Source organism: Nelumbo lutea, chromosome 5 (genome assembly GCF_056320005.1).
Source record: "Nelumbo lutea isolate HS-2025 chromosome 5, American lotus-T2T, whole genome shotgun sequence".
NCBI classification, from domain to species: domain Eukaryota; kingdom Viridiplantae; phylum Streptophyta; class Magnoliopsida; order Proteales; family Nelumbonaceae; genus Nelumbo; species Nelumbo lutea.
The window spans coordinates 27,657,417-27,801,595 of record NC_142688.1 but is presented as its reverse complement, the minus strand read 5'-3'; the positions used below and the strand labels follow the sequence as shown (position 1 = coordinate 27,801,595).

Below are 144,179 nucleotides of genomic sequence, written 5' to 3'. Positions count from 1 at the left end.
TCAGCACAAGATTTTATTATCATACCAAGCAGTGGCCCTAAATAAGCTACTAAATTAGATGATTAAAACTCATCAGAGCTGTTTGATTTATGGTTAGAATTGGAATTGGAATCAAAATCTATCGGAATCGATTTGTTTACAGGAATCAGAATGAGAATTTGAATAAGTTGGAATGGGATTTTATTCACAAGAGATGGGTTCAGATCAGTAAAGCCTGTTAAATGGTGGGCCTAGATCCGCTACACTTTTAGGACTCAGATCACCGGTGTGGTACAAGCCGGAAGGGCAAGCAATCAGGCCGCCGACTTTGATGGATTTCATAAATCAAATACGCCCATATAATATTCGTAAATGGGTCATACTAGCTAGCCTGATTCTTGATCTTGGGCCCGGCTGGTTCTATTTTTGCCATCAAGATGGGCTTAATACAATTGAACAAAGGCTTTGGCTGAAGTTTGGAGTCCCACACATTGCAATATTGATCAATTGATCATTAACACGGCTGGAAGTCCATTCTATAGGATTTATCTTAACAATGTTATTTCGGGTGACTGTACATGGTTTCTGTAGGAAACCATTTGAGAGGGGTGTGACAATATCACCCCCGATCTCTGCTGCAAACAAGATGCATAACCATAACCATGGTTTTCAAACTGTCATTCACCTGAACAGTTGAACCGTTCAGCCTGGTGGTCATCTAAGCAATCGGTTTTATTTCACTCTTAATGTATATTATGGCAAAAAATCATTTACTTGGTCAACAATCTGTTGATCTAGTCAGTTGAACCATCAATTCGGACAACTGTTTTTGGACATATTTATTTTTTAAATTAGAGTGGGCTATTAATTCAAACTGGACAGTCGAACCACTGACCTAAAGACTGATGGCTAAAACAGTTCCAATTCTGAATTAGTTTTTAAAACATTGTGTATAACAGGGTTACGAAGCCCAAACAGTAAGGCCAAACAATATCACTCCATACTATTTAATGCAAATAGCTCGTTTTTTCTTCCCTTCCCCTCAAATTAGGTGTAAAGTTGGATTGGATTCAGGTTAAATCAGCCCAAGTTGCACTCCTGGTTCAGATAACCTTTCTGATTCAGGATTGCATTCCAGCTCCCAAAAGGTTGGTTCAATAATGCATGTTCATCCCCAAAAGCCCGAGAGTGCTATTTCCTGGGCACTACAATATAATTCCACAGGAATCAACTGGGCGCCTTACTTTTGCTTTGTATTGGCATGAAACTCTAGGATTCTGGTCCAACAGCCTTTGATGGCTCTAGAGCAGAGTCCTGCATCGACTCTAATCCGTTTGTTTGCAGTGCAACTCCACTTGCATCAGTACAAATGTATGACAATGCATATTGCTTTGGGTTCTAATTTGTACTCCAATCAAACAAAATAAGATATAAAAGCTGAAATAAAAATAAAATCAAAACATAATTAAATCATTTAATTTGCACTCTCATACTTTTGCACCACTGAAAATGAAATTGCATTGCATGTGAAGGAAAGCTGGATTACAGGTCTAGGTTATCAGGTCCTGTTTGTTTTTATTTACCTAGGTAAATACATTTATCTGGGTAAGTGTTTACTAAGTAAAATTTGTTATGGTAACTGGGTAAGTGAGATTCCAGTATTCTTGTGCAGTACAAGTTACGTTGGTAGAGAGAGAGAGAGAGATCAATTACTCTCTAGTATCTTCAATTACCAATATGATCCAATAGAACAATAAATGAATGTGAAAATCATGATCAATTTACTAATTAATCAAACTTAGCTCCCACTAAATACCGACAAACCAATAGATCCTTACGATAAACTTATCTGAACAATTATGTGACGAAAATTAGCTGATTGTGTTAGTGTCCGGCTAGTTTAAAACGCCATCATCTATTGCTTTTGCTTCCTCAAATTATAACGGGTTCGGAATTTGTTTGGACAAATATGTGTTGAGGAATATGGAAGAAGCATCATTGATAACCTTGTTATCAATTTCCCACTAATATTCTTCTAAATCAATTTCCCTTTTTTTTCTTGGTGGATTTCTATGCTAGCCCAATAGCCTTTTTCATCACAAAGTGCCCATGTCTTTTCTGTACTTCATTCGTGGTCCTGTCCCGCTAATAATGCACCCCATAACATGTCTCTTGCAGGATTTAATTGTAGTTTTCACTTTTAATGTATATATAACTATCTTAGCTAGAACAGCGAATTATATTCGTATTTGCTTTTGGTACATAAATTTTTTGAAAGTTTTAAAACAATTCAAGACTGTTGAGATTCTTTAGTGATCATATCATGAAAAAAAAAAAAAGTGGGTGTTAAATATATCGATATTTTAATCTTGGACTCGATTGGGAAATGAACTTTTGTTACATTCAATATTGATAATTCCGTAGCTCCGTGTACACAACTCTGTTCGTAGTCTGGAAGTCAACATGGAACAATGCAAGATGTAATACAAGACTCAATTTGGGAGAATGTAAATATAAATATATTTAAAAATATCTATGCACAAAGTTTGTAGTGACCATATTTGTATTTACACTCTTTTTTAAATAAAAGAAACACGAATTTGAATCTTTAAAAACAAGAATTTGGAATTATTAATTTTTTAATATTAAATGATTTATAAAAAAATTAGATGATACTCAAAAAAATATTTATATATTTTCAAATATTACTTAACAGCTTAAATAATAATAAATTAATACATTTTCGAAGGTTAGATACTAAATTATTACATTTTTAAACACATTAGAGTAGATCCAAAGTAAAGGTACAGGTACTAAATGGGAATTTTTTCAAAGTGATAATGTGTACAACTGTACGCTCTTGGAGCTTCCAAATCAAGAGAGAGAGAGAGAGTTATTAGAAATCATTGTAAAGCAGCAAGGTAATAATGATGGCAAACAAAACCCAATTACTGAAAAGATGACATGCGTCTCATTCTGGGGAATAAAATAGTGGTCACGGGGGAAAAACACCTTAGAGCGGGGTCCACTCGCTCAATGCTCATTTCATTCATTCATTCTCAGGTATAGGTATTCAACGATCAACACCTTTAATTTCATTACCATAATTCCATCTCATCATAATCTTCAGTATTACCTCGACGTGATCCACCTATCAATATTAATCCTAGACAACTGGTCTACCAAAACATATATTCTTTCCGCTTTCAAGGCGGCAAGGCCCCACGTAAAAGCAGATGAGAATTCATTGTTTGAATTGAGGCCCCACGTCTACGTCTGAAGATATTGGCCATCATCATCACCATCTCTTTTGTTTCTCTCTCTCTTAAAACAAAAAAAAAAAAAGAAAAAAAAAAAAGTAGTAGATCTTCATAGATCATACACACCATAAGCTTATAGTTGTAGAGAGCAAGACTATAGTTAAAAAAGTTATCAGGGCGCATCCCCCATCAAACACTTTCGGTAGATGGAGGCAGTAAAGGCTGAACGAGGGAGGATGGTTTGGAATGGCTTGACACCGGCCGGTTGTTTCCTTGCTCCGACGCCGGGGCGATCGCAGCTGTTTCCTTTGTAAACTTTCTCTCTTCGCTCTTCCCCCATAGCACCAGGTACAAACCCACAATGATCAGCACAGCACCGATGATCCTGTACAATTAATGCACATAAAATTTAATCAAAAAGAAGAAAACAAAAAAAGTAGGTTGAAAGGTAAGGTGCTGGTCGAAGATTGGGGAGTTATAACTGGAGTACCCACCCTCCCAAATAAAACTCTTCGCCTAAAGAAATGGAAGCCATAATAGCGACAACCAAGGTCTGTACAGGTTGATACACAGCAACAAACACAGGGCCACCCCTGTCAATGCACCAGATCTGAACAGCGAAGGCGATCCCCGAAGCCACCACTCCCTGCAACCAGGAAGCTATATATTCAGTTTCAGGTCATCATCATCACATACCCAACCAAAGTACACTCACTCATAATACTACTTTATTGCAAAAAACAGTAAGCAGCAAAGCGATCGAAGAAGATTCACGCTAACCCCATGCATAGACAATCCTGATAGATGTACTGATTAATCAACTAACCGCATAGAAAACACTGAAGAGCTCGGCTCCAGAGTGAACTATCCAAGCCTGAGAGTTTCTCTCCATGAAGGCGGCAATAACTAAGAACTGTAAAAGACCGAAGAAGCATGTATACGAGGTGACGGATAGACGAGCTGGGTATTTCTTTAGAACCGGGGCTTGTAAGACCAGCCAGCCTGACCAAGAGAGGCAGTGCCCGATGAGATAAATGCACCCCAACGTCCAATTCTTCCCGCTGGCGTCTCCAAGAGAGAGAAAGAGAGGTGTTTGGTGCAGATGGGGAGAGGGCCTAAATATGGTTGGGCCTTTGTAGAGAGTGATGACCGAAGCTCCGGCAACACAGGAGAGAGTTCCGACCACCTTCGCGATGCCGTCTTTTCTATTTAAACGTACTTGTTCTATCCTGTCAACACAATATACCTATACTATATCAGTAGATAGTGTGGGAAGAAAAACCGAGCAATGTGTAAATAAAAAGAGAGCACAAGAGTAGAGCATGAGACGGGAAGTTTATTACCTGAGTATGGCAGCCATGAGAAAGGTTATGGCTGGGACCGAGTTCTGAATAGCAGAGGCGAAGGTGGGTGATGTGTTGTCCAAACCCAACAAGTAGAACCCTTGGTTTGCAGTAATTCTGTTGGGAAATGTATATATATAAAACCCCTAAAATATGATTGCTTGCTTGCTCAAATTTTTTTTTTCGACATATATAATATATCAATGAATCAGTTATGTTGAATTAATCGATTAATTCACAAATCATACCCGACGAGTGCAAGGAGGAAGAACTGAACCAGAAAATTAGTAGTTATTGCAGGCCTCTCTTTCCTATATTAACAAAGAGCAACAAGTATATATGAATATAGCTAGGTTAAGTATTTCTTTGCATGCTCCAAAGTCTAAAGAAAAGGAAGACAAAGACAGAAACGCGCGTCCAAAGTTGAGATAAGATATCATACTTCTCTAGGAAATAAGCAAAGGGAAGGAGCAGAAGCAAAGCGATGATGTTCCTATAGACAGGGAACACAATCTTGCTTATGCCCATATTGAGGGCCGCTCGTGATACAACGTGAAACCCAGCATAGCCAAACTGCAAGGCCAACATGGCCATGTGCAGTTTGGCCCTCTCAGGCACTGAAAACATTCTCTTAGCCCAACAGGCCAAACCATTATCCGCCATTGAAGCTAACACCAAGGTAAGGAGAAGAGAGAAGCTAGCTAGCAGAGAGCTAATATATAGACGGGATTAGTAGCTAGATAGAGGAAAATAAATAGGCTGGGAAGCTGCTGCCTGCTGGTGGTGGTGTCCTAGAGGAAGTGTGGGGGCTGTAAATATACTTGAAGGTGTGGAGGGCAAAAGCGAGTGTGCGTGGAAGGGTGTCCCACAACCGGTCCTCAAAAAACGTTGTGTCAACTGTTAACACCCTTCAATTGTTTTTGGTTGTCTCCCACATTCTCTCTCCCCCACTCCTCTTGGCTGACAAGACAACCCTCATCGCACTACAGAAGACAGAGAGAGAGAGAGAGAGAGAGAGAGAGAAGCCGGTAGTCTGTAGTGTTGAGGCTAACAGCTTCTGGTTTGGCTCCATACCATTAATGATGATAATTGAGCAGGGGGCTGAGCCGCCATTGATAGATATAGCGCGCACGAGCGGGGGGTGGATTCTCCATGCGTTCCCGTCCCCATCGACACACAAGACCCTACCACTTCCACCTTCTACGGTTTTAACTCTGTAATCTCTTCTATGTCATCAGAATTTTTTATATTCTCTGTATGCACTCCGTACGGGCAGTGCAATCTCTACTCGTCAATACACACCATTGGGTGGTGTTTGGAAGGGAAAATCAATTCATGGATTCCATTTTTTATCATCTTGCCTCATCAACCTGTAAATTACTGTAAGAAACCTTATTTGGCAATCCGATTCTTGAAACATTAATACAAGAATTGGGGGGCTAGCTCAAGATCTCGACTTTCGTAGGACTGGGCAATTCTCCAAGCTGAGGGAGATAGCTTTTTTTGAAACTGTGATTATTTTTGCATTACAATGATGTGTCCAGGCCAATAACGTCCAAAAGCCAGTAATATGTAAATACCTAATAGGAGAACGCACATATAGAAGTGCAAATCAGCATCATTTCTACTAAAGGTATTTCTAATTAAGAAAAAATGGGTGTTTGTCAAAATTAGTGATTCCTGGGGAAATGATTTCGACAAATTGCTCCCTCTTGCCAAACCCACTAATTAAGTCACTACTAGACTCATTTAAGAAAATGACTTAAACCCATCTTGTCAATTACATTTAGATGGAAGGTTAAAAATTATAATTGTATGCAGTAATTGAGAAATTAAGGAATCCCCACATCAAATGGTGGAGGTGGGAGTGCTTATCTTCTTGATCAAAGCCATCATTTGATATATGGGATCATTTTGGGTCCGGGATGGATGTCCATGGATGGATTGTGATGGATTAATTAGCTAGAAAGGAATCCCCATTTCTAATCAGAGTGTTGGGGTCCATGGATGGATTAATTAGGTAGTTATATATATATATAGAGAGAGAGAGACCTGTAATTAATGGAAGAATATTGTGTAAAAAGTACAGGTCCCAACCAACAAAAGGAATCTATCTTTTTGCCCTTTTAATAAGAGATATAATTTGTTCTAGTGATCGAGTTTCTGTTTGCTTAATGCAACTCTAGAGATTTTGTTTGGTTAATGGAACTCTAGAAGACTTCATTAAGGAACCCTCCTAATTAATGAAGTGTTTGCCACTGGTAGTAAATATGGATCCCACTCCCAAGGTTGCTCTCCTGTGGGCGTGTTCTGATGCCAACACCTTGCTTTAGGAGACATATTGCCCGCTCGATTGAGACCAACATCATTTTAAAATTTCAAATAAAGAGAGAGCCTGCCGAGGAGTAAATACATATATTGTGACAGCCACGCTTTACAAAAGTATGCATGATATTGTTCTGACCAACCGGTCTGAATTGAAGTAGTCTGAAGTCTGAACCAGTGTCGGACACCGCCTGTGTTTGTGTGTTCCAACCCCAGCTTGCAAATTTTTCGGTTGCCTCTCCATTTTCTTTTGAATTACCTAGTACGTGGCAGACAGCCAGAAATGATTCAGTGTCAGAGTTTTGGATCCGATTGTACAAAGTCGAATCTCAGGTTTGACCCAATTGGGTTTCGGGCCAACTCGTGCAACCCGGTTGACCCCATTGGGAGTAAATTAAAGGCATCCATGGTGATAATTAACAAAGGTAACAAGGGATTTCTGTTTTGCTTAAAAAACCTTTCAACAGTAGTTCTGGTTTTTAGAGCAGAAAAGTTGCTCAGATTTTCAAAAAAGCAGAGAGCAAGGTCGGCTTTATTCATTCCACCCTTTTCTTCTTTAATGAGCATGGCGGAAAGAGAAAAGAATCAAAGATGGGGTTTGGCCATGGGGACAGAATATAGGACACGAGGGTCACAACTCAGAAGACACACACCAATTAAACAAGGGAAAGAAATCTTTGCCTTTGCCTTATTGTCACAAAGCAAAACTCAAAGCCTTATATACACTAGTGAATATAATGGAGATGGCCTGGTATCAATCAAATATCAATCTGGAGTCACCATCACAACATGACATGTTGGTAGGCAACACGTGATGGATCATGGATCATGGATACACCCAAAGGACTGACGGGGGGTTACATGCTAGACGGCCGACCACTGAGGCTACTAGCAAGCTAACACCCAAACACTCACGACAGTGACCACGTCCCCTAGCTAAAATGCTAAATGCATCATCAGGTAGGATTCCAATGAATACTTGCTTCCAACCCATTGAACAACAAACAAAGTACAATAAAAGCTTAACAATTTAAAACAATCTGGGATATGATATGAGCCAACTTGAGATGGACCGAACTCGCCTGCTGCATAAACATCGCAGTTCATCCATCTCATTTCATGTGATTAATAATAATATTATACATCATAGATGGATAGAACTGGAAGTACGTACGACTTGTAATAGGCGGCAGTCAATTAATTCACACTTGTTTAAACTAACCTAGCTACCGAGCTACACTCTTAGACCTCTAGACCTTCTCATCTGACATCTCATCTCATCCATGAAGAATCTGAGAATCGTGGGCAGACTAAAAAAGATTCAACCTAGATAGCTGGCGGCGACGAATCAATGCGGCTCAATGACTCATATATATTTGGGTGAAGGCGTGAAGCTAAGCGACACGAAATGTCTTCACCCAGTGGATCATCCAATTCCAAGCCTAAAGGAGTGACTAGTGAGATCGATAAATCATATATATCATCAGATGGCCTGGCTTATTGTACTATACGTCCAATCAGGACTCAGGAGAGATCTATTAGGCTTGTTGAATAGTTTTAGGATTGAATGAAGCAGTGAGCACGAACAATTTGGGACTAGATGAAGAACGGTTTTTCCGATCCTCTTCTGAAAAACAGAAAACGACTCAAGTGATGGAGTCATTCATCAGTAGGTGAATGATCAATCACGATCACGCTAGGGATAGGGTTAGGGGAAATTTTGGTGCTTATTCCTTCGTTTTTCTTCCCAGACAGAAGTGCTGGTTATGAGGAAGGCGCCGTTGTTAGTGATAAAAACAATGATAACGGTTTGTACAAGGTCATCATCCACACCAGATCGAGATGCGGCTTTAGACCGATCGAACCAAAAGCCTTTCCCCTCCTTGGGCATATCCTCCTAGCTTTATGCGGGTTGGCTCTTGTGGAAAAATTCTTAGTGGATCTACCCACTAGCAACTCTCTTGAGAGTTTTTGCTTGGCCATTTCAGAGGAAAAAGTGATTCCTTCCACTCCCAATTTTTTTTTTTTTTTTAAATCACAATCACTGTACAAGATCTAGAATTCCAGAGTAGACGACCAGTTGGTAGAGAAAAAGAAAATGGTCACATATGCTTTAGCTAGTGGGTCCATCCCCAATGAGATGGATTGATGCAATCCCTTAAAGTGGGTATGTATGCAATTGCAATGGTCCATCAAAAAAAATGGAGCGGTGGATGGATTGATTAATCAATTTCAGTTTCTCATATTTATGTGTCTGTCATGCAGTCTTCTTCTTTAATTCTTTTTGACTGGAAAGACTTCTACATTCATGATAACCTCAGACTCGTTAAGATTGATTGACTGCTCAGTTGCCCCTCTCTCTCTCTCTCTCACTTTCTCTCTCTCTCTCTCTCTCTCTCTCTCTCTCTCTCCACTTCTTTTTATTATTCCTTCTCTTTGTACTGTACTACTAGTAATATAATACAGCATACCTATTAGCTAGATTGAACAAATCCTGTCAAAGTAGATAGTTGTTTACATAGTTGTCTTTTTGTTTTCCTTCTCTGGGCTCAAGTAGGGGAAAGGTCTTCTTTCTAGTTAACATCGAAAGAAGAAGGACCTAATAAGTATAAAACCAGCAATGTATCATGGACCAACCCCCCCTGAATGTAAACTCGATATGGGTGTGGCTGACTGGCTGTGATCATCTAATCTAATTATATATACTAGGTATCCAAGTGTGCTACATGTGACAACGAGGAAACCTTTCTTTCTGAGGAATTTGCAAGGGAGGGACCACCTTTAGTGCAACTCTCTCATTTAGGTTTGGTTCATTCATCAACTAGATATAGGACCAGATGGTATGTACCCCTTCCGTTACTTGCAACCCTATACTTGAGGAATTTATAGTTTATAGGGGACCACCTTCAGTACTGCAATCCTTTCTCATTTACTGATTTAGGTTTGGTCCATTCACCTCATCAGCTAAATATTATATGCAACCAGATGTACCCATTTGGTTACTTTTCATTTCAAGGCCTCTCTCTCTCTCTCTGCATTTATTGTGTACCTGGTGTATATATAATGTACCCTTCAGTCTTCTAATGTCTCCTTTGAAGGGAGTGGCTAGTGACTATCTCCATTACCATCTTAACTTTAAAATGCACCATACCGAAGAAGGGTCCCACACGTATAAGAGGGAGGAGGGGGGCAAACTTCATTAGAAAAAGTTCACTCATGCATGTTCATATGAAAAGATGAGATTGGAATCTTGGGACAGAAGATGCCTGCTGATCTATCCTTTGACCTTTATTAAGATGACAACGTGGCTTCCTAGTAGGCCTTTTGTCAAGATCTGCATCACTGTTCCCACGTATCAGGCACGCGTGCTGCTCATGCATGCATCAGTGGACGACACTTCACTGGCCACTCCCACTCGCAATCAGGAAGGAGTTCATTCATTCATTCATTTATTCATTCGTTCATTCAAGGCACTATTATTAATTAGTAGAACTGATCGCATTCAACTGCAAATCAATCCATCATCTTCTTAGTTTCTTCCTGAGATGACTTTTGTGTCGCTTTAACTTCAAAGTTTCTCTGCTTGATTAGTCTTATCGTGGAAAAGGACAACCGAGCCTTAAGAAGAATTCCAGCATCTCCTGATGAGAGAGAGAGAGAGAAAAAGCATGTTCAATGAATGTAACTTATCAGTGTTTTTGACTAGATGGTTGGTGAAGGTCAAGCTGTGTGCCCAAGAGTCTAAAAATATTCTACAAATTAAAGAAAAAAAAAAGATATATACCCTACCGAGAGAGGCCAGGGCAATTAGATAATTTTTTTTTTTTAATTTATTTCGATCATTAATGTATTAAGCTGTAAAAAGGATGAATCCAACATATATGGCCGGGTTAACATGATCCAGTGGCAGTAGCAGGAAAGGTGTTTTGGTAGATTCGAACTAATTAATTATCTACAGCACTGGAGTCTGATGCATGACAAGAAGAATGCGCCTAATCATGGCACTGAGGAAAAAGGTGCAACTGTGTCGCGGAATACATGGGCTAGCTAGTGACTACATGTTGCTTTTATGGCAACCCATATTCAATATAATAGCAGCCACACCAAGTTCTGATCCCCTTGTTATGGCTACTCATCATAGACCCTTTCGAAAGAGGTAGGTCGCACACAAAGCGCCATCATTTTCAGATATCTCATTGTGATGAAGTTTCTCAAATAACCATTCAGCCATGGTTTAAGTTCATTGGGCTTGAACTTTCAAAGAACTTAATTAATTATAATAGGGTAATGAAGATCCAATATTAAGTTATTTGGATAAAAATGGCTCTAATACCATATCAAAGAACTATTCAACCTAAAAACTTAAGCTGTTAGATTAGATTGTTAATTAAATAGGTTGATATATATATATATATATAAAATTCATGAGAAGAAAGCCATTTCAGTAGTGCTCATCAATCTTCTTGAAGCTGCAGACAAGGGATGAAATGTCAGCTTGGCATGCAAGTTCCCAAGTTGCTAAATGTTAAACAGAAACATCACGTAACCATCAACCGACGGTAAAATGACTAACTGCAATCATAATTTCTCATGAACTCATCAATTTGCATACGATATACGATATAAAGATTAAGTTCAGATGTATCTAAATACAGGATTAGAGTTCTGTTGGTTTATATTCTATACATAACGATAAGTTTTTTATTTTTTTTTAATTTAAATAGCATAATATTTTCCCGTTCTTGAAATTTCTTACCACTATAGAATAAAAAGATCCCAGCTTTTAGGTTGAATCCTTCTTTGAGATAATATCTGTTTGACAAGTGTTTTATCCTCACCACCCTATTATAATTAATTAAATTTCAGTACAAAGTATGGGTGGATCTGTATTTATTCACACTTCAATCCGGATTGACTAACCTTTGTGTGAGAGGACATATTAGAAAATAAAAAACTATTCAAGAACCTTGACTAACAGCTTAAACTTTTAGGTTAAACGGTTCCTTAGAATTACATTCAATTGCTCTCAACACTTATATCCTCTAAAGTGATTTTAACTATTGCATTAACAATGGATTTTCCACTTATTCCCAAAAAAGAAAAGAAAAACTATATCTACATTCAACGGTTCAATTTTGCTGATGTTACAGTTGATTTTGCTTTAAAACACAAATCAATCATGTTGCCAAACACCTTCTTAGTTAATTTTAATTTTTATCATTGTTCTGTTTATGATATGAGAGATTTACAGAAGTTTTATGGAACTAATAGCTAATATTTTATTTATATCTAATAATTAAGTTAAGCTTGTATAGAACTGTAGTGTTTTTTTTTTTGTCGTGTATGTTTATTAGTTAGTTTATGAATTAAACTAAATATTCCAATTCATTGGTTTATATCTTTTTTTAATATTGGGCCATTATGTAATCCCTTGGAGCCAAAAAAAAAATGCTAGGCTTAATTAGTTTGAAAAGAGTGCAAATATAAATGTGTTCAATGCAAAACCTTATTTGTGCTGTCCTCAGACTAAGCCTCAATATATATAAACACATTCAGTAAATAATAGCCATTGGACCTTTCCTTTTAGAAAAAGACAAAATACTAAATTAGTAATAGGAGACCAATGATGCTGGATTACACTTTTTAGCAAAGTGCAGTTGAGCTAGACATAGTTTTCTTAGAGATGCAATATATACCCTAAATGACCAAGGAATCTTGCATGTGAAAAATTAGTTTAAGATTATATGTAGAACCTCCAAGTTCTTCTCCCCACCCGATCTATTCAAACAAAAAAAAAAGTTGGTCTTAGACACTTTGCCACATATACAAAAGAACCCCACTTTTATAGGTAAGCTTTATATTAGAAGGTAGAACTTTAAATCACTAATAATAGTGTCAAAAGACTCAAAACCACTAATACAAGGTGGGGTATATGGATGATGTGTACTATGGGACTGAACATGTGGTCATTTGGTGGGTGCCCTATCTGATGGACAGTCTGGATCCACCACAAGGTCACTCCACATGAGAGTTGGTTCATGTAGGGAATCTCCTTACTTGGCCTGTTCGTGAAACATTCTCAGAAAAGCAATATTATATTAAGCTTAATTAACAATGAATACGCCATTAAATAGAACAAAATGGTGAAATAGGATTCATATAGCCAATTCCCATATACTAGGGATAAGGCCCAGATGAGGATGATGATGATAGAAAGAAAATCCATGACATCCTTCTTCAAACTAAAACAATCATCACAGCTTTTATCTACTGATAAATATAATAATACTTCATGTGTTTATAGATAAAGATTTTCTTGTTAGATTGCTTAATGAAAATTCATTGCTTCAAAAAGAAATTAAATGGTTTTGGTTTAACCTAGGACTAAGTCATTTTACAAGCACTAGCTTTCTTTATGCATTTATTCTTTTATATATACTAGTTTAATTTAACCTAGGACTAAGTCATTGACTAGCACTAACTTATGAATTATTTAATGCATTAACATTATGCTTGGTTTGAAGGAAAAGGTAGGGAAACTTATACATGGTTTGTAAAGGTTTCCCCACCTTTCCCTACTTTTTCCCTCAAATCAAACACAGCCTAATTGTTAATAAGGTTGAAGTAATAACTTTCTTTGAATTTCTCAGCAATTTCCATCTTCAAGGCCTAATCTATATATACTACTATAAAAAGTGGGAATATCTTCACATGGTTTCTGGAACTTTTTTAACAAAAATGCACCTCTTTTCGAATTTAGTTAATCTCTATTTTGAGGGTAAAAACTATAATTTGAATGCAACTATTAAATTTATTTTATTCTCCCACATTAAACCTATATGTATAGTATTAACTCCCATTTTCTCTCATTGAATCCTATATTTAAGTTACCCTTGTTTTCTCATCATTAAATTCCACTAATTAAATCCATGAACAATAATTTTAATGGTATAAACCCCTATATTTTTAAAATAGCTCACAAATAATTTTTTTTTCAAGTGGTGGGTAATCAATTCAACCATTTGAGTTAAATAGGTCAACCTATAATTACATAATTAAATACTAAATAGTTTAAAATATAAAAAAGTTATTCACATCTCTAATATATAGTAATCATATTAAACAAAAATAAGTGTGATAAAAGAATGATGTAAATGAAATGCAAAATTTAAAATTGATCTAAAAGTGAAATCATTTTACCATCAATATGATAAGTCAGCGGTCCAACCTTAAGGACCAAATAGGTCAACCCATGATGTCATAATTAAATAATAAATATTTAAAAAGATAGAAACATAAAAAAAAGAAGGGTAGAAGTTTTGTAGAAAAACAATTGAATACATCTCTGATATTTATATTCATCATATTAAACAAAAATAAGTTTGAAAAATAAGATTTCTTTTTACTAAGAATGAAAATGGAATACAATAAAATTGACCCAAGAATAAACTAGCTTTTTTTATCCATGCAAGTGGTGGCACAAAAATTCAACCATCTAAGTCAATTGGGTATACCATGATTACAGTAAATTGTAAAAAATTAGAAATAATTTTTTTTATGTATTCATCATCTTAAGAGTATAAACTTAATAAATAAAAATTATTTTTATTAATGATGAAAATGAAATACAAAAATCAAGGAAAAAAAATAATTGATGTCTAACTTGTGACCCCACTAACTAGGTCAAACCATTCAATTGGTTTGAACAGTTTGGTCACCATATTGGTGATCAAGCTAATGGTGTTTTGCAAGCAAGTAATTTGATGATAAATGGATCCAAAATACTGACTGTTTGATCGGATGATTTGACCATGAGATAAGAGAAAAAACATAAAAAAAAAAAAAAACCAATGTTCTAAAAATCAAACAAAACACATTTCCCTCATGTCAAACAAATAAATTTGTGATGTCATAAATTAAATAATAAAATATAAATACAGAAAACATTATAAAATTTACAAAATAAAATAAAGCATGTATTTAATATTACATATTCATCATATTAAACAAAAATACTTATAAAAATGAGAGTTACTGTATTAATGATGAAAATAACTAAAAAACACAAAAAAAAAAACAAATGTTTCATTCATAGCCCGTTGACCTAGTCAGATAGGTCATCTATTTCACCAATACACAGCATGATTTAATTACTTATCTTTATTACATGGGTTTTGATAAGAACATTAAAATTATTATTACTATTGATTTTTTTTGTTATTGAATTTTTACTATTATTGTCATTCAAAACTATCAAGTGCAATGCATATACACATTTACTAGTACATTAAGAAATACCAAAAAACTAATGTTATGCTCATTTAGAGAAACATGTCAAAAGGATATCAACTGATGTTGGTGATGGAAGGAAATCTGGAATTTGGGCAGGCAGAAAATTAATAAATTAAATAAAAGTGTGCAAGTCAAAACATATAGTAGTAAAGAAATAAAGAGTTAGCTAATGCTATAAATGTTTAGATCGGAGATTTCAATGAAGCAGGAAAGAATAAATCTGATTAGCTATTCAATTAATTTTATATAAAAGGCAAAATTATTAAAAACTGAAACATACACTATGCTCAAGAATTATGTCGACGTCTATACCCAAGAAAGTAGGAAGATGGATTCTCTAGACAATATAATCTTGTCCCAGATGATATCAACAAGTGCAAATGTTAACTGATTGAACCAGATGCTGCGTCAAATCATCATGCGCGTGAACTACTTGTACCCTTATTGCATTTCCAAGATGACAAACTATTATTTCCAAAAGAAGGTGACAGAATTAACCACTCAAGCAAGAAAATTAATTAATTGTGCATGAGGACGAGGGGTCATAATTAAAACGAAGACGCCCCAAACCAATTGACACCTATCCCAGAATAGATTCAGGCATTCAGCAATCCAATTGATGTCCTGATTAATGTGCTACAGTGGAGGATTCATGGAGCAATGAGTCACAAATTGAAATCATAACAAACTCATCGATTCTCTCATTGTAAAAGCAATGAAGAATCCCCCTGCTTCATTGCCAGCTCTCAAGTCAGTGAAGTCACATGTATGGAAGATGGGGATCCATTGATACAATAAGGAACATGGCATCATGGCGCATAGCAATGCTGACGATTTCAGTCAATTCTTGCCAATGCAGGATGAAGTAGACCATTCCATCGTTTTCGTTTTAGAGTTTAGAGTAAGCACAAGAAGCAAGGTTTTAATGCGAGGCTCGTCACTCGTGATGGGAATTTGTGGAGTCTGAGACGAGTCCGATCGGATCAGTCTCACTAGTCAAGGCTTTGCCTGCTACATGCCACAGAGATTCACTGAGATGACCTAAGTCCAATTGCAGTGATGGGTCTATTCATGAACGGTCTAATCCCAATTCCCAAGTCCTCAAACACGAAGCATAGAGCCCATTGCCAAAGTAGAATATATATGGATATAAACAATAAAGAAGAGAGAGACAATACCATAAAAGCAAAAGGTCTTATGTATTTTGTCTTTTGTAGAGTTAATTCTGACATGGTAATATATGTCGTGTGAATACTTGATTCTCTAAAAAAAAAAAGCCTAAAACCATGGAGAGAGCTTGATATTGTTAGTTGAAGCCCTAACTCCTACCCCTCCGAAGACCTGTTGCCATACAATCTATAAGTAAACTACAAATGGTGAACTAAGAAGTAAATTAAATTCAAACTCTCTCCAATAGTGACTAGCTAGTGAGGATCTACTAGTTGGTTACATTACAAACAACGCTGCTTTGCGTTCATCACTCATCAGAGTTCAGAGATGTGTGCCATGCACCTTTTGCTCTACACATGGGACTAGGGGAAGACTGTTTGTTACGTGTTCTTTATTCTTCTTTGACCGAATATATTCGGGAGCGATACTACGCCATGCAGTTTGTTTTCCTACAAATAATGCACCGTACATCATATTTCTCGATTGTTATTGTCATCTCAAGTGGGTCCCCCAAACAGTGGGTCCTGCACAAATATTCTAGATTTACAGCGTAAGATTGATTTGTATGGGCCCGCGAAAAAAAATTAAAAAAAAAAAAAGAAAGAAAGATAAATTTGCAAGGTTCAAAAGAAAATAAGTTCTTAAATCTTAAGCTTAGCATTTCACATGGACGTATTTGTATATTATCATTGATGGAGAGATGTGGATTTGAGGTATTTAAAGTTCAATCCGGATCTGTTATACATAGTTCCCACATCCCTGCCCACATAACACCATTGCCATGTATTGGAAATACCTCCCGTGAATGATATTTTCAATGCACAGCCGTATCTGTATTATCTCGTGAGTAGGGATGTGAGAACAACTTGTGAGTAGCAGATCTGAGCCCTTTAGGCAGCCGGGCAGAGGATTCTTTGCTACATGGCGATCCCAGCGAGTCCTGTCCGGCCCATCGAAGGCTCAGCTCAACACAGTAGCGGCCTTCGAATTGACACGAAAGTCTCCCAAGTTTCAACATGTCCAATGCTTACATAATATTTTCGTTTATAAGACAAAACCATCTTGAAGATACAATTTAATATTGTTGTCTTGTCCATTGCCCCGGAGATGATGAATGATAATGATGATAACTTGAAGTCTAGGACTACAAACTCTAAACTTTATTTTATCCAATACATTCATTAAAATTAAACTCTAGTCATGTTCCATTACAGAACGCCCACAGCAAAATTGGAAGAGTTTTTTTTTTCCCTTTCCTATTACATCACAAGGCCCACCAATACGGAGATTAAGGCCACTAGGCCCACAATAGAAGGGAAATTTGGAGACACCAGAGACAGAGAGAGTGGGTGGTTCAAGTGGATTCAAAGGGATACCAAAAAGACTATCCTTGCATGAGTAATTGGCATCAAAGAGAAATTATGAAGTTAGCGAAATTAATGGTAGAGACTAGAGAATGATTCCCTGGCTATCAATTTTTGTATAGGATGACCTGAGTTGCTCCTCCGTGGCATGTAAGCATCTGACAAAAGATGGTAAATGAGTAGAAACATTGATGGACTAGTGGCTGGGCCCAAGTAATTCATGGTCTTCTCGTCTTGTGATGCAAGTACGAGGGCTTGACCCGGCTGGCGATTACAAAATTTGATTTGTTGGAGTTACATACAAAGAAATGAAGTATCTACCCTAATTCAGCCATATTAGTTGGTGAAGCTAAGCATTGATTATTCTGGTAAGTCAAACTCAGGAGGAGACAGCACAGAATCACCCATGCATGTTGAATGATATAGGCCTACATATTCCATTTAAATATTAAAACTAACTAAAGATAAAAAGATAACAGGTGTACATGTAAAAATGTTAAAAAGGACAGTGACAAACAGTTTTTTATTCCTTGACCATGTCTATTTTCATTTCAATCAGACGTTATCAAACTCCACCACAGTCAGCAGACAACAGGTACATTTTGAAGTCCTCCATTTGACAAAATACAAATAGTTTAATGCTTTTGTGATAACATGAGAATTGAATAGATAAGGGCTGTAACTTAAATGCTAGACCTGAGATCTTAAACGTCTTTATATACTTCTATCCTATATGCCTCGTCTCTCTTCATGATGTTACATTGAACCCCTTGGCTGCAACTGGGATCATTATTTTGTCATGGATCTCAGAAGAACTAGGGGTGTTGCTCCATCTTAATTTTTTTGACACAATCAGCTTATGGGGAAGAAAAAGAAGAAAAATAGTTGCACAAACTGATATAGAATCAGGAAAAAAGGTGTTAAATTATTCAGCATCTACATCCTCAGCAGATTTCTTGTATTCCGGCTTAAGCTCATAAGTTCCTTGGTTTGTACCTCTCTTATTGTAAACACAGAGTTCATTCAATATCTCCTTCAAGAATTGCTGCCAGAAATAAAAAAATGAAAAAAAAAATTAAATGCATACAGTTGACCGGTTAACTATGTATCTACTTTTTTGATTGATTAATCACGTCTACAATAGAAGATCCCTACGAATTCACTGTTGTCAGCTGCATTTCTAGACTTAATTTAGACAAACAACTTGGGGGGTGTTCAACAACATGGTTTTGTTTTGAAAACAAAAACATTTGCCACATAATTTTGCTGATATAGCCATTATTTTTGTTTCCAAAAACAAAACTAACCAAGTTGTCGACCACCCCCTTAGTTTACCCCAATTTCCCAAATATCACCTAATATTTCTTCATTGCTCATGTCAATCATTTTTCCCAAGCCAATCTTTTTCTTCCATACTATTTCATCACTTTGCAGACCAGAAACCAATACCAACCTATAGAACTTAACCAATAAACTCTCCAAGTCAATATTGGATACCAGATGCCGGTATCTCAAAACAAACAAAACTTTGTTCAAATGTAAGGAATTCCTTTTGAAGGGCATACAGTATTAATGGGACAAGTTAAAAGGAAAGAGGAGAGTTCTATGAAGCTGAAGATGAGTTGAACTCTCCCTTAGTACACCCCCACAATATGCAGAACCACAATATCTAGTGCTTGTGAAGAAAAGGTGTTGGAGGGGTCTGGAGGACAGTACGAAAAATTCATCATACAGGGGTATTTTTGCTGTACATGGATTAGGAAACCTTGAGAAACATGATCCGATAATGTAAAAGCTAAATTGTTCACCAAGGCTGTATACAGTTTGAGTTGAGAATGGTAAATTTCATGGGGACCTTCCATGGATGTAAGCACAAAGCAGTATGTTTCTTAAAGAGAAACATACTGCTTTGCCCAGAAAAAGGTATGCAAAGGAGCAATTAAAAAACTTACTGCAGGTTGATCCGTCTCTTGGACCAGCTGCTTCAATGTCCAGTTCGGTTGCCTTTCAAAGAGCTTAAACATAATATCCTCCAGTTCCCCACGGTCCCTTCTTGTTCTTTTCATGTCCGTTCCCTTCACAGGAGTCACTTTCTTCTTATCCTGGACAAATTGTAGCAGAAAGACATCACGTATGAAATTACTGGCGTTAAAGACAAAGCATTATCTTCTTTCACAGATGGGATCTAGTAGGCTTTGGAATAAAACAGAATTCTTTAAACAACATAACCTAGCTTTTACAGGAAGTTAAAAGCATTAGAGGAAAACAAGGACAACGACTGAACCATGCTTTCCTACATAAGGCACAGTCCCTTTATAAAACCCAGAAATGGATTTCTAAATATCACAAGAACTAGATAATTTCTAGACAATAGAAACATATAAGAAAATTAACAGTAACATAATTGTTCTGGTAAAGAAAAGTTACAAATGAGTACCTTAGAACCAGATGCCACTAAACCAACCATTCCAGGCAATGGCCTCATAAGAACTCCATGGTCATTGTCAATTACCTTTTTGGACAAAGAATTTATTAACTCAAGGAAAGAGAACATGAGATTCCAGTCATAAGAAAACAGAGAATAAACTGACATACTAACCTGTATTTGTCTAGTTTTAATCATACATTTGTTTGTCCTTTCACGGCATAATTTACCATACGCCTCAATATTTTCATTATGGGGCTTCATGTCAAATTTATGCTCCACTTTTCCTTCCATTGCAACCTTTCCTACAATCACAAAAATTCCCCCTTTAAATTGGTTCACTAGATAGAAAGGATACCTGAAGGAGTTAAGAGTGTTCAAATTCAAATAGAACCAGAATTGACAAGCTGGAAATACATATGTTTGTTTTCTTGATACGATTTTTCAGAAGCATATTAGTGCTATGCAGTCAGAGCCAAAGCAAGTGTGAAGTCATGAATTGTATAGCCACTTAATTATGGTGCCTCCTAGATCCATATCCATACATGTTAACATGTTAAAAGGTCTATATGAAACTAAATTAACCAATTGCATTAGTCAAGTGGAGCAAGGTTTGCAGCTCAAGGAAGGCTGGGGGTCTAGGAGTGAGAAGAATTAGAAAACTTAATGTGGCATGCATAAGTGGTATTAAAGATGGAATGAACAGCTTAACATCTTGTCAAAATATGGATCAAGCAATCTAAACTGGGAGCTGGGAGAAGCTAACATATCATATGGGTGAGCAGTATGAAGAGGAACACAGAAATCATCTTTGGAATTTGAGAAGGGAACTAAATTTGAAATTGGAGATGGAACAAGGATAAAGTTCTGGCAGGACATCTGGTGTGGAAAGCAACTTCTAAAGGAGATATTCCCAACAGTTTGAGATTACACAGAACAAGGAGTGCATGATTTCAGAAGTATTTTCACATGATGGGAGTTCAGGTGAATGGTGCCCCACATTCAGAAGAAATTTGAATGATTGGGAGATAGGGCAATGGATGGAGATGATGCAAAGAATCATCAGCAAAATCAGACATGATGGATCAAGACCAGATAAAAGAATTTGGATAGGGGAAAAATCAGGAGTTTTCAAGGTAAAATCATTTTACAATAGGCTGAACTGTGAAGAGATGGAGAGGTTTCCGTAGGACAGTATGGAAAACAGCAGCTCCCCTCAAAGTAGCCTTCTTGGTATATGTTGAGTTGGGCCGATTTCTAGTTATTGGGCTCAGTTATTTGTCTTTTATTTTTAAGTTGTTAAGTTAGGAAGTTATTGGGCTATAGGCCCATTAGTTTATGTTATTTAAGTTGTGACTGTTCAGCTACTTAAGTAGCCGCCCTACTAAGGGCATTGTAATCTCTTATTCTTTTAATTTGAGTATACAATACAAAGAGGGGTTGGCAGCCAGAACTAATTCAATTCTGGTTGACATCCCACTCCTTTTCTTCTCCTTTTTTCTCTCTACTGCTGAAACTCTTCATCTTCTTCTTCTTTCTCTTCACAAGGAATTCATCTAAAATTGCAATAAGTGATTTCTACTTGGTATCAGAGAAGGCCGAAGGTTCCTTGAGTTGTTCTATCATGCAGCCCTAGATCAGCTGACTGCATGGTGATTTGAGAGGCTGATCAAAGATCTCAGGTAAGCCCAGTTTTTGGATTTTTTGGTGGATCTGTTTTGCCTTGTAGCTGGTCTAGGGTTTCCCATCAAATTCAAGAAAAACTAGAGAAAGGGGGTGAGTCCTATTTCTGTTGGACTCTTCAATTTTGACCTAGGAAGTGGCACCCTAATTTTTTAGGGTTCCTTGGAGTTTTCAGAAGGGGGCGGTTCAAGTCCTGTAGAAAATGAATCTTTTGTGGGAAGATCATCTAGGGCACCAGAAGGGTGTCGGTGATACCAGAAGTGATTTATTTGATATTCTTTCATCTTACAATAACCTTCAAACCCCTTTTTGAGAATTATGGAGGGTAACGGAGTTGAAAACAAACCCGGGAGTGAAATGGGACCAGTGGGAGGAGGTGTTGAAGACCTTTTCGGGGCTGGGACCATTACTACAGTTAAGTTGGATGGTTTAAATTACTTAGAATGGTCACAATCTGCAAAGATGGCCATTGGTGCTCGCGGGAAGTTAGGGTATATCACTGGTGAGGAGGTGAAACCCAAAACTAACAGCTCCCGGTGGGTACAGGAAAATTATATGGTGATGACTTGGCTGTGTAATTTAATGCTGCCCCATGTAAGTAAGAATTTTTGTGGGCAAATACAGCTAAGGAAATATGGGATGGGGTTGCAGAAACCTACTCACAGAGTGAGAATGTTGCTAGGACCTATCAGTTGAGGAATCAGATTATTGCTACAAGGCAGGGAGATAGACCTATTGCTGTTTGCTTTTCAACCCTTAAAACCCCGTGGCAGGAGATTGACCATCTGGAGACAGTTATTTGGGAAACCACTAAGGATGAAGCTGCCTACCAGAAGCTCCTAGAGAAGTATAGGGTTTTTGAATTTCTTGCTGGCCTTAATCCCGAGTATGATATTGCAAGACAGCACATTCTTTCTAGACATGTTTTGTGTGGAAGCAGACACAGAAAGTTGCATTTGGATCATATTAGAGGTTCGAAGCCATGTCTTCAGCAAGAACAACCATATCTTGCAGACCTTTGGCATATTATGGACAGAATTTATGTTAGAGCTTTTAGAAAACTATCCAATATAATATGGATATTGGATGTTCTCCATCTTCCATTCTAGAACTATATCCAGGGTCTTCAGAAGGATGAACTGTATATGAACATAACTACCAGAATTTTAGCACAAAGTGGCCACTTCCAGACTCAAATCTGTGTTCTCATACTTGTCAGGCCAAGACTTTACCATCCAACCAAGCCTAATTCCTCTCTTTGCATAGTTTATAATGCCAGAATGTATGGTTTGACTTGTTTACAGCCATTAACTCAAAGATTTTGCTATCCATATTTTACATACTGTTAAGGATTTTTCACCCAGCTAACTACCTTGGTACACACAAAAAGCTAAGGCTGATGTGGCAAGCCCATATCATCATGTAAAGGTCAGCTCAGACATTGCACCAAGGCCATTGACATGAGATGGGAATGACTGTCTCTGAGCCCAAATATCCCCAGAAGACGGACTGTAACAAAGGAGAGAGGCCACCCCTAACATAAACATCACGACATGCACAATTTAACTAAATCCATCAACAGAAAACAATGAGGCTATGAGCCATCTGAGGCCAATTGGACAACAGGGCTGGACTTTGCCAAGATCAGTGGCAATGCATCACCAACCAAAAAAGAAGTGACTGTTTGACCAGTCAAACCTTGTTTGATCTGGCTAAAATTTGGTGGCATTTAACTTGTAGTCAATCCAACATGCAGAATTACCCCAACTAAAGGATGATATTTTGGTTCTGCAAGTCATGGTCAAAAGTCTCAGTCAACAAGACGAAGTGACTGAAGCCTATCATTGCCAGTTGGATTGTTGGAAATTTTCTGCTTCATGGATGTCATGATGGCACCCCAAACGTAGTACATGAAAAGTAGTCCAGTGACAAGACAGTGACTCAAAATGTAGGAAAATAAATCCTTACATTCTGAAAAGGTGAAAATGACAACAGAAATTTCGTCGAGGGGTTGACAGGGTTACCAATGGAAAAGTTGACCCATGCCAGCATTAGGAAAGCTTCCATGTGCCCATAAACTAATTCCCACTACCTCCAGTACGGCAAGACAACCTGATCCCTGCAGGCCAAAAAAGCTTTTTGCAGACTGGTAGCCCAGTGTGTTTACTGACCATGGCCACCAAGTTTGTGGGATGAGAGGATGAGGATTAGGTATAATGCCCTCGGACTATAATAGCCTGGACGGAATCCTCTTCTATAAATAGAAGGATCAGGCAATGAAACAGAAACATGATAAGTTGATAACCAAGTCCTTAACCTGGTTTTACTCTGCTGAAACTCACCAAGAAACCTCTTCCTTTCCAACCTGATCTCCCAGCCCTCTTTCTATCCTCCATATCCAGCATCAGGCCCTCAATGGTCATGGTACAAGGCAACATTCCATGTTCACTTCCCTGAACCCTCCTTTGGTGGGGATCATCAGGGACCTATTCAACAGCTATTTCAGCTCTACACTAAGAAACCCCCATCCACACATGTCAAAGAAAATTATATACGAATTTGATCTCCCGTTAGATCTTTAGTCTTAGATTGACTGAAACTAAAAGAAGGTCATATATTACAACAAGCACTACCTAATTCTTAAGTTATAATTCCATATTGTAGAGAAGATGGGCCGAATGGCCCATAGGTTGTTTATTCTTCTTGTTATTTTGGGCCCATCCTGTCAATATTAAGTTCTTTGTAAATTCTTGCCCAACTAAGGGCCTCCTTGTAATTATTCAAATATATCTAATAAAACAGTGTTAGGGGGCTGAGAGAGTGTGAGTTCGAAATCCTCTTCTCAAACCCTCATTGCAGAACTCTCAACTCTCCTCTCTTCAGTTTCAACATGGTATCAGAGCGTATCTGAACTTGAATATCCTTGGGCTGGAGGCTTAGTCACGTACTGCCTGATTCTTGGAGGTCATTGGACGAGCCCAAGACTGGAATCTCTTGGAGAAGGATCAAAGAAAAAGAAAAAAAAGGGGGGGGGGGGGGGGGGAAGGGGAACGGCTCAGTTCTGTTTTGAAGCTCGACTGTGTTTGGACTGTTGAAGCTCGAACTGTAAGTTGTGCTCAGTTTTCTGGTTCTGTTTTGTATTACCTTCGACCGTGTTTGGACTGTTGAAGTGTCCGAAAATCCTAGCTGTTCTGTACTACCTTCAACTGCATTAAATCTGGTTTAACCCAGAAATTTCTGGGCTGTTTTTTCTCTTCTTCTTGGACTGTTAAAACCTGCCGAAACATCCTTGTAACAAGGCTGTGTATTGTTACTCTTGTTTGGCTGTTTTAGGGGGCTGTACGAACTGTTTTTGGGGTCTTTTATCTTCCTTGACAGTGGGGTTGTCTCTATTGCCCACACTGTGTTTGTGAAAAGGCCTATTCAGCAATACCGATTGGTACTTACTCTTCTTGGCTGAGTGTACAACTTTGAAAAGGTACTTCGGCTGAGTGCACAGTGCCTAGGAGTTTCTGATTACTTCTTGAAGCCTGAACTTAGTGTATTGTCTTCTTGTGGTCAGCTGAACTCAGTGTGTTGCCTCCTTGTGGTCGGCTGAACTCAGTTATTGCTTGTCCTTATTCAGTATACTTGTAGAAGTCATCTGAAATCATATTTGGAGTGTTTACATGATGTACTCCTCAGAGTTTGAAAACAAAAGTGGTGCTGAATATGGACTGGTTCAGGGGACTCCAAGTGATTCCTTATTGACTGTGACCACAGTTAAACTAGATGGAACTAATTATCTGGCATGGTCACAATTAGTAAAGATTCATGTATGTAGTAGAGGAAAGTGGGGGTTCATTTCCGGGAGTAAGAAGGCTCCCCCAGAAGATGATCCATCCTACGAGAAGTGGATGCAAGAAAATTACATTGTCATTGGGTGGCTTGTGAACTCAATGCAGCCACAAATCAGTCAACACTACCTATGGATGAATTCAGCAAAAGAAATTTGGGACAGTGTTGCAGAAACCTATTCCCAAAAACTCAATGTGGCCCGGGCATATAAATTGAGAAGTGATGTAAAGAATTTAAGGCAATGAGAGAAACCTCTTGCAGTATATTTCTCAACCTTGAAATCCCTATGGCAAGAGATTGACCTAATAGAAGCTGTAACTTGGGACACCACCAATGATGCAGAGACCTACAGAAAATTGGTTGAAAGGAACAGGGTTTTTGAGTTCTTAACTGGACTAAACCCAGAATATGATATTACAAAACAGAATATTCTTTCCAAGGAATGTGTCTCTTTGTCACAAGCTTATGCATTGGTGAGTAGTGAAGAGAGCAGAAGGGCTATCCAGGTTCAAGGGGCTGATATTAATGATCACTTTACTAATATGGGGATTAAACCTAAAGGGAATGTTGGAACTTCTAGTGGCACAGGAAAGAAAGAAGTTATATGTGAGTACTGCAAGAAGCCGAAGCACACCAAAGACAAGTGCTGGAAGTTACATCCTAATCTTGTTCCCATTCGGTTTCAAAAAAAACATGATAGTAAAAGATCAGGAAGTGCAAATGTAGTTGCCGGGCCAGATAGTGAAGAGATGTCTGCTTCTGCACAGTTGGCAGCCATGAGAGCAGAATATGAAAAGTTTGGGAAGATGATCAGTCAGTTGAGTGATGTGACCTCTCCTTCCGACCCTTCAGGAAATTCTATTACTTCAGCATTTGCTCCAGGTATAAGGGCTTCTGCTAATCATGCTACCTCTTCAGGTAATCTCAAGATCCCTTGGATTATTGACTCAGGTGCTTCTGACCATATGACCAATCTGTCTACCTTGTTTGTTTCATTGACTTACTTCCTGGACGTGATAAAATCACTTTAGCTGATGGTTCACTTGCCCCTATCTCTGGTAAGGAAACCATCAAGGCTACAGATTCCTTGTACCTACCTTCTGCCCTTCATGTACCTAAACTAAATACAAATTTGTTGTCTGTGAGCAGTTTAACCAAGTCACTAAACTGTTGTGTAACATTTTTTCCTTCCTACTGTGTTTTTCAGGATCTGGAGTCTCAGAAGGTGATTGGGAGTGGCCATGAGGCGAACGGAATATACCTTCTTGATACTCCGGGACAATGCACTGATCATCTTGGGAATGTTGCTCTTGGATCTGTCTCTTCAGAGTCTGTTAATCGGATTATGTTGTGTCATTGTCGTTTTGGTCATCTGTCTTTTTCCGCCTTGAGTCATCTATTCCCTGAACTGTTTAAGGGAATTAGTCTGTCTAGTCTTCATTGTGAGTCTTGTGAATTGTCAAAGCATTGTAGAAGCAAGTATCCTTTGAGCAATAAAAGATCTTCTGTTCCTTTTAATATTGTGCATTCTGATGTGTGGGGGACCTTACCACTTACCCTCCATGGGTGGCTACAAATATTTTATCTTGTTTATTGATGACTTTTCACGGTTCACTTGGATATTCCTGATGAAATCCCGTAATGAAGTTCCAAGACTTGTAAAACAATTCCATAAATTTGTTCTAACCCAATTTGATACTAGGATTAAAATCTTCAGATCGGACAATGCAAAAGAATACCTTGAGAAAAACCTATCCTGCTATCTTTCTGACATGGGGATTATTCATCAATGCTCATGTGCTAGGACCCCAGAACAAAATGGGGTTGCTGAGAGGAAAAACAGGCATATTGTTGAGGTTGCAAGAAGTATCTTATTTGCCTCACATGTTCCTACCAGGTTTTGGGGTGATGTTGTACTTACTGCTACATATCTTATAAACCGCATGTCATCCAGGGTTTTGGGGTTTAAGTCTCCCTTCACTCTTCTTCATCCGGACAAAGACCTTTTTCCTGTTCCTATTCGTGTTTTTGGCTACACCTGTTATGTACATGTTCCAAGTGTCCAAAGGCATAAGTTTGAACCCAAAGCTCAAAAGTGTATCTTCCTTGGTTATTCCCCCACACAGAAGGGTTATTGTTGTTTTGATCCAAAGTCTGGCAATCGATATGTCTCAATGGATGTCACCTTTGATGAGTTTTCCCCTTTTTATGGTTCCTCTCCAGAAGGACATTGTCTACAGGGGGGGGATTTGACACAGGTGTTTGCTCTTCCTCTTCCTGTCCCTGTTGAGTCCCTTGATGTGCCTGCCTCTCCTTCAAATGTATCAAGGGTGGATCAGTCGTTCCATTCTCCTTGTCCCAGTACTCTACCTCCTCGTCCTATCCTCAATCCCAAGGTGTATCAAAGGCAAAGATCCAGAAATGTGTAGGTTGTTTCTCCTACAACACATGAGCCTCATACACTTCCACTCACGGAAGTGCACTGCACACTACATTTCCAAGCATCTTTCTTACAGTTTGCTTTCACCTTCATACTTTGCCTATCTCTCTTCTGTTGCTTCTCATCCTATTCCCAGGTCTGTGTCAGAAGCTCTTAAGATTCTAGAATGGAGAGATGCTACGAAATCTGAAATCGATGCCCTACACAAGAATGACACATGGGAAGTGGTGGATTTGCCTGAAGGGAAGGATCCTGTTAGTTGCAAGTGGGTCTTTACTATCAAATACAGAAATGATGGCACCATTGAAAGGTACAAGGCCAGGCTGGTTGCAAAAGGCTATACACAGACATATGGGATTGATTATTTAGAGACTTTTGCACCTGTTGCCAAGATGACATCTATGAGGGTTCTTCTATCTTTAGCTGCTCACTTTGACTGGCCCCTTTATCAATTGGATGTGAAGAACGCATTTCTGAATGGTGAATTACATGAGGAGGTTTACATGTCACTTCCTCCAGGGATGTATGGAACTGATATGAAAGGGAAGGTATGCAGGCTGAAGAAATCTCTTTATGGACTAAAACAGTTCCCTAGAGCATGGTTTGAGAGATTTAGAACAGCACTTGTTAACTTTGGTTATGTGCAGACACAGTCCGATCATACTCTTTTTGTGAAGAGGAGTGGACCTCTGGCAGTATACCACATTGTGTATGTAGATGATATTGTAGTGACGGGTAATGATGCCTCAGGAATTCATGATCTAAAATCTTTTTCTCCATACAGAGTTTGAGATTAAAGATTTGGGGGAATTGAGATACTTTCTTGGCATAGAAGTGGCTCGATCCAAGGATGGGATTCTTATCTCCCAAAGGAAGTATGTTCTTGACTTGCTCTCTGAAACTAGAAAGATGGGTGCTAGACCAGTTGCTACTCCTATTGATATGAGTCATAAACTCTCAGCCTCAGAAGGGACATTGTTAGAAGACAAAGGAATCTTTCAGAGACTTCTTGGGAAACTTTTGTACCTATGCATGACTCGGCCAGATATTGCATATGTAGTCAGTTGCATTAGCCAATTCATGCATGCTCCTCGAGACACTCATTTGGCAGCTGTAGAGAGAATCCCATGTTATTTGAAGGGCTCCCCAGGAAAGGGTATTCTGTTTGCCAAGCATGGTCATATGAAACTTGAAGCTTACACCGATGTTGGCTGGGCCGGGAACATTGATGACAGAAGATCTACCTCTGGGTATTGCAGCTTGGTAGCTGGTAATGTTGTTTCTTGGAGAAGCAAGAAACAATCGGTTGTTGCTCGGTCTTCTGCTGAAGCAGAATACAGGGCCATGACACATGGGGTTTCTGAATTATTATGGCTAAAATCTTTGATGGAAGAACTTGGAGTTGAATATGACAAGCCAATGATGTTGTACTGTGATAATCAAACTGCCATCAACATTGCTCACAACCCAGTGCAACATGATAGAACCAAGCATATTGAAGTTGATCGACACTTCATTAGGGAAAGGATCTCTTCGGTGAAGTGTGTCTTCCTTTCATCACATCTGAAGGACAGTTGGCATATTTTCTTACCAAAGGCATTCCCAAGGCAAAACTTCAGCATGATACCAGCAAGCTTGGCATGATTGACATCTATGCTCAGCTTGAGGGGGAGTGTAGAGAAGATGGGCCGAATGGCCCATAGGTTGTTTATTCTTCTTGTTATTTTGGGCCCATCCTGTCAATATTAAGTTCTTTGTAAATTCTTGCCCAACTAAGGGCCTCCTTGTAATTATTCAAATATATCTAATAAAACAGTGTTAGGGGGCTGAGAGAGTGTGAGTTCGAAATCCTCTTCTCAAACCCTCATTGCAGAACTCTCAACTCTCCTCTCTTCAGTTTCAACACATATATTGCCCCATTGGGAACCCAGTTCCACCTTAAGGTTTCATTGTGTGGAAATGACAATTTCAAGTGATAGAAGGGGATTCATGAAGGTTGATGTGTCTTTCTCAACAAGTGCAAACTCTTTTGAATTGGGGAACAGATAAAAAACTAGCCAAACCAGGAGTTTACCAAAACCCTGCCTTCATCCCAGATGGTCTTCAAACAGTGTGGCAAAAAGTTCAACCAACTTCCCGGAGGCAAGAAGTCTGCAGCACAATTCCCTTCCCTGCACCACCATTTTGAGATGGATACATAGGGATTGGCCACTACAGCTTCTAAAACGGAATTTGAGGTTTTGAGATCATAGAAATGTTCTTTAACCATATGATGCTTTTTGTAATTTGTATACCAATACAACTTGTACACATGCACTCATGCCATGTCTGTTCTATGCCTATATAGCCTGTAAAGCTTGGGGATGGATGTATTCATTTATTTTTTCTTAATGTCCATTTTGTAGTTCAGGTTTTCTATCAACAACAGAAAATTTCACCAGAATAGAAAATTCTTGCACAAAAGATACAAAGACAATAAACAAAGAAAAATTGTAGTCCAGAAAAGAGCTAAACTTCAAAGCCCAACATGAAACCACTGCTTGAGGAATGGAGTTTCCCCAAAATAGCACCTATCTATGAACTGATATGGCTAAAGTTTAGCCAATGAATTGGCAGATCCCCTTATCCAAGTGAATGAGATTTACACTCCAAATGCAAGAGCTCATGTGTCTCTGATTAAATGCTCATTCACCAACGTCCTTCCTCTTCACCCTTCAGCCAGCCGATAACCACCTTATAGTCACCTTCCACTTCTAATATTTGGAAATTCAAAGCAACCATTAACCTCTGCTTGTTAAGGGCCATAGCTTGATGCAATGGTAAAGTCTCAGGCTGAAAGCATGAGAATGGGGTTTCTGACCTGGGAACAGCCATTTTGTGCAAAATAAATTGTCAAAGGTTAGGTCTGTGTCTAGTCTACCAGATAGCCAGGACCGTCATTTGGTAATGCCCCCATTATTCTATTAATTTGAGTCTGCTTCATCCGTTAAAGTAATAAGTATAATTGTCTTCCTTTCATAGTTTTCAAGGCGCCAAGGTGAGGCTAGGAAACAGGGGGGTGCCTTGTCGCCTAGTCGCCTAGGCAGGCACCTAGGCATCGCCTAGGCAATGGAAGTAAAAATCACATATCATAGGGTAGTTCCCAAGTTTCCATAACCAACTTTCTTTAATAACTATCCATAATTTTCATAAGAAAATTATAAACTTCATGTTTAAGTCTAGAAAATCAACATATTCATGAGAAGAAAAAGAAGAAAGGAAAGAAAATTCAAAAAATATAGGGGCTGAACCCCTATTTTTGTTATAGGAAAAGAAGAAAAGAAAAGGTGAAATGTGTTGATTAGACAAATTTTTAAGTTCTTCCCTTATTGGTTCAGATTTTGAAGTCATTGAGGGTTCAATACAGCAGTTAACAATGTTTGTGTTGATTAAACCCTAAAAAATAAGAGAGTAATAAAAAAAAATTAGTTTATAAACACAAAAAATGAATATTTTTCTTTAATAATGTCTATTTTATAATTATAATCTCAAAAAAATAACAATATAAAAGTATTTTATTACACAGTATGCAAAACTGCTTGGTGACATAAAGAGGCGAGCCTCCAAGGGTGCCTTGTTGCCTAGGTGTCGCCTTGACGACTATGCTTCCTGTTAATATTTATTCGGCTGTTTACTCTTTTTCTTACTATAACTTAAGTAAGGGCAATCTTGCAATTTCACTTTAAGTTATGACATAAAGTATAAGGGCCGACAGTTAGGGGAGTCCAGCTTGAACTCTCTGATTGGAAAACCCTTCTCCTGTTCTCTTTTTCTTTCGACCAGATCCTTCTTCACTTTATCTTTATTTTTTCTCTTCTTTTATTGCTGCCTTTGGAAGATTACACCAACTTTAAAATAAAGAAAAATTAAAAACTAATCACTTTTAACTTATAAAATAAATTCATTTAAATATAAAATACTGAAATTATTAATTATAAACATTGAGGGTGGGCCTTGGCGCAACAGTTGGGTTTCTCCATTGAGACCTTGGTGACCAGGGTTCAAATCTTGGAAATAGCCTGCCTCTCTTGGGTGCCATTTGGCAAGTCTTTTTTTAAAGATCTTCTGGAAGCTCTAACAGTCAAAAGACGTACAGCCCCATTTGGTGCCTCTTTCCATGCGGTCTGTCGGCTATTTACAAGCTCGGAAGACTGTGATTCAGTCTATTCCCATTTGGTTCGCGGTAGATCCAGCCGCCAAAAGTCGATGTGCCGAAAAGAAGCAAGAAGCCCAAAACAGGTGATTTTCGGGAAGCTCCAAATGGAGCTTTTGCGTTTTTTTTCTATTCGTCTTCGCGCAGAAAGACACGCCTTAACCAACAGGCTTCAGGCTGCTCAAATCTTAATGCAAAAGCTCAATGCATCTTTTGACTGTTAGAGCTACTAGAAGATCTTCCCAAAAAGACTTTCCAAACGGCCCCTAGTGAGCTTTTGCATTAAGATCTTGACAGCCTGAAGACCATTTGGTTAAGGCGTGTCTTTCCGCACGTCTTTCCATGCAAAGACAAGTTGAAAAAAAAGAAAAACCGAAAAGCTCCATTTGGAGCTTCCCAAAAATAGCCCAAAACAGGCTTCGCGCATCTTTTCAATGCAACATCTTTTGGCGGCTAGATCTCCTCTGAACCAAATGGAAAAAGTCCACAACGTGATCTTTCAGGCTTCTAAATAGCTGACAAACTGTGCAGAAAGACACGCTAAATGGGGCCTTTATGTATAGGGGGGTAAAGCTGCATACATCTGTCCCTCCCCAGACCCCACATTGTCAGGAGCCTTGTGCACTAGGCTGCCCTTTTAATTAATTATAAACATTAAAAGGTTATGTGTGTGCAACTTGAATCTTAATCAGATTGGATAGTGTCAAATCTGCATCCAATTCAATTATTAAACAAATGCAACCCTCAAAATCTGAATCCAAACCAATTATGTAGATGGATCATCCAAATCCATAAAAATCAGAACTGCACATTGGATGATGACCATGGAACTATTCAAAAACTTCTTCACGAATGAGATTCTAAGAAACTGGGCTGAAGTAGCACAAAAAGATGTACCCAAAGAAGTTGTGAGAGCGGAATGGAAGCCACCTGCACTGGACAAACTAAAACTAAACTTTGATGGGAGTTCCTTTGGTAACCCGGGAAGGGCAGGTATAGGGGGTGGGATTAGAAATCATCTAGGTGAAGTTGTGGCACTCTTCTCAGGACCAATAGGTATTGGTGACTCAATATAGGCTGAATCTCTGGCTCTACTTCATGATCTAAAGATGGCTGAGCAGATTGGAACAACAGATTTAGAAATAGAAGGAGACTCACTACTGGTCATTTCTTGGGCTAAAAACAACACATCAGTACCTTGGAAGCTCAAATTTATCTACAGAGAAATTGACATACTTGCAAGGAGGTTCAACTCTCAGTTTGGTTGGGTCAAAAGGACTGCAAATGGGTTGGCGGATACCCTAGCAAAACAGGGGGAAAATAGATCTACCTTGTACTGGGCAGAACTGTAACTGTTTGCATGTGTTTGTAGATTGGGTTAATGCATTACTGCAACCTATAACTATTGTAATTCAATATTTCTCTGTTATTAATAAAAGTCTTTTTTTCTGATTAAAAAAAAAAGTCATCCAAATCCAAAATAATCAGATTGGATCTCAGATAGCCAGATCAGACCAGACTCCATTGATAGCCCTACATGAGTAGAAGACCATGCTCTTATAGAGACCATAATACACTAAAAGAAGGATATGAAACTTCAATCATGGTAGATAATAATCATTAACTCCAACCAAGTGAACTACTCAAGCTTCACCCTTATCTTTCCATCTCTAATCCTTTCCTTCACTTTCTAATCATGATTTCATCTTCTATATTTGGCAGTTCTTAAGAATCCTACTGTATGGACATGAAGGAAAAATTACATCCAAGAGTAGCAATCAGGATTATGTATAAACCTGCAATCATGTCCAAAATCCCATCAGTTGACTAATCCCTCACTTGATTCTCTATGTCAGTTTGTTAACCTAAAGTTTGAAACCGCTAGGGTTTAGTAGTTCGATCAGAAAAGATGTCTCCCATCATAAAATCATCCAGGCAACCTGCAACAGTTTTTAGAAGATCATTAACCAATACAGGTCTTGGTAATAGAGGGTTGTCAGAGGGGTTGACCAAGTAAACTCCTAACCTCCATCATTTTTTGCAATAAGTAACCACCCCCCAACTCCCATGCTTGTCAAGACAAGGTTTTACCATTTCACCAAGCAAGGACCCCTTTCCAAAGGGAACAGTCATCTCTCTGTAAATCCAATGAAAAACTCATCAACTGCATTAATGCTAATTTCTGCATCTACAAAGTTCTCATGATTTTTGCATGATTTCACCTTTCAAACTTAAACTGTAAGCCCACCCAAAATATTTAACCAAATATGAATCAGCAAACAGATAAGTCCTCTCTAAATCACTGTGTTGCAGATTGCACATATATTGTTTTAGTTGAACACTGAAGATTTCATGTAAAATGTAAAATTTGAAAGCTAGCTAAAATACATCTAGGTATTTCCCTATCAATATCTAGAATCAACTTTATCCATGCAAGAAGTGGCTATGTGTGTGTGTGAGCGCACGCATGCGCGCTTGTATCAATTTATGTTATTTGGGATTGCCTAGCCAGCACCCATTTAGCCTATCAAGTCAAACAAAGTAAGAATAGTAAAGAATATTTCAACACAGAGAGAAAAATGAGAATCAAAATAACACCAACAAGGTGCATTAGATATGAATTAATGGGTGTGCCTTGAATAAGTGACAACTATAGATAAAAGTTAAATGAACTGAATATACAAAAAGTGCACATGATAATCCTCACCTTGACTCGTCTCAGAGAAAACACACATTGGAACAAAGTCTTTAAACATATTCAAGGAATAACTCTTTGGCGTATTTGCAAACTCAGTGCCAGCCAATTCCATTGTGAACTGATTACCATCCAAGGAACATGTTAAAACAAGGAAATTGATTCATAAAAAAGAAGATATTAATGATAAACATAGAAATAAACCTTTTAAGTCAATTGGATAGGTATGAAATATGAGAATAACAGTCAAAACGTGCAGAAGTGCTCTTAAAATTATTATTAACATTCAACCATAGGAAGTTGTTAGTAAATTACACTTCGTGGGGTGGGAGTATCTCAAAAGTTAGCACGTCCAGTAAAAGAGCTAGGCCATGGTGCAAATGGCATACAACTTTCAATCAAACCATCCAGAAAAAGGACCTTCCTTGTATTACCCATGCTTTAAAAATGACCCGTGTTTATCTTTCAACATCATATTTAATTAATTACTTGTAAACAGGAGACGAATATGCTCATCAATCTTCAAGGCATCTTCAAAACAAATTTGTCAAAGTGAAAAAAAAATAGTCATTTGACTAAGGTCCTTCCAAGTGATACGTAATGGCAATAAAGAAGTTGATCCATTGAAAAAATAGTTTGGATACCTGAGCATTACATTTCTTGTATTATAAACAAAACCACATTCCTTTATATAGACCAAAAGATGAAAAGATGCAAAGTCCATGGACAAGTATGAAAATTACAAGACAATCACAAAACTGGGAGCATGCACAAGCAGAACCAACCAGGTCCAATACTTTTTTTATCAGATCCAGGTCCAATATATTGAAGATTGACAAATCTCTGGGATTCCTTTTTCTCATTAAAACAATTGATACAAGTGGTAAAAAACTAGAATATCGATATGTCTCATACCAAATATCTTAAACATTCACAGGAGAAAAGCAATGTCTTAGAAACCAGAACACCACAAAATGTCACCGTCCTGTTTCTGAGGTCGGAAGAGAAGGCATATGAAGATCACCTATGAAATTTAAGAAAATTACTAGTCACACATCTCAGAAGATCTATTGTCTATCTTTCAACTAAACTCACTTCTATTGTCTATCATTTACATGTTTTCAAGATGATAACGTATAGAAAGTTAGAAAATTGGCATTCTACAAGATGCTCCATAGGGTTGATGAGAGACTATAAGAAAGTTATGGAAAATCCCAATACTTTAAAAATATCCCATTACCTAAAAGATATAATATAGGAGAAGGTGAGAGTTATACACAATGCAGTTTCTAGACAGATAAGTAGTAAAAGTTTCATCTAAAATTTAGTCATCCATCTGCTAAATGGATGAAACACAGTATCAACAAAAACAGTATTGCTGTTGAGGATTTTTACGATTTTTATTACTTGTTTTTGTTTATTATTTGTTTGGTTAGTAGGTGGGGCCACAGCATACTATTTGAAAGCTTTTAGAGTAGTGTTTTTATGTTTTTATTGAGTTTTTTGCATCAGCCACCCTATAAGGACATATCAGTCATTGTATAAACTTTTTATTTATAGTATAAATATTAATGGAAGACGGCAGCTAGATTAGATTGCCTTCTCTTCCTTTCTTCACTCTTTCTCTTCTTCTTCTCTTTTCTCACAAAAACTTCTTTTCTTTCTTCTAAAGTTTTTTTTCTTTTTTTATTTCAGCAGATTCCTACTTGGTATCAGAGCCTAGTTAGGATTCCTTGAGGTTGATTCATGCAGTTCTAGATCAGTTGACTGCATGAGGAAATAGAGGGCTGATCGATCTGCTTTAGGTTGCCCAGTTCTTGGACATTTTGGTGGTTTTCAGTCATCAAGAAGATGATTTGTGTTTTAGCATCAAAATCAGGAAAAAAAGGAGTGCAGGGAAGAGTCCTAGTCATGTTGGACTCTTTAATTTTGACCTGGTGTTGGGCTCTCAGACTTTTCTGGATATCTTAAGGTTTTTTTATAGGAGGCAGTTCAGTTTTTGGCCTTTTTTGAGCCTCCTAGAGAGATCGATACCCTGTTCTCTCTTCTCCCACAGCTCTCAGGAAGGGAGATTTCTCTCCGGGTGAAGTTTTCTTCCTTCGGAAAGGCTTTCCACACTTGTTTGTGAGATCAATCTGATCCTGGAGTGTTTCTACCTGATCCTTTTTTGGTTTTAAGCTGATTGAGTTGAAATGGAGGGTTGGAGTACTGAACAAAAGTCAATCGGTGACCTAGGTCTGAGTGTAGGAGGTACAAGTGATCCTTTTGGATATGGGATTTATTACCACTATAAAATTGGATGGTACAAACTATTTAGAATGGGCACAATCAGCCAAGATGGCTATTAGTGCTCATGGGAAATTGGGGTACATCAATAAGGAGGAGAAGAAACCTAATACAGATTTTTCCCGATGGATGCAAGAAAATTACATGGAGATGTCTTAGCTATGTAATTCAATGTCACCTCACATTGGTAAAAAATTTATGTGGGCTAATACTGCAAAGGAGATTTGGGATGGAATGGTAAAGGACTATTCCTACAAACAGAATGTAGCCAGAGCCTATCAATTGAGGAATCAGCCAATCAGGTGATTAATACAAAGCAAGGAGATAGACCTCTTGTTATGTATTTCTCTATGTTGAAAACACTTTGGTAGGAGATAGACCACTTAGAGACTGTGGTTTGGGAGAGTACTAAGGATGCAGCAACCTATCAAAAATTGGTGGAGAAAAATAAAGTCTTTGAGTTCTTGGCTGGACTAAACCCTGAATTTGACCAGCTATGGTTAGTATAGTCAAATCTAAGCCAAATTAAGACAGAGGAGCAATGAGATTAAGAGGAAAGACAAGAAAGACTTGGTGAGTGATTACTGCAAGAAGGCTAAGCATACCAGAGATACCTGTTGGAAGCTCCACCCACATCTTATATTAGCCTAGGTTAAGAACAAGAAAGGGAATGTCAATATGGCAATTACTAAAGACTCATCAGGATTTCTTACTCAAGCTAATTTAGAGTCCATTACAGCAGCAGCAATTAGGACAGAATTGGATTAGTATGGGCAACTTATAAGTAAGGACTCAGTTGGTTCTACAGGCAAACAGCAAAATGCAAGAAGTTTAAGGGCAGTCACACCACTTCATTTTTTTTTTTTATAAATGACAAATTTTATTAATCACAAAAAGATAAGAAGGTACAAGCTCCCCAAGGAGAGGCACAAGATGCGACCTCTCCATACTAGTTAAGAACAGCTTCCCAACACACTAAAACAAGTTACAAGGTAGCACAAAAAAAAAAAAAAATCTTCCCTAGAAACCCCAAGTTTTCCAAAGAATCAGCCATAGTATTTTCCAACCTGCACACCTATTTAACATCCACTCTCATATTACTAGTTAGCCACTTCACTTTTTTGAGGAGGTCTCTGTATCCCCAAATGACAGCAGCCGGATTTGAGAGCAAGCCTATTACCACCTGAGAATCCCCTTCAATTTGCAAATGTTCCACTCCAAGCTGGTTTGCGATCTAGATACCTTGTACACCCGCTAGTAGTTCTGCCCTTGTAGAATCTCCCACTCCCACTGGCCCTGAGAATAAAAACACAATGTTGCTTTCCTTATCCCTCAGCACACCCCCTACACCTGAAGGCCTGGGATTACCTTGGTTGCTCCCATCATAGCCACACCACTTTTTTTGCTCACACAAGTAGTTCATATGCACTACAAATTATGCATCCACCTCAGGTAAGGAGGGATCTCTATGGATTATAGACTCAGTAAAATTTGAGCATATGACCAACATGTCTACTCTTTTTACTTCTTACCAGTTGTGTTAGTAGAGATAGAATCTCTACGACAAATGGTTCCCATGTTCCCATTGTTGGGAAAGGGACAATTAGAGTGATTAATAGCATTATTTTGTCCTCTGTTTTACATGTTCCTAGACTTCACACTAATCTCCTTTCTATGAGTAGTTTGACAAAAAATTTGAACTGTTCAATGACCTTTCTTCCTAGTAACTATGTTTTGCAAGATCTGGAGTCAAAGAGGATGATTGGGAGTGATTCTAAGGTGAATGGAATCTATCTTCTAGATGTGCTTCCAAGATATCAAAGTCACCATGTTAGTAGCAATAGTAATGAGTCAAAGTCAATAACTCTGATTATGCTATGGAATAATCGTTTTAGTCATCTTTCTTTCAGGTATTTGCAATGTTTATTTCCAAAATTGTTTAAGTCTATTTAGTTGTCTAGTCTGGAGTGTGAAAGTTGTCAATTAGGAAAACATTGTAGACATTCTTTTAAATTAAGTAATAAAAGAAGTTATTTTGCTTTTGATATTGCTCACATTGATGTATGGGGTCCTTATCATATTTCTTCCATGGGTGGTTCCCGCCATTTTCTTTTGTTCATTGATGATTACACTCGATATTCTTAGATATATTTTATGAGATCACGTGATGAGGTACCTATTTTGGTACGAAATTCCACTAGATGGCTCTCACACAGTTTGGATGAGGACTAAGATTTTCCAAGTCAGACAATGCTAAAGAGTACTTTGAAAAGGATTTAGCCACATATTTATTGGAGCATGGGGTGATTCATCAAAGTAGTTATGCTTATATGCTGCAGCAGAATGGGGTAGCAAAGAGGAAAAACAAACACATTGTGGAGGTGGCAATAAGTCTTATAGTGTGTGCTTCAGTTCCTGTTCAGTTTTGGGGTGATGCAATTCTCACATCTATGTACTTGATCAACTGTATACCTTCATGCATTCTTGGGTTTAAGGTGCCACATAGCCCTCATCATAAGAAGTGGGGTCCTAAGGCCAAGAAATATGTTTTCTTTAGGTATGCTCAAAGCTATTAGGTGTACTATTGTTATGATCTAGTGTCAGGGAGCAAGTTTGTCACTATGGATGTTACTTTCTTCGAGCCTACATATTTTTTCTCTAGTGGTTCTCCTCGGAGGGAGTGTTTTAGGGAGGAGAGCTCATAGTTTGTTCCTCTTCTTGTTCCTTCATTTGTTCCACTAGCTCCACCACCAATTACATCATCAATACCATTTGTTGCTCCACCAACAACTGTTTGAGTGTCACTACCTAACCCATTACGACCTGCCTCATAGTTTTTTCAATGCCAATGCAAGAAGGTTGATTCCACGCATGCTCCAACAAGGGAACCTGCACCACTCTCCATCAGACCATCTAAGATTCCAGGTTTGACTGATATAGCTCTAGGTATTTCCCTTGAGCATGTTATTGCTTCCGATCCCACTAATGATATTTCTATACCCAACGCTGATGTTGCAATTGATCTTGATCTTCCCATTGCACTCCCCAAGGGAAAGAGAAAGTTTACAACCCATTGCATTTCACACCATCTTTCCTACAGTTGTCTATCTCCCTCCTACCATGCCTTCATTTCTTCCTTAAACTCTATGTCTATACCTAAGAATGTTAGTGAGGCTCTCTCTAAACCTAAGCAAAGAACAGCTATGCAAGAAGAAATGAAGGCTTTGGTTAAGAATCAGACATGGGAAATGGTTGATCTTCCTACAGAGGAGACTATTGGATGTAGATGGGTGTTCATTGTGAAGTACAGGGTTAATGATAGTATAGAGAGGTACAAGGCAAGGTAGTTGCAAAAGGGTATACACAGGCTTATGGTATTGATTATCTGAAAACCTTTGCATCAACGGCTATGATGAGTTCAGTTTGGATCCTTTTGTCTCTAGTAGGTATTTACTCATGGCTACTCTTCTAGCTTGATGTCAAAAATGATTTCCTTAGTGGTGATTTGCAGGAAGAGACATATATGGACCTTCCAATTGGTTTCTCATAAGGATGTTGGTGAAGGAAAGGTTGCAAGCTAAAAAGTCATTATATGGTTTGAATCTTTGAAGCAGTCACCTAAAGCATGGTTTGATAGGTTTAGAGGGGCATTGATCCGTTTTGGATACACACAGACCCAGTCGGATCACACTCCCTTTGTGAAGAGGAGAGGATCACTTGTGTTAGTATTGATTGTGTTTGTGGATGATATAGACATTGTTACGGGGAATGGTCTGAGTGAGATTGATATACTCAAGAAGTCATTGCAGCAAGAATTTGAAATTAAGGACCCAAGTAAACTGAAATATTTTCTGGGAATTGAGGTTGCAAGATCCAAGCATGGGATATTCATCTCTCGGAGGAAATATGTGTTAAACTTATTGCAAAAAATCTGGGAAAATAGGAGTTTAACCAGATGGTACTCTTATTAACCGAAACCATAGGATTAATGCTTTAGATTGTGAGTTGGTTAAGGATGTAAGGAGATATCAGAGAATGGTAGATCGGCTGCTATATTTGTGCATGACACACCCAGACATTTCTTATGTCATGAGTGTTGTAAGCCAATATATGCATGCTCCTCGGGTTCAGCACTAGGAGGCTATTGATAGGATACTTGCATACCTAAAGAAACATCCTGGCAGAGGAATTTTATTCACTTATCATAGGAACTTGAAAGTGGAAGCCTATACAGATGCGGATTAGGTAAGTTTCCTAGACGATAGGAGATCTAGATCAGTAATATGTACCTTTGTGAGGAAATTTGGTTTCATGGAAAAGTAAAAAACAAACAGTGGTGGCAAGGTCAAGTGCAAAAGCCAAATTATAGAACTATAGCCCATGGTAGACCTGTTCAAGGGCTGGGTAGCCTGACGGGCCAGCCCAACCTAGCCTGTTCTGAGTTGGCTTAGTCATAATTTTAGAATCACGAGCTTGGGCTCCGGCCTAAAACACCGGGTCTGAATTTTTTCAGGTCAGGCTCGGGCATTCTCAGGCTTTCTCAAAAGCGCCCGGCCCAAGCCCGAGCCCGACTTAATACTATATATTAAATAATAAAAAACATATTTTATTTAATAAAAAGTATATATATAATATTTTTTCTTTGTTCTTCTTCTCTTTTTTTAAGTAATAGTGGGATGTTTATTATTTTTGAGTTTTGAAGGTTTTTAATATAAATAAAGCACTTTTTATTGAATAAAAAAGAAAAAAAATCTGTTTTCAAATTTCTGGTTAGGCTCAAGCTTCGAGCTTTATATGAGGGCTAGGCTCAGGCTCAAGACCTAGGCCCAATGGCTGGGCCAGGCTCGGGCTCGGGCTCGGGCTCGGGCCTGAATGTATTCTGTTGATACATAGACAAAGCCCGGCCTGGCCCAACCCATGAACAGGTCTAGCCCATGGTGTCTCAAAATTCCTTTGGATTAGGTCTTTGTTGAGTTAGATTGAGATTAATGCAGAGGAGCCCATGATGTTACTGTGACAACCAAGTTGCAATCAATATTGCCCACAATCCAGTTCAGCATGACAGGACAAAACATATTTAAGTTGATAGGCACTTCATAAGAGAAAGGGTGGCAGCTAAATAAGTTTGCCTTCCTTCTGTCTTTTCTGAATTACAATTGACCGATGTCTTTACCAAAGGGATTGCAAGGAGTAAGCTTGAACATGACCTACGCAAGTTGAGAATGTGTGAAATTTACTCCGATAAGGGGGAGTGTTGAGGATTTTACAGTTTTTGTTACTTGCTTTTATTTATTATTTGTTTAGCTAGCAGGTAGGGACCACAACATACTATTTGCAAGCTTTTAGAATAGTGTTTTTTATGTTTTTATTGAGTTTTTTGCATCAGACGCCCTATAAGGGAAACCAGTCATTGTACACACTTTTTATTTGAAGTATAATACTAATGGAAGAGGGCAGTCAGATTAGATTGCCTTCTCTTCCTTTCTTCACTCTTTCTCTTCTTCTCTTCTCTCACAAAACTTATTCTCTTCTACTTCTTTCTTCTACAGTTTTTTTTTTATTTAAGCAGATTTCTACTATTAAGGGCAATCAGTCATTGTACACACTTTTTATTTAAAGTATAAATACTAATGGAAGAGGGCAGTTAGATTAGATTGCCTTCTCTTCCTTTCTTCACTCTTTCACTTCTTCTTCTCTTCTCTCACAAAAACTTATTCTCTTCTTCTTTCTTCTGCATTTTTTTTATTTCAGCAAATTTCTACTATTAACCTGAAAATCAATTCCAACCAGTAAAAATTAGCATATACGGAAATGCATAATGTTGGATCTAAGGCAGTGGTGGAGGTTATAGCAGTCGAAGAATTCCAATGGAGATATATATTTTAAATTAGATTGAATGAAATTTCTGACAGAAACTTTGATGACAAAGTAGGAGTCATCACTTTGTACAAGTAAAATATCATTCTGGCGCATGAGAATGCAGGTTTAATTCTGAGTGGCCACTTCATTGGGGAAAAAAAAAAAAAACTGGAGGTTAGGTTCATATCCAGTTCATCTGCCCCCAAGACCTAGATGGACAGAAGTCAGAACTAGCATTGGGTGGAGGCCATAACTTTGATGACAAAGTGAAAGAAATAATTAGTGATTCAAAGTTCTGAGAGCGGCCACTTCATGGGAAAAAAAAAAACTGGAGGTTAGGTTCATATCCAGTTCATCAGTTCATCTGTCCCCAAGACCTAGATAGATAGAAGTCAGAACTAGCATTGGGTGGAGGCCATAACTTTGATGACAAAGTGAAAGAAATAATTAGTGATTCAAAATTTGAAGTACAAGACTACAAGTCAAGTATCAAATGCAGTAAAATCAGAATAATAGACTGCAGCCAGTGGAGACTCTATCTCACTTTATTCTCTTACGTTTGTAAAATTTGGAAACACATTTTCTATTTGTTTGGTGTTCAGTGGCAGCCTCCTGAATGAATCTCAAGCTTTCTTTTTCTTTTCAAGGAAAGTCGACTATGTAGAATATATATATATAGGTAGGTAGGTAGGTAGGTAGGTAGGGGTGGATTCGAGTCAAGCCAAGCCGAATATCTAGCTATTCGAAAAGAAAAATTTAACTGCCCATTCTCCCTCAAAAGGCTCAAGTTGGTGTCATCCTTGGTTCAGGTACTTCAAAAGGTCCTCTTGGACCCGCCTAGGGGGGATTCCCAGATTTGGACCCTTTTCCTCTTCTAGCTCTTTCAGTTGTGCCTCTTTTTTCAATGCCCTAGCTCAACCCACTCCTTCTCCTGCCAATCCCTTTCCTTCTAAAGAAGTGTGGGGGAGACCAGTCCCATCTAGGGCCAGAGCACTTCACTGGGAAATAGCGCTAGAAAGAATTAATACTTGCGATCAACTTCAAAGAAAGAAGCCTTTTTGGTGCTTGTCCCCGAACTGGAGTACCCTTTGTTCAATGATGAGTCTTGCTTTCACTTACTTATATCCTGCCCTTTTACTTCTTCTATTTGGGAGTGTTTTCTCTCTTTATTTGGTTGCAGGTGGACTTCCCCATCTAGCATTCAAAGCCTCTTCATCTATTCAGTTGGTAGCCGGATCAAAAAGAGGGGAAAATCTGGCAGAAGTGCACCAGGGTAGCGGTTTGTTGGACAATTTGGGAGGAAAGGAACCACAGGATATTTGCTGAAAACGAAAGAAGCAGGGACACAATTATAAAAGTGATTACTTTGAGGGTAGCACAGTGGATAAAGACAATGAACCTATTTGATGATGCTCCAATAGAGACCATTGTGAACAACTTGCAGGAAATAGCAGTCTCAATTCCAAGCAGAATTAGTGTCCATCCTTCGTGGCATCCCTCAATGGAAGGTTTCATCAAACTCAACTTTGAAGGGAGCAGTGGAGGAAATACAGGGCCATCAGGGGTTGGTGGTGTTTTCAAATCAGAGGCAAGTTCAGTAATAGCTCTTTTTTCAGGACCAATTGGATTTGGGGATTCACTGAGAGCAGAAATTCTGGCTCTATTAGAGGGGGTGAAAAGCGCTAAGGAACTAAATATAAACAAGTTGATTATTGAAGGAGATTCGCAAGTGGTAATTGGCTAAATAGAGAAGACAAATGATGGGTTATGGACATACATTAATGAATAAAGGCAATTCAAGTGGTTAACTCAAGGAGTGGAAGTGTATATCCAATGGGTTAAAAGATGTGCCAATTCATTTACAGACGCTCTAGCTAAATAGGGAGTGGGAAGAAGTCGTTTGTTTTGGGATACACTGTAATTTTCCTTTTGGGGGAGAGTTAAGAGAGTTTACCTCCCCCCCCCCACCTTTGTATTTAAACCTTTTTCTTAATTAATGAAAGTTATCTGTTGCTTATCAAAAAAAAAAAAAAAAAGTATGAGGCTTGAGCTTGATTCGAGCTAGAGACTTGAGCTCAAGTTCAGCTCGAGTCTAAAGCTCGTAAGCTCAAGCTCGGCTCGGCTCAGCTCAACTCGAGCTTGATTGTGAGCCAAATATTTTATAAAAATAAAAAATTATACATATAAAAAATTATTTTTTATTTGACATATAAAAAATTAAGGATTATAAAAACTAGTTATTAGTATAATATTATATATGAAAATAAAAATATTATATATATAATTTCTTATTTTTATTTATATATATTATTTTCTATATGTATAATATTTTTTTTTATATGTTTAATATATATTATTTTCTGTATGTATGTAAAAGCTCGATTAGGCTCATGAGCCTCATGAGTTGAGCTTTATTGGGCTCGAGCTTGGCTCAATTAGAAAACGAGCCTATATATTGGACTCGAAGCTCGATTTAAACTGAACCCAATCAAGCTTTTCGCAAGCCGAGATTGAATAGCTCCTAAAAAGCTTGGCTCATGGCCACCCCTATATATAGGAGATGTACAAGGTTATATAAAAAAATAAAACAAAGAATAGCCCTCCCCCAAAACTAAAAATTAATGAGGTATAAAGCTACCACCATTCAAAAAGCCCTTTGCTCCACTAATCTTGCAAGACCATCTGCCACAACATTTAAGTCTCAAGGAATCCACTTGATATGTGCTAAGTTGGGCTTCAATATTTCCATAATCTCATTGAGGAAGTGTTCCAAACTCCAAGGGCTACCAGCAATTCATCTCCACTTGATTGCATGAGCTGAATCGCCTCCAATAGAAAGGAAAGAGAAGTGTCAATACTTTTGAATTCAAACTCTGGTCCCTGTTAAGAAAGGTAACAACCTCGGCCTTAATTGAATCTGCATCCTCAATTTGTCTTACCTAGCCATGGGTTGAGGAAGAGTGTTTGTGAGCATATGCATGCAGGGTTCAAAGTATCAGAAATGCAAGGTGTATCGGAAAGACAATTTTAAGAGGTGTATCGGGATACATTTTGGATACACATGGATACAGACGAAAAATCAAGATATGCATAAATATGTTAGGAAATTCAAATAAATCATAAATATATATATATATATATTAACAATACTTACAAGTTTTATATGATTGTAAATAAGCCATTTAAATGTAAAAAAACATAATGTAATGTTTACACAAAATGTGACATATCGAGATATAATTAGTAACCGTTGAAAAGTGATGGAATAACTGAAATGTGAAAAAAAAAACTAAAATGTGAATGTATATACATCAATTTTCAAATAACCAATATAATTATCTTAATATTTATTAGTATATAAATTTTAATAATTAATTTCAGCATTTATTAATAAGCACCACTAAGAAAAGAGAAAATTCACTTAAAACTAAAAATGCATATAATTACAATAAACAAATCAGAGTGATTTAATGGCGAAATTATGGTCATTAAAATCTAGTGACTAGGGTTCAAGTCTTGCTATTGTTAATATTTGTAGTTTTTACACTAACAAAACGAAACTAATGAGAGAGAGAATCATTAATTAATAGAATTAATGAGAGAATTGTAATTAGGTGCTAAAATTCAAATTTAAACTTAAATTTGCCTTAAATATAGGAGTAATTAACTAATTAATGAAGAAGTTAGACTTAAAAATAGGAGTAATAAACGACATTAATGTGAGAGATTCGGTATTAAATATAAATTAATGAAATCAATGGAACAAGGGGAACCGAAACGGTTCGGTTTGTATCGGCTTGTTTTGGGCTTGTATCGACCGATACAAATCCGAAACAGCTTGATACGGGCCCATATTGGCCAATACATACGAAAAGAAATGGAACACATGAAATCAATGAAATTAATGGAACAAGGGGAACCGAAACGGTTCGGTTTGTATCGGCTTGTTTTGGGCTTGTATCAACCGATACAAATCCGAAACAGCTCGACACGGGCCCATATCGGTCGATACATACGAAAAGAAATGGAACACATGATTTTTACACGTTTCATGTATCGGTTTCTTATCGAAATGGTACATATCGGCCGATACGGCTTGATACGTTGCGATATTTTAAACCTTGTATGCATGTCTTGGGTAGGGTTAGGGGTAGGGCATAGGGGGCACCTAGGGCCTAGGGAGGATCTGAAAATCTCGAGCAGTTGTCCACTAAGATCGTCAAGAGATACTCCACAAAATTCCCCAGAGCAAGAGATAGGCTCAAAACCAAGCATATTTGAGTTATCGTGCTTCTCATATAAAAAGATCATGCAGTGGTGTCTTCATGGAGCTATTCTATTTCCATGGGCAGCATGGGAATAGAGGAATAGAAAAATTTTCTACGATAATATCTCGATTGATGATTTTCTAAGGGCTAGTTCACATCTAAGAGGCAAGTGAATAGACATTGGAGCCCTATTAGAGCTGAGATTATGGCACTACTTCAGATCCAAGATTGATGTTCTCCGTGAGCATTCAGCAAATCAGGGCAGAGAGTCACTTGCAGGTTGTGACTGGATGGATGAGAGATGACATGATGGTCCATGGCTTCTGGCATCATATCTAGGAGACTAGTCTTGGCAGCCAGATTGAACACTTGGTTCAGCTAACCCTGAAGATCAGCTCACTCATTAGTGGATAACCTTGCTATAGCAAGAGTTAATAGGGCATAGTTTATACTGTGGAGCTGCCATCCTCTAGTGAACTTGTGGGTTTTTCCAACAATGCATCTTCTGGGGTTTTTGTTGTGTTGGGTATATCAGATTTTCTAGACATCTGTCGATGTAAATTTTTGTACTTAATTCTGTTTGGGTGGAAACTCCAGCTCAGTATGGTCTTACTCCAAGCTGGTACAGTGTGAATTCGAGAATAACAAACATTTTTAAATTAAAAGACTAGTATGGCGAGCTACAATTATTAGTAAAAGGACTGTTTGGTTGAGACTCGCAATCCACATAAAGTTGAAAAATACCTTCTCTATTGCAAGGGAAAGATACCTCTTTTCTATATAAACATTTTAGGTAGTTTGCTGTTTAGTTATAATAGAAGTTTCGTACTATGGGATTTTAGAACACTATGACTTGCAGCTTATGGTGTTTTTGGGTACAAGCCACTTCCCGTCACCTCTGAATCAAACATCATAAAATACAGAATATCAGATCGCAGACCCAGGAAGGAAGAACCAGAAAGCATATTGGAAGGTCTTGAGCTTAAATTGTCTGTCATATATTGAAGCTTCAGATAGGAACTGGGAAAAAATCACATGGAATCTGGACTATTTTCACTTCAAGTGCCAAGCCCTTGAATCTCTCTACCTCTTTCTCCTTTCGAAGATCATTATGTACACTTTCATCAACACTTCAAGTAGGGCTTTTAACAATCCAAAGTAAGCATTTCTGACTCCGATCGTATCTCGCATTTGTCTGCTTTACTTCAAGACACATATTTGATTCTCAATTAACCAGTGAAAAAGGAAATAGCTCAATTTGGCTACCTATGTCAGAAAACCCGGTTCGCGATCAATCGGGACAATATCGAACTCTAGTAATAACAACCCCAATTATATATTGGAACACATCATCATTAACAGAGAGAGAGAGAGAGGGAGAGAGAGAGAGAGAGAGAGAGAGAGAGAGAAGGCACCTGTAGGGAAGAGGAGTCGTCGGGACGGAGAGGATCGACGGATAAGACAACCTTAGCGACGGGGTGGGAGTCGGAGGCATGAGCCTGCCAAGACTTTGACACAACGAGGGGGCACTTCATCAGCCACACCGATCTCTCTGCCTTACCCGTCTCCATGGTGCTGCTACGTTCTTCCTCCATGATAAACTTCCCTTCAGCCTCTCTCTCTCTCTCTCTCTCTCTCCTGCTCTGCCTTTTAGTGTTCACAGTGATGTCCGAAACTTCGGCAGGTTTGAGATGGAGAGTTGATTGAAACCGTTTAACAGTTGAAGTGCACCAGCCGGCTTACGGAGACAAGGAAAGAGCGTCTACGGAATTCGGACAACCCAGCCAGGTGTGAGCCTGTGAGGTGTGAGGTGTTACTACATACGGTTAACAGCAGAGGAAAACTTTGGAACCCATCCCTATGACACCGTGATGCAATCCAGTTGTTTATTAGTTACGTTTCAGGAGTTCTCTTGATTTGGCAATCAAAAAGAATCCATCTATTGGACGGTTAAGATCATTTATATCTTTTTAAGTTCTTTCGGTGAGCTTCACCCCCGGACTGTACCCTAGTGCGCATTTACAATTGACACTTGTATTTCTGTTTTCTTTTTTTTTTTAATATATATATAATCGAACGACACTACATACTTGGGCTCTAACTTCGGATTAAGGCTGCTTTGAAATTAATCATCGACTTGTTAAAGTGAGTATGGGGACAATCCTTTCAACTATGCAAAAGAAAATCACTTTATACCCTTAGGCTATATTTGGTCTGAAGGAAAAGGTAGAGAAAAGAAAGGAAATGTAGGGAAGATGTAAGGGTTTCCCTGCATTTCTTTTCCTTTCTTTACCTTGTCCTTCAAACCAAACACAGCCTTATTGATGTATTCATTAGATAATCAATAAAATAATAAAAGTATGGTTATGTGGTATCGTTCAAATTAAAAAACAAAATTGTTTTAGATGTTAAAAAATCTATTAATTAAAAAATAAGTTTTATTAACTTTGAAGTAAATTACTTCAAAGATTTTATCAAATTAAAGTTATTAAATTATTAATAATTAATTTATTAAGAATAAATTATTACTTAAAAACTAACTTAATTAGCCTAACTAATAGCAAACTAACAATCACTTAATGTATTTAATTAACTTAGTTAACTTAGTTACTTAATTTGCTTAATTACATTCATTTACTTAATTTCTTTAATTACTTTACTTACTTAATTAATAGTAACTTAATTTACTTATTTATCTTAATTAGATTTGATTATTTAACCACTCTATTTATTAAGCTTAATTTACTTAATGAATTAGTTAATTCACTTAATTGCATGGTTTTAAAATTGTTATTAACTCAAACGACCAACCCATTCGACCCAAGAATCGGTTAATTGTCCAGTTTCATTTAATGCATGGCTCAAAATTTTCCAAAAAAAAAGAAATTATTGAATTGGTCAGAAAATCATTAACCGAAACGGTTGAACCGTTAAACTCTCATTAAATGGTTTTTAAGGCTTTTCTCAATTATCTTTTATTTTTTAAACGTCTCACGGGCTAATCAATTTTGAATTGGACAATCAAATTAATGACCATACGGTTGAAGTGCTAAACTCCCAATGAATGGTTTTGAGGGATTTTATAATTATTTTTTAAAAGGTCACAAGCTGATCCTTTTGAACCAAATGATTGAACTACTGACCCAAAAAACGGTGGCCAAAGTAATTCCATTTTTTATTAAAACGTTGCTTAATTGGTTCAATTTACTCATTTAGATCAATTAGTTGTGTTTATCTAATTTAATTTACTTATTTAATTGCTTAATTTATATAATTGTCTTAATTTATTTAATTGTCTTAATTAGTGTATTCATTTAATTCAGTTAATTAACTTTATACTACCATAGAACTTGAAATTATTTACTTAATTAACTTTATTAAAGTGGCATTTTCAAACTTAGTGTCTAAAACGGCCTTTTCAAACTTGACCAATGCCGCATAAACATGTTTTTATTATTTTATTTATTGCCTAATAGATCGATTAAAGATGTCTCTAATGTCATCTTTCTTTGCCTCAAAGTGAGCTTCCATGCGAAAATGGCCCTCTTAATTCTATAGGATCTAAATTGATTTTGTGGCAAAGTTCAATGGTTACCAGAGCCATATTTAATAGGGTTTGATTATGATACATGAATATGCAAGAAGCTTCAAACTTTTCCACAGTAGATTTTCCATATACCACATTTAATAGGGTTTAACTATGATATAGGAAAGACATGATACTTATAACCAATCAACTAGCATCATAAAAGTGATTTCAAATCAGGTGGGGGTTCATCAAAATTCATGGGGTTTTTGATTGGTTAAAGTCTTTCTACTTTTACATCATAGATTTTTCTTATTTAATGTGGTCAACGATGAATTAGTTGTTGTGGGCTTGGGCCTGTAGGGTGGGTTTCATGGAAAAACTTTGGCTATTGACTAGGCTATTCGGAACATTCTTGGGTATGACACATCAACCCATTCAATGTGTAACAAATCACTTCTTCTAATTGGCATGGTTGGTGGTCTTTTATGCATGTGCCCAAACCATCTTACTCTACTCTCCCTCATTTTATCACCTATTGGACCTACTCCTAGGTTCTTATAGATAACTTCATTCCTAATCATATCCTTTATAGTTTTTATATTCATCCGTTTTAGCATTTGCATTTTTTCCATGTTCATTTTCTAGACATGTTGTTTCTTGACTGCTCAATACTCCATACAACATATTTGGCTTCACAATTGTTTTATAGTTTTCCTTCTAATTTAATTGATATTTGCCTATAACATAAAAGTCCAGATAGACCCCTCCATTTTTCCCATCATACTCGAGTATGTAGTATAGGTGTCATATTATAATATTTATAAATAAAATAAAATAAATCTATTAGTATATATTAATACAAAGATGACCACATCAAATGGCTTCCCCCTTTCACCCCATGGCCCATACCCAATTGAAGCTTATCCTTGCTCCTCAAAATATCATTCCTTACACTCTCATCTTGCCACCTCATCACCTCTATTTTCCTAAAATCTCTCTCTCTCTCTCTCTCTCCCCCCCAATCACCCAATCATTTCCACCTAAATTATCTCCCCACCTAAAACTTCCTCCTAAATTATCATCAATGTATTAAAATATTAATGTTTAAAACTTGAACATTGAAATAAGATGAATAAAAATATCTAAAATATAATAAAAAATAGATAATACAATAAGACAAATAATAAAAGTAAAGTAAATATTTAATAGTTAATTAAAAATATGTTTATATTTACAAATAATACAACTACAAAATCAAATACAGTTAATTAATTAAGTAAAATTAATTACTCTCAAATAATTACTATTATTCATTCAATACTTAATTAATTATAGTTAATTAACTAAGTAGAGTTGATAATTAATTATGTTTAATTAATAAATGTTAAAAAATTACTCTTAATAATTGATAAATAATTATAGTTAAATAATTACCAAACTTTTTGAAAAAGTAATTTAATAGTAAATTACCATATTTAATGAATTATTTAAATTATAATTATTGTTATTTTAGTTACTGTAAAATTACTTCATGGTAATTAAATTAAGAGTAATTATAATTAAATTATTATTGACAATTACTTAAATTATTAAGTATAAATATAATTAATAATTATGGTAATTATAATTGGAAATTATCATAATTTATGTAAACTATGTTACTTGAAAATTCACCAAAAAATGTTACTTAATTAGTTATCGAACTATTGGAAAAAGTAATTTAATATTAAATTACCATATTTAATGAATTATTTAAGTAAAACATCACTAATTAAAATAATATTAATTTAATAGTAAATCACTATTAAATTAGTGAATTTACCATTATTTTTTTAAGTAAAATAATTAAAGTGGTGCTTGGCACATCTTTTGAATGTGTCTTTTGGTTTGTGGAAAGCTCAAAAAGACCAAAAATGGTCTTTTCCATTTGGTATTATGTCGACCAAAAGACCCGATGCATGCAGAAAGACTGAAAAAACGAAAAATCAAGAAGATTTATATGAAGCTTTTGGCCTTTCCGCTTTAAAAATAGTCTTCCTAGTTGTTTTTAACAACCCGATAGACCACGATACGAGCCAAACAATCTTGTTTTTTAATACAATACCCCAAAAGCTCCATGCATCTTCTTGTCTATAGGGTTGGGTGGGTTACAATTTTTTACTCAACCCTAATATGCTTCCACTCAAACTCAACTCAATACTATGCAATTCCTAAACCTGCCCCGACCTATAGGGTTCAACCCAATACATACCCAACCCACCCTGTAACGGAGAGGTGTCTGTTTATGGCAAGGCAAAGCATTTTTCAAGCTGTTTTTGTAGGGAGTTGTTAGAGGCTTTGCATTCGGTTATGCAAGCTCGTGGTTTTGATGTAATTCAAGAAGTAGTGGAGACCCATGGTATGAGATTTATTAACTTAAATATAAATAATAGAAATATAGAAGAGTATATAATTGTTTTATATAATAATTAATAATTATTTATATTGTATATATTACTTTTAATATTTTTTATAATATAAAAATAATAATAATTAATTTTAAATAGATTATTTATCAAATTTAGGGATGGCAATTTTCTCCATTTCCTCGACCCCTATGAGGATCTACCCCGAATGGAATGGGGGTGGGGATGATTTTTCTCCTACGGGGACGGAAATGGGGAAATTTTCATCCTCGTTGACGGGGATGGTACGGGGACAAGGAGAGCACTCCTTGCCCCACGTAAACCTCGATCCCCGCCCCATGGGATCCCCACTAATATATATGTATATATATGCGTATGTTTATATATGTATATATGTATACATAGATCTATATGTCAATATTTTTAAAAATATGGTTGAATCTTTTCTAATAGGATTGTAAGTTTTAATTATTTTATTTTTATTTTTTAAATAAAAAAATATAATTATTGACATTATAAAGAATCATGGGGAGTGAGGATCCTGTGGAGATGGGGATGAGGATAACTTTGTCTCCATTAGCGGGGATGGGGACGAGGACATGGATGGAGAGAGGCTCCTCGTCCCCGCCCAACCCCATTGCCATTCCGAATCAAACTAATGAAACTAACCAACCCTATTTCTAGCATTTTCAATCGGCTTTGGTTCAACAATTTCCCAACCCAACTAGGTTGGATTAGTTTCATTTTGGCCATTTGTAAACTAACTAAAATCAAATGACCCGATCATAAATATATATTAATATTTTTTAATACGGGAAAGTGGGAAAAGTCTAATATTCCTTAGGCTAAAATAACTTATATCATAAATTTATTTTTTAAATAATGACACTGTAATTTTTTAAAATTTAAACTTAAATTTTAAATTTAAATTTTTGAACCGACCAACCAAACCAAAAATTGACTCAAACAGATATAACCTGAGTGACCAACCCCCCAACCTAACCAAGTCGGTTTAGTTGGCCAAACAACTTATAACTAAATCGAACCAACCCATGAACAATAGTTTAATCTCCAATAATTATTAAAAATTTATATAAAAAATACACAATAAATTACAATGACCCCCTATATTATGGGATCTATGACAAATACCCCCTGTATCTTGTTTTGTGACAAAGACCCCCCCGTACTATGATCATGAGACAACTTCCTCCCTAGGCTTCCGTGTTGAAATCCGCCATTTCAATGTTTTTTAATCTTCATACTACCCTTGTAATGATAATTGGGAGAAAAACACTGTTCATCTTCCTGACCTCACTGTATACGAATAGCAGCAGCGGTAATCCCCTTTCTGCATTCCTTCACATTTCTCTCTCTCCCTCTCGCTTCCTTTCTCTCTCCCCCGATCTCTCTTCTTCCCGCTTTCCTCTAATTTCCATTCCTCTCGGCCATAGCCGCTGCAACACGTTGCAGCGGCTAATTGGGTTGTTGAAATACCTCCCTTCCTGTGACAACACCTTCCAACCCTATTTTGTCAAAACCCAATTTCAATTATATCACTAACAGCAGCAGAGGAAGCAGCAATCAAGACGATGGTGAAGACAGAAAAACCATAGAAAAACCATCTTACCGACTATGTCTGAAATCATGGAATCCTCAAAGACCCAAAACCTTAACCTACGGCTCCAAACACTGGGACCCTTATTCAGAATTACAGCCATCAACTTGGAAACCAAGAGAGAGCTTGGCAGGGCAGAAGGACTCATAAGACTCTGGTTGGGAGGGAAAATTCTTCACTTGGACTCCATTAGACTGCGCAGAGAGACACTCAGCATGGAGAGATCAATATTCAGCATTGGTTTGTTTATTGGAGCCGTTGCGGTCCGGTTTGGCTACGATTGCGGTTGCAGAACAGCAGAACTTCTTGCCATCGATGACACAGATCTCTACCATTCCAAGGTTCTTAGTTGTTGATAACACCTCAATTCCTTGTATCTATCTTCACTTCTTCTCTTTGCCATTAGGATTCTTTTTATTTATTTATTTAGATTATTTATTTGTTATATTCTTAATATCAGCTTGTCAATTAGATTCTACAAAAGAATTGGGTTCAAGGCTGTACACGAAGTAACCGGTTCCTCCATGAGAGACCTCGCCCACATGCTTGTCTGGGGAGGCAAGGGGACTCGAATGGGCGCAGATATTGAAGAGCTTTTGATAAAACGGAGAGCAGTGAAGTTCTCCGCTACACCTTGTGTCCATATAGGTTAATCGACTTTATTGAATGCCCATAGCCTTGTGACTGCCTTCTCTTTCTTACCAATGATCAGGCAAGTTGTTCATTCTCCCTCCTCTGTGCTGTATGCTGTAAAGACTAAAGGGTTTGGGGTTCAATTTGTCATGTCTTCCGATCAAATCTTCTGGTCTTCGGAAGAAAGTTAATGAACTGATTAATTTCCCTCCAGACTCCACACTTCAAAAACAGAATTATTTCCTTATTCCATTGTCTGGGATCATTTCTGTTATGAAGCAGAATTCAACAAAAAGCGTGAACTGATTTATTTCCTTACTCATTAACATTTGCACTTGTTAGTTTTCTGTTTTTATAGGCCTTGCATTGATATTAGGGAACGATGTGGAACAAAACTGATTTAACTGAGAAGAAGCCAGGTAGGGATAAATCTATCATTTCATGGTTAGCTGAGCTTGGGACTCGACTCGAGTGTTTAAACTGGAAATAATTCTTGAATCAGATAAATATTCCAAGTCCTATTTGCTGAGAAAGATATAATCCACCAGTCTATTGGTAAGGCAACTTTGAGGCCTGGGAGCAGGCCTTGCAGTCTGTTTTCAACAGAAGAAAGCGGCACAAAGAACACAAATATGCATTATTTGCGCGTCGAGTACAAGAAACTGATGAAGATCGCAGTGTAGGTAAAGAGATGGAGCAAAGGTGTGGTAATAAGCATCATGGATGGCGAGAGGGGAAGAAATGCTCTTACAGCATCTTGATAGAAGAGATGGCGATGGACAGCCCAGTTGAGAATGTCTTTGAGAGCCCTTCTGGAGAGGATCTTCACCCGCTCCTTCTGAGCAGCTCTCTCACTAGGTATGAAGCACTCATTCCGAGAGGAAAGGAAAACAGAGGAAAGTGGGAAGAAGAAAGGGGGAGGGGAAGAATAGAGATTGGAGCAGAGAGATAGAGAGAAATGTGAAGGAATCTGAGGTAGAAGGGATTAGCGCCACTGCTATTTGTGTATGGTAAGGTCGGGGAAGATAACAGTGTTTTCTCCCAATTGTACTAATAGTTATTACAAGAGTAGTATGGGGATTAAAAAATATTACAATGGCGGATTTAAACGGAAAGCTAACATAATGGGGTCTTTGTCTCATGGTCATAATATAGGGGGTCTTTGTAATTTACCCTAAATTAAATTTAAAAAGCCAAATAACAGTAGTTTAAACTCCAATATTATTGAAAATTTTCTATTAAATAACAAAAGAAAAATAGATTTATACATAATTATTGAAAATATATTTATCACAAAACAAGAAATAAATATTGAAATACAATAAATATTAATTTTAGTATAGATAAATATATAATAAATAAAGATTAAGATTTTAAAATTATTATTAATAAACAATAGTTTTTTGAAAGTTATTTTCTAGAATTAATAATTGATATAAATGAAATTAGGTATTTACAATATTATTTATTTATTAAAACAATATCATTATTTAAACTTTAAAATATTAATTATTTGTTGAATTTAATAATCCATAAATTTATAGTGATATTAATACATAACTTTGTTATTTTAACTATTCAAAATCTAGTTTTGTTAAATATTTCATTATTTAAAATATTTAGTTATTTAACTAAATATTTAAAATTTTAATCCATTTATTATAATTGAAAATTATTCAGTAACTATTTAAAATATATTATTAATTGATTTAAAATATTAATTTTAATATTTTGTTATTTAAGATATTTATTTATTGAAATGTTTAAATAATGCTTCATTTTTAATGTTAGAATTTTTATTATTTGAATAACATTTAGATTGAATAATCCAGAAAATCATAATTTATATTGTTTGTACTTTGTACATAATTTTGTGATGAATTTTGTTAAAATATATAATTATTAAAAATATGAATATTATTAAATCAATTATAATTATTTTTTATCTTTTTAATAAATATTTTAAAGTTATTATATAATTTTGTTAGAAAATTTAAATAATTATTAAATTTTTAATTCAAACTTTCTTTTAGATAGATGTAGACAAAAAGTAGGGGAGAAGATAAATAAGAATTAGAGATAATTTATGAGAGAGATAACTTAGGAGAAAGTTGGGGATAGTGGGGGAGGTTATTTAGGAGAAATTTTGGGATGTTAGATTATTTAGGTTATTGGACTGTGTTGGAGAGAGAGAGAGATTTTAAGAAGATATTTTTTGGGAAAATAGAGTTTCTAATTGGTAGTTTTGAAAATGGCATAAATTAAAAAAATAAAAAAAGGAAAATTTTTTTAAACTTCCTTGTTTTAACATATAAACTAGGAATGACCCCGTACTAAGTATGGAACTATTAATCTGAATTATTTCAATTTTTTTAATTATTTATATTAGACATTTAGGTTAAGTTTTTTATTTGATTTAACTATAAAAAATTAAATTAAAAAACTTAACATGGGTCTTACATCTTTGTAATTGACAAAGCACGGGGCTAGTATCCTGATATTTTTTCATTCATGTATTCTCATAAATTTTGTACCACACCAATTTTTTATGTTATAAAGTTAGGTTATTATTTTATTTGATATTTTTTTATAAATTTGTTGTTTAATTTGAGAGATTAAACAAAGTTTTATTTGTAAATAGTAACCTACTTTATGGATCTTACATTATTTGAAATGAGTGCTTTTTCCTTTAAGTGGAGGTTACTACCACAATCCTTTTGAGACCGGAGATAACTACTATTTTAAGTTCATAGTTTTTTTTTTTTTTTTGAGTGGATAGACACATGTTTGAGAAGGAAGCTTGTGTTTTGAAATTTGAAGAGCCTTATGACATTTTCAATTGGGTAGAGCTGGTCCAAGTTCAACCCAAGTAGGCCATGCTAGCCCAAGTAAAATTCAACCATAAGTTTTATTAATTTTTAATTTTATCAAACTTTATAATAGGATTTAAATTATTGAAAACAAATTTTAAAACTAAAAAAATGCATTATTTTATAATTAATTTGAGGATAAACAAAGTTGATTAATTTTATTTATTTTTATGATGAATTTAAATAGATTTAAAATTATAATTTTATCAATACTAATAATAATAAAGAATTATTTTATATTATATTTAAGTAATTTTTATTTTTCTTTATTATATTTTTAATTAATTTTTCATATTTTTCAATGGATACACCCGTTCTCTATTGGATTACAAAGAATCGACTTTGAAAATTTGTTGACCTCTTAGGCCCACCGACCAATTCTCCATTTAGCCCATTTAGGGACATGGATTAGCCATCCCACCAGGGCTAATGGGCTAATCCACTACTTTGCCATTCAAGTTCTCAAAATCCACACATTCATTATTACTCTTAGCCTTATATCTCCAGGTCTCGACTTAACTGCATTCCTTTTTAGCATTTCCAACACATCTCAATATTACTGCTCACCACCTATCCTCTATCTTCTAGCGAATAGGTTGGGCTAGTCTGGTTTTAAATTATTCCTTTGCAACTTCTACTACTTCAGGTTACCTATTTAGGTGGAAAATATTTCTTATATATATTATTTTTTTGGTAATGATGCATTAGAGGTTTGTTGCTTGTTATAGTAAATTCTACCCTAAAATCAAATTGTAATTCATTTTCATTCTGTAAATAAAATTGATATCAACCACCCAACTTAGACAATTCAAACTCTGAAATGAAAATCAAATTAATGTTTAAATGCAATGGGAGACCAGTTTACCTATGGAACTCATGGAATAGTGATTGTTTCATGAGCATCACAGATAAGAGCAAGTTAACCAAAAGCTCAACCTTGCATGAATGATTAAACGTATCAATGGCATATTTCACATTATTTTCATCTAAGCATTACAAAAATCAGATTGACATATTTAACATATTCAAGATTCAATATACATGTTTCCTTGGAACATCTATTCAGAGTTCCAATTTGACCCCTTGTCTTTCTTAGCTTCGAGATATCCATTGAGCCACTTGGAATTTCTCCATATCAACGGCTTAAATATGCTTGTGCAAAGGTTTTCAGGTTGCTTTTGATAAAGCTGCAGAATTTGTTTTTAATCTACTTCCTCAAATCAGTTCTAACCAGTAAAAAGAAAAGCCAAAACCATAAGTAAAACAGTGAGCCATGAACAAACACCGTAATAGCTGAAAACATAAATACATACAATACAATACATGAACTTAAAAAATGGAATATGGAAAGTCCTTCCCTCCTACCACACCTACCCACAGAGCATTCGTGATATTTATCATGGAGTTCAGCAAGCCAATTCGGATCTTCTACCCACACCTACCCACAGAGCACCACAAATACGGGAGCTGTTAACGTGTGGCTGAGGCTGTAGTGACGTATGGGTATGTGTTGGTAGGGAGTTCAAATCTGCCCCCACAAAGTGCGTATCACATAGGGGTATAAAGAGATCAAATTCAAATCCGATTAGGCAATATTTTGAATTTGAATCCAATTAGAAAATCTCATATCCGAATTTAATTTTATATCCGATGGATATTGAAAATTAATATTCAAATTTGTATTTGATTAAATATTTGAATATTCGATTTGATTCGAATTCAATTAATTAATTATTTTAGATAATTAATAAATATTTTATTGATATAAAGTATATAAAATATATAAAATTTTTATATAACTTAATTATTATATATAAATTATATAAAATATTTTATATATTATATATAAGAATTAAATAATCGATTGAACTTCGATATTTATCAAATCAAATCAGGTCATATCCAAATTCGACCGATTAGATATTCGAATTATCTGAATCCAATTTGATTATGTTCAATATCGAATTCGAAATCAGATTTTTGAATACCATTTACACCCCTAATCTCATAGCACATGCGAACATCTTCAAGTGATAAGTATGGGATATGTTTCAATGCACGTTGAGATATGCATATGAGGTGTTTTGGGGGAATTGGAATATGCTCCTAATACAGGGCGCCTCACAACGACCTCATAAGCACATTCCATCGTGCATTGGAAATAATAACACATAAATACGAGAGATGTTCCCAATGCATGGTGGGATGTGCCTGTGAGCAAGGTTTTAAATTTTGCAACGTATCGATCGATATGAGCTGATACGTATCATTTGGGAAGAGTTTCGATACACGAAACATGTCTAATTACAGGGTTTCGTATTTTTTCGTCTGTATCGGGCCGATAGCTGATACATACCTAAAACGGACCGATACGCATTATGTATTAGTCAAATTTAATTTCCCTATTATTTTTAAATTTAAATTTAATTTATCTCTTCTCTCTCTCATTAATATAAAATTTAAATTTAAATTTAATTTATCTCTTCTCTCTCATTAATATCAATTTTAATTAAATGAGCAAGGTTTTAATTAAATACTCATTCAAGTTACCTTTGATTACATCATTTAATAATATCATTAAATGTTATTTAAGTGAAATGACTTGTTAAAAATCACAAACCAAATGTAGCAAGTTTGGAACCCAAGTCATTTCCTTATAACAATAATTAATTAACCATTATGCTAACATTAATTACTTATTAAAATTACATGTTTTTTATACTTAAAGTAATCTTTATTGCCTTTGTGGATGTTTCCCGACAAATGCTATAAATTTGATTAATTAACCATTATGCCAACATTTCATCATTTATAGATTTCTTCCAAAATGCAGCATCTCTAGAGGTCATGGTCTCACTGTAGGTTTTTTTATCATTTTCAACGTTCAGGACAATGGGTATCTTATTTAAAATATTCTCTCTATCAGCCTCAACCAAAAACACAATTGACTGAGTATAAATAAAATCTGAACCTAAGAGTTTCTCTGTTCTTTGTCTTTGACTTCTTCTATGTTCTATTGTAGGTGTTGTAGTTGTGTCATTTTTTCTTTCAGTCTTATTATTATCAACAGGTATTGAGATCTGAGTTTCTCTTTCAGGTTCTCTGCCATTTTTTGTAGATTCAGAATACAGTTTATTTTCAAAGAATTCAACATCTATAGTTTCAATTATTATGTTGGACTCTAAGTCTAAAAGCCTATAGGCTTTGCTATGTTCTGCATATCCAACAAACATACTTCTCTTAGTTCTGAGTCATAATTTGGTTCTTTTAGGATCTGGAACTCTATAATATGCTAAGCACCCCACACTTTTAGATATGCTAAATTAGAATTTCTTCTTGTCCATAATTCATATTGGCATTTGTTATTAACTCTAAAAACAATTCTGTTATGTAAATGACAGGCTGTAAGGAGTGCTTCCCCCCCATAGGTTTAAGGGTGCATAAGCTTTTAACAACATGCTGTTTATCATTTCTATAAGTGTTCTATTTTTTCTTTTGACCAAACCATTCTATTGAGGTGTATAGGGAGCAGAACACTAATGTATTATTCTAAATTCTTCACAAAAAGAATTAAACTCATTTTTAAAGTATTCAGCACCCCTATCACTCCTAAACATTTTAACTTTCTTTTCTAATTGATTTTCAACTTCAGTCTTGTACAGTTTAAACATGTCAAAGGCTTCATCTTTAGTTCTCATAAGGTAGACATAGGTGTACCTAGAAAAGTCATATATAAATGTTATGAAGTATCTCTTACCTCCTTTATTTAATACACCATTGATTTCACAGATGTCAGAATGAATTAGTTTTAGAAGTTGAGAATTTCTCTCAACACTAGGGAAATGTTTCTTTTGGAGATGTAAGTTCCTTGTAGAAGTTGTAGAACCGGTTTGATAAGGCATTCAGTATGTGTCATCGGCACAGAAGTGAGCCATCTTCTCATTTTGCTCTTTCCTTAGTTTTTCTGAGTCTTTGTTAGTGGGTTCAAGAAGTGATTGTAGATTCGGGTCCAACTGATAGAATAGTTTTAATGTGGTCAGAAAGAATATCATCTTGTCTTACCATCGGCTGAAGTTTGCTCCATCGAAGTGGTCTAGTCGAACAAGATCTTGGTTCATCATCTTGATCGAAGGCATGCTTGCTTCCACCTCCATTGCAGAATAACGTTCTAAAATTGTTGGAAAACGGGGTCACTGTAACAGGTAAATCTTGATCGAAGTCATGCTTGCGCGTCTGAAGACACTGTCTTTAGAATGTTATTTTCCCCCACTCAATTTCACCAAGTTTGTTGTTGGGTTACAGGCAAATCCATTCCCAGGATACAATAGAGCCTTGGACGAGAATCTGCAACCACCAAAGTTGAAGAATCTCCGAAGAAACCTTCTGTGAGATTGTAGCAAATCGGACTGAGAAAGAGAGAGAGAGAAAGTGGATTTCGAAAATGTGTGTTTTTGAAGTCTGATTCATGCTCTTTAAATAGTTTATGAAGATGTATGAAGAAAATGTATGTGCTGGTTCAAAGAAGGCACCTTGAACAGTCACAATTTCAAATATTGTGATTATTTAAAAAGTAGTTAACAGTTAATGACTGTTAACTTTGAATTATGCCTCTTGACCACACCTGATCGAATCGTGACCGCTGATCTCATCAACGGTGATCAACGGTCAGCATCGCACCAAAACCAAAATCGCCCTTCGCGAGCCACACAAAGTGCGCCTCTAAAGCACCTCATCGCGCCGCACACACGCACGCACACACGTTGTACGGTATCAAACCTCCATACTCTCCTCTACTATTTTTAATGAGTGTAAATCAATTCCTATTAAAATAATGAAAACAAAGCTTATAATTTTCCAATGTGAGACAAGTTCAAAATTAGATTTTGTAAGAAAAAAACTAATTTTTCAATCAAGTGTATAGTTTCTCATGTAATTGACCAATCAAAACCATTAGATTTAATCTCTTATGATATTAAAATTCAATATTTACTTATTACACACTACTCTCGTAAATTAAATATTGTTCATATATGACTACAATGTTACGTGAGAGTTCTAGTGGGCAAGAGATGTGAGGTGGGGTGGGAGGGAGGGAAAATGTGAAATCTTGGGTAGGCTTATTGTGCCAAGAAGATCCCAACACTTCAGCGAGCAACATTGATTAGCTGATCCTTTTGATCTTTTCCATACGAAGTTGAATAAGAAACGTAAGAAACAACCTTTTCCCACAATCAATGATCGTACGTAACAATCATTTAATCAACATTATTACTTGATAGGGATGTAGAGGGATCGGATCGGTCCGAATCCGATATTATCAAACCATTAGCACTGCATCTGATTCTTCAGATTCAATCCGCAACCACCTTCCCGTCTTAAAAAAGATAAAAAAAAAAATATAACCATTAGGTCTGCATCTTGTATAGGTTTGCCTATATTGCTCTTTATTTTCCTACATTTTTCTTCAAACCAAATATATCTTAAAAGTCCATTGAGGGCTCTACTATTTGATGTGATGAAACCATACTTTTGCAAATTGAATTAGATTGGATGGTCAGACCAGTTGACCCAGGAATTAGTCAGGCAACTGGTTACATTCCACTGGCCCGAGCAATCAAATCATCAATTTATTGGCTCAAACAATAATTTCAATTGTTTTTTATTTGAATTAATTTTTTAAATCAAAACGAACCATTCATTCAAAGCAGATGATCAGACCATTTGACCTGAGAACCAGTGGTTAAAACAGTTCTGTCTCCGATCCGATTTTTAAAACTTTGAATGAAACAATACTTGATTTGCTATACGATTCGATTAGGAATTATACAAGCTGAGTTAAACTCATTAAAGGTAATAAATAAATATTCAAAAAGAAAGTGGTAAATAACATCAACGAATAAAGTCTTAAAACCAATGTCATACAAAATAACAATTAAGTAATGAATTTAAAAAAAAAAAAAACTTAAGTTAAAAAAGTAGAGTTTGCACCGGTTGACCTTAAATACCTTAAATAACAAGGCAATACCACCTTAGTATGTAGTGCAAGACACAACCAATAATACAACTCTGATTATTGCTTCAACGCTTTGTTTGTTAAGTGTGTTTGTTAAGGTAGATGTTGATTTATAGATACTAGTTAGTACTATTTTTTAATTTAAAAATTATGTTGTTATAACAATATGACAAATTAAACAAATAAAAAATGCTGATTTCCCAACATTCTACCTTATAGGGCCCCCAAATTATATAAACATTAAATGGACCATTTTGTAGTGTCCGTCATGAAAAACTGAGTATGATATTTTATTTGGTTTTTTATTTGCCCGAATTGGCATCAAGCTTTTGCCAAACTGTTGTGGCCATTGATGATGATTTGTCCGAATTCAAATTCAAATTTAAATCCAATTGGTTAACGGTAATTAGAATTTTATCTATTTATTATTTATTATTGGATGGAATAGATCGACCCATATCCAATTCAATAATATTTAATTCTAGTATATTTATATAATTGTATCTACATAAAGTTCATATTATATCCATTTATAAAGTTGACTTAAATGTTGTTAATTTATTAATGGTCTGTTTGGTTTCTAAGAAATAGTGGGATGAGAAGGGATGAGATGAGAAAGGAAGAATTTATTTTCTCATTTTTTGGTCATGTGTTTATTTGCTGAGACCTACTATCCTATAGAATACGCTTCTAGCGTTTGGTTGATGAGACGAATGGATGAAGAATTACTATAGAATTGGAACAAATCCATGGGGCTAGGAACAAATTTGGAATAAATCCATGGGAAAAACTCTAGATCTGGAGTAAACACATGTCTCTGGCCAGATCTAGAGTACCAAAGTTAAACCAGAGATCTGAAGACAAAGACAATAACATGTTCTTACCTTCGTCGGAGAAACACATGTCTCTGGCCTAAAACGTTACCCTTGTCAGAGAAGAAGAAGACAATAACATGTCCTTGTTGTCTGAGATTTGACGACAATAACCGTCGAAAACAAAGACATAACTTGTCCTTCCTATCCTTACTACCTTTGTCGAAGGAGGCAAAGACAAAAACCGCCAGAAATATTACCTTTGTCGAAGAAGTTGAAAGCAATAACTTGTCCTTGCCATCTTCACCAGAGAAGACAAAGACAATAACTGTTGGAAATGTTACCTTCACCGGAGATGAAGGATACAGGTGATTGGAGTTCAGACCACTGCAGAGGTGGGAGATGAAAACAATCCACCCCTCGATAAAATTTCCTCACTACCATCACACAACTTTCATCTCAAAGTGGGGTCACACCTATTTGGTGAAACCCCACATCCCATATTTTGATAATGATTTTCTCATCCCATTGCAGCATCTCTCCCAAAACAAACGTAAGAAAATAGAAATATTCTCATCTAGGCCACGTGAACCAAACATACCATAAAGTCATGGGTTAGAGTCCCACAAAAGTTATTATTAATTCATTTCATCCATAAAATGCAACATACAAGTCATTTTTAATTTATTTTAATAATAACTTGAGCTTTTTCGTTCAATTTATTAATGAAATTTAATATCCAAAGTGGATCACATTTCAATTTGAATATTATTGATATAGAATGGACAAGATCCAATTTGTATCCAAACATTAATGAAGCAAATTTGGATCTATATATATTTAATTAGGTTCACTTTATTTGCAACCTTTATATATTTCAAAACTTAAAAATAAAATCATAATATGTGAATGCATTTTGAGGAATTTAATGTGATTCTTACCTCTCAAAAATGAATTTAGGGGACAAAAAGAGGAGAAGAAGAAATTATTAACAACACTAGCTCTCAATTGGACAATTTCATCATCATCATCACCACATGGGATGGGCTATATGAATCATGTGTGTGTCATGTTAGTATTCAATTAGGAGTGCTTAAATCATTTCTCCAAGACACTGGCCGAATGATTTAGGTAATGGTTGGTACGGGGGCTGTTTAGTGTCACTTAGGTGTTTTGAGTAAAAATGTCAATTTTCTATTTGGTTAAGAGTGTAATATATATATATATATATATATATATATATATATATATATATATATATATATATATATATATATATATATATATTGAAACAAAGTGGTCAATAAATTTTTTCATTTTTTTAAATTTTTTGTTTTTTTTTTTTTATTTCATGTCATTTTTTAAACAAACAATGAGATGTAATTTCCCAATAACCTAAATAATCTCTTCTCCTAAAATTAATCCTAAACTACCTCCCCCACTTTCTCCATAATTATCTCTAATTCCTGTTTATCTTCTAAATTATCTCTAATGCCTATTTATTTCCACAATTATCTCTAATTCAATAAAGAGTTTCTCTCCTAAATTATCTCTAATTCCTATTTATCCTCTCCCCTACTTTTAATCTTTATCTATCTAAAGAAAGTTTGGATTAAAAATTTTAAGAATTATTTAAATATTCTAATAAAATTATATAATAAATTTAAAATATTTATTAAAAAGACAAAAGATAATTTTATATTTTTACAAAATATATCAAAAAATATTTTTTTTCCAGATTATCAATTTAAATGCTTTTCAAATATTTAATCATATGTAATAGCTTTAAATAAATAAAATTTAAATAAAAATTATAAATATTTTATAAATTATTTAAATATTTAAATAACTAAATATTTATCATAACTATATTTTAAATAGTTAAAATAATTAAATTATCTAATAAATAATGTTTACAAAATATATCACGAAATTATGTACTAACAATTTAAATTATGTTTTTTCCAGATCATCAATTTAAATGTTTTTCAAACATTTAATAATATGTAATAGCTTTAAATAAATAAAATTCAAATGACAAAAAATTTTAAATATTTTATAGATTATTTAAATATTTAAATAACTAGAAGATATTTATCATAACTAGATTTTAAATAGTTAAAATAAATAAATTATGTAATAAATTTAAAAATTTTCTTTGAAGCAGAGAAATAGTTATAACATAATATTGAAATTAATAATAATTTAATATATCACAAAATTAATAATGAAATTATGTAATAACAGTATAAATTATGATTTTATGGATAACTAAACTCCATAAATAACTAATATTCTAAAAATTAGATATTTTACATATTATTTAAGTATTTAAATAACTAGGTATTTTAAATAACAAAATATTTAACATAACTAGATTTTAAATAGTTAAAATGAAGAAATTATGTAATAAATTTAAAAAATTTCTGAAATATAGAAAAATAATTATAACATAATATTGAAATTAATAATAATTTAATATTTTACATAATATTGTAAACAACTAATTTCACTTATATCAAGTAATAATTCAAGAAAATAACTTTCAAAAAATTTAATATTTATTAATAATAATTTTAAACTCTTAATCTGTATTTATTATATAATTATATATGCTAAAATTAATATTTATTGTATTTCAGTAATTATTCATTATTTTTGTGATAAATGTATTTTCAATGATTATGTATAAATTTATTTTGTTTTGTTATTTAATAGAAAATTTTCAATAATTGTTGGAGATTAAACTACTATTAGTGAAAATTTTAAATTTAACTTATTGTACTTATTATATTTATTGTATTTTTGTTATAACTTATTGATTAATATTTATTAGAGATTAAACTATTATTTGAGATTATACTATTTATTGACTAAGTTAATATAGTTTTGCCATTAGGCCCATGATTTTTTATTCCAAAAATACCCTTAACACTTTTTTTTTGTACATAAAACAAAGTTAATTAAATATAGCCAACAGAATGATTGCTTGTCTTATAAAGGCCAAAAATGGTATTTTTATTTTATTTTCATTTGATTAAATTTATTTAAATGAGCATTAGGGTCAACATTATCATTTTCCACTATCATCTAATAGAAGATTGATTAAATCCATTGCAAATTATAAGTGGTATTTTAGTAAAATTTTAACTATAGGTTAGATTTTAGTAAATTCATAAAACTATAAGGGGTATTTTAGTAAATGACCCTTTCTATTATTTAGCTTTCGCTTAATAAATCCCATGCATCGCATAGGTGACCTAATTCTAATTGATGATTATTTAGCTTTCTATTATTTGTAAGACTATTTGGGGGAACAACAAATTGATGATTATTCAACTCTTCTATTAGCTGCCTATTTGAAGAAACAGTCCAATGACCTAATTCTAATTATGATGCATTACATAGTACAAAGGTGAATATACATAAACCTTATCTCTAAAACATTTGTTTGGAATTTATATTTCCAATACCATTAGATCTACATTTATGTGCTTTATGTGCATTGCACCTAGGGCTATCAATCAACCGGTTTTGGTTTGGATCCAATTCGATCCAAACCTTATCAAATTGGATTTGCATGGTCCATTATAATTATTTGATTGGGCCAATCCAAAATAAATTGGTCCATATTCTTATTTGTTTGAATTAGACCTAAACCAAATTTCTAATAATCTGATCATAAGGCCAAACCCTTGTCCAATTTGAAATCAATCAAAACTGAAAACAACATAAAATCACTTTTATGAAAGTACTTTTACAAAAATATTTTTTATAAATGCACTTTTATAAAAGTACTTTTATGAAAAATATTTTTACGAAAGCACTTTTAAGAAAGTACTTTTACGAAAGCATTTTAATAAAAGTACTTTTATGAAAGCACTTTTATAAAAGTAGTTTTATAAAAGCACTTTTATAAAAATACTTTTACAAAAGTACTTTTATGATGCACTTTTACAGAAGTAGTTTTATAAAAGCATTTTTACAAAAGCACTTTTATAAAATTACTTTTACAAAAGCAATTTTACAAAAGTACTTTTATGAAAGCACTTTTATAAAAGTACTTTTATACGAAAGCACTTTTATGAAATCATTTTTATAAAAAACTTTTACGGAAGTACTTTTATAAAAGCACTTTCATAGAAGTACTTTTATAAAAGTGCTTTTGTGAAAGTACTTTAAGTACTTTTATGAAAGTACTTTTATGGAAGCACTTCTAGAAAATCACTTTTATGAAAGCACTTTTGCAAAAGTACTTTTATAAAAACACTTCTACGAAAGTACTTTTATTTACGAAAGCACTTCTACAAAAGTACTTTTAAAAGTACTTTAACAAACACTTTTTAAAAGTACTTTTATAAAAACACTTCTACGAAAGTACTTTTCAAAAAATGCTTTTATAAAATTACTTTTACAAAAGCACTTTCAATAAAGTGATTTTATTTATAAAAACATTTTTATCAAAGTACTTTCACAAAAAAGTGTTTTTCAATGCTAAAAGTGCTTTTATATATTTTTTTATATTTCATTCAGTTTGGATTGGATCCAATGGATTGGATTGGGTTTGATTTTATTGGATTTGGACTGAATTGGGTCCAGTCCATTTATAAGTGGACTCACATTGGACTGAATCGGTTGAACCAAATCCATCCAATTTACACTTCTAATTGCACCACTGCTATGAATCCAAAATTTTCTTTCATAAAGGGTTCCTCACACCAACCTCACATCACATCCCACCATGTATTATGAACATCTCTGTGAATAACAACATACATGATGAAAGATGTTGAAAATGTATGTATTTGATTTTATTTACATTTTTTCATTTAAATTTTATATTTTATTTATTTATAAAATCGAGAAAGATAATAATTACAATCATTTATGATAATTAAGTGCTAAACGTCTAATCGTTGTGAAAACTTTAAAAAATAACTTTTTCAAAGGATAAGCGTATATAAAAACTGAAGTTCACTTTACTACTATTATCGATACACACGGAAAAGCGAGAGAGGAGAATTGCTGAAGTGGCGCCCTATTGTCACGGGGATACTCGGTGGGGCCTTTCCGCTGTAGAATTATCCCCGTGACACTATAGCAACGTTTGTTGAATAAACGCGCAGGAACCAAACACCCTGAATGTGATCCGGACTCCGCTGGTATAGTAGAAAAGAATGGGGATAGGTAAGGTAATCTGATTTACTCCGAGTATGAACCACCACCATTATCCACTCGAGTTGGGATAGGACAAGGACAACCACCCTTTTTCCTGGAATCTTCCCTGGTTTGTTTTTCTTCGCTCATTACTTTTTTCACTTTCACTGAATTCACTGAATTCTAATCGTCTTCAGCACTACTCGTGGTGGGCCAGCCATTTGATTCACCACATCCACATCTGTTCATTTCGGGTCGAGATAAACCTGTAATGAATCCGATCCGTTGGACAGTAACACTATGGTGATGGGCCCCAGATTATGGCAGCATGGAAAGCATGGCAAGATATTCCGAGCCCAGATTATCGGGCGTAGTCTTGGGCTAAAACATGAAATTACGGCCTTTGATGTATTTTGGACCCCACCTTAAACGTCACTTCATCCAAGTGTTGTGGTAGGTGAGCCCACATCAAGAAATCGAGGGCTATGATTCTCGGACGGCTTTAGCTGCAAATATTTCTTCAGATATTCCCGTCCTCGTAGAAATGCTGTGTACTACAAAACAAACAAAACAGGAAACCACGTGTCCACCCCGCACTGGCTATCTCTCACCTACACTATTCTTGGAAGCGATATATATCTTGGACTTTGGAGAGGCCGACGACAGGAAGAGACCAGTCGAAGAGCCAAAACAAGAAAACAACGACGACGACGACAAAATCTCTCCGAGTCCCGAGAATATGGGTCGTTTCCTCCGTTCCCTTTTCATCTTCTTATTGTCCTCTCTAATCTTAGCTGCAGCAATAGCTTCTATTGTTTCTCCCGATGATGAATCGGAAGATCCCTTGATCCGGCAAGTCGTGTCGGACGACGACGATCTTCTCTTGAACGCCGAATATCACTTTAACAACTTCAAGAGGAAGTTCGGAAAGAGCTATGCTACTCCTGAAGACCATGCTTACCGTTTGGGTGTCTTCAAGGCTAACTTACGCCGGGCGAGGCGTCACCAGAAGCTCGACCCCTCTGCCGTTCATGGAGTCACCCAATTCTCCGATTTGACGCCGGCTGAATTTCGTCGGTCTTACCTCGGTTTGAAGCCTCTTAAGCTTCCTGTTGATGCTCATAACGCTCCTATCCTCCCGACAAACGATCTTCCAACCGATTTTGACTGGAGGGATCACGGCGCCGTCACCGCTGTCAAGAACCAGGTACTCGAATTTCTGTTTTCCTCCGCGCGTTTACGGATCGTCTTGATCATCCATTGAGATTGTTTGACTGTTGATTTTGGTTGTAATTATTCAGTAAAATTTTGATATTGATGTTTTTGTTTTTGTTGTTTTTTTCCCCGAAATTAGGGTTCTTGTGGATCCTGCTGGTCTTTCAGCACCTCTGGAGCCTTGGAAGGAGCTAATTTCCTGGCTACTGGAAAGCTAGTTAGCCTTAGCGAGCAACAGCTCGTGGATTGCGATCACGAGGTTTGTATTCTCTTTAGTCTTTAGTCTCTTCCTTCTGATGCTGTAATAGTTCCGGCTATTGTATTTTTTTTTTTGTGGTAATTATATAATTCTTTTGAATTTAGTTTGGAAATTCTTTTTTTTTTTTTTTTTTTGGTTTATTTTGTTGATTAGCGGTATTGACTTATCTTCTTTATAGCAGGTTAGTCTTGTTGATAGCGTTGTTTATTAGTTTTATCCTTTCCTCTTTTAACATTTAGATATTTGGAATGGTCTTTGTAATTAGTAGATTACCATTGTTGAGTTATTTCTGAAAAAAAAATTACCATTGCTGGGTTCACTTTTTAACGGTTTCATGGAGGGCTCTATGTATGTATAATCTTTGGTCTCGTTTGATAGAGAGATAACTGAATAACCTATCTAATGACACCAAAGTCAAGCAAAAAGACAAGCTTTGTTCCTGAAAATTAGGCTGAAAGAAAGTGATCAACTTACAACCTCAATAAAGGGGTTTCATCTGAAGTGGATCCCATTGTCTACATACTAAATATGACGAAGACAACTAATAGATCTAGACCTACAATAAAATTAAAAATAGCTGAAATACTGAGATATTGATTGAATGGTCAAAGTAGAAATTGTGAAACTGCCTCTGGTGTTGCTAAAAAAATGGAGAAATCATATTTCTTTCACATGGAGATATTTTCTGATACGATTGCAGCCAGTTCACCCCATGTCTAGGCAAGCCCTAGCCAGAGGTTGCAGGCTCCACTTTCAGTTTTTATTAATTTTGTCCTATGACCATCTTGCTAGGTAGGATCAAGCCTTCAATTTCTTGTGCCAGATCTGAGGACCTGCAATTTGAATTCTACCTTTTTACTCTTTCCAAGTTTAAAAGTTTAGGCTATGTTTGGTTTGAAGGAGAATGTGGGGAAAGGAAGGGAAAAGTAGGGAACCTTTACAAATCTTGTATTAGTTTTCCTGAATTTCCCTTCGTTTTCCTACCTTTTCCTTCAAACCAAACATGGCCTTATGGAACTTAATTATGACATTTACCTATATTATTTTTATTTCTGTTTATGCCGCTGATGTGCATTAGGTAGGTGCATAAATTCACGTTCTGTTTGTCTACAGTTGTACCCAAGACTTGACTGTGAATGCTGTAAAAATATTATTAGGCTATAATGGCATCACCTTGAAGAATTGGTTGTTTGGAGTTGCAGTTGGTTATGTTCGAGGGTCCATTTAGTTTACAGTCAGTATTGAAATCCCTTGGAATCGGAATCAAAATGGCATTATTTCTGGCAATGACCGGTGGTGACTTATCTCGCTGGACCTTACAAGGTTCAGCCATTGGAGGACAGGGTGCCAACAGAGAGGGAGGGAGGCAGGCATTTTTTGTCAGCTGGATTGAGATTCTCATTCCGATTCCACCCAATCCAGACCCCTATTCCTGCAAACCAAATGGACTCTAAGTATTATTAACAAAATCTTGTAGTTCTACTAATATGTAGGTTTAGTTTGTTAATTCAAGGCTTTTCTTTTTCAGTGCGATCCAGAAGAACCAGATTCATGTGATTCGGGGTGCAATGGTGGGCTAATGACCAGTGCCTTTGAATACACTCTAAAGGCTGGTGGACTTGTGCGGGAGGAAGACTATCCTTACACTGGAACAGATCGTGGTACCTGCAAATTTGATAAGACCAAGATTGTTGCATCAGTGGCTAACTTCAGTGTCGTCTCTCTAGATGAAGATCAAATTGCTGCAAACCTAGTGAAAAATGGCCCTCTTGCAGGTGGGTGCCTTTAAATTCAAGATGCATCACTAGCATATGAATGCACACAGGCTTCAGGGTTCCAATGGTGCCAATTTGATGATAACGATCATAAATTACCTGGGTATGTATTAAACGGTAATAACTTTTTGCATTGCATGATTGCAGTTGGTATCAATGCGGTTTTCATGCAGACGTACATTGGAGGAGTTTCATGCCCATACATTTGCTCAAAGCGTTTGGATCATGGAGTGCTTCTGGTGGGGTATGGCTCTGAAGGTTATGCTCCCATCCGGTTGAAGGATAAGCCATATTGGATCATAAAGAACTCTTGGGGAGAAGGCTGGGGAGAGAATGGATACTACAAGATCTGCAGGGGTCGCAATGTCTGTGGAGTAGATTCCATGGTCTCAACTGTGACAGCTGTTAACATCTCCCCTCGGTAGACGTAGACTATGAAAAATAAGGTTTATCAAAGTGGCTCTCCTGTACATGAAGTATGCATATTGTGTCCATCTTGTGCTTTAGTCCCATAGGTCCTTAAAACCTCAAAATCCTTGAAACATTACCTAAATAGGAATAATTTATGCTTCAGTGTTGTTTAAGATATAATGTATGACCTACCATATGCTTCTATACTTGGTTCTTTGCATGTTTGAAGGGTTTTTCTTTGTTATACTCTTTCATGTACCATTTGGAGAAAAGCTCAGATCTTACTACCCACTGGTACCTACAAGACGCTACACCCATGAATCTCTCCATGAATGACAACTGTGTTTTCGTCTTTTCCATGTGCCGCTGCAGTGTCTTGTGGGGTAGTATTTCTCCAGACTCTTTTTAGAGAAATATTATTAAGCACATTCTTTGTACCCTCATTCCTCTCCAAGCTGAAGAAAACCTGCCTAATCCAGATGGGTAATATGCAGATGTGCCAGCTAAGTTCTCTTAGTTGTGGATAGGGGTGTCAATTATACTGGATTTGGTTCAATCCGGTCCAATTCAATGTGAGTCCATTACAAATGGATCTGGTCCAATCCAGTTCAATGAAAGGTAAGATAGGAAAATCTATACAAGTTTTGTAAAAATTTCCCTACCTATCCCTACTTTTTCCTTTAAACTAAACACAACCTTAGGGATAAGACATAAATATGTTTGGTTACAAGCAGCCATCCGCGTTGGCTCACTGAATCAGTCTTGAATGTATTGCACCACTTGGCTTTGCATTACAGTCCAACATTTTTTATAAACACGTACAAGCATGGATTCCATCTGGTCCAGGGGTTTTGGGAGGGCCAGTACTGAAAATTGCTTGCTGAATTTCAGCATCAGTTGGAATACTGCACAAAAATGTATTGTTAGGTGCAGTGAGAGGAGAAGGTGGACCCTGAAAAGAAGATAAGTCTGGATTGGTTGAACAAAAAAGCCCACTGAAAATTTGATAATATGTAGAAATTATTTGATCATGGGAAGAGGACCAAAGGCCATCCTCATTCTTAAGCCAGAAAATATGGTTCCTTCTCCATCTATTAGAGGCCATTAAATGATAAAAACGTGTATTTCCATCCCCATCGCTGCAACCAGTGGGCCTTTAGCCCGAGTTTTCCAATACAAATCCTGTTGTTCCAACAGTTCAAGTTTACATCGCAAAGAATCTTCATTCATGCTACCACTTGAAACATGTGGCAATTGGGATTCCAATTGCTGAATCTGGGTATGAAAATTTGAAAGGTTGCCTCTGTAATGAAACTTGAAGAAATTAAGAATAGCTTTGCATCTGTTAATAATTTCTCCTAAAGTCTGGTTCCATGCTGATGTAAATTGATCCATAAAGTCCAAATTGGCTAGTAAATGAGTATTAAATCTGATGACTCGAGAGTGGGGTGGTGAGTGTAGAAAATTTAGGCTCCTTTAATTTTGCTTTTCAGTAAATATTTTTCAGGTAAATGCATTTATCTGGGTAAGTGGTTCTCAGGTAAATAAGACAATGACCGTTTTAGCTATAAAAATCCATTATTAGAAGTGACACTTTTGTTTCATTCAAGTATTGACAATTTTCCCCAAAGTGAAAGTTATTTACTTATGTAAGAGATGGATAAGTGATACCGAAGAAAATAAACTTTCCATACTCCCCACGTAAATTTGAAAAAAGAACATGAATTTCTTGGTTAATAAAATTTTGAATCCCATTGACCAATTTCCCCCCTCCCCCTCTCAAAATCCAAAAAAACATAACCCCCTTACTAAACATTAGATAGTATTGAAAGGATTACATTGGATTGGATGGAATTGATCTTATATTCAATCCAATTATAATGGGATTGAATTCAATTATCTATAACCCCAATATATTTTTTGTGTGTCGAGGCAAAAAAAAAGCATTGACACTCATGATTATTAACACTTGTGATGGCAACCTATTACAAAAACCTGATACTCAGCAATGTAATTAACATTTAAAATCGAGCATACTTGATAATTCGTTGTATTCAAACATATCAATCGGATAAAAAACCGATGCATTATACGTATTTGTACTTCGAACATTGGATAATCTAATACCATTTGTGCCCGTGTTAACCTTAACAAGTGTTACATGCTATATTAAACAAGGCTGCCTTTGCGTTCAAAATGAAAGTAAGTTAGCTCCCATTTTTAGAGCAATTTTTTGCACTCAAAGTTGGTCATAAAACAAGTAGATTTCAATCTTGACATTTATATTTTCAAATTCATGTTTGTATCCATCCCAAATCAAATACATTTGATAAGAATACAAAATTCATCAATGCAAAATCAAACCAAGTTAACATTTTCATCAAGTGTGCAAATTTTGCATTTGCACTCTTATCAAATGCAACGCAAAGTACAAACCATTATATGTATATATACGGGAAGGGTATGATACCTGAATAACTTTTACCATTCTCTCCCCCCCCCCCCTCCCATGAATTTTAATGAATACCAGTTGTCCAGTTGATTGATAACTACGTATGGTAGCTGTTGATTAGTGGTTGCAAAAATTTTCTTGTCTTAAAGAGCTTGGAACTGTGTCATTTATACTTTCTTCTCCATTTTTCGGTCTTGAACCTCCGCTGCCGGCCGCTTTTTCCGTCAACCAGGCAATGATGTCTGCAAAAACCATGTGAATGTTCTCCGGAGGTTCACCGGAAGTGATTGCATGCCACATTCCGGGATACAACTTCAACGTTTTGTCTGAACTTGACGCTGATTCATATAATAACTTGCTTACGGACGGATCTGTTATTTTGTCTTTCTCTCCGTGGACAACTAAAAAGGGAAATGTGATCTGAATTACACCCAGAAGCAAGAATTCAGCTTAAAATGTATATTAAAAATAACTACTGTAATGAAAAGAAAATAAGCATACATATCTCTAATAAAATGTAAAGGGGCTGTCCAAAACTCCCCACCACTTTTCTTGCATTCTCTTGATCTTTTGAGTTGAGTTCATTCAAATTTTAACAATACTTTCAATATCTTCTATGAATATTATTGACCAAAAATCTATAATAGAAGTGGTTTGTATATGTCATTTTTATTTTTATTGACAAAACTAACCTTCACCAACCAATCTACCTATTAACTAATTTTATATGACAAAAATACCTTTAGTTTATTTCTCTCCCCATTCCATTGCCCAACTCACCTTCAACCATCTCCCAGTCCACCAATAGTTCTTTCAACCATCTCCCAGTCCACCAATAGTTCTTTTTGAGTGAATGGAGGACTTATTTTTGAAATTATTGTTAAGGATGAAATTGAATAGAAGGGCATTATTGTAATCTTTCAAACACCTTTAGTTTTCTGGATTCTAATTAGCTGAATATGATGGCTATATAACAGCTGTGATATAAATAATATGGCCTCAAGCCAATCATAAATGCTAAGTGAGAGATTAATGATTGTAGTCCATATGCACTTAAGACTAGCATGGGTTTAATCATCAGTTCCGCAGCCCATTATGAATGGTAGTGGGGCAGGTTTGGGGCAAGGATTATACTTCACGTCTCATTCCGGCTCTGATCCAGGGATAAAAACGAACCTCCAAGGATAAATAATATAGATAATATTATATGTGTATATATTTAATATTTATAATCGGGATCAGGGCAGGGCAGAGAATTCACTACTTATCTCTGTCCCCACCAGGATAATCTCTATCCTTGACTCATTGTGTCAGAGAAGCCAGGTACCCGACAAGGATGGGAAAAAGTGCTATCCCTACAGCTCATTACATAGCCATTGCATTTAGCTAATCTTTTTTTTAATTTTTCTACTGCAAAATGACTATGTCATTTTTCTACTACAAAGGGCACGTTTCTTAAACTACCCTTGTGGTTTAACTAATTGACTAGCTCTACTCTTACTGTTTACATATTGTCTAGAGTTACCCCTATTGTTTTTGACAATTGCCTTTGCCGTTAAATCGTAATGGAAATGATAAAATGTCCCTTTTACCCTTAAGTTAAAAGAAAAATTGCAGGAGAGACAAACTCTTATCTCTCTATCTCTCATTCTCGACGGATCATATTGAATGCATTCGATCATGTTGTGTCCAACGGATCTCGGTGGCTGCAGAGAATAGGAGCCCAAAGACTAGAAAGTTTTCTGTTCCACACACACACACACACACACAATCAGCCCAACCGGAAACTGATCCGAGATAGCGGCAAACCAGCGGTGATGATTCAATAGGAGTTCCTTCAATCTACAATTTTCCATTTTTTCTTCCTTTTTCATCATTTTTCTTCATTTCCTTGGGTTTTCATCCATCCCTCTCTCCTTCCCCTCTCTGTTGCACCCTACTCATCGCCACCACCATCCGGTCCATCCCTATGCAAGCAGCATTTTCTCCATTCTCTCTCCACCACCTCTCTTTCCCTCTCGTCTTCCCATCTCTCATTCTCCACTTTACTTCATTAAAGTGGTTTGTAGAGAAAACTCTACACATTCCAACCACAGGCCTTGCAGGCGAAGTTGTTAGGGTTTGCAAAGGAAGACTGAGGAGCGATATAGAACTGTGCAAAGGACGATGAACACTGTGAGGGTGAAGGTAAGGGAGGAACACTATGACGGTGATTCTTACCTGGCTTACAAAAAAGGGACAATGGGTATATCGGGTTTTAAAAAATTTTATACCTCATGTGGTGTCACATGTGTATGGATTTTGACAGAACATTAATGGACACTAACAGTAAAGGTAGAACTAGTCAATTCTCAGAAAACTTAGGGGTATTCTAAGACAATATATTAACAAGAAGGATAGAATTAGTCAATTAGCTAAACCATAAGGTAGTTTAAGAAATTTGCCTTCTAAAATATAAACAAGTCAAGGTAAGTACAAGAAAAAGTTAGAAAAATGGAGGAATATTTCAAATAATAAACCCCAAAAGTAACAACTAATGCTGATTTGGTTGAGACTTGAAAAGTTCTTGTTGTAACAGAGACCTGAGATCAAATCCCACAAGGACTAGGGTTGAGAGGCGTTATGGTCATGGATAGGGGGATGGGCACCTCCTCCCCACTCCATCCCAGTATCCCACCCTGCGGTTGTACAGTCCCATGAAACCAAAATAAATAAATAATAAAGGGTAAAATGGTGAAGCCCTGATAAGTTGGATCACAGAAATACTGAACTAAAATGGTTTTTGTGATTTAGAGCCCGCTTGGAGGGCTTCAGCGTTGATTGAGCTGCTTTGGAAAGACTACTCTGAAAGTCGATTTTGGGCTCATGCGAACGTGTTTTCTGTTTTTTACTTTCTGGGTTTTTCATCAAACATGATTTCACAAATTTCCACAAGAAGCTGCCGCATGAAAGCCCTCCCAAATGGTGAAATGGGCATTTGCTTGTGCGGGCCACGCTTTTTTGTGGCACTAGACATCTCTCCATACAACTAATAATAATTCTAAAGATGGAAAAATATTTAAAAACAATGAAAAAAAAAACTGACCTGGTGGAGGTTCTGTTCAATTTCTAAGCTGGCCCTGTAAAGTTGGTCGCCGGTTTTCAAGCGAGGCCTACCTTTGTAGCAAAATGGGTTTGATTTAAGCTAAACATAGAAACCAAAGTATAAGTGCAAATATGTACCATGCAAATACATACAAAATATTAAAAACTGTAAGATTTTACACTCTACTTATTTGCATTTGTACTCCTTCAAAACTAAGCCTAAATAGTAAATACCTCGTTCCTTCGTCCAACTTCTTTTATTCCAACCTTAACCAAGTTTGGAGCTGGAACCATCTTCCAGGTTGGAACAACATGGCAAAGCTTATCTAAAGCGCTGAGAAGCAACGGATGAGGCTTCATGTTCTCTGCAATCTGAATTATAAAGATGTTCGTTAGGGTAAGCATAGTAAATACTAATGTTATCACAGAAGAAAAAGAAGATTCAGAGATTTAGAGAGAAAGATGAAACAGACCTTGCACATGGGAGAAACTAAGATTGCACCATCCCAATATTTTGGGTTCTTTCTGTGCAATAGAATAGCCACAGCTCCTCCCATCGAGTCTCCAAATATAAATCTCGATTTTTTTTTTTTTTTTTTTGTTTTCTGCCCTCTCTGAGAACCATAAACAATGGTAGTGTCAAAGTGATTAATTAATTAAGTAGCTAGATATCTGTGTGTGAGAGAGAGAGAGAGACTGACCACATATGCTAGTGAAATGGTTACAACAGTCGTTGACGATATTATCAAAGCAAGAAATGTAGCCGTCCAACCCAACCGATTTTCCATGGCCCTCGTAATCTAGTCCATAAACTGCAAAACCAGCCTTGGCAAGCCGAATTCCGGTACCTGCATCAGATAGACTATCCCAGTTAGGGCTTCTTCTGGTTCTCCGATTTCGAAAACCAACAACTAGACTCGGCATTTACCTCTCATCGTTATGCTGTATTCCATGGCGTAACCTAGCAGAAACGCAGACATTAAGGTTTAAAATCTATATGCAAGGAAAGGAACAAGGTGAATCGATCTCCTACAAGATAAATATGTAATATTACCATGATACAAGAAGACTAGGGCTTTTGGTTCTCGAGATATAGGGATCCATCTGCACGTGAAAATTTTCATTCCTCGGGAATTCAATATAAATTCCTGTACATTCAAATAATATTAATTTTGAATCTATTACCATTCGTTCGTCAAAAGAGAAACCATGATCAAAAGCCAGACTTTTCTTTCTTCATCAACAGAGAGAGAGAGAGAGAGAAACTTTTGCTAACCTCTTCGTACGACAAACTACCTTGCGACTGTTAAAAGATAAAATAACAAAACAAGATATGAGAAGCTCCTCAGAACAAGAAAAGAAGATGGGGATTAAGCAGAAAATTTAGAACAAACACTGAAAGATATCTAACCATGATGGATGCAGAAGCTCCTCAGAACCCGAGTTCTTTTGCGAGAGAAAGAACGAAGGGCAGATTCGGTAAAATCCGACAAGTATTATTACCAATCAACTGGTATTCATTCAAAATCATGCAGGTTTCTGCATTGATGGAGTTTTTCAGGTACAATACCCTTCCGGTATCGTACAAAGCTACAAATTACAAATAAAAATAAATAAATAAATAAATAAAGTAAAAGACAAGGAATTCTCTACGTGAAAATTGGAATTATATAAAGACACAGATGGAAATGGAGAGTGGAAACAGGGATTGTGTGGACCACGCTCCACGCCCACATCGCGTTTATTGACTATAAAATTTACGCTAATTGCGTGTGATCATCCGTTGGCCTATACGCCCCGATATATATGGTATGACACCAGAAGAATTATGAAAATTACGATTTATGAAATCAGTGATTTTTTAAAAATTATGAAAATTTGTTGTTTGTTATCATTTATGTTATGTAAGTTGATTTTTGAAAACTCAGTTTTGAGCATGTTTGATACTAATTTTCAAGGGCCGATTATTTTTGTATTAGAGTTATTATTCAGTGCCATGTTTAATGCCATCTCATTCTCAAAAAATCGGAATCAATTAAAAATAAGAAAATCACCAGAAAAAGGTGATCTTTTTTGGCTGATTTCCTAGAAATTGACATAATCGGTCAACCGAACAAAAAAAAAAATCACTAATTCTTCAAATTCTGATGTGGATCTTATATAGTGCTGAATTTTGAGAAATCATCATCGATGCCAAACATCACCCAAATCATGCATGGAGAATGACAAGGTGATATCTATAATACGAGATGTTCTGAGTTGCACATTGAAAATATCTTCCATGCTTTGTACAGTTATTCATAGGGAGATGTTCTCAATACATGGTGTGATAGGGATGAGAGACCGGTATAAAGTGCACTCTAAGAAGAAAATTTGGATTCATTGGGATAATCTACCAATACAAATTCCAACAGCATCCCAACCAATCATTGCAGTCCACTAAACATCTCCACATAAATGACAAGTGAGATGATCCCAATGTGATGCTGTAATGGCCAATTGGAACAGTGTTGAAAGCACGACTCGTCACACTTGGGCACCTCACATGCACATCCACCGTGCATTGGGAACATCTCCTGTGAAAAATAACTTACAAGTACGGGAGATGTTCCCAATGCATGGTAGGATGTGCATGTGAGGCGCCCTATGTGAGGAGCAGATTCGGTCTCGTTGAAAGCATTTTATTGGTACTAGATCCCTACTATACCCCTATAAAGTGCATATCAGCTACCAATACAAGGTCTCAACAAATATCATAGGGCAAGAGGTCCAGAAATAGAATCTTTAAAATAAAAGACATAAATGGGGTTTAGGTTGAAGGACAAAAGGAAATTGAACGGGCCTTGAGAGACCACTATCAAACTATCAAGCTCTCTTCACGTCCTCTAACCCAATAAACATAGAGGAAGTAAATGATCCCAAGAGTTATAAGCAATGATGATAATATAGAGTTTGAAAGAAATTTTAGATGAGGAGATAGAACATGCTTCGATGTAGATGAGCCCCTACGCCTGATGGCATCCCAATTTCTTCTACCAAAAGTTTAGGAATTATGATGCGAGGAGAGAAGTAAAGAGCTTATTTCAAGGAAACCCTATGATCAAGGATCTCAACCTTACTCATGCAACCCTAATCCAAAAAGCTAAATATCCTAAAGAAACTAGTAACTTTAGGCTTATAAGTTCATGCAATACAATCTCAAGATAATTGCTAAGGTGTTGGCAAATAGGCTTAAGAACAAATTAAGTGAAATCGTTTCCCAAAACCAAAGTCTTCCTTCAGGATAGATTTATGGGAGAATGACTGATCAGTCAGGATCAGAATTTTGTAGCCCCAAGCCACCGTACAGGAGGGATGAATCCTGACCGTAAATTGATGCCAAATTCACGGGCAGGATACGGTTTATAGGGAGGGCTACCACTAAACTATGGGGGCTATCATTCAGAATTCTACACTGGGTTGTAGAGTACTTAACCCTAGATTTGTTGGGGACAATATGCTCTTAGCTCATGAGATTTTTCATCACATGAAAAAAAACCAAAGCAAGAAAAGGGGTAATGGCTATTACACTAGACTTGATCAAGGATTATGATAGATTGAAGTGGGGTTTCCTCCAAAAGATTATGAAAATTGGGTTTTGGTCAGAGATGGGTTGGGTGGACCATGAATTGCGTGTCCATTGTCTCCTACCAGTTTTTGATAAATGGTTGTCAAGTGGAAGGGTGTTGCCTGAGAGAGGCCCCACACAGGGAGACCCTATCTCTAGTGTTAAGTTTAATCAACAATGCCCTTCAATCTCTCATTTATTTTTTTTGTAGATGACAATTACATTTGTATTAAAGCAAATTTGGAGGGGCACAAAATCTTGGAAATCATGTCTATATGAGCAAGCTTTTGGACAACATGTGAACATTGGCAAATCTAAAGTAAAGTTTATTTCAAATGTTTATCCAAGATTTCAAAAGCCTTCATATAAAGAATTAGGTTGGAAAACCTTCCCTGTACCTTGGTCTTTACCCCCAGATTAGTTGGTCAAAAAAAGAAGTGTTCAATTTTCAGGTAAATAGAGTGGAAAACAAAACAAAAAATTGATAAAGCATGTTTTTCTCCCATGTTGGAAAGAAGATGTTGCTGAAAGCAGTAGTTATAGCCATTCCAACATACTACATGTCTTTTTTCAAGCTTCCAAAAAATATCTATGAAGCTTTAAAAAAGGCCCAAAGGAAATTTTAGTGATGTTCTTCAAAGGAAAAAACCAATAAAATTCATTGGATTAACTGGAACCAAATTAGTAAAAACAAGGTAGACGGGGGTGGGGCCTTCGTAACCCTGAGCTTTTTAGCAAAGATCTCTCCTAGCAAAACTTGCTTGGAGACTGGCATCTCTTTGGGCAAAGGTGATTAGAGCTAAGCAGGTAAAGAATGAGGATTTTCTAAATTTAGATATTAATCCTAATTAATGGATCTTGAGGATGGAGAAGTATCTTGGTGGGCAAGGAAGTGGTTAAGGGAAGGAACTTGCTAGAGTAAGGATCTGGTGCTCAAGTTCGAATGTGGAATGATCAAAATTTTTCGGCCTAGGCAAAATACCCAAGGTCTGTTTCTAGTCAAGGATCTTATCAATGCAAATAAAATGAGCTGGAATGAAGACATAATTATGAACAATATCCTTCCAGAAGTAGTGGAAAAGATCCTCAACGCTCACTTAACTACCTTTGATTAGCCTGATAAGCTGATTTGGATGCCTAGTGAGAAAGGTACTTTCATTGTCAAATCAACTTACTGTGTAGCAAAATCTTCAAACGACAAACCAGCTTACTATGTACACTGGCAAAACATGAAAAAAAAAAAAAAAATCCGCACACATGTATCAATAATACAAAAGCTTAAAAAACTTAATACATTAAATAGTTTAAGTGTGAACCGCTTACACGGAATTAAAATGAACATATATCTTAAAAGCCAATACTAGTTTTATTAATACATTAAAAACCCGATAGCCCATTTTATTTTGAGACATCGTAAACCAATAGCCAGTATGAGAATGCTTTCCTGACAGTGTTGGTAAAGTAATAGTAAATGCTACAGAGGGTATTTGGTGGTAGGACCAATATGTTGGACACAAGTAGGGGTGCAATGAAGTTATATCTGAATTCGAATTGATTAAGAAACCAATTTTGGAATTCAATTCAAGATCCAAAAGAACCTAAGAAAAGACAACCAAATTGAAATTCAAATTCGACTAAATATTCAAATATTTGTCCGAACCTATCTAATTTAATTTTTTACCATTATAATTATTATAAAAATTAAAAAACTGTGATATATTTTCATTAGAAAGAAATAGAAGGTACTTAGGTCGCTTCATGTACATACCAATGCTGTGGCCTTGGTTGTCTAATGGCCCCTGGCCATGGTTTATCTTATAGTTGAATGTGACTCCATCTCTGTGGCAAATGCTTTCCGACTGAGATTTTAATTGTGTAACTGAAGCCTAGCCTGGCCTGTGCTTTTGAATTTTGATATCCTTAATTTAGCTAAAGACAATTTCAGGTCCCACTTTGCAAGGCGTGAGTTGCACAGGGTAGCTCATTTGCTACCCGCAGCTGGTTTAAAAGGTTCAAATTGCACTTGGCTGACCTCCTCCGGACTGGCTTCTTTCAAGTTTGGACGCAGACTTGATTGATAATCAAGATAGTAGATTTTATTTTCTTTCTCGGTCTAATTGTTCTAGTTTGCTAGTTGTGTTCTTTTGTTTTGTTCTCTTGATGAAAACATTTGATTACCACAAAAAAAAGTCATAAATGATAAATCCAATAAACTAAACGGTATAAATTTCATATCCCAATTCAACCAAATAGAATAAAGTGTGATTACGTAAAATCTGGAATATGAAATTGGATTTTCGGATACTGTTGCACACTTGCACCCCAGGTTTGACTAGACCATTCCACCCATGCCCCAGCGAATCCAAATCTGCTATTGAGTGAACACGCCAGTGTTCCATGCACATGCATTTGTACGCAGCAGCTCGTAACTCTGCCACAGGACCCTGATCATAATTCATTAATTCTCGCACGCACCATTTGCCAAAAGTCATTCTAATCGTTCCGCTGTCTAGTGATCCAAATTGTTTTCGAAGTACATCTGATACCTAAAAATCATCTTCACAATACTCTTGGGCTTTGAACCCTGCCTCCATCATCATATTCATGTAGTGGGAGACGTAGAGATGGCAGAACACATATATAAATATCAGCCTCTTTCCATCTCTAAAAATAAGACATTCATAATATAATTTTATTGTTACACCAGCTTCCGATCAAAACCAACTCCACCCACATAGCCACCATCATGCCCCTGCCAACTATTTTATTCAATTAAACGACGAAATGACAAACACAATAGAATTTGTATGGGGATTACATGGAGGCGAACCATTTCATCCTTCATTTACCAGGCACTCGGCCAATAATTCCCTTCTCTAGAACTCTTGTATAAATAAAGGAATTGACAGATCCATCATAACTTGGCACATCCAAATTGTCATTCATTCTTGTAACTGCTGCTAAGCTCTACTCAGAACACGCTAATCATCCTCGTCACTAAGCAATGCAAATGAGAACGGATTGAACTTGTAGCCATCTCCTTCATAGAACTTGTTCTGAAACTCCACCCAGTGAAGCCGCAAAGCGTGTAGGAATGCACTCAGTGTTTCCATTACTAGCAACACACCAACGGTTGCACAAATAAACACAATGATGCCCACAACAAGGATTATAATGTTGTTGAACCTGCAACCATAGCACAATTAATTGTCCATATCTATAGAAAATATCCACCAATGTGTGATGTACATATGTACGAATAGCAGAAATATGATTGCTTAAATAATGATGTTGATAAGCTAAATTTAACCAATAAAGATGATTACAATTGAAATGTAGCAAACTTACCCCCATGCAAGAAGTAGAACCTTCTCATAGAAGACACTCGACAATTCAGAATGAGCAAGACTAGAAAAGGCAAAACATAACAACTGCAGTCAGTCATCTAGAAATAAACTTGAGATGCAGGATTTGGGATCTATAGTCATAATTGGTACTTAGGTAATAAACTTGAGATGAAAGCTAACCCAAACATATGAATTATAATTATTTGACCCAGGTTTCTCAATGCAACTTTGGTCATATTCATAACCGTCTTCCAATATAATCAGATGGTTAGGAGTTTCAACTTGTCTAACATGCTTAATGCAGCACAAAGAATAACAGAACTTGATTTTAGACTTTTAGTTCGTTAGTTGGCTACCTGAGGGCCCACAACCGAAGATAAGAAGCTGTATTTGATACTGCTCCAAGGACAAACTCTATAGTATGTATGAGTTGGTGCACAAAAACTTCACTGAACTCGAATTCCTCATGGCCATGGGAATCATGATGAGCTTCCACTTCAAAAGAGTCATCTGTACTTTGAAGCAGCGCATAGGACTGACCTTGGTGTCTCTGAAACAAAAAAGAGACATTCAAATGGTGAAAAAGAAATCAACTAAAGAATTGGAAAACACAATGAATAAACTGGAAGAAATGCATACTTCTTGGTGTTGTTTCTTCAAAAGAAAAGGCTTTGGAAGCAGCATCCATGGCATAGCAACAAGGGCCAGCAGTAATAATACCATCTGGTAATGAAAGAAAGAAGTGAACAAGTGAGACATCCATCTCCAATAGTGTTGAATGAAGACCTAAACATGATGGATAAAAAATAAACCATACCTGAAGGGTTTTCTGGCCAGCAAAAAGCTGGTTCTCACCAAGATCATCTGTTGGACTCAGGAACATGTATATCATCACATGGTATAGATCAGCTTGTGAACCAGTACACCACTTCACAATGATGAGGAGGGAAAGGTAACCAAAAAGGCTGTTTAAAAATATTATCTGGGGTACAAATTGGTACCTGGAGAAATGCATGGCAAGAAGTGATTGCAATTAAACAAAGTAAAATGGACAATCATGCCATAAAAGGAATACATCACATGCATGTACTATTAAGTGTGCACGTGCTTTGCATGTGGTAATTCTAAATTATGATAACGATAGTAATAATATAACCAAAATTTTCTATAATCCTTATATAATTTTTTATTTTTGTTTTTCATTAATCAGATGCAGATTGCAAAATCCAAATCTGATTATATAAACACCTCATCCAAATATGTAATAATCGGACCGAGTTGTGAAGTTTCAAGTATCATTGATAGGCCTACCTGCTTAGCTAGACTCTTCTTTTTGTAATGTTTTGTCTTTTTGGTGTATCTTTTTTTGTTAATTTATCAAAAAAATGTAAGATTTAAATAGAGGGAATTGAATGAGGTGAAAAATAATAGTTCACTTTACCAAAATATGACTTCATATGTTGATCAATTTGATTAAGATGGTTGAATTTCTTAGCCACCACTTGGATAAAGAATTGTTTTGTTTTTTAGTCAGTTTTAAAATATACGGGTTTATATTGTTAAAATATTGGCATAGATTTAATTAGTAGTATTTATTAGTGAAAATAACTTAAATACAAGATTTAATAAGAGAAAATGGAATCTAATACCTTAAGTATAAGACTTAATGAGAAGGGATTAAATGAGGTGGAAAGTAATAATTGAAGTTACATTTTCAACCATTACAATTAGATATGGAATAAATACATAAATATGGATATTTTAGTAGCCACTAAAGCTAGCATTAAAGTTAAAATAAAATGACTTTTATACCTTTCTAAAACAAAGAAATAGAGAGTAATTTTAGTCTAAGAAAAGTTTCACACTTTTATATATAGTATAGATAGTTATTTCGACAGTTCATTCATTCAAGACTAAAAGTTGACATTCTAGCTCACCAGATATTCAGGTTACTCCCATAGAATTTGGCATTGAAATAGCTTAACACAATTCCAAGATTCATCTGGGCTACCCCAATAAGTATTGACATCTTCATCTTCAACGAATTGAGAAATGGCAACTCACTGCGGGTGCCATACCATGCAGGATCCACACCAAAAGGATAAGTACCACGCACCTTAATCAAACCTACTGTTGTAGAATCACTGCAATAAATCGTTTGGTCATCATCATCATCCCAATAACAAGAGAAGATTCTATGCATAACAAAAACATAAACAAGGTACTTTGTCCATACCTACAGGAAGGATCACGGCAAGCATAGGCAGACCGACCAAAAAGTTCAAATGGGACTGAAAAGAATTCATTATAAATCAAGCCTGTATAAATAGAGAACAGTGCCATCATCATAATGACATAACGACCACCAAAGGTCATCTCTGTGATGTCTCCAAGCTTCTGTTGAAACAAAAAATATGACGTATAGTTAATGCTGATAATGAAACCTAATAACATTAGAGAACATAAATCATAAATGGACTACAGAATACATCAAACTGGAACAAACAGTGGAACTATCATCTGGTCCTCTTACTGTGTAGTATGAGCACACATAATGAAGTGGATTAATGGTAATAACTCAATATACATGAAAAAAGGTCATGGGTTCAAATCATATCACTTGCATTTTGAAAAACTCTATACATTTGAGATCCGGGCAGTTTTAAGAAACAAGGACCAGTTCACCGGTTTTCCGGTTAAACTGGCAGGTCATCCAGTTTTAAGCAGTTTTTCACATAGTCCAGTTTCTAGGGTACAACCGAACAAAATATAGGTCCAGGTCACAATTCAACCGGTTCAACCAGCCAGTCAAGTCCAGTTTCCTAAACATTGGTTACAACTAGATTGGCCCGACCCAGCTCGATCTAAGTCAAGCTTGGACAGGATTTCAGGCCTGCAGGTTGGGCTCAGGCCTAAAACATCGGGCCCAACCTTTTCTCGGGCCAAGCTCGGGCTTTCTCAAAAAGCCTGGCCCACCCAGCCCGAGCCCAACTTGATAATGTATTATAAAATAAAAATGTATAATAATATATTTTTTCTTTATTATTCTTCTCTTTTTTCAAGTAATAGTGAAATCTTTCATTATTTTTTTAGGTTTTGAGGTCTTTTAATATAAATAAAAAAGTTTTTAATTGAATAAAAAAGGAAAAAATCTTTTTTTTCCAAATTTCTAGCCAGGCTCGGGCTTAAGACCTAGGCCTGATGGTCGGTCCGGGTTCGGGCCTGAGCATATTCTGTTAATGTAGAGCAAAACCTAGACAGTGTTGTGCATTGCGTTTGAGCTTGAATGTGGAAACTCCTCAGTAGCACAGATTCTTATTACTTCTGTTTTCAATGCATTTCAAAGACTGTTTATCTTTTTCCTTTTTTTATAGTCAAAGCATATTCTTTGATTAAAAATAGCATGCAAAGAGTAATGACAAAATGCAGGCTAGCCACAATTACCTAACCCAAACCCATATATACAAATATAAGATAATTATAAAGTTACTCCCGAATACAAATCATCCCCACTGAATCCTCCTTTTGCAAGTGAGTCAGCCACACCATATGCTAATCTATAAATCCATATCCAACCCACACCAGTTCTCTAGAAAATTATTTAGCCTCCTTCAAAGTATGTGTTGCCATGTGCTTTGTGCCTCCTTTAACCAGTCTATTACATTCATTGAATCTCCCTCCACTATAATGCTGCCCAGACTCATCCATCCTTTTACGCATCTGTGGTTCTTGAAGTAAGCCTTTCAATTCTGCTGCTGTAGAATCTGCAACTCCTATTCGTCCCAAGAAGATAGCAATAAAATCTCCAGTCATCCCCAGTCATATTTCTTACAACCCCACCAATTTCCAAAGGTCCTAGGATTCCAATGCTACAAACATCAACATTTAGCTTTCCATGTGCTGATGGTGGAGACCAATTCTTTAAAATGATTTAGTGGTAGAAAAATCTGCTACCTGTTGCCAACAGCATGGAATATCATTCTTCGTAAATGGCTCAAAGATTTTCAATGATTTTACCTAATTTACTACCCTCCATTGGATAGTTTCTATGACTTCCTCCTTGGGTCTTCACTTGTCACAGATTCTGTGGTTTCTCTCCTTTGAAAGAGACCACAATGTGGGCACCCTAGAATATTAACACAAGATTCTGCCCATCTTTGTCTTGGGGTTGAAGAAGTCCTTTTTAAAACAAGAGCTCTATATCCCCGGGAGGAGACCACCTGCTGCCAAGGAGAGACAAGAGTCCATCCCATACACTAGAAGATTAGCAGATGCAAAGAAGATTGCCCATTTGAGGCACATAGAACGCAGAGGAGAAAGATATAAAAGAAGGTGTCATAAGTATTGATCTGCAAATGACAAGCACCCAACAAAAAGCCTTTGTTTTTTGGGGGATGGGACCATGCCAAAAAGAACTGGAAGGGAAAGATACGAAAGAGGAAGGGGCAACTAAAAAAAGTGCTATGAATAAAGAAACACAAGAGAGTGAGCCAAAGGGGAGAGGACAAATTCAGGCATCAAAAAGAGGTGAAATCCAAGAAAAAAACCCTAAAAAGAGAAACCAAATCCATCACACTCACAACCTCCAAGACCTCATCTAAAACCCGTATTCCAAGAAGTACTCCCATTCAATATGCTTTAACATAACAGCAATAATTTTGGATTTCAAATTGGAAATGGAGTACAAGGCAGGAAAACGGTCTTTGAACAGAGTTTCCCCACCAAAGATCTTCCCAGAATTTGGCTGTTTTGCCAAAAGCAGCATTACAATTTACACCTAATGCTTTTAACGGAGAGGGGACGAATTTCTAAAATAGAATTTCCAAGGAGAAGCAAAGGTGGCTCTATTGGCCACCCCCAAGGTTTAAAATATCGCAACGTATCGGGCCGTATTGACCGATGAGTACCGTTTCATTAAGAAACCGATACATGAAATGTGTAAAAATCATGTGTTTCATTTCTTTTCGTATGTATCGGCCGATACAGGCCCATATCGAGCTGTTTCAGATCAGTATTGGTCGATACAAGCTCGAAACAGGCCAATATAAACCGAATCGTTTCAGTTCCCCTTGTTCCATTAATTTATATTTAATACCAAATATCTCTCATTAATGTCGTTTATTACTCCTACATTTAAGTCTGATTTCTTCATTAATTAGTTAATTACTCCTATATTTAAGGCAAATTTAAATTTAAATTTGAATTTTAGCTCCTAATTACAATTCTCTCATTAATTCTGTTAACTAATGATTCTCTCTACAAATATTAACAATAGCAAGACTTGAACCCTAGTCACTACATTTTAATGCCCATAATTTTGCCACTAAACCACTTCAATTTGTTTATTGTAATTATATGCATTTTTAGTTTTAAGTCAATTTTCTCTTTTCTTAGGGATGATTAATAATAAATGCTGAAATTAATTATTAAAATTTATATACTAAGAAATATTAAGATAATTATATCAGTTATTTAAAAAACAGCCTATCAAAAAAGGGAATTGTAGAAAGGATAATTATTATGACTATTCATTGGTTGAAAACTTTGGATTTGCTTAAAGACTTCTCAGCTGAAGACATTTACAGGAATTGGGAAGTGGTGGCTTCAACAACTTCCATGAAACCTATTGTGCAGGAATTGTGGTCCCCACCAACACAACAAAGAGTGAAATTGAATTTTGATGGGAGTTCAAGAGGTAACCCAGGCCCTTCAGGTATAGGAGAGTTTTCAGAGATGAAAATGGCAGAATTGTGGCTTTGTTGTCAGGACCAATAGGAGTGAGGGACTCGTTGAGAGCGGAGGTGATGGCCTTGCTTCAAGGTGTAAGATATGCAAAACAATTGGGGTTACACCAAATTGAGATTGAGAGAGGCTCTAAATTGTTGATTGAGTGGCTGCAATCTTGTAAGTTGGGAGCCTGGATTTATAGACAGCCCATAAGGGAAATCCACAATACAACAGGAAGATCGGTGCATGCTTCAAATGGACAAGGAGATCAGCTAATGGTTTAGCTGACACGTTGGCTAAACAAGGGACTGTGAGGGAGAGTATGTTCTGGGAAGTTTTGTAAGAGAGATAACTGGGGCTCAACACCTACTTAGGGGTTGACAGCTGTACTTAAATCTGGAAAGTTATTTTAAAGTTATTTAATGAAGTTACCGTTTCCAATCAGAAAAAAGGGAATTTTAAAAAATGATAGGTAGCATATATTGGGAGATTTGCTTATGTGGCCTTGATGACTGATTTACGGCCCAAGGATAAATAGCTCCTCTTCAACGTGGCTCATTTTTTGGAGAATCTATCAACTACAAGGTCCCAGAAAGCTCTACCCCTAGGGTTACCTCCTAATGGAAATCCTAGATATCTAATAGGCAAAAGGTTCATTTTCAATTTATTTCAGTGATTTGGATTTTTGAGAGGTTAAGGAACAAAACCAAGGATTTAGAGGCTCTTTGGTGACAGCTGAAATGGCTGGAGTGAAAGATTCATTTCTTTGTCTTTGGTAGATAAAATAATTAAGTTACAAAATATTCAAAGGTATGGTAACCAATCCAACTACAGCTTCAACCATTAAGGAGTCTGAACCCTCCTGAATAACTTATTCATGAAAACACAAAGCAACAAGTCACTCAGTTCAGAAAATTCAGTTGTTATCAAATGGACCCTAAGTAACTGCAAAGGATATTTAAGAATAAGAAGTGAATGTGATTATAGGTCTACATGCTCAGTGTGATCCTATGTCTAGATGAAAAAAAAATGTAATACTGAATCAATTTTCTTTATAGCAATAAAGCAAGGTAAATGTTAATCTAGCGTGTACTAGCCTTTCTAGCTATTTGTGCATCAATTCATGGTCAACACTCCTACTTTGTTGTGCTTCCTTGGAGTTTTGCTTGGCATCATAAGTAATTCTTTTCAAACGGAAGTGATCAAAGAAGCTCATGGTACAAAGTACTATTTCCAAATTCCAATGTTGATCAAACGGTTTACATTGTGTTATTTGTAGGAAAGAATGCAGACTTTTCATCAGTATTCACCGGAACATGGCTGAAGACAAAAGAGTAGAGGATGCAAAGTTCATTAATTTGGGAAGTGAAGAATTCATAGGATCTCGTAGATGGTAAGTAGCTCCAGTAAGGAACGAGCAATGGAAGTTGAATTTGTACAACCTTGATGTAATTTCCACTTTACTTATTTGTAATATAAATGCCCACCTTTTCTCTTTTCTTTTTAATGGGAAAGGATAAAAACATTAGGGTTTTATCCTTTTTCTTCCTCCTATTTTAAAGGCATTGTTAACAACAAGAGGATGCTATAAACAAAAAAAAAAAAAAGAGAAAACTCTACAGAGAAAAATGATTGTGAATATGGTATTAACCAATGAACAAAGCTTTAAATTATTAAGTTACAGGAATTCTTTTTGGAACAAAAGTTGCAGGAATTTCTACCCAATATAGCTTCCCTATCCCCTACCAAAGCAACCATATTGGATACAATTCCTTCAAATGGTCAGCTGCAAAACTATCTCCTGGGCCTCTGCAGCCAAGGAGTTATCTCATTTGTCTCCTTGGAGAATCATGTTTTCTGTTATGTGGTGAGTGGGTTGACTTTTCAAGCATCCCCATGAAGAGGCAGACTCTTGTGCCTTCTCCAGGGCTTGTTGTACTCTTTTTTCAGACAAATAAATGTACTTTACCTTCTTCAAAAAAATAAACTAGAACCATTTTTCATTTGAGTAAAGCAAATAGAACCTAGTAAGAACAAAAATATGGTTCTACTCAGTATAGCAAAATATGCTCTGCAGCTTATCAGAATTTGCATAACAAAAGGCAAACACAAATAACTTAAAGGATTAATAACCAAGTGACTGAAACCACATGATGATTACCTGGGTTGAGAGTTTTTTTTCTCTGATTATAAAGAACAATGTTGCAAGTAACAAGCAAATGCCATGGCCCCAATCACCAAACATGACTGCAAATAGAAACGGGAATGTAATAATTGTGTATACACCAGGATTTGCTTCCAGATATTTGGCCACACTGCAGTATTAAAGAACCACTGCATTAGGTGAACAGTAGTTTTTATTTCTAAATTCCATGCAATAAACAAAAATCATCCATAAAAATACAAATGGACAAAAAATCATACACGTAGCAGCATATCATTGTATTCCTCCTGTAATGTTCAAAACATGGGTTCCGAAAGACAACAGCCTCAAAAGAAATCAACAACGTAAAGTTCATGAATAGATTTCAGACACATTATCTAATATAAATTCTACTTCCATTGCAGCTACTGATGGACACATAAGGATTTCTATTCAAATTCCTAGCAATAATAAGGTTTGCAGTTAAAATGACCTTGTCATCAGTTGGATCATGTTGATAACAGTTCATAAAAATCTTGTTTCTTGTCCAAAGTATCCAAGAAGAATGCAATTTCTCTTTATAACCTAAAACTGATTAGTAAATAGAACCCACTGTTGGCTGTACTCCATTAAACAGTTTTCTGCATACTAGGGTGAATCCCAGCTCCCCAATTTGTCCTAAACGTTGAACTTGTTCTTCGTTTTGTCTATGTATTGCAATTTACATCTTGAAAGATGGTATGATAAGAAATAATAGAAGATAAGCTTCACAAAATGAAGTTCTGCCAATATGAGCTTCAGTTTTCATTGAATCAAAGCATAACATAATCTGGACCATGGAATAAAATGGTTAGGAAATCTCATGATTCTCTAAATGTAAGAAACCCATATCACCTCCTAAAAGATGTATTTTACAGCATACTCAAGAAAAAAGAAACCATTGGGTATAGCATTCCAATCTGACCAAATTATTAGAAGTGATATTTCTTCTACTCCTTATTAATGGTAGAGGAATGGCTCAAACTTACCCATATGCATCCACAATCTCTTGAAAAGCAGAAGTAAATTTGTTTGTCCGGAAATATGTAGGTGGGGATTCCTTCGAATGCAAAACCTGGAATATGGATCCAACTTGTGAGTTGCTGTCAAATGTTGCTCGTTTCAAGGCATCCTGAATCTGCACAAAACAAAGGACGATATATTAAGGATTTAGCAAACTATTTTGACTTATAGGTGATTTATTAAAGGTTTGCTATATGTTGAGTTGGAGAAGTATGGAGCATCTAAATGAAGAATACCTGATTTGTAGCAAAAACAGGGCTCCAACCCTCCGCAACAAGACACTTCTTTGTCACGTCAAAGCTAAGCATATTCAGTGTATGATATATCGATTTTTCCTTCCTCACCTTTAGGTTTTCAAAGATAAGAAATTCAAGTATTAAACACAAATTCAACTAATAAATACCAAAAATGGCTTTCTATATTTCAGCTAAATACAAAAAATGGACAGAGAGAGGGAAAAGAAAATTTTCATGGAAGAAGATCCCACATTACATCCCTTAAGAGACAAGAGACTCCATTTAATAGAATAAGTTTGAACTAACCAAAAGGCTCCACTGTTCATATTGATAGCTGATAGCCTTTAACAAATTGTCCCGGTGCATCAGCCCAACATCAATGGTAGTTTTCAGCTCAGAAATTTTCCCGGAGACCTGAACATTGAAATTTTCATAGATTCTCAGATTGTCATAGCAGATATTTCTTTTTTGATAATAAAAGAAAAGGTTCAATAAGAAAATAGGTATACAAGATAAGGTGATAACAAATTACCAAGAGGAAATTACGACAATAAAAATCAATAGTTCCTTCCCAAAATAAACATCAGACATAATGACTAAAACTTACAACCCCCTTCTAAATTAAAACCCAACAAAAAACTTGAAGACCATGGAGGAATTTTCCTCTTTTTCCACACTAACATTCTAAGAAGATGGTCAACAGTGTTATCAACCTAAACAGGAAGGGCTAGACTAAGGTACAATGGTTATTAAAATTAAGATAACGAACTTTGATGGGTGTAGTCATTTTCAGGTAGAGAGTGCATTTACAGGTTCTAACAGGGGAATCAAAATGGCCTTCTCTAACCAATAGGAAACAGCAATTCTAGTCAAGCAGAATTACAAGCTATTCTTCAAGAACTCAAACCAGCAGCATCTTCTGGCTTTCAGACTATTATGGTAGGAGATTATAAAACCATCATTCCTGGCAGGAAGGTGAGGTAGCTGGACCATGGAGGCTCAGACATCTAATAGGATAAGCAAAGAAACTGACAAAATTGGGTGCTGGCTTCTTCTGGTTTCCTCACTCTAAAAATGTAATTGCTGACTTACTAGCCTCTGAAAGTGTAAACCAACGGGCTTTGGTGTAGGGAGTATATACTTTGCACTAAATTTATATGCAGGATTGTATGGGGAGCTCTACTAGAGGCAAATATGGACTAGCCCCTTTGGATTGTACATCATATAGAAAGTACATACTCATGTAAACATAGTGTACATTTCTGATACTTGTTAAAATTTTTTTAGTAACTGAATAAAAAAATACATCACCTCAAACACAAAGAACAACAGAAACTCATCCTTCACTAGAAAGAAAGAAGGATAGAATCTTTTGTCGATTCATTACCTTCATCTTCTCTTACTCAGAATTTTCAAGCAATGGACAAGCTCTATATTTTCTGCAACAATAAACCATATCCACATTAACAATGCATTATCCATAACAACAATAAACCATATCCCACATGTCTGTAGCCTTTCACCACTCCTCAAGCAAAGGCTACAGAAATGTGAGGAAAGGCACCAATTTGGCATTTTTCTTTGAAGTACATCCATAGTATTCGTCTTTTGGAGAACCACTTTCCAAATGTCATACCAAAACAAAATTTTGTTACCTGAGCAAGCATCATACCTGATGAAAGGTTAGAAGCCCTGGGGTCAATACCAGCATCCCATCCATTTGCTGCCAAGCTGTGAATACTTACTACTACCTGATGCCACAAGCTATCTTGCTCTAGGGGAAACCTCCATCACCACTTCCCTAACAAAGCTATGTTTCTTAATCTAATATTACCAATGCCTAAACCCCCCAAGTTCTTGCTTCCTAGAGACTACTTCCCACTTCACTAGATGGTCCTTTTTTGAATCCCCTGGTTCCCAAGGAAAGTCCCTCATAAGCTTTTCAGCTTGATTTGCAACCTTGACAAGAAGCTGAAAGGTGGACAAAAAGTACACAAATAGGTTGGTTGATTAGAGTGATGCCACCCCCAATGAGATGTAGTTTCTCTTCCATCCTGCAGCCTCTTTGTGAATATTTCCAAAAGTGGGATGTCTTTGAACTTCAATCTTATAATGTGGATCTTTTTGAGTTTTGAGTAGTACTTTGGTGTGTCATCTTGACACCCATCCAGATTGTAATATTTTTTTTCCTTTTAATATTTTTTCTTTACTCTTCAAAGAAAAAGTAACAATAACTTATTGTCTCCCAATTCTCCAATCTCTGATTAAATTCCTTGAGTCAGCCCCGGAGATCAAAAACATTAAAACATTCACCATCAAAGTGAAAAGGAAAGGGGATAAAGGGTTTTCTGGTCTAAGGCCTCTCTTAGCATGAAAGAAGTCTCTAGCTACACCATTTACCAAGATGGAGTAGTGACACATAGTCATACTTCTAGCAAGAAATCCCAATCTACCAAATCATACACCTTTCCTAGATCAAGTTTACAAACCAAGCCCTTCTCTTCTTTTCCTATAATCCACACACTCATTGGCAATTAGGATTTGGTCAATGATTTTGTCTCCCTAAGACAAAGGCCCCTTGATTAGGTGAAATAAGGGAAGGGGAGAGCATCTTTTATTTTCTATATCCCAAAAGGTCTCTCTCTCCCCCTCTTTCTCTGTTAGGGCTGTCATAAATGGATTTGAAGTGCTCCACTAGGGTTCTTACAATATCTTCCTTCTTATATTGGCACTACTCCATTCCAATCCAAACTTATTACAACTTTCCTCCTCTTCATTCCATTTGCCAAGTTGTGAAAGAACCTTGTGTTACCATCTCCTTCCTTGAACTATTTACATATTGATTTTTGTCTCCAGTTTATTTCTTCCTTTCTCAGGAACTCCTCCAAAACATCTTTCATTTTCCATCTCTTTCCCTTTCTTCTACCCTCAATCTTCTCCTTGCTTCAGCTGGGCCTATTTCTTCAATACTTTTAATGATAGTCTCCTTTCTTTCTTCAACTCTATCAAATTCCTCTTTATTCCACTCTTTGATCCTAGCTTTCAATTTTAGTAGCTTCTTGTAGAATTTGTAACCTTTCCATCTAAAAGCTATTTGGTCCTCTTCCCACCACTCTTAATTTTTTTTAAATACGGTTGTAGCAGCCACATGTTCTCAAACCTGAATGGGCAAGGTCCACCCCCCAACCTTTCCTGTGATAATCTAATGGGACAATGATCTGATGTAGGTCTAGGTTAAGCTCTCACCACCAAGCCTCTCCAAGCCTCCTCCCAATCAAAGGCTAACTTACAACAAAGGGGCTCTTCTTGAAGTTAGACCACGTAAAATCAGCTTGTAACATTGGCAGCTTTCTCAACTCAAAGGGTTCCACAAAGTGGTTGAACTTCCTCATACTTAAGGTTAACTAATAATTTTATTAATTATGAAAAAACAATTATTTAGGTACAAGCTTCCCATCGGTCCCAATATTGAATGGCTACTGCTGGATGACCTGGACATGTTTAGAAGCTAAGTCCAAACACTTGCCATCTTTTTTTATAAGTAATAAAGCAGTTTATTAACATTAATCAAGATGATCCATATGCACCAATTTGGGAACAAGAACAAAATGCACATGGATCATCTTGATTAATATTAATAAACTGCTTTATTACTTATAAAAAAAAGATATTAGAATTCTTCTTTTACACAAAATGCACCAATTTGGGGACAAGCACATATAAGGATTCTTCTTTTGCAAGTTTTACACAGTATTGATCTTACATAAAAAAGGCTTCCCAACAAAACACAGCTATTTTAGGAGGTATAGGCCTTGACCAATTTCTTTAACAGGGAAGACTTGAGAGGAGGGGGTAGAACAGAGGGATTTAAAGAAAGATGCACAAGTGAAGGAGCTAACCAGGGTCAGAGACCAAATCCTTTTAACAAGTCTAGGGGGATACAAACACACAGAGTCTAGGAGCAACAAGAGCTCTGAAACCCAAGCAGATTCATCATCCTTTAAACCTCTTTGAAACCCAAAATCCCAGTTTAAAACCAAAGGGAGAATCGGGGGGGAGGGGGGAGGAACCTTGAGATAGGTTTCTTTTTAAAGAGGGAGATAGAATAGAGGGAAGGAGACGATCTTTTAGGGGACGAGTGCCCACCCCAAATATCTTCCAAAAAAAGAACTAAGTTTCTGGAGCAAGCATCATACCTTACAAACCTAAGGAATTCGAGGAGAATGCCAGAAATTGCCTTCTGGGTGTTGTTAGCAAAGCCCTTCGAGAAACCCAGCATCCCAACCTGATTTAGAACAACCATGAATACTCTTCACCACTTCATGCCATAACCTCTCCCTCTCCAGGGGCCACCTCCAAAGCCATTTACCTAAAAGAGCTTCGTTCTTAATCACTACATTCCCTAAAAGAGCTTTGGCTGAATTTTTTGGTAAGGGACGAAGGCAACCGGTGTGTCTACCAGCAGGAAAACAGAACCAAGGATGGGGGGGGGGGGGGGGGGGGGGGAAGTTGACTGGTTGCTCAAAGAGTAGCAAATGATAAAAAAGCCTCCATAAGGGAGGAGAAAGCATATCTCAGCAACAGCAGCGTAAAACAAGGGCCAGTAGTCATGGCAAAAACAAAAGGCCAATGCAGAATGGTGGGAGGTCTAGAGAGAGAAGAGTGGGATAGTAAGTTTGTGATACAAGCCAAGGAAAAGGTTAATGATTGGAGGAGGGTAGCTGACTTACTGGCAACCAGGCTGAAGCTGAAGAGTGTCTTCATAGTAACCCCCTTCGATAACTGTAAAGCCCTCCTAGATCCAGTAGAGAATGAATTGGAAATATCAGCTATCAATGTTCAGGTTGATTTCGGATCATTCACAGTCTTTAAATGGAATCCAACATCCAAATCCAAGGATTTATTTGTCGAAGATGGTGTGGTGGTGCGTGTAATAGGCTTGCCATTTCATCTGTGGAAACAAGAAGTAGCAGAGTCTATAGCAGTATTGTGTGGAGGAATCTTGAAAGGAGCTTTCTAGGGTGATCTTTATTCAGTAGCAATCCTGCTAAGTGGTGTGAAGCCAGAAGACATTCCACGAAAGGTAGAGGTACGAACAGAGGGGAGTTTTGTCTCTGTGTGGCTAGCATCCTCCATTGAAGCAGGGCTGTGGACTTGTGAGATTGGTTAATTCAAATGGGAAGGAATGTTTCACTAAAAAGGGCCAACAAATTCTGGGAAGCCAAAAAACTTTGGGGCAGATGGAAGGTCAAACCTGTAGAAAGCAAGAAAAGGCTATGACAAATGGCAAATCTTTTGCGCAGGTGGTGTCAGGGGTGTCTAAAGGGAGAGGGCTAAACCAGCAACCTCAGATAGAGATGGTTGCTGGTTCGACCATTAAAACAGGGGGGGCGTGATTTGTTAAGAGGTCACGTGGGAGGAAAAGACTTAGAAAATGGGCCCAGTCGAGTGGATCCCTTTTCTGGTGGGCCGGAGAAGGCAACTCGAGTAAAGGCTTTAAAGTTGGGTTCTTATATTGCAAGTTTTGAGCCCAAGGCCCATTACAAGACAAATGGGCCAAGGGACCCTTTAAGTAAGCACGTGACTGGGAGGAGAGATGAGCTGATAGACGAGATTAAGCATCTATCTTCTTCTACCCTGAATCCCTCCTTTCGGTCGAACAGTTCAGGCGCAAAATCTCAAGACTCTCAGTCTCAAGGCTCTCTACAGTGGGTCCCATCCAACCTGGTGAACCGTCTCTCACCAGATAGGCGCAACCCGAGATACCTGAAGCCTAGTGATTTGAACAGAACAGGGTTTGAAGATTGGTTGAGTGAACAAAATAGCAGTGACGATTCTGATAGAGACGAAACTTTAAATTTGGGAAGTCCGTCTCCGAAAAGCAACAATGATTTACTTGAAATAGAAAGTTTGCATACAAAGCTGTTGTTTTTAGAGGAAGAGATTGAAGAGGCAGGTGGCGGGAAGACTAGAAATGGCAAAGAAAATAGTCCTAAAGCTGTGAAAACTCCTCTTCCCTTCGTCGAGGGAGCTGACCCTGAGTCTAATGAATTACAGGATGTTGGTGGACAGGGACAAGAATCGGCCGCGAGGATGGTTGTGGGTATTCCAGTGTCGGAAACACAGAGAAAAGATTTCCAAGTTGGTAGGTTGTCAGGAAGTGATTCTTTCACTATGTCTACTTCACAACTTTGTCCAAAAAGGGGAAAGGCCTTAAAATCATTTGTCGCCTATCAGCAACTCAATTCCAGTGATTCTAATCCTACCTCCGTCCTACCAAGTATGGGTGTCAATTCCTTTTTAGGTACTAACTTGTCTGCTATGCCTGTAACAGATATTCAGCTTCCCATCCAGGAGGTTCTGATGCAAGAGAGAGGGTGATGGAAGGAAGTAGTAAGGGGGAGGCGGACAGAATTTGGGAGTTGATCTGTACAATGATGGAGGAACTAAAAAAAATGAAAGATTCTTAGAGAGATGTTGTAGCCAAAATAAGTGTGAGCAGGGTAAAATTCTTCCTTAGACATTGGCTGGAAAGGATGGAGAAAAGAAAGAGGATGATTGTTGTATTAGGAAGGGGGGAAAGGAACAAAGAAGAAAAAAAGATCTGAAGTGGAAAGGCTAATCTCAGACATTGAGGGAGATTTAGAATTTAGTGGTAGAGGGGATAGGAGGAAGGCCTAAAATGAGGAGATTATGGCCTTTTCATGGGTTTTTTGCTATTTTGTCTCGATGAAAATTATTAGCTAGAATGTAAGAGGGTTAGGGAGTGCAAGAAAGAGAAGGGTGATCAAAGACCTACTCTGAAGGGAAAAACCCGATATTGTGTTGTTACAAGAATCCAAAATGATGGAATTAGATGGGAGATGGGTGAGGAGTTTTTGGAGGTCTAGAGGTTTAGGTTGGAGCTCGTCTCCTTCTTGGGGAGCCACGGGGGGGATTGTAACATTGTGGAGGGAGGATGTGGTGGAAGTAGTGGAAGAATTGATAGGCAAATTCTCAGTTTTCATTAAGTGTAAGAATCTGGAGGATGGGTGTATGGGTCTTAACCAATGTGTATGGCCCTAATTCCTATAGAGAGAGGAATGAGATGTGGGAGGAAACCAGTAATCCCCAACAGGTAATTACACTAAGCATGAGGAAATTTAATGGTTTTATTGAAGAATGTAAATTGAAGGAAATACCTCTGCTGCAAGCCAGTTACACTTGGTCCAACCTTCAAGAAACCCCTTTGTGTTCGAAGTTGAACAGGTTCTTATTTAACCTTGCCTGGGAGAATAGTTTGGAAAACTTGATTGCTAGAGCATTACCCAGGGTCACCTCCGATCATTGTCCTATCCAGATAGGTACTCAATTTTTTCCTACAGGACCCAAACCTTTTAGATTCGAAAACATGTGGCTTACCCATCCAAATTTTGTGAAAAAAGTGAAGGAATGGTGGGGTGAGGAGGAAAGGGGGGTAAGATGGATGGGGATCAAGTTTCATAAGAAATTAAAAAGGTTGAGAGCCAAAATAAAAAGAGTGGAATAGAGATTAATTTGGTAGAATTGAGGAGCAAAAATTGTGCCTAATCTCTCGAATAGAAAACTTGGATGTAAAGGAATCTCAAAATGGGTTGACCGAGGAGGACAGAGTGTTAAGAAGACAATTGAAAAAGGATTTGGAAGTAGTGTTACTGAGGGAAGAAATCAGTTGGAGACAAAAATCTAGACACAAGTGGATTAAGAAAGGCGATGAGAACACTAGATTTTTCCATGATTTGGCAAACGAAGAAAGAATCTTGTAACCAAGCTAGAGATAGGAGAGGAGGTGATTACCAACCAAGATGACATAGCCAGAAAATTTTGTAGAGCACTTCAAATCGATTTATAGAAGACCTTTAAGTGAGAGAGCAATCGTGGAAAGGTGGCTGGAAAGGGATTTCGAGGAAGAAGAGATTAAGAAAGTTGTCTTTCTAATGGATAGATCCAAGGCTCCAGGTCCAGATGGCTTTACAATGGGTTTTTATCAAGACTGTTGGGATGTGTTGAAAGAGGATTTAGTTGAAGTCTTTAAGGAATTTGCAAACACACATTATAAGCCCTGGAATTAATGCCACCTTTTTGGCCTTGATACCTAAGAAGAATGATGCCAACCACCCAAAAGATTATAGGCCTATTAGTCTGGTGACAAGCATCTATAAAATTCTAGCTAAAGTGCTCTCGTTGAGGATCAAAACAGTCCTCTCTTCTATCACTAGTGAAACCCAGGGGGCTTTCATTCAAGGGCGACAAATAACAGATAAGATCTTAATTGCGAATGAGCGTGTGGAGGAAATGAAAAGGTCTAGGAAGAGAGGTTTCATTTGTAAATTGGATCTTGAAAAGGCCTATGATATGGTGGACTGGGAGTTTCTATTAAAGGTTGTTTGCTGAAATAGGGTTGTCGAATGAGAGAAGAAGAGGAAGAAGAAGAAGAAAAGAAATGAAATGGGCGGCCGAAAAATGCTCAGCCAGCCCTAATCTATTATATATAAGGACATTACATAATGTTACATAAATAGACAAGAATGCCCCTGATTAGTGATGGGACACCTAGTCAAAATAAACACTAAATAAGATTAGGCCCAGTAACTAAGGCCCAATAACTAATGACTTAAGACCCAACAAAGATAAACATACAAATTAAGACAGTCGAACCAACACTCCCCCTCAAGCTAAGCATGGATGTCAATCATGTTTAGCTTGCCAAGTAAGTCCACGAATTTCACTGTAGCTAGCCCTTTAGTCAGAACATCTACAATCTGCATCTCGGAGGGAGTATAAGGAATGCAGAGTTCTCCTGAGACAATTCTTTCTCTAACAAAGCGATGGTCTATCTCAATATGTTTTGTTCTATCATGTTGCACTGGGTTATTTGCAATGTTGATGGTTGCCTTGTTGTCACAGTACAACCTGAGAGGGCACTCAATCTTTATTCCAAGTTCACCAAGCAAGATCTTCAGCCATAAGAGTTCAGCAACACTGTGAGCCATAGCTCGATACTCAGCCTCTGCACTAGATCTTGCAACCACATTCTGTTTTTTACTCCTCCATGTAACTAAATTTCCTCCAACAAAGGTACAGTACCCAGAAGTAGACTTCCTGTCCCCAACAAAGCCAGCCCAATCTGCATCAGTATATCCTTCAACTTCAATTTTACTGTTTTTCCTGAACATAATACCTTTCCCCGGGCAAGACTTCAAATATATGAGGATCCTTTCCACAGCTTTCATGTGAGGGATTTTAGGTGTGTGCATGAACTGACTGACAACATGTACAGCATAAGCAATGTCAGGGCGAGTAAGGGACAGGTAAATCAACTTCCCCACCAGCTTTTGGTATCTTTCCTTATCAAGGTAGTCCTCTCCTACTGACACCTATAGACCATGATTCTGTTCTATTGGAGTATCGGCTGACCTACACCCCATCATGCCTGTCTCTTGAAGAAGATCAAGGATGTATTTCCGCTGACATATATAGATGCCCTCTTTGGATCTTGCAACTTCAATCCCAAGAAAGTATCTCAGTTGGCCCAGATCTTTGATCTCAAATTCAGCAACCAAAAACTCCTTTAGTCTTTTGATCTCTTCCTGACCATCCCCTGCAATTACCATATCATCCACATAGACAATAAGTGCCGTAAGTTTGCCATTTCTCTTCCTTATGAATAGGGTATGATCTGCTCCACTTTGAGTGTAACCCCCTTTCTTCATGACTCCACATAGCTTCTCAAACCAAGCTCGAGGGGACTGCTTAAGGCCGTATAGGGCATTTCTCAGTCTGCATACCTTCTTGCCAAAAACATAACCTGGTGGAGGATCCATGAACACCTCTTCATGCAGGCCGTCATACGTCCAACTGATGTAGCTCCCATGAGAAATTTGTAGCTAATGATAATAGAACTCGGATTGTGTTGAGTTTTGCCACCAGAGCAAAGGTTTCTTTGTAGTCAATCCCTTCTTTTTGAGTAAACCCTTTTGCTACCAATCTAGCCTTGTACCTCTCAATGGACCCGTCCTCCTATGCTTCACAGTGAACACCCACTTGCATCCAACAGTGCCTTTCCCTTCTGGTAGATCCACTAATTCCCAAGTCCTTGCTTTCATTAAGGCTTTCATTTCTTCATCCATAGCCTCTTTTCATTTTGGGTCAGATACTGCCTCAGTATACCTGGTAGGAACATGCACAGAAGATAGAGCAGACACAAAAGAACAATAACAAGGAGACAACTGTGAGAGACACAAAATCAGCAATTGGGTATCTGATAGTACAAGAACGAGTAGACTTACGAAGGGCAATAGGAAGATCTAAGTCAGAGGAACTGATAGGATTACCTTGAGTTTCTGAGACAGGTTGATCCGAGTCCAATTGGTCGCTGTCATGAGTTAGAGGACCCTTCTTCCTTCTGTTGTAGGTGATTCTGATATCTCTTTGCAGCCTGCTGGAGTCTTCAATAATATTTGCAACACCACTAGTAGTAGCTGGTACAATGGGAGCCTCACTAGATTCACCCGGGATACCACAACTAGGTGGATCAGGAGGAGAAGATGGAAGGTCTGAGGTCAAGAGAGGTACAAAGAATGGGGGAACAGAAGAATCCTCTTCCATTCCACTAGTCTCCCCCTAAAGAGGATTCTGGGAAGAGTGAAAATAGGATTGAGACTCAAAGAATACCACATCCTTTGTGACATATTTTTTCTTGGTGACTGGATCATAACACTTGTATCCCTTCTGAGTAGGGGAGTACCCCAAAAAGATTCCCTTTGTAGCCCTAGAATCCAATTTGGTCTTCTTCGGATCCTTGACATGTATAAAGCATACACAACCAAAGACTCTCGATGGAAGAGAAAAGTCAGGAAGATGAGGGCAAAGAACAAAGAAAGGAGTTTTCATACCCAATACCTTGGATGGCATTCGATTTAACAGATATGATGCAGTAAGGATTGCTTGAGACCAATAGCTTTTTGGAACTTTGTGCTGAAATAGTAAGGCTCGAGCAGTCTCCAATAGGTGCCTATTTTTGCGCTCAGCAACCCCATTCTGTTGGGGGGTACTAGCACAAGATGACTGATGAATCATTCCAACATCCTCCATAAACAGATTCAATGACCTTTCAAAGTATTCTGCAGCACTATCTGACCTGAATTGTTTGACCTTCGTACCAAATTGTGTTTCAATCATTTTGCAAAATGTCATAGTTACCCGCAGCACTTCTCGTGCTTTTAATAAGTAGATCCATGTGCATCGAGAATAGTGATCAATAAAACTGATAAAGTATCGAAAGCCATCAACAGAAATAATGGGAGAGGGGCCCCAAACATCAGAGTGGACTAAGTCAAAAGAAGCTCGAATTTCATTACTTGAAGTTGAATAAACAGTTCTACATTGCTTTGATAGTTGACAGACTTCACAAACTAACTCTTGACTTGAAACACCTTTGAATAATTCTGGAAACAACACTTCCAATGATGAAAAAGGTAAATGACCTAGCCTAGCATGCCATAGATGTAACCTAGCTATTGACTCCACATTGGACTGACTACAAGTAGCAGATGTTTGCAAGGCCGAACTGATGTCTGCATCAAGGTAGTAGAGACCTCCACACTCATGACCGCTCCCAATCGTTCTCTTCGTCAATCTGTCCTGAAAGACACAATGAGTAGGAAAAAAGGTTATGCTACAATTCAAATTTTTGGTAAGCTTTGAAACATAAGAGATTTGAAGAAAGATTGGGAACATGCAAGACAGATTTTAGTGAGAGGTCCTTGCTTAGGTCAACCACTCCCTCCCATAGATGGTAAAGAGAGAACCATCAGCAGCCCTCATTTTATCTTGGCCAGACAATAAATGATAGGAAGAAAATGGAGAAGACACATGTGTCATGTGGTCAATTGCACCAGAATCAATAATCCAAGAGGCAGGATCAATAGAACTAGTTGCACTAAAGGCATAGACAATACCTGATCTGGCAAGGGAGGAGGATGGAAGAGAATTGGTCCTTAAACGGGATAGGGCCCGGCTAAGTACCTCTACCTCATCGGCAATAAAACCCAAGGACCCGGTTCGAGGGGAATTAGAAGTCCGTCCCATGGAAGAGGAAGTAAATGTAGATGAGTGTTTTGAACCATCATCACTTTGACCCGTAGCCAAATTCACACTTGCAGATTGACCCTTCAGATGCTTCTTATCTTTCCTCAATGCAGCTGGCTTCAGATGCGGATGGAGAACCCAACATGTCTCTTTCACATGCCTTTCCCCTCCACAGTGGGTGCACTTCAGATGTCTCTTGTCAGAGTACCTGTTTCCCCTTTGATTTGTAGATATTAGGGTTGAATGCTCCACAGACTGTTCAGCTAGTTTTGTTTGAGTATCAACCTTCATCTCTTTTCTTCTCACCTCTTCATTGCTCACAAGGTAGTAAACATGATGTATGTCTGGCATTTCATCCCTTCCCAGAATTTGGGATCTTATGCTCTCATATATAGGATCTAGGCCAGCCAGAAACTTAAATGCTCTACCCTCTTCAATTTGTTTGCCATGCTTTTCTTTGTCTCTGGCACTCTCCCAATCAATAATAAGGTGGTGATCTAACTCTTCCCATAGTCCTTCTAGTGTAGCAAAATATGTTGCAACACTCACATCTCCTTGCCTCAAGGCAGCAATGTCTTGATTCAGTCTGTAAACTCTAGCATTATTCTTTTTCTGCCCATAGGTTTTAGAAACCTTTTCCCATATCTTGGCAGTCGTGGAGAAATGTTGAACAGTCCTAGCTACTCTTGGAGTCATTGAGGCAAGTAGCCAGGACATAACTGTAGCATTCTCTTTGCGCCAAGCTGCATATTCAGCACTCCCCACTTCTGGTTCCTTCTTCTGCCCGTCCAAGTAACCAGTGAGTTCATGGGATGTGATGAAAAGCATGGCTGAGACAGACCATTCCCTGAAGTTGTACTCATCCAACAACACACTGGTGATCTGTAGGCTGTGCAGATTTGGATTCTCCAGATTAGGAGACCTCCCACAAGCCCTAACATCTCTAGAAGACACTTCCCTGGATATGGAAGACATCTTCACTTACTTGTAAATGTCAAGACTATAAACGCAATATATAGAGAATTGTTTCACACTTACGGAACTTGTTGCACTGTAAACTCAATCCTGAGAACCAGACACAGAGCTGAAACACCAAGTACTATACTGCACACTATGCCCTAATTACTGTTGTCACAAACTATACTCTGTTGTGCTCCCTTCTGCTGTGTTCTAAATACTGCTGTCGCAGCCTGCAACTTGCTGTGTTGGCTTCTACTGTGTGCTAAGCACTACTATCGCAGGTTATAACCTCACCCACGAACAGTTCTACGACTGCTGAGATCAATCCTTCCGCCTAGATCTGTTCTACGCATATATATCTTAGTCGAATGGCTACAGTCTGTTGTACTGCGTCTATTAGGGCATCAGCCTCTGGGTCTAACTCCCCTTGGGCCCTACAACCAAGGGAAACCCTAGATGTAGGTCTAGCTGTGTTCTACGACCAACCCTAAGGTTTCTTTGCAGCAACCAACAAGAAAGATGGGAGAGTTACCTGCGAGTAGAAAAAGATGTGGCTGTTGTAACCAGTCGAAAGATCAGTGCTCTGATACCATGTTTGCTGAAATAGGGATGTCGAATGAGAGAATAAGAGGAAGAAGAAGAAGAAAAGAAATGAAATGGGCAGCCGAAAAATGCTCAGCCAACCCTAATCTATTATATATAAGGACATTACATAATGTTACATAAATAGACAAGAATGCCCTTGATTAGTGATGGGACACCTAGTCAAAATAAACACTAAATAAGATTAGGCCCAATAACTAATGACTTAAGACCCAACAAAGATAAGCATACAAATTAAGACAGTCGAACCAACAAAGGTTATGCGAAATTGTGGATTTGGGGACAAGTGGTGTAGTTAGATTTTTGGGTGTATCAGTACTTGTCACTACTCTATTTTGGTAAATGGTATGGTGAGGAACTTTTTTCCAGCTTGCAGGGGTGTTAGGCAAGGGGATCCACTCTCACCCTTCCTTTTTACCTTAGTAGCTGATGTGATTAGTAGGATCATTACTAAGGTTGATAGTGAAGATGCCATTAGGGGTTGGAGAATAGGGAGACACCAATTCCCCGTCACCCACCATAAGTTTGTAGATGACCTAATGATCTTTTGTGAAGGAGGTTTTAGCGAAAAGGTAGCAAACTTAAACGAGCTAATTAAAGGATTTGAAAGTAATTCTAATTTGAGAATAAATTTGGAAAAGAGCTGCATAGCAAGTATAAATTTGGAGGTAGGGGAGGTTAAGGCTATTGCGGAGTGTCTCGAGTGTTCCACCTCTACTTGGCCTATGTCATATTTAGGGCTTCCTTTAGGGGCAAATCCTAGGGAGAGTAGATTTTGGACCCCAGTGATAGAAAAATTTGAGAAGAGATTAGCCTCATGGAAGAGGAATTATGTCTCTTTAGGAGGGAGAACTACCCTAATAAGAGTTACCTTGGCTAACTTACCTACCTATTTTTTGTCTGTATTTAGGATACCAGTTAGGGAAGCCAGGAAACTGGAGAATTTGATGAGAGATTTCTTATGGGAGCCGGGACAAGAAAAAAATGATCACTTGGTTAATTGGGAAATTGTGTGCAGAAGTGAAGAAGAGGGGGGTTTGGGACTTGGGAGGGTAACTAGAAAAAATCAAGCTCTGTTAGGGAAATGGTTGTGGCGATGGCCATTGGAAAGAGAGAGATTGTGGCATGAAGTGGTGGGAAGCATTCATGGGAGGTCAGAGAATGAATGGGATGTTGGTGTATCAAGGTAAGCTAACCTAGCAGCACCTCGGAAGGCCATTCACAACACCCTTCCTCAATTCCTCAATTTTATCAAGTACGAAGTTTGTTCTGGCAACACTGTTAATTTTTAGGAGACACACCTTTAAGGGATTTGTTCCCTTCGTTATTTTCTGTTTCTTTGTACAAAAAAGAGGTGGTCTCAGAATTTGTCTCACCTTTAGGAACACCCTTAGATCCTACTTGGGATTTTGGGTTTCATAGAGGAATTAGGGATGATGAAATTGAATCTCTTTCTGTCTTGCTTGGTTGTCTTAATCAGGTTTGTTTGGATCCCTCCAAGCTAGATAAGAGGGTATGGACTCCTAGACCCAATGGAACCTTCACTTGTGCTTCTTTATTCAAGTCCATCTCTCAACTTTCTACCCACCAACCCTTTCCGTCAAAAGAAATTTGGTGCAAGCCAGTTCCCCCAAAAATTATGGTGTTTTGTTGGGAAGTATTCCATGGGAAAGTAAACACTCTAGATAACATACAAAAGAGAAGACCTTTCCCCTGTATTTCTCCTAATTGGTGCATCATCTGTAGAGCTCACGGTGAGAATTGTTACCACATATTAATATCTTGTCCCTTCTCTGCAGACCTTTGGGCTTGGCTACTTTCGTTGTTTGGGAGTAGTTGGAGTCTACCAGCAGAAGTTCACATGCTCTTCAACCATTCTACCTTTTACGGGCCTACAAAAATAGGGAGAAATGTGCTCGTGCTGCCTTGATTTGGACCCTTTGGGAAGAAAGGAATATTAGAATTTTTCAAGAAAAGGAAAGGAGCAGTCAGGAATAGAAAGACTATGTGTTAAATAGGGCAATACCTTGGCTGAAGACCTTGGAAATCTTTCATCAATTCTCCCTTTATGACCCTTTGGAGAAATTGGTCAACAGTAGCGAGGTGTTCATCCCTAAAGGACAAATCAATTACAAGCTAGTCTCCTCCATCCGAAGGCTCACTGAAGTTGAACTTTGACGGAAGTAGCATGTGTAATCCATGATTATCCGGAGTGGGGGGTGCTTTGAGAAATGAGAAGGTAGAGATTTTGTTGCTCTACTCAGGTCCCTTGGGAATTGGAGACTCCATCCAGGGCAGAACTTTTAGCTGTTGTACAAGGGGTGCAATTTGCAAACCAATTGGGGGTACAACACCTAACAATCGAGAGGATTCCAAAGTGGTGGTGGGTTGGTTGAGAATTCCTGAAGAGGCTATGTGGTGTTACAAGAATGAAATGAAGAAATTTAGTTGGTTGACAAGGAATATGTTGGTCACTGTACACTGGGTGGGGAGATCAGCAAATACTTTGTCAGATGTGTTAGCTAAGCAAGGGGTAAATAGGGAAGAACTATTTTGGGCTTAGTTGTGATTCTTGCTTTTCTTTCCTAGTTTACTTGTAAGATTCAAGGAGGGGCTGCAGCTCACGCCTCTCCCTGGGGTGTTGTATGAACTCACTCTAAATCTGCTTCTGAATTAATAAATTTATTATCATTCATCAAAAAAAAAAAATTATATTGATCTTGTAATCGCATTAAGTGTATCCATGTACAATGTTTCATAATAGACCCTGTATAGTGATTAAAGGGATACCGATCTCATTGTACAGATGTTTCAACCAATACAAAGTATTCAAAACATCCACGATGAATTTCAAGATTCAAAACTTATATAGCATGTATTATGTGAATAAAGGGATTAGTTCCAAGCAAGATATAAAAAAATGTTTTGGACTTTTAATAATATAAATAATGGTATTGTCAGGGTTCATCAAGAAAGAAGGAAATTTTAAAAACAAGCCACAACAGGCATGAGAAATAATAAACTGAAAAAAGAAAAAAAAAGCATACCTCTGTAAGCATCTGACCTTGTTTTCCCACATCTTCTGTAAATGGGTAACGGTTTGCACCAAAAGCTTCACAAATCTTCAGAATTTTGGCCTTTGCTCTTTCTCCAGAATAAAAGACAACAAAGACATTTTTCTCGACCTATAAATTGATATTTACAAGTATGAGAGAAAGCATAGTGTAACAAATAAATAGAAGGTGAACATAAACCCCAAGATGGAAAAAAAAAAAAAGGAAAAAGAAAGACTGAAGTCAACAACTCCATGGATTGTATTTAATAAAACTATTCTATTAAAGGTAACATGTTGGGCAGATCAAGGAAAAATTGAGTTCTAATAAAAACTTAAAATGAATAGTTGATATACGTGTATATTTTAGACTAGAATATGAACTAAAATCCATAAAATGTGGCAATATTGTGCACCTTTGTTTGCCTTTGGACCCTAAAATATTTTTGAACATGCTAATAACAGGAATATATTGCTAAAAGGGTAGTCAACTGAACACAATTAGAGGTGAAACAAAGTTCAATCTTCAACATGGATTTGCATTAGATACTGTTTTGTCAAAAACTCCTCCAAAACCAGCACTGAGAGATGACACACTGCATAAAGCATAGACTTTTATTTTTATAAAAAGAACAAAAATATTTTAAAATGACCAAGAGGAAACAAAAGAATGTTAAACATGTAAAGCAATAGAGTTCAAAGTGGTGTGTTCTACTTGTGACAAAAAAGGAAAAAAAAGGAAAAGCTAGAAAAAAGAGAAAGGAAAAGGTGAAAAGGCATCATTTCCCACCAGTAATAGAAAGAATAAAACATCGAACACGGTGGGAAACCAAACCTATGGTATAGGAAAGTGTAATCAAGGCACCAGACAACTGCCTATGTATTTTGTCCTGGCAAGTAAGTCAACACCAGGGATACAGAGTAATAATATGGTGTTTCATAACATTTCTAAAGGAGCTCTATCAATTCTTTTGACCTAGGCAATAAAATTAATAAGGATATTATATATGCATATATGCTATATATAAATATATATATATATAAGTGTTTTGTAATTAATTGTTAACAAGCTATTAAAATACAAATTAAGACCAAGAATTAAATCATAACTGTAATACAGACAAGTTATTAAGGAGATAAAATGGCTGGCAAGGGAATCAGTAATTACCTTTCAATGGGTACAAAAGATAGGCAAATGTTATGGCTGACACCTTAGATAAGCATGGAGTACACAGGGAACAAATGTTTTGGGCTCAGACATAAGGTGAAATTGAAATGGGATAAGGTGGTAGTTCCTATGTTTGGGGGTATCAAGAGATGTAAATACTGTGTCCTTTCTTTCTCAAAATGTTAATAAAAGTTCCTATGCCTTATCAAAAAGTCACAACCATAGTACACCTAATTTTCAGAGAAGAAAGATTTTCGATATATGAGTATTAATTTATTATATAAAAGTATCTTGTAATGACTTCTTAATAAGCTATTGAACTGCAAATTAAATGACCAAGGATTAAATCACAAGTACAATAAACCTGATATTCAGAAAAGAAAGGAAAAGATTTTTTTAGAAAACCCCCCTAATTCAAATTAACAGAGACAGAGATCCTTGATTTTCATAGTTAGTTACTTACATACACACAATATATAAGAGGGGGTATGGTTAAACATTTGGCTCACCAAAACTGTTCATATCTACACCAGCTGCCTAGTTGGTCATTTAGGCTATACCATGCTTTAACATAAACTTCTAAAGAAAATTGAAAATAGAAGCAAAAACATTAAAATTGTCATCCCATAGAATGCTTCAAAAGTCTAGTAACTATTATTTATTTACATTTGTTGGTGGGGTTAAGGGATCTTATGGAAAGAAACACCTTCATTTGCATTTGTTTGACAAGGCTACACAATTGAAAAAGAAAAGTCCTAATATTAACCTTTTCTCCGGACATAGGATCCATCACAGGCTCTTCGATTACAGCTTGCCTCAGAAACACGTTACCCCGAGTAGCACGAAATAGAATTCTTTCAAATGCCATTGAATTTTCTCTGGGTACAAGGCCACTGACATATCCTAGCTTCACTTGCTTTGATGGATCGATCGACATCTCCTAGGTAACATCCAATCCCAATCAAATTATTATTTCAGAAAAAAAGGAAGGAAGAAAATGTTTTATCCAACACTAATAATTTGAGACAGAAGCCGAAACAATTTACCTGCTCCAATAATAAAGGACTGTCAATGGATACTTCGCCCATTTGACGAGCATCAATTTCTCTCTTCTGAGCCGTTGCACTACTCTGCGCTGAGTAGAAAAACTCACCTGCCTGAAAACAGGATAAAATTCATGTAATGTGACTAAACAATCTGACAATGGTAGAAGACTCAAAAGAATAAAATACTAACTGGTGAAACATATCTGCCGAAAATGGATCTCTCTGTTTTGCATGAGAACTAATTGAATCTAAGTTGAGAAATTAAGAAACAAGCATGTTCTTAGGAAATTGAAAGTGCCTTTCAGTATATAAGAATAAATTAAAAAGAATACCAAGCACAGGTTTCTTGATAAAATATAATGTGAAAATCATTGATCAATTGTGTCCCAAAAATAAGTAAGACACTGTAAGTAATTAAGTATCACTTATCTTAGTTGAATTAAGGGCCATTACCCAATATTTGTCCTAACTATCTGGGGTCATGGGAGGGGTGGACTGGAAACCTAACCTTCAGCTTTTTCTAGCATGAGGCCACAATCAGACTAGATCCTGTGTTCTCATGCATATCAGCCAAGTATAACTATAGCACCAAGCAATGGCCAAAGGCCTCTTCTGTGATAGTTGAATTATAGCATAATAATGGTAGACAGAAATTTTAATTTTATATATGTCCTTACTATGCCAGCCCATGCCCAAGAATAAGCAGCATAAGTAACATATCAAGCGTATCCAGCAAAACCATACCTTCCGTAGAACAAGTTTATACTCTAAAAGCTCACTGTAAGTTCGTTGCAACTTATCACTGTTCGCATTTATCTCTATCAGCTCAGTTTCAAGTTCTCCAAGTTTTGTCTACCAATCCAGAACAAAAGGAAAGATTAGAACATGAAATATAATATGTTCCAAATCAAACTGAACAATAGTGGAAATACCTCCAAGTTATCCAGATCAATGTCAACCCGTGTCAGAGGCCTTGTTGAAGGGGTCAAACCTGCCTTTGTCATCTGTTCCTTGAAAAAGCGCAGTTTACGTGCCATTTCTCCACACCTTTTAATCTGGCACAAAAATCAACTTAACTAACATACATTTACATATCCACAAACCAGGCATGTTCTTTTTAAAATTATTTCCAGCAATTCAGCTAAGAATTTATATTAGCAATAGTACAGTATATATTAATTGTGCATACTAAACATGGTTTAATGGTTTTTGTATAATCCTGATATACTACTTAGACAAGGCAAGTTAGTTCATAAGTCCAGATTGAAGGGTAAATTTGGAATATAGTAAAAAATATTTTTAATTTGTTTATGAAGGATACTCCAAAAGGAAGAGAATTTGGGGGAAGATTGAGCAGGGTCTTATTAAGTGGGCTAGAGTGCTGCAACAGTTTTTTCGAGCTACAGTGGTCGATTTCACAAATGATTGGAGATCAATTATAATAAGATAGTTTCAGTACATCACTCTAAATGATACAGTAATTTATTTTGAAAGGTAAAAACAAAAAGTTTGTTGAAAGAAAAATGATCAAGTACAAACAACAAACAAGATGTTTAGATAACACCCACCCTTCAACAGCAAAAAAAAAAACAAAAATTAAGATTACAAAACAAACGGAAGCAGCTGAAAGCCACCCCGAGACAGAGCAAGCTTAAAAAGTCTTCTTCAAGCATTTCATCTTATCCTTCTCCTTCAACTCCTTTCTCATTCCACGCCTCTCCTCCTTCCCCAACTGCGATCTTCTTCAGGATTTCTTCCCTCTTACCTTTTTGAAAAGCTTCAAAATCCTTTCTAGTTAAATCTCCACCCCAATAAAACAGGCCTAAGCTCTTGCCCACCCTAACATCCTTTCTCACCCACGCTGACTGATGAAGTCGCAATTGAGCCCTTTTCACTATCTCAATTACCCATTCCTTCCATATCCTCAAACTCTGGCCTCAACTCCAAACCTTCTTCAGAAGCCAGTGTCCGTTGCAACTGATCCCCTTGTGAATCTTGACACTTGGCTCCCTTGATTTCGGCAACTTTCACCTTTAAAGCTTTATCTTTTGAGCCTTTTATCTTATAAGGTTTCTTGAAATTGTTGGTAGGACCAGCACCAACCAAACCATCTTTCAAACGTGGGGAAAAAAAACTTTTGACAAACTTGCTCACCTCCCTTACTTTCTTCAAGGACTCTGAAGCAGAAGCATCCCTTTCCTTGATCTCAGAATTCCTTTTTCGGCCTAAGTCAACTCAAGTATTCCAACCGGGACTTCAAAGTGTAAACACTCTTCTCGAACTTCTGACTCACCATTCTTGTCTCTTCTGCTTGCTTCTTCAGTCTACCTGCCAGTTTCTAACCTCCTGGCTGCCCCTCCTCTGAATTCCCCCCTCCTCTGCATCTCTTCTGAGAACCTTCATCCCCCTTAGTCCTCCTCCTCTCCTTTCTCCACCCCAGCCTCCATTTTTCCCGTCTCCCCCAACCCTAGCGAAATCCCAGTCAAATGACACCAAATGCCCCACTTAGGGTGGATCAAGGTTCAAAAGTATCAATACAAGTCAATTCACCGGATGGGGCGTATTGGCCTACCAAAGCTCCCCTTTATTTTTTTAGTTTTTTTTTTCTTTCAAACCAGTTCAAGGGGATCAATTTAAGGCCCACCTACCCCATGAAATAGGTGAGACCCCGGAACACTAAGTATAGGGGCGTATCAGAGGGGCCCCAATAAGATACGTATCAGTCAATACGCCCTAGTACATTGCGATATTTCGATCCTTGGGTGGATCAACAAGAATTTTCACCACAAAAGAGCAAAAACAAATAGGCCTACATAAAGGCCGATTATATCTTTGTCTATTCCTCCGATCTACCAGCATCTGTCTCCCTTGGAATGAAAATAGCTTCACCACTCACAAGACTACGAAGCTCCTTCTCATCAGTACGACTCTCCATGTTTTTTAGGCTCACAGATATTTTTCTAGAGCTATCATAGTTAGTGATGACCCAAACCCAATCCTTCGCCTTGCCAAATTGAAGCCAATGGAAATCCCTCTTTTTCTTTATCTTCTTGAACTGCAAAGCCTTGGCACCAAATCATTTTCTTACCTTTATTTTGTTGTGCCTAAAACTACTACAAACCCTCTTAAATCTCGATCACAGGGAGTGGTCCCCACTCTCAGCGTCCAACGTCTCAAACAAGCCTTGTAACCCTTTGCATATCCCCTTGAAATTTGCTATTAAACTCCCACCCTCCTGTTAGACAGTGTATGCCCTTAGCTCCAATCAAATTGATGTACTTGATGACATTTATTGTAAATGAATAAAAGTACATAATTGATTCATGTGTTTTGGTGTGTTTTTGTGTAATACCCTTAAACTGGACACTTATGAGACTCATGTTAGTTTAGGATCTTCACAGCCGTTGGATAGATCTAGGGAGATTTATCCTGCCAAGGCTGACACTGATGTGCCGCCAAGTTGTTTGGGGTGGCTTGTCTTAGGTGCCAGGGTGAGACCTGAGGTACATGTAGTGTGGGTTTTATTGAAACCCTGAACCGGACCAAAATTCCAGTGATGCACTGGACCTTGGAGATAGATGGGCAAAACTGGAATGTTACACCTGACCCCTAGACTCGATTATGGTACTGCACTAGGTGTCGGATTGGGTTGTCTTTGATATGCCAATCTGTGAGATCCTTAGAGGGGGTCAAAACCTGGGTATGTTGGGACAGTCTGAGAATTCACCTAAGTGGGTGATCATAGTGACTGGATCAGCCCCTTTGTCAAACAAGGAATGCACTCTCTGATGGAAACCTAAACTGTCGACAGTTGATTTCAACTGTTGAAATTTGTTTTTGCAAAATATATTTATATAGAGATATACATATATATATATATATTATGGTTTCAAAATGTTTGCAAAAGGTTTTAATTTCTCGGGATCCATGTGAGTAGAGAGTGCAGCACTGTTCCTTGCAATCGAGGGAGAGGTCATCTCTTGTCGGGCAGTGTTTGATCATTCTGGGTTGAGAGGTTAAGTGTAAGACCATTGAAGGTAATACCTGATGGGCTAATCTTGCATCTGCAACACAGTCCTTGGGTTTTCATAAGGTGGTTAGACCCAAGGACCATTTAGTGTAAATGTTGGGCCCATTAAGAGCCCATGGTGATGGACTCAAGGGTTCATTGTCTCCTATAGTGAATTCGGCCAGGCCTTGTAACAAAGGCTAGGTTGAACCCATGTGGCCGATGTGTATATCAATGTTTGGGTCCCACGCCATACAAAGAGAGCCAACTGGGCAACAAGTTAAGAGGTTAAGTGAGTACATAAACTTAATGCGCCTAAAGCCCAATTCGAACTGGGCTTAAGTTAGTTAATTAAAAGGAGGCAAGATAGGATTTATAATCTAATTAGGATTAGTTGAAGGATAAGATAAGTCTTATCCATTCAAGAGTCCAGATCCAAATATCATATTTGGATTAAGGAACTCTCTCCTAATTGGATTAGGAGGCTGATCCTAAGAATGCTATAAATAAAGAGGGCAAATTCCTCAGTTATACACACCACAGCAATCTGCAAAATTCTTCCATGTTCTTGACACCCCTACCCAGATCGATATCCACTTGTAAGAATGATCAAGAATTGTTCTTGATATTGCTTCTTGGTAGAAGAAGCAATCTGAAGTCGTACTCACCAGCCCTCTACTCCATTCTTGCTGAAGAATTCGGTTCTTGCTGAAGAATTCGTCCTGTTGATCCTGCTTCACCACACAATGTGTAATCTTCAGTGGAAGCGGGTTTTGGTTTTCTCCTTGGGCGTGAACACCTTCATTGGGAGTTACTACTACTTCGTATCAGGTAGACCTGTTCATGGGCTGGGTCGGGCCGGGCTTTTACTCTTCATTAACAGAAATATGTTAGACCTGAGCCCGAGCCCGGCCCGACCAACGGGCCTACAACTTGGGCCCGAGCCCGGCCCTAATAAAAAGCCCAAAGCCCGACCTAATAAAAAAAATTAGAACTTTTCCCTATTCAATAATCAATATAAATCAGAATTTATTTACATTAAAAAAATGTATATTCAAAATTTATTTATATTAAAAAAAGAATATAAGAAGGGAAAGAGGATGTGGAGAAGAAGAATTCGGTTGGAAAAAGAAGGAAAAGAGGTGAAAAAAAAGGGGTATTCAACTAGGGTTTTTAGGTTTAGTTATAGGTCAGGCCAAGCCGGGCTCGGGCCGGGCTATTTTGACAAATCCCGAGCCCGGCTCGAATTTATTGCAGGTCGGGATTTTTGGCCCAAGGTTAAGCCCCCGAGCCTATATACCTGTTCAAGCCCGTCCAGGGGCCGGGCCGGCCCATGAATAGGTCTAGTATCAGGTATATCCCTCTCCTCCCTTTTGATTTCAGATCAGGTCCGGTTTTGGCTCAAGATTGATCCTTGAAAATGCGGTTTTCTAAAATAAGGAATGCGATTCCCAGATGGGAGAAAGAAATTTTTGAAATTTCGCCCAACCTTTCTGCAGGGTTCCGCCATCCATATGATGGATCTCTCATCCCTACACCTCCAACCAGCATCTATTCATATTATCCTTGCAAACTCCAACCATGTACCTCTCTATTAAAGTCCATGTCCCACCCGAAATTACCGCTATGCCCCTTGTATCATCCCCTCCATCGTCCTTCTCATTCAAGCAGCTCTTCGCCTCTTCAACAAAGCAACCGTCCTGAAACTCCATCCCTGTTTCAGGCTTCTCAAAATTCCTTCCTTCTCTCCTTTCGACACACTCTAAAAAGGTAGTATCCTCTCCCTAGACAAAAATTTTTAGGTCGTATTTCTAACCTACAAAGACCAAAACTAAACAACCTGGAATGGCAGAGACCTCATCAACCTCCAACAAAATTCTTGCAATGTTGATCTTCTCATAGCAGATATTCCTTTCATCGACAATCAAGAATTAACCACAAGCATCCCCAATCACTCTGAAGGATACATCACTTCATGCATGCAAGGGGATTCCCAAAACACCAATCTACATTGTCCTCCTCCTTTTGCCTTCTTGTAAGAAACCTGCCATTGGAAACCACCAACTTAATTGTAAGTCACAGCCCCTACTCAACTTAGCTTCAGACTCCAGAACCCATTCCGCCTCCTTCCTGCTATGAAACATAAACAAGTATAGTCCCCCATTCAGCCTTCTGACACCCAAAACTCTATCTTTACCCCATTCAAAAGAAGCCCAGGCGACTACTTCCCCCATATCCATTCCAACACACCTTCCTATCAAGCTTGCATTAAGAGACTTCATCCTCTCGTCAAGCCTTCCATCGGAATTAATTTGAACCTCCACATGACTCACTTCTCTTGTCAAGCCTTCCACCGCAATCATCTCAATATTTGCATTACCACTACACATGCTTTTTTGGCATCCAAAGAGGTGGCATCTTACAAGTTGAAGAATCTAGAACCAAGGAAGGCCAAGAGAGCACTTATAGATCGTTCATAAGCAAGGACATAACCAGTAAATACAACGTCAACTTTGTCTTCTCTCTTCACTTTGGATTTTCTTTGGACTTTCTAGGAGTGTTGTTCTCTAAGACATAACTTGTCCAAAGGAGGATATAGTAATACTTTTGAGTAGTTCTTGATAAGGTTCTTTGTACAGCAGAGAGTGCCTTGGCCTCATCATTCTCATACCATTAATACAATACTTTTTTGCCAGCTTACCAAAAAAAGAAAAAATAATACAGGTAAAGTATTAGCACTATACAACTCAATTACTTTTTTTTTTTGAAAAAAAAAAAAGGTAATGTAATATTAATTCTGAAGAAATACATACACATGGAGGAACAAACAAGACTACCTCCGCCACACAAACAACATCAGATGTCCCATAAACTAACTGAATTTACAATCAGGAACATATTCTGATTTCTAAACTCAGGAACAACTGATAACCAAGAAGTTAGTTTAGCCACAATACAATTGATCAACTCATCAGAACTTTTACAAAGATCACTAAAAACTCTGTTATTCCTCTCAAACCAAATAGAGCTTATCACTACAGCTGGAATGGTCCTCCAAATGATTTTTCCTCTTTTGGAAAGACCCGGAATATACCAGCTGTGTAGAAGTTCCTAAACCAATCTTGGCATCACCCAGTAAATGCCCATTGCATGAAAGAAGTGTGACCAAACTCTACAAGCCAAGGAGCAATGAATACTTGCTCAATTCTATCCACCCCCGAATTAGAAAGAGAATCAACTAGGGAATTCAGTTCCCTTAGAATCCATCTAAAAGTGCAAGAGAGTCGAAGCGAAAGTTCCTGGATTTCTGGTGCGGGGCGTTGCTGCACTGCTGTAGCCACGTCAGCCTGCATCGAATATTCAGCTGTAACCACATGATTTGCCGTACAGGTCGTTGGAACCGTATCAAGTGCCTAATCATTATTGTAACAATCTTGGACCACCAATGATTATAAATGATTGAATAATGAATAGCGGGAAATTGAATTTTGCCTCAACATATGTCTTTCTCTCCGGTCATGCTTCTGGCCATCCCCTCGAGCGGTGCTTCACTATAGCTCGAGGAAACTCGAAGCTCTCTCCCGACAACGGGAAGAGGCTATCAACATCTTGGTATCAGAGCAATCAAATCCCTGGGTAACCAAGGTACTGGCGATGGAGGATCACGTAGGAAGTCTAGAAAGGTCCCATGAGGAGATGCACAAGAAGTTCTCCAAGCTGATGGAGTGTCTGAATCACATCGCTTTTTGATTGGATCAGCAGGAAGAATCTCACCATCAGTCGTCCACTGGTGGGGGCTTCAGAAAGGGAATGGATAGTTCAGAACTAGTAGGAAGCGACTTCGTCTCCCCACAAAAGTTCTAGAAGGTGGAGTTACGGAAGTTTGGAGGCACGGGGCTGGACGGATGGCTTCTCCTCATCCAGCAGTACTTCCGCTTGCAGGAGCTACCAGAGGAGAACTAGGTGGCGGTGGCTAGCCTTGGGTTTGAAAGGCGAGCAGTGGAGTGGTATAGCTGGTAATAAGGAGCATCAATCAGATCCCACATGGCGTCAGTATGTAGCCGCCGTAGATGCTCGATTCAAGGGGCCCCTGGGAAGCAACCATGTTGGGCGGCTTGCAAAGCTCTCACAATCCTCCACTGTTCATGAATATATGGAGGAGTTCCAGAGGATCTCCATCCGAGTAAAGGGGATAAATTAAGAGACCCTTGTGGGGTGTTTCATCTCCGGTCTCAAGGCAAAGGTTCGGGCAAGAGTGCAAAATTTCAAGCCAATGACCTTGGCTCGAACCTTCCGCTTGATGTTGTTAGAGGAAGAAGAATGGGCAGCATAACGAAGGACAGTCATATAGGAGCAACCATGAAGGAGAGTAGGGAGAAGGGATTATGTTACAACTGTGAGGAGCGGTACATCCCCAGCCACCGATGCAAGGTGCAGAAGTTGTTGTGGATTAACTGGGAGGCGGAAGAGGAGGAAGGAGATGACTCTGAACAGACCATGGGAGAAGAAGAACCGGACCCAACCCCAACTATCTCCCTGCATGCTATCTCAGAAGCCGACACATCACAGACTATGTGCTTACATTTAACGGTGGCAAACGAAGACCAGGTAGCCAAGCAAAGCCGTTGTGATGGAACCCGAATCTGGACTATAGGGGTAGAGATCACTGGAGACTTCTACCTGTTATCCTTAATAGGATTGGATGTTGTACTTGGGGTCCAGTGGCTTCGGACCTTGGGTCCAGTCACATGGGATTTCAACAGTCTTTCCCTATAATACCAAGACCAGGCCGACACTCACCTCCTGCAAAGCCACTGACCTCCTGAGCTGAGAGCAATAGATGGAGACAAAATGGAGAAACAAGTACTTATGTTGTTTTCTGATGCAAATACAAGACACCCACGATCCAACGGAGCCCACCATGAACTCTCGGATCTGGTCTATGTTGGGGGGCTTTGAAGAGGTCTTTGAAGAGCCAAAGGGTCTACCCCTTCCTCAGGTCTTAGACCACACCATTCTGTTGCAAAGATGGGTGATGCCAGTGTGCATGCGTCCCTACCGATACCTACATTACCACAAAGAAGAGATCAAAAAGTTGGTTCAGGAAATGCTCGCTAGTGGGATCATCCAACCCAGTGTGAGCCCATTCTCCTCCCTGATGTTGTTAGTAAAGAAGAAGAATGGAGGTTGGAGGTTCTACGTGGATTACCGACAGCTGAATGCAATGACAATGACGATGAAGGATAAATATCCAATGCCCAACATCGACGAGCTTTTGGACGAGTTGCACGGATCACAAATCTTTTCCAAGTTGGGCCTTCGAACAGGCTATCATCATATCAAAGTTTGGGCCTCGGATGTCCCTAAGACGGCATTTCAGATGCACAACAGACATTGTATATGTTTGGCATCGATGCTGTAGATGCAGCAACATTTTCTCACACCGTTGCTCCAGGAAACGGCAATGATGCCAAACAGACGCATTATGAGTTTCTAGTGATGCCCTTTGGGTTATCCAACGCTCCGGCCACTTTTCAAGCACTCATGCACGAGGTCTTTCGAGAGTTTCTAAGGAAGTCCATCCTCATCTTTTTGGATGGCATATTGGTTTATAGCCGATCAGTAGAGGAGCATATCAAGCACCAATTAGAAGTGCTTGTGACTCTGAAGGCCCACAAGCTGCATGCCAAAAGAAGTAAATGCTGCTTTGGGGTCAACAAAGTGAGCTACCTAAGACATATTATCTCAGTTATGGAGTAGAGGTGGATCCCGTCAAAATCGAATGTATGGTGAAATGGCCCAAACCCAAATCTCCAACCAGACTCAGGGGATTCTTGAGCCTCACAGGGTATTATCGAAAGTTCGTCCAAGATAACAGGAAACTAGCCCGACCACTGACATGACTGCTTAAGAAGGGAGCCTGGGGCCAGAACCCAAAAGCTGAGGACACCTTCCAGAAGCTAAAGGAGGCCATGACTTCCACTCCAGTGTTGGCCATGCCGGACTTTAACTCTCCCTTCATACTGGAACGTGATGCGTCAAGAACTGGTATTGGCATCATTCTATCCCAACAAGGGAGACCTATCACTTTTTTTAGTCAAGCTTTGAACCCCACCAACGCAGCCAAATCCACGTATGATGAGGAATTGCTAGCCGTTGTCATGGCTATCCAACGATGGCGACAGTGTCTTGTGGGACAGAAGTTCGTAGTCAGAAGTGATCACCAAAGCTTGGGATACTTGCTTAAACAGAGGATTGCCACTCCCTACCAACAACGACTCCTCAGCAAAACCATGGGGTTTGATTTCACACTGCAATACAAGAGGGATCGGGAGAACACCACTGCTGATGCCCTATCCCATTGTGTTGAAGGGGAAGTGCAAGCCATCTCCAACCCATCACTAAAGTGGGTGGAAGAGTTGTTTCGGGAGCATGACCAAGATGAATGGGTGAAGGAGTTAGTGGAGAAGATCAAACAGGGGCAGGACTCCAGCATAAAATCCACTTTGAAGAATGGACTGGTGTGGAAAAGGGGGCGGGTGGTTCTCAGAACAACCTTTGAATTCCGTTGGAAGCTGTTCACTGAAGCTCACTTGAGTCCCCTGAGAGGACACGCAGGTTACCAAAAAACAAAGCAACAACTAGGGAAGATATGCTTCTGGAAGGGGTATCGTCGACAAATGCGCAACTAGATCTGTGAATGCGAAACTTGCCAATGAAACAATAGTGAAAGCGTCCCCACTCCCGGACGACTGCAGCCTCTACTGATATCCGAGTATGTCTGGAGGGATATGTCAATAGACTTCATTGATGAGCTACCACTTTCCAACAGAAAGTCAACTATCATGGTGGTAGTCGACCGACTATCCAAATATCGTCATTTCGTAGCTTTATCACACCCCTATACGGCCTAGGGAGTAGCTCACACATTCATGGAGAATGTGTTCAAGCTTCGCGGGATGCTGAGCAGCATAGTGAGCGACAGGGACCCATTCTTCACTGGAATTTTTGGAAGGAGTTGTTCTATCTACAGGGGACACAACTATAGATGAGTTCGGCCCACCATCCCTAGTCTAGCGGGCAAACTGAGGTGGTGAAACGGACTCTAGAGGACAAGGAAATGGTTGGCACCACTCTGCCATTTGCACCACCCAGTTTCACATGGTCTACTGGTGTCCCCCTCCCAATCTCCTCACCTACATCTTGGCTCCCGAGGACCACTAAGGTACAAGTGGTGTACGAAGAATTGGAGGACAGGGAAATGACTCTGATGAAGCTCAAGGAGAATCTAGCCCGGTTACAGGAAAGAATGAAGCAGGCGGGTCAACAAAGGACAGAACGGGAATTTGAGGTAGGAGATGAGGTTTTCCTGCGACTACAACCGTACCGACAAACCTCTGTTGCAGCTCGCCAATCAGAAAAGCTATTGGCCAAGTACTACAACCCTTACACCATCATCGAACGGATCGTCCCAGTGGCTTATAGATTGGCTCTTCCCCTAGATAATCGGATCCACCTAGTAGTAGTCCACGTCTCTTGGCTTAAATGTTCCGTCGGGGATCCGAACCATATCTGCCCTGAATTACCACCACTTACTCCTGGAGGGGACCTCCTTCCCCACCCAAAGGCCGTGCTTGAAAGGCGTATGGTAAAACAAGGGAACCATATTGTCACTGAAATCATGGTACAATGGGAGGGACGAGCCCAGCCAACGCCACCTAGGAAGCTCTCAGTCAGATGCAGCATCGATACCCATCGACACCCCTCGAGGACAAGGCATTTTCCGAGGAGGAGGGGATGATGCAGGGCGCTGCTGCGCTGTTGTAGCCACGTCAGCCTGCATCAAATATTCCACTATAACCACCTGATTTTCCGTACAGGCCGTTGAAACCATATCAAGTGCGTAATCATTATTGCAACAGTCTCAGACCACCAATGGTTATAAATGATTAAATAATGAATAGCAGGATATTGAATTTTGCCTCATCATTTGTTTCTGAAACTCAAAGCTCTCTCCCGAGCAATGGGAAGAGGTTATCAACAATTTCATTCAGTAAACCAACTTTTTTCTGATAAATAACAAACTATTCTACTAAAGATTGAAAAAAAAAAATCAAACAAGGATGAAGCAAATGTATCACTAAAGCCACTTCCTAACAAACAGAAGTGGGGAAACACCCAAGCCTAAAAGGCCACCAAAGACAAACATACAAAGAGATAAATCAAGAATAAATACTATCATGGAGTGCATGTTCCCAAATAAAAATTAGTCCTGGCCATGCTTGGATTAGCTAGACTGTTATCAAGCAAATCGGCATATTGCAGTATCCATCGAAGTGAGATGTTCACTCTAGATGCCAAGGCTTTTTACCTCCCTGATCATGTCTCTAAGTTCCAAGGACCATTTGTTCATCTGGATATGGTAACAACCCAGAAATCCCTCAACCTTAAAATATGCAATACTCAAGAAAAACAACAAAACAGGATCCTGAAGGAAGGCTAAGATCTTGGTTATACTCTCAGTGCTAGAGTAGAAATAATCACATATATAATGTTCTCATTTTTAATCAGGAAAGAAAATATGAGCTTGATGGCTCCTAGAAACAGGGGAGAACCACCCGACCACTCCTGGATTAAGTATTGCTGATGACAGAATAAGTTAACAATGAAGTATGCTGTCCTCCAACCACAAGGTGAAAGAGATTTTATTAAAAAATCAGCAAGAAACACAAGAAAACCCTTCTATATATCCTCATAAAAATCAAAAAACATCTAGTCTGGAAGGATTCTGCCTACATGTTCTCCAACTAATATTCTGAATACTGTTACTTGGGGCTTTAAGGATGTTCTAAAAAAAGGTTAAATGGCTCACAAGGAACATAGCAGGTTTCAGTGGGTGGGCAGATTGGGAAATGCCTCGGCTGATGCTCTTGCCAAACAAGGGGCTTCTCAGGTTACTTTGTATTGGGCTTCTCTGTAATTTTTCTTTGTTTTGTGTAATCAACAAAAGGGTAGATGGAATCCTCCATTTCCCCTTCTTAAAGGGGAGGTAGCATCTCGTGCCTCTCCCTGAATTGTATTCTTTTGGTTATGATTTAATGAATCTTATTATTAAACAATAAAAATAATAAAAATAATAAAATAAAACTAATATTCTTCCTATTGGTGCCAACATGTTAAAAGCATTAACACTTCATATTTTAATACTCAAATTTTATTGAGCATTAACTTATGACATCTGAGTAACTCTTGTGTTTTTTTACTCCTCTTTGTGCTCTTCTCCCTCCATCCAGTCTTTTCCCTTTAAAGGAAATTTGGTGAAGAACTATTCCCCCTAAAGCTGGTGCCTTTTGTTGGGAATTCTTCTATGGGATTTTTTTTTAATTAAAACTGCTTTGGATATTGATTCTTTAATTTTGACAGTTGGCCATCCGGTCTATACCAAGTTTAAGTCTTCTATGGGAAGATTAATACCTTGGATAATTTACATAGGAAAAAGCCTCTTCTTTTCTTATCAACAAATTAGTGCATTCTTTGCAAGCCAATGGAGAAAGTTATTACCACCAACTAATCTCCTGTTTTTTCTCTTTGTTCGGGTGCAGCTGGACTTTTCCTTTGGAGGTTAACATGCTTTTTGACTCTTACACGTTTAGGTGGCCCAAGAAAAGGGGGGAGAGGTCTTTGAAGGTGTACAAGGGAAGTCTTGGCTTGAACCATCTGGGAAAAAAGAAATGCTAGAATTTTCCTAGAGAAAGAACAAAGTGAGGATGCAGTGACAGAGGACATGTTGACAAGGGTGATACATTGGGTGAAGACTAGATATTTTCTCTTTGTTGGGGTATAGTGGCAAAGAAGATCTTCAAGGAAGGAAAGGATCTATTTCCCTTAGTCTCCACATAAAGAAGATTTTATTAAACTAATTTTGGGAGCATTATTGGAAACCCAGGTCCTTCAAGTGTAGGGGTGTTTTAAGGAACAAAGAAAGAACAGATTTTGCATTATTTTCATGACCAGCAGGTGTAGAGGCTCAGTTAGATATAAACTCGTTGTTGTACTCCAAGCAATACAGTTAGCAAGACAGCTTAATTTTGACAATTTGATTATTGCAGGAGACTCCAAGCTGATGGTAGGATGGAATAAAACACCCACAGGTATGGGCTTATATGAATGAGATCAAGAGATTCAAATGGCTTACTAAAAGTATAGTATGACTATAAGAATTCCAACGGGAAAGAATAATGGCTAAAGGGATTGCAGATACTTTAGCCAAACAAGGGGTTAATAGGGATCATTTGTTTCAGGCTCATTTGTAATTTGATACTATGCTCTTTGAGAGGCTGCACCTCACATCTCTCCTTGGGCCTCTTGTGATGTTTGTGAATTCTTAATCTTTCAATAAAATCCTATTGTTTACTTATCAAAAAAGTACCTTCTTCAGCAATATGTATTTGAAATTATAAAATAATGCTGGGCGGCCAAGTCACTGACATAAATTTAACAGTTACCACAATTTGCACTTACTACAAGTACAAGATGCATGCTGGGGGAAAAGTATGTAACTTTAAAACCTAAGCCTGCAACCGTACAAACATGGATAACCTTAAAAACGAGAGGAGTGGAACAAATATATACCTGAGTAGCATATGTCCGCTGGAAGGGGCTCTTTTCTGCATTAAGCTGGAAGAAATAATAAACTAGATATCAGAAAACCATAGAAAATGTACGAGTAATGAGCACTCAACCGTGCAACCAAAAAAAATAATTGGAAAGCACCCAAAGAAATTCAACAGATGATTATCTTTCTTGGGTTTTTTTGGCTAGAGGCAGGTTAAAAAGGGGTAGGGCTATTCAACTATGTAGGTTTGCTGTGGAACCCTCCACAATATCCCAAATTAGAAGAAAATTGGAATACAATCTACATAGCCATATTGAAATGCAATTAGTAAGAGGATAAGAAGATTGCAATGATTGCATAGAGAATCTGGTGGTGCTTTTTTACAAAAAAAAAACATTTATTAGAGGTAAAAAAAAAAAGAAACATGAACAAGTGATAAAAGGGTCACAAGAAAAGAAGAAAGCAAAAATTAAAACTCCCACTTTCTAAGAAAAGACCACAATTTCTCTAGCAAAACCACTCCACAACAAAAAATTCCGTTTAGATTGATAAAAATAAAGACTTCCCTCGCAAATTCAATAAAATCATAGCCCACTAACCTCCCAACAGATAAAGACAAAGAAAAACAAAAGATACGTCAACAAAGCAGCATGCAGGCCAAACCAGTAGATGCACCAACCCTGACAAAAACATGTATAATCCTCAATCCTCAAAGCCCATCCAGTGACCAACATTGCCCCATCTGAACCATTTCTTGTTTTTTTACAATCAATTCCAAAGCTTCAGAAAATCATAAACCCCCTTTCTTCTCACTCTCCAAATGAAGAAAAAATAAAATGCTACCTTCTAACCTTCATAGTATTTATCTGAATGGTAAAAGTTAATTTCTTTTCATTGTCTAAAGTTGGTATGGGAAACCAAGTCCAAGAGCTAATGAGCAAAATTTTTATGTATTTACTGTACTGGCTCCTTTCATGCCAACCACTTTGGAAGAAAAGCAAGTCCAAGAGCGAATGAGCAAAATTTTTATTCATTTTCCTATAACACATTTTTTAAAGTAAAAGGCAGTTGCATTAAACGGCAGGAGAGTTTCCCTTGAAAGAAAAGCATGTACAAGTATACACTTTCTGTACATAGAAAGAACAAATAAAATACAAATAACCTCTTTTTTCAATCAGCAGAATGCCTTTCATAAATCATGATCCATAGATTGCTCTTGTCAAGGCTCATTCTCTAAACAGTAGCTCAACAGTTGACAAATAGATGCAATGGCCAGTGTAATAAGGATTTGGATATGCAAATCAGATTCTGGCATTTTCACATAACCAAAATTGCTCAACAAGAAACAAATGAAAAGAAAAGAAAAGAAAAGAAGCTAGATTCAAGGATCATGAAGAGTGGAAGGGAAGAACTATAAAGGGAAGATAACTTATTCAAGCCATGCTTTCCCTGCAATTTAAGAAACGTCACACAGATTTATATATACTACCTATAAAAGAGCGAATGCCCCTTCTTTCTGAAATTTTCATTGGACATTTTCTACCCCCTTGTCTAAGCATACAATGGGCATAAAGAGGTCATATATGTCCTTTACTCTCACTTCAAAAACTGCCCACTTATAACCGTTTAGAAACTGCCCACTTATAACCGTTCAGAAACTGCCCATGAATTTATAAATAATTTTGTATTAGAGATAATGCCACGTGCAAATGCACATTCACGTTTACTAGTACTTACTAAAACCATGAATAATTGACTAACTCATTATGAATCTAACATCCGGACCAGATAAATGAATGATTCATAACCATTAGTTTTAATATTATAGCTCAGGCTTTTTGCCTGGCAGATATCCCAAGCTGAAAAAGGCTCAAAATCAACAGCAAGAATCAGGGACATGCAATTGCATGATTCAGCAGGTTAATGAGAGGTTCAGAAAATCATTCATGGGTTTGCAATTTATTGAAAAAAAAAAAGAGAGCAAACAAGTGCGCACAAAACCATGCATGCACATATCAGCAAAATGTTATATCAAAGCCTTAGCATGGTCCAAACTCTACGCACAAGTAATATTTGTTTAAACCCTCCAAGTTCCAATGTTCATTTGGTCAATTTAAAGTTTCTTCTTACTTCAATTGAATTTGGAATGGATGTAATACTTCCCTTATCCCCTTCCCCCTTCCTCTACCATCCATCCCAAAACCTACTTTATTCCCAGTTTCCCTGTTTAAATTTAGGTACCAAACCCCTATGTGTCACAGAAGCTCTACGCTAAAATTAATACTATTTTCTCAATCGATTGCAAGGAAGGATAATTCTATGGAAGTAATTGCAATATTACATACATGACAGGGAAAAACGATCAAACCAATCAACTAATTAATTCATTGCCAAAAAAATAATTAGTTAATTGAAGATAAGAGAATGAGCTAGAGTGCCATCTGTTATACTTGCCAATTGCAACTCTTTCTTCAAATTCTTGCACTTCATCCCTTCAAGGTGCTAGATGAATGATTGCAATTGAAGTTCAGAAACTGAAAAATAAGTGTACCTAATTCCTGAACTTCAGTACAAAATCACTAGACCGAACGCGACCGTATGAGATTACAACGTAATGAAATCTTTCAGCGCAAAAAACAACGAATTGATCTAGCACAACATCACATTGTACAATCCGCATCATCGCTAACATTCATCAGGAATACAGTCGCCAAATCAAGCAATATTTGCAGATCAGAGTGCATAAGACCGTTCAGATACGACCAAGGTAAATTCAGTTGACAAAAGCCCGGAAGAACCAGAAATCTAGAGAGGCAAATACAATCATTCATCTATCCAGTTAACTTTTTTATGAATTCCTAGACTTAATGGGAATAGCCAAATGAGGGTTACGCTGCAACAAAATACCGAAAAAGGAAGATACTGAAAAAGAAGATGAGATGATTCAAAAAGAAAATTACGTCTTTGAATTGAACAAGGCCAAGTTCGCCCAAGTAAGAAATGCTTAGATGGGCGGATTCGATGGGGATGATGAGTTGCACCAGTTGCATCGGCTCCGAGCGGAACAGTTCCATCGATGGACAGCACCCGCCCTCCCCCATTCGGCTTCTCTTCTAAGTTCCAATCTCCTCCCCTCTTCAACACACAACCTTCCTTCCTCTTTGATCTTTGCTGAAATTTCCAGATTTCTTTTGCAGTCCCTAAAATATATTTCCAGATCCTATCACTGTAACTTCGTCTCTCCGGTCCTCATCTACCGCCCTCCGCTCCGCTTTTCAACCTATAATATACCCTCCAGAATAACTATAAGCGCTATGTCTAATTGTCTATGTGTATACATCATACATGCCTACGGTTGCATGCATGGACGGAGTGGATGAATTGCATACATCTAACATCTTCGCGCGTGCCGTGCTTTTGTATCAAGATATCGGATCTGCTGCCAAAACATGCTTCCATAGTTCCATTATGATCTTTACCCTCTCACGTGAGATTGGGACCTACCATGTCTCTAATGTATGGACACAGATCATGAATTCATTTTGTTGGCAGCAGATCCCGACTCTTGTATCAATGGATTCAATGCTAACCCATCGTTTTATTATGCTGTCGATAGGTAGAAACCCCTAAAACAAGCTAGACGGAAGGTTTTTGGCTTTCTTAGCCAATCAATCAGAATCATAACAGGGGAGATCAATCATATGTCGTTCAACAAAATTCATAATATGCTTTGATTGGTCGATGTTCTTTCGATACCATGACTTTTTGCTGTCATAGATTTTTCTTTCTTTCTTTTTTGTTACGTAGTGGGGCCCTATGAACAAAACATGATGCACGTGAGGGCTACCGAGGAGAGCCTGCAGTTACGCGGGATTTTTTATCCCGCACCTTCGTATTCGGAGTTAAGCCGAGTATCAACTAACCATAAGTATAGATATCGCATCTGCGCCCCACCCAAGGCGCCTCACAAATGCCTACATACACATCAAAGCGTGTATTTGAAACGTCTCCCGAGGTTGTCATTCCAATACACGGTTGGAAAATGTTGTGGGGAATTTGTGGGTGCGCAGGTGTAAATTCATTAATATATGCAAAATCCGACTTCAACTCTCCCTTTCTTAACGACAGAAAAAAAAAAAACTCCCTTTTATTAAAATTAAAATATTTTTTGTCTTTATCGTTAAGAAAATAAACGGAAACTTCCTGAACTATATATGTCTTTATCGTTAAGAAAATATTTTTTGTCTTTATCGTTAAGAAAATATATTTTATATATTTGTTGGGTCTCGTATTCTTTTCTTTTACAAAATAAATTAATTTTACAATGCATAATATAAATACTTGTAGGTCGTTCATGGGATGGCACAGCTCGTGGGTTATGTCAGACTAGACATGTTCATGGCCCGGGTAGTCTGATGGCCCGGCCCGCATCCCAGTTGGGCTTGGTCATGTAATTAGGCCTGCGGGCCTAACCTCGGGCCTAACATAGTAAGCCCAATTGTGTTTCGGGTCGAGTTCGGGATTTGTCAAAAAAGCCCAACTCGAGCCCGGTTCGGCCCGACTCAGTATTATATATTTTACAAAATATAAAATATATAAATTATATAATATATTATTAAATTATATATTTATAATTTAATATATATCTTTTTTATTCTTTCTCTCTCTCTCTATTCAACCACTAATAATATGGGCTAAATTTCGGGTTGGGCCGCTCGAGCTCAGGCCTTAGAAAATTCTATTAATCCAAAGTGAAAGCTCAGCCCAACCTGGCCCATGAACAGGTCTATGCCAGACACAGCCCACTTTCTAAGGCCGAGCTAAGATAGGGGGTTGAGGCCCACAATTCAAGATGGCTTAACATGGTTTATATATGCACGTGTCATGTGACAAATTAAAAGAATAACATGAGTTCTTACAAATTAGGCTTTTAAAACTTGGGCTTGTCATCCTCTATTGCAAAAATAAATAAAAAAAAGGAAAAAGGTCTTAGCATGCTTTTAACATGAACAAGTTGCTCGATATTGATGGTGAAATCATAAATTATGGGAAGAAACTTCCAAGGGAAGGCCTCCTTCTAATTTTTGTATTCAACCAACTAATAATTAGGCGATGTTTGATATTAATGTCCTTGCTCCAGAAAATAGTGGCACATTAGCATTATGTTAAAAAAATCGGTGTTCCATAAAACAATGACATGTTTGGAACCGTTTTTCCATAAAAGAAAAATATTGTTCCAAACCATGCTTTGGAAATTGAGAAGGCATGGTCAGAGGAAATGTCGAATTCGATGTTTTCTCAAATTGGAGCTCGTTGCTATCAACGGTAACATTATGTGGTAGTGAAGTGGCATACAAAGTGTATTATATTTAAATTGATATGGTGCAACGCAATGCACCATATCCTAAAATACTTCTCCCCTATTTTAAAGAACCCTAAAACATTTTATTCTTCTACGTTTCTTTAGCTGTTGGAGGTCGAATGCATTGTCTTCCTTTCCCAATCACCAATGGTCTACCTATGTAACCAATCACCGGATAATCAATCTCGTCGTCAGAGATCTAGAGCCCTTTTGTTCAGTCACATGAGGTCTATAGTTATATTTTCATTCACCAGAGGTCTAGAATCAATCTCCTCATGATTTAATGAATTTCTTTTTTATTTATAGTCTATTCAACAATTGGGGTCATATGATAAAATAAGTGTTTTTTTTTCACCGATGGATGTAAGATAATACATAGTATAAGCACTAGATAATGGGTGTTAGTGCTGAAAACAATTATAGAGCATCGTACCAAATAGAATGTGTTGTTGTTGCCTCATAAAATATTCCACCTGGCAGCAACATTTCCAAACAAAAAAAAGTCACTATTTTATTATAAAACAGTGCTTCCAATCCACACATATCCAGTGCAGAAAATAATGTTGTATATGCTGCATCGATGCTAAACACATACTTAAGTTTCCATTAAATAAAACAACAAAGAGATGTTAAATAAGAAATAAGAAATAAGAAACAAAACATAATATTCTAAAGCTAAAACACTTATAAGAATTACTTTTGAAAATATCATATTCTAAAGCCAAAGAACTTATAAGCCCCAAAGCATAAAGCCTAAAATTAGTTCTTTTTTTAAGTCTTTAAAAGAAAATTTCCTAACGATGTATCAACAATGGAAAGAGAGAGAGATGATCAAAGGGGAAAATAGGAAAAAAAAAAAGTAACAATAAATAATTACATTGAAACAACTAAAGATAAAACTTCACCATGCAATGTAGCATCAGGCAATCAAAAGGTCTCCAGGAAGATTTATATATGGAATTTCTTCCAACCACATAAGAGCATGTTTGAATTCTTTAAGGATCGGATCATTAGACATTCCTATTTCTACAGTATTTAAGAAAAAAAATAAACACGTGAAATTTGATGGAAGATGCTCATTTGGTTGTAGACGAGCATAGTTGGAAGAACAAAGACATATGTCTTTTCATTTTGGATGGTGACTCATCATAGATAACAAGTGTTCAGTTCATGGACTAAATAATGTTTATAAAAGTAAACTAATGTGACTTAAAAATCAAAGCCCCAATAATGAGCACATATCAAATGTATATTCAAATAAATAAAACAAAGAAAAAAAAAGATACCAAAAGGCAAAAATGATCTGGGTAGACTGCCTTAAGAAGGCCAAATTACACTCCTTTTTACCACCAATAATTGGGCTTGGATCAACACAAACCCTACTTGTAGGTTATGGATCATGGAAGGTTACCTAAATCCTCCATACAAATAAACACAAAGGAAAACAAAAGTCATCTTTTAGGTCAATATATAAAAGAAAATCACTGAAATATAAATAAGAATTAATCTATACTTTTATTTTTATGTAAGGATTTTATTTAATGTATTGTTAAGTATCAAAGTTACACTTGCAAATCATTTTCTACCAAATTTTTAGTTACCTAAGGCCAAAAATCCACACTTTGGAAGTTTATGCATATTTATCTTGTATCTTTTTTTTTTTTTTTGTGATATCAAGCAGAGAGAGGAAAAAAAGAGGGAAAAAGTAAGAGAAAATCCCATTTTGATAGTTGCAGCAAGATTATCAATTAACACGAGACTAACAATCTAAAATAAGAAACATCACAAAGCAATAGCCTTTTGAAGGACTTGTATTCTTGCTGGTGAATATAATTACATTGAGAAACTCTTTGAATTGCTAAAAGTAACGATGTAGTCTCCTTTTGCTTATACCATTCCAATTTGTCGAAAAAGGACGTTGGTGTAAGTGGTATCTCCAAAAATGGAATTCAATAACTAAAACCCAAAATTCTAACTTGATATTGACCATGAACCAGAGTTTGGAATTGTTGTATAAGCAATAAAATCCAATAAAAGAAAACTTAACTCAAATTTCAAAAATCCCAAAAAGCATATTATCGGTTTGACTTAATTTACGCAAATCAAGCAATTGGACAATGCATCCAATTAACACTAAGATTTACTAAAAAGTAATAAACCTTATAAATCTCTAGATTCTTAATTAGGAATGGTAATGGGGCAAGTTTTGGGTGGGGATCACATTCCCCGTCCCCAGCCCCAATCCTCATTGGTGATAAATAATTGTCCTTCATTTAAAATATAATTGGGGTCAGGTGGGGTAGGGACCTCATTCCCCACCCCGACCCAACCCCAGTCAGGGATCTCTATTAGTTCCCATCCCCGTCCCCACCTTGCCAAAGCAATCCCTATCCTCAACTATGCCGGGTTGAGAAAGTCATGTACCCATTGGGAGTAAGAAAAATTGTTATACATATTCTGTTCTTAATATCATAAAAGCATAATAAAAATGAGCCTAAAAAGTACATTCAACAAAAACACAGTTGAATTCGAATAGATTAGGTGATGCTACGTTGCAAATGATTAGACCAAAAGGAGAGGTGGGTCTTGTGCAATTGATTGTAGCTTGGCACAAGGAATAATTAATCATGGAGAGGTTTATAATTAAGAATGATGGAGAAATTAACCAAAAAAAAAGAACAAAAATGAATAAGAATTTTGTGATTATGAATAACAAGGTTTTCAATTAATCATATGAATTATAAGGAAGAAAGTAATGTCACCAAGAAGTTATACCATTACCTCTCCATTTTCTTTAGTTGATTGTTTCTTAGACAAAATCAAAGGCAGCTATATTCATTTTTAATTGTGTCAATTAATGTAAAGCATTTTATCAAAATATAATTACATGTATGTGCATGAAAGACCTCAAACTATAGGGCTAAAGCTATCCAATGAAAGTTCTAGAAGCCAATACCCCCCATCCGCACCTTTATAAGTATAATGGATTGTACAAAGAGTTTCGCCCATAGGCCACGGGACTGGGCTCATACCAAGCCACTCCCTAATTTGTGTAGGGCGCAACTATAGTCCATCTGGCACTGACACAACAAAACTGTGTCATGTTGGCCTACATTATATCTATAAAAATATATAAATAAATACATTAGTGGTATTATTTGCAGTAAACATAAACATCCCAATTGAAGGTTTTATCATTTATAGAGAAACTTGTTTTGTGACAACGAGAAATAATGCTCAGGTGACTTATAAATACATAATACGCCAAACCCCCCATAGTTATTCGCCAAAGGTGGAGTCTTTGACACTCAAATTAGACGAGATAATAATAGAAAGGAGGGAAGTTAGAGGAGCTCATAAATTGTTGTGTGATGATGTGAGAGTCATTTTTAGTATAGCATAAGGCTCCTCGGTGCATGGCTATTTATAGATGAGAGGTGACATTTTATGCATGGCCATTACCGACCTGGCATATTCAAATCGACAAAATTTCCACTTTACCCATTGCTCAATGTCACATATCAACTATTGATTGGTAGTCATTTTTGGTTGGATCACATACCCCCATTTATAAGTACAATGTGTTAACTATATATCTGAATAAAGTATCAAGTCACCCATTTTGTCCAATTGGCCTGTTAGGACGGGCTTATCTTTCGCAAAGTTATCACACATTGTCTTTCCAACTCAAGTTGACTTCACCACACTCCTTAATTGATGGTCAATTTAAGTAATGGTCTCTAAATTGGATCTACGTATGTAGGCAATTGCCCCCACTGTCCTTTGAAAATGTTGTATATAGTTAAGAAGAATTTTGATTTTTTTGTTTTTTTGTTTTTACAATTGCCCACACTCAAACATTTAAGAATGAATTGCATGACACTTGCCGCCCATGAACCATTCAAAATTTGAAACTAAAATGAAATGATGAAAAGTTACATAATTCTTAGTGTCTTATTTTTCAATACGATAAGCATTAGCCCTAATAACTAAATGTGTCATATAAACCATCTATTATCTTTTCAAATTTAGGGTTGGAGTAGGTTGTTAAACTGTGGAGGAGGAAATTGGGGAGACAAACCAAGTAGAATCCTTCATTTGATCTCTATTCATTATTGAAGGACAAAACACACTTGTCTTTGTTGATGTATTATTGCCTTCAAGGTGAGAATGTGAGATCTTCTACTTGGTATTATCTAACTCACCCATCCCACCCATTTAAATGGGTTGGGTTTATTTTCTTCATTTGAATTAAATAATTTATAAGTAATGCATTAATTTCTATTAATTATTGACTAAATTTAGTTTTGTCTTAATCAACACACTTCACCCAACATAAATCCAAGTCAAGATGACCAAAGTCCAGACCAATTCAACGCGGTTTGACCCGATCCAACATATACCGATCCGAGTCGACCCAAATCCGAAATAGACCTTGGACGGGATGGCTTGGTATCGCTTGCTTTGCCCGGTTTGGATCGTCCGGTCCAACCATTATTCATGCTGCCAACTCAACTCGACACAAGCTAGTACGGGTAGACCTAAATCCGAAACGGGTCGAACCAGGCAAGTCTGAACCCTGAACCACTCCACTTGCTTTGCCCGGATTGGATCGCCCAATTTGGTTAATATCCGTACAACCCGACCTAAACTCAACCCGGTCTGATTTACTTCTTTTGACCTGCTTTGAGCCAATTGGTTCGGTCCCAAACCCGTGCACAAACCTGATATGAGCCGACCCAAGTCAATCCATCACTGATTGAACTAGTTTGATCTGGTCCGACCAAACTAAACCTGCCCGGTTGAGGTATGGTCCGACTAGACTGAACCAGTTCGGGTGGGGTCTAGTCCAACCAAATTGATCCGAATCTAAATGGTTCAACCACTCTCGAATTTGATGTGATTACCTCGAAGATGGTCCAATTAGATAGTTCAAGTTGGTATGACCGTTTTGAACCTATGTGGTTCATTGAATCCAAAACTCGAACATAGTTAAATGGCTTTGCTGCTTGTATAAAAATAACATGCATGTAGTGTGATTTAAACCTTCACCACTTGTGTAAATAGTAACTACCATTACCACTAAGTTATGACTAGACTTATTCATGGGCCAGGTCGGGCCGGGCTCGAGCTGGGCTTTGACTCTTTATTAACAGAAAAATGTTAGGCCCGAGCCCGAGCCCGGCCCGACCAACGGGCTCACAACTTGGGCCCGAGCCCGGCCCTGATAAAAAGCCCAAAGCCCAAAGCCCGACCTAATAAAATAAATTCGAATTTTTCCCTATTCAAATGGACATTTTCTATTTTAATTTAGATGTTTTTTTCCTATATTTAAATGAACAATGGGCCTACAAGTGAATCAACAATATTCTCAAATCAAAAAAATTATTCAAACGGACATCACATAGGGTTTTTACTTAGGTTTAACTATAGGTCGGGCCAGGCCGGGCTCGGGCCGGACTATTTTGGCAAAGCCCAAGCTCGGCTCGATTTTTATGCAGGCCGGGCTTTTTGGCCCGAGGTTAAGCCCATGGGCCAAAAAGCCTGTTCAAGCCCGTCTGAGGGTCAAGTCGGCCCGTCGAGCATCCGACCCATGAACAGGTCTAGTTATGACTAACTTATTTGTTAAAAAAGATATTTTTTTTTTGTTTTAAGTAAATAAATATAAGATTAATGAGTTTGGGCGGGTTGAATTAGGTTAAAGCGGGTTTAAATTGAACTCAACCCATTTAATTTTATATAACCGAGTCATTAACGGGTTGACGGGTTAATGGTTGGGTTGGAATTTAACCCAACCCAAGCCCAACCCAATCCGCCCAATTGCCACCACTATTTATAACCTATAATTTCTCTTTTTTGCAAATAATTTATATAACAATTGTCTTAACCTTTTTGTTAGGAACAGCATTTTCTTTCCTCTCTTTGTAGTTGTTAGATCTATATATCACTATATGACTTCGAATATCAAGAAAATAAATGGATAAAAGATTATCCATTTGGATCTTCAAATATCAACATTGTTTGTATCAAGCCTTCAAACTATAAAGTTTTATTTGATTATCTTTAATTTATTTAATGTTATGAGTAAGCTATTGAAATGATAATGCCTGCCCCACTAAATAAAGGTCTTTAATCCACCACGGAGGATGTTAATACTCCAACACACTTTTTTATTTGTACCCATGGGGCTATATAATAGGAGGTATCCCATCCCCCAGACCCATAACCGCCCAACCAAAGCTCAAAATTTTATCATGTATCAAGGTGTGATGTATTGCATCAATTTAGCCCCGATACACTTAATATTAGGTACTCGGTGTTTTTAATATTTTTAGGGATAGGACTCACTAAGATTGGCCCTTAGTAAAATTTGAAAATAGAAACTAAAAAAAAGAGCAAGTGGATTAAACTCCCAATTTGCACGTTCGACATGTATTGATACTTTGAACCATGCCCCCAATTACATTGCAAGCGAGCTTACACATTGCCAATATATAGATACATGATACACTTTAATCTTTGCAAGAGTGCTTTTTTTCGTTTGGCGGGTAAGGATAATTAATGTGTTTGCATAAGCTTCGGATTTGTGCTTCCAAAGATGAAAAGCAAAAAACCCTAATTTTAGGTTTTGTTCAGTGGGCTTGGAAGTGTTTTGGCAAATTAGGCTTTACATTATGATGTTTAAAGTGATTTTTTACCAAATGCTCAAGGCATTTTTTTTGCTCACAGCCGAGTGCTCAAAAGCAATAGCTTATTCAAATAGAAAAATATTTGAACTATTGATTGAGGAGGGAGGAGCTATTGTGGTTGCAAACATCTATAATGACTTTGTTGCAAGTTGTGAACAAAAATACCAAGTTTTTCACTTAGTAGCAAAAGGAACGAGCAATAGGGATAAAATAACAACTCTCAAAGCTGCAAATGAGGAGTGGTTAACTTTAGAAGAGGAAATCTCTAGGGAGTTGGAAAACCATTTCATTAGTATTTTTATATCTTCGAAGCCACAGTAGCAAAAGGATTTTCTCAGTTGTGTAATAGCCAAATTGAGCGAGCAGGAAAAAGATCTTTTAGAAAGAAAAGTCACATATGAAGAAAAAAAGGAGGCTCTATTTCAAATAGATCCTAGGAAAGCTCCAGGACCTGATGGGTTCATAAATTTCATTTTTCAAAAGTTTCGAGGAATTGTAGAAGCTAATGTGATTAAGGCGGTTAAAGCTTTTTTTGAGTCGGGATACTTAGGGAGTTTAATGAAACCTATATAACCTTGATTCCAAAAATCAAAAACCCAGAGGAAGCTGCTCTCTTCGGGCCTATTAGCCTATGCAGCTCTATCTATAAAATTATAGCAAAGGTTATAGCTAATAGGATCAAGCCTTTACTAGGAGTGTTAATCAGTGAAAATCAGAGTGTCTTCAGTCTAGGCAAATACATGCAGGATAACATTCTGATAGCTCATGAAATTATACATTTTATGAAAAATGCCAAAGGAAAAACTCATTGAATGGCATTAAAGTTGGATATGAGCAAAGCCTGTGACAAGATGGAGTGTTATTTCCTAAAGAGAACTATGATAAATATGGGATTTGGAACAATGTGGGTAAATTGGCTCATGAAATGTGTGTCTACTATCTCTTATAGGATCATGGTCAATGGAAACCTTAGACAAAAGTTTATCCCATAAAGGGGGCTGAGACAGGGAGACCCTCTATCCCCCTATCTCTCTTTTTATTTTGCTCTGAAACTTTGTCTGCAAAGCTTACTGAGCTTTCTTCCTAAAAGAAAATAAATGGCATTTCAATTACTAGAAACTGTTCAATTGTCTCTCACTTGTTTTTTGCAAATAATAGATATATATTTCAAAAGTAGAGATGGGGGAAGAGAAAAGTATTCTAGATGCTCTCAAATCTTATGAAGAGGCATCAGGGCAACAGGTAAATTTCTCCAAATCAGGGTTTTTTTTTAGTAGAAATTTGCATCATAGATTGCAAAGGCTTTTGAAAATTTTTCTAAAAATGAAAAGAGCATAATCTCTATCTATATAATTAGGACTTCCCACAAAGATTGGTAAATCAAATAAAACCCTCTTCAACTTTTTAATTGAAAGAGTTGGAAAATTGTTATCCAAATGGCATGAGTCTCTTCTATCTCAAGCGAGGAAATAAGTTTTGATTGAAGCAGTGGCTAGTGCAATCCCAAATTATATAATGTTTTGTTTTCTCCTTCCAAACGAAGTGTGCAATGAATTTAAGATAATCCAAAAAAGCTCTTGGTAGGGGGAACAAGGGATAAGAGGAAAACACACTAGGTTTGTTGGGAGGTTCTTAGCAAAAATAAATGTGCGGGAGGGTTGGGGTTTAGGGATCCTTATAATTTTAACCTGGCTTTGCTAGCAAAACAAGCCTGGAGATTATGCAATGAAGAAAATAATCTATGGATTAAGATTATAAAGGCCAAATACCTAAAGAGAAAAAATTCCCTGACTGACAATTTGCCTACTAGGGGTTCCTAGGGATGGCAAAGTATGGTGAAAGCAAGCGATGTCCTCTAGAAAGGAGTCTATTGGGCTGTAAATTCTGGTACAAAAATTAGAATATGGGATGACCTTTGGTTAAGCCAGATTGAGTCTTTTATAACTATGGTGCCTATGACAAATAACCCATAGTTGACTTGGGTTAAGGATCTCATGGTGGAAAATGGTAGAAAATAGAACACAAGATTGGTGGAAGAATTTTTTAGGGAGGCAATTGCTAAAAACATTATGAGTATAAATTTAGCTAGGGGAAATTGGGAGGATAAATTTAAATGGACATTTCATCCAAAAGGGGTTTACACTGTTAAATTTTGGTGTTATGCTTTAATAACACAAAATAGTAAGCCAACCATTGAGATCTCAGACCCTGTCCTTGTAGTAAATATGGGGAAAAAGCAGTGGGCTGAAGTATGGAAAGCAAAAATTGACCCAAAAATAAGAAAATTTATTTGGAAATGTTCACAAAATGCTCTAGCAGTGAAAGAAGACCTTTATAATGAAAGTGGTTGTCCAATATGTGATCAACATACATAAACCATCATACACTGCTTATTTGATTGTGAACTTTCCAAAGCAACTTGGTTTTGTTATCACATGAACTTTCTAGGATTAAGGAGTGGCTGCTTCAACTATTTCAATCCTTGGCTCTCAACTTGGTTGGATTTGTGCTTAAAAGATAGAGACATAAAAGATTAACTACTTTATTTTTCTTTTATTTTACTTTTGAATATCTGAAAGGCTAGGAATGGTAAAATTTTTGAGAATATAGATCCGATTCCCAAAGTTAAACTTGCTATATCTTACAGGATGTGGAGGGAGAGAGTGATGATTTCCCGAGTATAATTGCGAGATTCTTCTGCTCAACATCCAAATCATAATGAGTTGAGTTGTTCTTTTTGGGAAGCACTAAGAGCAGGGAAACTCAAGATGAATGTAGATGGGACCTTTTTGTT

The 144,179-nt window shown here is 37.2% G+C and overlaps 5 protein-coding genes and 1 long non-coding RNA gene across 7 annotated transcripts; 2 read left to right on the top strand and 4 right to left on the bottom strand.

Annotated features, from left to right (window-relative positions):
• Positions 1–3,045: 3,045 nt before the first annotated feature.
• Positions 3,046–5,434, bottom strand: LOC148851254 (protein WALLS ARE THIN 1-like). The gene is made up of 6 exons (XM_088945022.1): positions 5,025–5,434; positions 4,831–4,893; positions 4,583–4,699; positions 4,066–4,468; positions 3,734–3,885; positions 3,046–3,624 (listed from the first exon to the last, which is right to left on the bottom strand). Exons 1-6 carry the CDS (start codon positions 5,243–5,245, stop codon positions 3,429–3,431), a joined length of 1,152 nt encoding a protein of 383 aa, XP_088801148.1. The 5' UTR covers positions 5,246–5,434; the 3' UTR covers positions 3,046–3,428.
• A 12,793-nt stretch (positions 5,435–18,227) lies between these two features.
• Positions 18,228–49,348, bottom strand: LOC148851253 (uncharacterized). The gene is made up of 6 exons (XM_088942930.1): positions 48,834–49,348; positions 35,018–35,126; positions 20,333–20,463; positions 20,171–20,245; positions 19,686–19,835; positions 18,228–18,778 (listed from the first exon to the last, which is right to left on the bottom strand). The coding sequence occupies exons 1-6, from the start codon at positions 49,011–49,013 to the stop codon at positions 18,659–18,661; spliced, it is 765 nt and encodes a 254-aa protein (XP_088799056.1). The 5' UTR covers positions 49,014–49,348; the 3' UTR covers positions 18,228–18,658.
• A 5,248-nt stretch (positions 49,349–54,596) lies between these two features.
• On the top strand, positions 54,597–56,693 carry LOC148851252 (uncharacterized). 2 transcript variants are annotated; one of them, XR_016098778.1, is made up of 4 exons: positions 54,746–55,311; positions 55,431–55,682; positions 55,962–56,022; positions 56,106–56,693. It is a non-coding gene; the product is annotated as an uncharacterized LOC148851252 (long non-coding RNA). The 2 variants fall into 2 exon arrangements; XR_016098777.1 differs by lacking the exons at positions 55,962–56,022; positions 56,106–56,693 and having other exon boundaries at positions 54,597–55,311; positions 55,431–55,925.
• Positions 56,694–71,119: 14,426 nt separating this feature from the next.
• LOC148851251 (cysteine protease RD19A-like) lies at positions 71,120–74,359 on the top strand. The gene is made up of 4 exons (XM_088942928.1): positions 71,120–71,662; positions 71,810–71,929; positions 73,458–73,704; positions 73,852–74,359. The coding sequence occupies exons 1-4, from the start codon at positions 71,195–71,197 to the stop codon at positions 74,127–74,129; spliced, it is 1,113 nt and encodes a 370-aa protein (XP_088799054.1). The 5' UTR covers positions 71,120–71,194; the 3' UTR covers positions 74,130–74,359.
• Positions 74,360–76,360: 2,001 nt separating this feature from the next.
• Positions 76,361–81,297, bottom strand: LOC148851250 (caffeoylshikimate esterase-like). The gene is made up of 9 exons (XM_088942927.1): positions 81,063–81,297; positions 80,928–80,954; positions 80,706–80,799; positions 80,580–80,612; positions 80,353–80,499; positions 80,125–80,261; positions 79,886–80,023; positions 79,653–79,751; positions 76,361–76,987 (listed from the first exon to the last, which is right to left on the bottom strand). Exons 1-9 carry the CDS (start codon positions 81,063–81,065, stop codon positions 76,685–76,687), a joined length of 981 nt encoding a protein of 326 aa, XP_088799053.1. The 5' UTR covers positions 81,066–81,297; the 3' UTR covers positions 76,361–76,684.
• Positions 81,298–85,883: 4,586 nt separating this feature from the next.
• On the bottom strand, positions 85,884–132,726 carry LOC148851249 (V-type proton ATPase subunit a2-like). Its single transcript, XM_088942926.1, has 18 exons — positions 132,295–132,726; positions 129,352–129,396; positions 115,643–115,765; positions 115,455–115,562; positions 114,711–114,821; positions 114,431–114,604; positions 112,492–112,629; positions 96,080–96,187; positions 95,774–95,881; positions 95,504–95,652; positions 94,494–94,647; positions 88,842–89,002; positions 88,543–88,749; positions 87,423–87,606; positions 87,245–87,328; positions 86,962–87,155; positions 86,607–86,666; positions 85,884–86,444 (listed from the first exon to the last, which is right to left on the bottom strand). Exons 1-18 carry the CDS (start codon positions 132,433–132,435, stop codon positions 86,240–86,242), a joined length of 2,454 nt encoding a protein of 817 aa, XP_088799052.1. The 5' UTR covers positions 132,436–132,726; the 3' UTR covers positions 85,884–86,239.
• Positions 132,727–144,179: the final 11,453 nt, after the last annotated feature.

Bases quoted from the DNA above. Each gene is read 5' to 3' on its own strand.
- LOC148851254 (XM_088945022.1), bottom strand. From the start codon at position 5,245: ATGGCGGATAATGGTTTGGCCTGTTGGGCTAAGAGAATGTTTTCAGTG. The intron at 4,894-5,024 runs GTATGATATCTT...TTGTTAATATAG, and splicing joins TTTGCTTATTTCCTAGAGAA to GAAAGAGAGGCCTGCAATAA. The intron at 4,700-4,830 runs GTATGATTTGTG...ATTTCCCAACAG, and splicing joins TTCCTCCTTGCACTCGTCGG to AATTACTGCAAACCAAGGGT.
- LOC148851253 (XM_088942930.1), bottom strand. From the start codon at position 49,013: ATGGAGGAAGAACGTAGCAGCACCATGGAGACGGGTAAGGCAGAGAGA. The intron at 20,464-35,017 runs GTGAGGATTATC...TTGTGATTGTAG, and splicing joins TTTCTCTGAGACGAGTCAAG to GAAAGGTTGCAATGGAAGGA. The intron at 19,836-20,170 runs GTACTCATTTGT...CAATTTGTCCAG, and splicing joins TAGTGGCATCTGGTTCTAAG to GATAAGAAGAAAGTGACTCC.
- LOC148851251 (XM_088942928.1), top strand. From the start codon at position 71,195: ATGGGTCGTTTCCTCCGTTCCCTTTTCATCTTCTTATTGTCCTCTCTA. The intron at 71,663-71,809 runs GTACTCGAATTT...CCCCGAAATTAG, and splicing joins TCACCGCTGTCAAGAACCAG to GGTTCTTGTGGATCCTGCTG. The intron at 71,930-73,457 runs GTTTGTATTCTC...TTTCTTTTTCAG, and splicing joins TCGTGGATTGCGATCACGAG to TGCGATCCAGAAGAACCAGA.
- LOC148851250 (XM_088942927.1), bottom strand. The intron at 80,800-80,927 runs GTTAGCAAAAGT...TTGAATGTACAG, and splicing joins GTAGTTTGTCGTACGAAGAG to GAATTTATATTGAATTCCCG. The intron at 80,613-80,705 runs GTAATATTACAT...CGTTTCTGCTAG, and splicing joins CCTAGTCTTCTTGTATCATG to GTTACGCCATGGAATACAGC.
- LOC148851249 (XM_088942926.1), bottom strand. From the start codon at position 132,435: ATGGGGGAGGGCGGGTGCTGTCCATCGATGGAACTGTTCCGCTCGGAG. The intron at 96,188-112,491 runs GTATGCTTTTTT...TTCAATGTTCAG, and splicing joins AAGGTCAGATGCTTACAGAG to GTCTCCGGGAAAATTTCTGA. The intron at 86,445-86,606 runs GTAAGTTTGCTA...CTATGGTTGCAG, and splicing joins GTTCTACTTCTTGCATGGGG to GTTCAACAACATTATAATCC.